At 40.0% G+C, this 121,896-nt stretch overlaps 2 protein-coding genes across 2 annotated transcripts; one reads left to right on the top strand and one right to left on the bottom strand.

Moving 5' to 3' along the window:
• Window positions 1–16,057: 16,057 nt before the first annotated feature.
• Window positions 16,058–24,702, bottom strand: LOC145416742 (uncharacterized). Its single transcript, XM_080285668.1, has 3 exons — window positions 24,518–24,702; window positions 18,841–19,043; window positions 16,058–16,236 (listed from the first exon to the last, which is right to left on the bottom strand). The coding sequence occupies exons 1-3, from the start codon at window positions 24,700–24,702 to the stop codon at window positions 16,058–16,060; spliced, it is 567 nt and encodes a 188-aa protein (XP_080141794.1).
• Window positions 24,703–26,712: 2,010 nt separating this feature from the next.
• 5PtaseI (inositol polyphosphate-5-phosphatase A) lies at window positions 26,713–76,785 on the top strand. The gene is made up of 15 exons (XM_080285667.1): window positions 26,713–26,763; window positions 28,653–28,916; window positions 46,617–46,658; window positions 50,518–50,618; window positions 51,217–51,304; window positions 51,745–51,808; window positions 52,360–52,463; window positions 52,974–53,090; window positions 54,405–54,460; window positions 54,817–54,901; window positions 56,066–56,230; window positions 56,692–56,880; window positions 61,081–61,140; window positions 75,367–75,607; window positions 75,674–76,785. Exons 1-15 carry the CDS (start codon window positions 26,713–26,715, stop codon window positions 76,783–76,785), a joined length of 2,739 nt encoding a protein of 912 aa, XP_080141793.1.
• Window positions 76,786–121,896: the final 45,111 nt, after the last annotated feature.

Below are 121,896 nucleotides of genomic sequence, written 5' to 3'. Positions count from 1 at the left end.
CTGTCTGTCTGTATAGTGGATCAGTTTATCTATCTGTCTGTCTACCCGTCGGTGCGTTAAACATCAAAATATTATATACCAGATACATGAGAAAAATAACATAGCTACACCACCACAAGTGTCACCATCACCACCCCGTACCACCACCAGTATTACCACCACCACCACCACCACCAGTATTACCACCACCACCACCACCACCACCACCACCAGTATTACCACCACCACCACCAGTATTACCACCACCACCACCACCACCAGTATTACCACCACCACCACCAGTATTACCACCACCACCACCACCACCACCACCACGACCAGTATCACCACCAGTATCACCATCACTACCACCAGTATCACCATCACCACCACCACCACCACCACCAGTATCACCACCACCATCACCACCACCAGTACCACCACCACCACAACCAGTATCACCATCACCACCCCGTACCACCACCAGCAGTATCACCCCGTGCAACCACTGTTACCATCACCACCACCACTATCGCCCCCTACCACCACCACCATCACCCTAACCAGATCAGGGTTCTTTGATGGCGTTGGGGGACATGCATCAAAGGATAAAATGAAGCCGCGTGTAAAATTATCGTCAATAATCCTTTTACACATCTGGCGTTCTCAAACATTAAAGCAAGATTCCAACCTCTCCAACCTCACCTCCTCCTCCTCCTCCTCCTCCTCCTCCGAATTTTCTCAGGCACCTTTGACTCATCCTTAGCTGAATGAAATCGTCGGGTGTTTGTAGGAATAAAGTAAGTCATGGTATTGAAGGGGATGAGGACGATTTTCTCTCTCTCTCTCTCTCTCCCCTGGACTACTCAGACCTTTAGCAGTGAAGGGATTATTGAAGGGTATATATAACCCTCCATTTCGAACAATGCCCCCAAGCCAAATAAAATTGCTTGGAGAGAGAGAGAGAGAGAGAGAGAGAGAGAGAGGAGGGGGGAGGGGGATCATCATAACCTAGAGGCTGATAACATGGGATTTTTGTTAAACTAAATAAAATCGCCCGGCCGAAATGGAAATAAAGGAACAAAAATAAGAATAAAGCCACGATGAAAGGGGATAAAGCTAACAGAATGAAACACGCTCTCAGTCAGCAGTTGATTTCACAGTATAAATATAGTCACGGTGTAAATGTCAGAAGCAGGATGTCAAAAGAGCATATGGCGACGGTATTGTATGAATAGTTAAAATTTATACAGAGGGGGGAGTCTAGAGTGTTCCAGTGTACTTGCTGTGGGAGAAATTCATCTTTGGGGTTCTGGATGATCAGCCCGCGTATTTGCCTTTAAGTGTACAGCAGGCAATCTCCAGACTAATTTCAAGTACTGTAAATTTTAGATATACAAAAAATATATGCGGTACATTCTCGGAACATGTCACAGAGATAAATTAGGGGAAAATTGTGGATATATTATTAAGATTTAGGCATAAACGAAGAGGCTTGTAGGCACTTCACAAAATTTTTCTCATTAATAAATCACCACTAACAAGCGAAGATAACTAAATAGATTACTAAATAGATAAATTACAGAAAAAATGTTGATATATTATTAAAACAGACGTAAACGAACAGTAGCCACTTCATATGATTGGTCACACTAATAAACTACTACTAACAAGAGAAGATAACTAAAAACATTACTAAAGAGACAAATTATAGAAAAATTGTAGACATATTAAAACTTAGACATAAACGAATTGTAGACACTTCACGAAATTTATCTTACTTATAAATAACTTCGAACAAAAGAAGATAACTTACTACACTTATTATTTACCTGACTAGAATAACAAGAATACTCCCCTGAATCCCCAAAATTTGTCCCTGCACCCCTGATTCTCATATAACATAGCAGACATTAACATACACTAACATACAAGGGGAACCTGAGTTATAACTTCAGGATAAGTCACTAGAGAACGTGTGTTACGAAATCTCCAAGGCCACGTAGAATAGGACCCTGCGAGATATTCCTTCTTGACTCTCTCTCTCTCTCTCTCTCTCACACACACACACACACACACACACACACACACACACACAGTCTATCTATGTCTATAGTTATCTATCAGCCTGTCTGTTGATGTCTTACTGTACCTGTCTGTCTATCTATCTACCTGTCTGCATGTCTGTTTATATATCTATCTATCTGTCAGTCAACCAGTTTATTTCCCTGTCACTAGCAGGTCACAACACTTTATGGTCTCAAACTGCTCGTTAGAGGGTGACCTAGAGATAGTAGTAATAGCTTGGCCCGACGGACACTTTGCCAGCTTATCACCGTTGCTCACCGTAACTTCCGCACAGTTTTGATAGGAGGGGACGTTTTGCAGCGCTGTACCTGTGGGAGGGAGAGGGAAATATACTGAAGTGGTGGTTGTAGAGAGATTGTGGTGATAGGATGAGGGATGATAGAGATTGAATCGATATTTGCGATGACATGGTGAAGGATGATGATGATTGTGAAGACATAATGACGGATGATGGTGATTGTGGAGGTCTGGTGAAGGATGATGATGACTGTGAAGGAGTAGTGAAGGATTTGTGGATATATGGTGATGGATGGTGATGATTGTAACTGTGATTGTGGAGATAAGGTGAAGAAAGAATGTGATTGGACGTATAATGAAGGTTGATGCAGGTGATTGTGGCGATTGTCTGTGGGCGGGAGAATGATAAAAATCGTACAAGGGTGGGTATGGTGAAGGATATCGGTGATTGTAGAGATGTGGTTTAGGATGGTGGTGATTGTGGATGTGGTGAAGGATGATGGTGACCGAGCCATGGATTTAACTAGTCGATGAGGGTCATGTGTGCTTTGTTTGATTTAAAGAAACGTTTGACTGTAATAAATGAGTTCACATACTGTAATTTGCACATGCATATTTTTTGTTTTTTTTGGTATTAAGAGAAAAGTTGAACGTTATACATGAATCCTCTTGCAACTTTGATATGTACTTTTTTTGAGAGGAGTGGTCTATACGTAAACATCAAATCGCTCCCAATGTATTAAGATATCTTCTGAAGCAGGTGAATAGGATGGAACTCGTTTGGCCCTCTTGTGTAGTTGCTGACTGCATTCTTTAGTATGGGATGCAGGCTGACGATACGTAATAACCACAGGCGTTCCATTAATTATCGTCAGAAGTTAGGAGTTTGCATTCTACTTTGCAGTGGATTAGGTATGCGACATAAAGTGAACTGGTGAACGTAATATATGAGTACAGCTAACGCCAGTATTTTGGAAGGGGTTTAAATGAACTGTTGACCTTTACACATGGGGTTAGGTAACTTAGATGTATATTTTTTGGGTTACAATTGATTTGGGTGATGAAGCGATCGTAGTATATGAGTAAAATCAACGCTATAATTTAGAAGGGTATGAAATGACCCGTTGATTTTAGTATATGGGGACAGTTAACGTACATGCATATTGTGTCGGGTTGCAGTCGACCTGGGTGATGAAGCGAAAGGTGCCACACTGTTGCCTAACGACCGTCAAGGTGGAATCAGTGGGGCTAACCCAGGGATGGTCCACGGCAAACAGTCCCACCAGTTTCTTCTTGTTGGTGGTGGTCTTGATGCCGCTCGCCACCATGTCGGTTGGCAGGCCCAGGGCGTCGCATGCGTAGGGCGGGTCTGTGGGGTCTGGGGATGGGGGGAAGCGGTGTAGAGGGTTGTAAACTGAGTCGGAAATGTAAAAAATACACACACACACACACACACACACACACACACACACACGCGCGCGCGCGCGCGCACGCACGCACGCACGCACGCACGCACACACACACACACACACACACACACACACACACACACACACACACACACACACACACACACACACACACACACACACACACACACACACACAGGTAGACGCTGGAGTTCAGAGGGGGTTGTAGATGGGGGGGAGGGAGACAGGATAGGAATCAGTCGAAAACCATATAAGTTACAGGCATACATACAATCCGAAAAAGTGACATGTAAAGGTGGATTAGGGAACGGACTGTTTAATCTATACCCAGAGACGGTAAAAATGTTCATACTTGCATACGCACCCACATAAATACATGCACACATACACATAAACTCGATCTACATATGCGGTAAAGGGACAACACAGTGCACCATATTCTGAGAGAGAGAGAGAGAGAGAGAGAGAGAGAGAGAAGGGTGGGGGGGGTTACTGTGTTACAACTGTGTTCTTAATGCCAAGCTAATCCAAAACGTAAACTTAAGTTAATATAACCCGTACCCCATTAGGCTTAGTTTAGGCTGCCTCTGCCCCCCCCCCTCTCTCTCTCTCCTTTTAAAGAGTTTCCCTGCAACGTAGGGAAGGCCGGAAGGAAAGGGGAGGGGAAGGGAAGGGAAGGAGTGAGGGGTAGGATGGAAGGAATGAAGAGAGGGAGGGGAGGTAGGAAGGAAGGAAGGAAAGTAGATTTTGAAGGAGGAGAAAATGGAAAGTAAATAAAACAAGAGAGAATAGGGCATATCAAGAATGAGAGAAGAAAGGGAGAGAAGGGGAGGAGAGATAAAGAAATGGAGAGGGGGGAAAGGTAGGAATAAAGAGGGGGGACAGAGGGCGAAGAATAGAGATAAAGAAAGAGGGGAGGAAGAGAGAGGGAAGGAATAAAAATGATAAAGAAGGAGGGAGAGAGGAAAGAGGGAGTGAATCGAGAAGTAAAGAAAAATGGAGGGAGAAAAGAGAGAGTGATTAAGGAAGTAAAGAAGAAGGAAGGAAGGAGAGAGGAGATGGTGAATAAGATGGTGAAGAAAATGGAAGGTAGGAAAGAGGGAGGGAGTAAAGAGAGAAAGAGGAAAGGAGGAAAGAGAGAGGGAATAAATAGAAAAAAGAAAGGAAGGGAGGAAAGAGGGAGGGAATAAAGGGGTAAAGAAAGAGGCAAGGGGATGAGAGGCTTAACATGTGCCAGGGATCGAACTCAGGTGGGGATTTTGCAACATGTGTCGACGGGGTGGGATTAGAGAGAGAGAGAGAGAGAGAGAGAGAGAGAGAGAGAGAGAGAAAGAAAGAATACATACCATTCATACGGGTACATAGAGGAAACTGGAGGTAAGGAGAGAAGGGATCGTTACTGAGGAGGGATATAGAGGGTGGTGTGTCATAGGGGTCGTTACTGAGTAAGGATGTTCATGCAAAGGGTAGAGGCAAGGCCGTCTATAGTGGCCTTGGTAGAGGTGACAGCTGAAGGAATTAAGGGATATTTATTTTCTTTTTACTGAAAGGGTTTGGAGGTAAAAATAAAATAAATTCAGTACATACCAGTGGTGGTGGTCGATGTGGTAGTTGTGGTAGTAAGGACTGTGGTAGATGTGGTAATAAGGGCTGTGGTAGGTGTCGCGGTAGTTGTGGTAGAAAGGGCTGTGGTAGGTGTCGTGGTAGATGTGGTAGGTGTCGTGGTACCAGCATCTGTGGTAGGTGGTGTGGCAGAGGTGGTAGGTGTGGTGGGAGGAGTAGATGCAGTAGGTGGTGTGGCAGACGGTGTGGTAGAGGTGGGCAGGTAGGTGTGGTAGTGGCTGGCTGGTTGACAGGTATCTGGGTTGTCAGTCACTTCACACAGCCTCACACCCACACCCACACTTACACCCGCTCCTCCACCACCAACCCCCACATCCACATCTGGCTCGCCCACACTGAAGGCTGCACATTTCGACTCTGTAATGGTAATGTGGATCCTGAGAGAGAGAGAGAGAGAGAGAGAGAGAGAGAGAGAGAGAACAGAAAAACAAAGGCTGATTGATTACCTGGAAAATTTGGATAATATATTCCGTTCACTGTGATGATTCTCTGTCTGTCTGTCTGTCTGTCTGTCTGTCTGTCTCTCTCTCTCTCTCTCTCTCTCTCTCTCTCTCTCTCTCTCCATTTATTCATGCTACGGCCAGATGATTTTACTGGTAATTAAAGAAGTTATTGAAAACCATGTATAACACCAAGTAAAAAAATCTCTGCAAAACTCATGTGGAGATAGCATGACCTTTAAAGTGAGAGAGGCTGTAAACAAACACAGAAATAGCCGTCCTGCACCCAGCCACGTAACAGACAGCAGGACAAACAGGAAGAGTATAGAGTAAAAAACGCCAAACATAGAAAGAGACATGAATTCACAAACACACACACACACACACACACACACACACACACACACACACACACACACACACACACACACACACACACACACACACACACACACACACACACACACACACACACACACACACACACACACACATCAGAGACATTTAGACAGACAGACATTTATAGTGACAAACTCTTAACAGACATTAAAAACAACCTTCATCCAGTACCCACCTTTGTGACAGATAGCGGCACAGACAGCCACAGAAGGCACCAGAGCTGTTAGCAGAGAGTCCACACACCTCATGTTTGTCGAATGGCGTTGGTAGCTGCTGGTGGTACTGATGCTGGACCGGGTTAGTGTCAGTACCAAAGCCAGTACCAGTCTCTTGCACGACATCCTGATACTGAAGAAGTAGATATTAGGCTGGGTAGTATAGGTTAGAAAGGTAGTGCTGGTAGATCTACTGTTGGTACTGGTTGTAGATAAGGGTAGTATCAGTACCAGAACCAATCCCTTGCACAACTCACGCATCCTGGTACTGAAGAAGATATAAATGACTTGAATGGACGAAACTAGGCGTAAATGGAGAGATGTAAATAACTTGAATGAACGTAATTCGCCGTAAATGACCCTGATTATCTGAGGACGATTGAACAGACACTGGGCTACAATAACAAGAATTTAATTGAGAGGATCATCCCTGGCCAAACTAGACCTTAATTGGCCCTCACTGACCTGCTTGTACCGTGTTGACCTAAAGCGGAGCGGGGGTGAAGGGGCTGAATGAGGGTGAAGTGGTCTGAACGGGACTAAATTGCCTAAATGAATTCCCTTGCCTCGCGGTGTCTCAACCTGCTTTACCCACCCTCTCCGTACTTCAGCCTGCCTCACAGTATCCCCGCCTGCCTAACTCTGCCGTACTCTACCTCACCCTGCCTCACTTTGCCGTACCTAAATTACTTTACTCACCCTCCCTATATATGCTCCACCTTTCCCTACCCTGTCCTATTCTTCCGTGTTCTGCCATACCCTGCCTCAGACTTCCTCCCCCTGCCTCACTGCCTGCCTCACTCTGCCTTGCTCTTCCTTATCTTTCTGTGCTTCCATTGTGTGTGTGTGTGTGTGTGTGTGTGTGTGTGTGTGTGTGTGTGTGTGTGTGTGTGTGCAGATTCATCGATTTACGCGTTCTCCGTATCCGTGTGTGCTCAGGTCAAGATTTGTACACACACACACACACACACACACACACACACACACACACACACACACTTACAGGACAAGCATAATTACCTTGATCAGTACATTCACACATTACAGCATTGTTTATTCTCTCTCTCTCTCTCTCTCTCTCTCTCTCTCTCTCTCTCTCTCTCTCTCTCCTTTCAGTGGCATAAGTGCTTTATTGTTCTCTTTTATTCTTTACTAATTTTTCACCCTGAGTGCATTGTTGGTGTAGGAAGATTATTTTTGCTACTCCTTTTGTTGTAGGCAATGATGATGATGATGGTAGTGGTAATAATGGTGGTGGTAATGATGATGATGGTGTTGGTGGTGGTGTGGTAATAGTGATGATGGTGTTAGTGGTGAGAGTGATTACGTTAAGCCTTGGAGACCTAGAACTTGTCACTTACCCCCGACAGTTTTCCTCCAAATTCTCGTCGTGATAATGAAGGCAGTGTATAACTTCGGGGAAAAAAATATATATATTTATGATCTGAATGATATCGTCTGGATATAGGAAGAATGAAAAATACATCTTTCTCATTAACTTGGCCCAGATTTTCTTCCTTTTGCAGCTTACTTCACGTAGCTCAGTGGCTGAAAAGAAACTACTTACTGCTAAATCTTACTTGTTAATCTGTTCATTCATCTCAGCAGTGAAGATAGAGAGATGATAATTTTAGGCCAGGTTAGAGAAAAACGGGTATAGTGATGGAGGTGGCAAGAATTAACCAGTAAATCATGTCTTCTTGAAGGGATTAGTGATGAAAAGGATAGTGATGAAAATGATGATGATTTATAACGTAGCTGGATTGACTGGAGATAAGGGTGGAGAGGTATTTGCGTGAGGAGGGGGATTGAGTTGGAGAAAGGGCAGAGTGACGTGGAGGCGATTTGTTTGTGGCCTGCCCTTCCGAGATAAAAGTGTTTTATTATAGATACATAGTATTTTTTCTTATAAGGCCGATAAACAGTTTTCGTTTTTCTTTTTAATTTTTCCATTTTTTTTTTTTTTTTTTTTTTTTTTTTTTTTTTTGTTCGATAAACAAGTAGGATGATTTAAAGCCGGGGCGTGGTTGGAGTTTTCTGTTTGTTTAGTGCCACTCAAGGACGAACTACTGGTCACTCGCGCCTTAATATATCTGAACCGTGTAGCCTATCCCCGGGGCCCTACGCTCCTGATAAGATTATAGAGATGCAAGGGCGGCGTGACATTTACATCTATGTATGGATGTGTATGTGGCCATGTGTACGTGTATGTGTATGTGGCCATATGTACGTGTATGTGTATGTGGCCATATGTACGTGTATGTGTATGTGTGGCCTTGTGTATGTCCAGTGGTAGTGGGGCTTCTCCTGGGTTTTATGTAATCCTTTGTAATCCCCCCGTTCTCTCTCTCTCTCTCTCTCTCTCTCTCTCTCTCTCTTTCTCTCTCTCTCTCTCTCTCTCATTTCCTCCACCCTAGACACCATTTCCGCTCTTATCAACTGCAGCTCCTATCTCTCTCTCTCTCTCTCTCTCTCTCTCTCTCTCTCTCTCTCTCTCTCTCTCTCTCTCTCTCTCTCTCTCGCTCTTCTCCTTTTCTAACACTTCCCTCCTTCATTCTTTTGTGTATATCTTCCTCCCTCATTCTTTTCAATAGTTTCCCTCCATTCCACTCCTACAAGCATTCTGGGAGATTGATGTACTCCTTTCACCTTAACTTGGCCCAGCATTTTGTCCTTGTTTGGCCTTATTCATACACCATAGTGGCAGAAAAAGACACAACTACTCTACAAGTCTACATCTTTTCCGTAGAACTTCTTCGTGACTAGGATCATATTCTAGTCTTTATCTGTCGTTAAAACTCAGCTTGTCAAGATGGAGAGACGGTAAAGTTAGGTTTATGCCAAATTAACGTGACAAGAGTAGGGTAAGCAGTTTCATTCCAATCCCCACTGCATTTTATTTATCTTTATTTATTTATTTATTAATTATTAATAGCACATCTCATCAACACCTACCTAGTTCAAGTTAAGTGACAAGAGTGGGGTAAGCAGTTTAATTCCACTCCCCGCTGTATTTTATTTATCTGTTTTATATATTTACCGGTATTTATTTATGCATTTATTTATTTGCACAAATCTCATCGACATCTACCTTCCCATTCTTATTTTTTTTTTTCCCACAGATTTCTTCACTTCTGCCATTGTCACATTCTCAGGCACCACATTCCTTCTCTGTGCATCACCAGAACCTGTCATTTTCACCACCACTCTCCTTTCATTATTCCCATTCTTCACCCTTTCGAAATATTCTTTTCCATCTACTCCGTATTTCACTTTCCATTTTCCACTCTGGTCCCTCACATTTCCACACTTTTTCCACATTCATTCGTACTTTTGCTCCACCGATTTCGTTTTTTTTTTTTTCCAGAATACTTTACACCTTTTCTTTCACTTTTAACATTTACCTGTTTTCAGTTTTCACGCTTTTCCATCTCTCAGAATATTATCAGCACTAGAATATGATCCTATTGCAAAGGAGTTCTGTGGAAAGACGTGGAGTTGCAATATTGTGTTTTTCTGCCACTGACCTGCGTGAAATAATCTGGAGAAGGACGAAAACCTGGACCAGGTTAGAGTGAAAGGGCTATAACTTACTGGACCCCGAACCCCACGCACTCCAAGCACGGGATGTCAACCACTGAGCAGGAAGGGTATACCTCACGTGTCGCCTCGTCTACCTGGCCCTTGTGCACTCCATTACACCTCTCTTAACTGGTCGATACCCCTCCCAACACCAATTACAGGTCTGCCAGTCTTTACCATACACTTCCCATACCAGTGCACTCCACAATTTCCCAAGCTCCATTTGCTCCCTATTCAGCAGCTTTTGACTCCCTCTACCTGAAGTTCACCTTTTTTGTTTTCTTTCTGTAATTTAGGTGTTTTATGCTGACTAAGAACGTTTTTATTCAGCTTAAGGAAATCTGGACTTTTTTTTTAGTTTTGGGTTAGGTCTCATAGTTAGGATCGTGTTGTTTGTGTGGGGTGTGTGTTTATGTACCTTTCTGTAACACACACACACACACACACACACACACACACACACACACACACACACACACACACACACACACACACACACACACACACACACACACACACCGCTTGCTGGCTCAGTGGTAATGTTCTCGCTTGCCATCTGGTAGACGGGAGTTCGCACCTCGCTCAGGTTGCGAAAAGTTTCACGGACGAAGTAGGTGGTTACTATCCCCCTTGAGCAAGGGGACAGGTGTGTGCATGTGTGAAGGTCACAGCCTTGCCCCTAGATCGGACTATATGAGCTCTCAGCTCCCTTCCGGGAGGGTAAAAGCTGACGATCACGACCATCAAGTGATCCTGACCGACGCGGTGAATTACACAGGTTAGTTATAGCCGTGATAAATCAGGGTTGTGTACTGGATCAACACTTAGTCACTACACCTCCCTAATGCTGCCTCCTTCTCACTATAGCATTACACACACACACACACACACACACACACACACACACACACTAAACAGTACATTCTCTCTCTCTCTCTCTCTCTCTCTCTCTCTCTCTCTCTCTCTGACGTGTGTGTAACCCATATAGGTAAATAGCTTACCCTCCAACCCCTAAAATGTCTCCCAAGCAGGATATAATTGTCTGGTATATCCTTTTCACTTTAACTTGGCCAAAAATTGCCCTCGCTCCATCGTGAATGCTAATAAATTAGCCCTGGAATATGATGCTAGTCACGAGGAAGAGCAGTGGAAATGTAGAGCCATAGCATTGTCTCGTTCTCCCACTGAACTACATGAAATAAGCTGCAAAGGGAAAAATTTCTGGGCCAGGTTAAGGTACAAGAACTATAGCAACAAGATTAAAAAAGAAAATGCATCCTCTGAGTTACGTGGTTGGTAGAGACGAGGTGCGTTATGTCAGAGGTATTGTGATAATGAGGGTAAATAAAAAATAAGAATAAATAAGGATAATAAATAATAAGTCAGTGAAGTAGACAATCCGACACTCCATTGTTAGAGATTAACGCTATTGCTTCTGTGACTCGGCTTAATAAATTGGTCTTGTGTCAGCTGGAATATGTAGTACCAAAGTTGCCCCTGTCGTTAATGGCGAAAATGTTAGGTTAATGGTGAAAATGTTAACCCTTACGTCCATTTGACCCTCTTAGGTGAATAAAATCGAGTGGGGTTTAGATGGAGTGGGATGCTAGAGTTTTCCACACCATGAGAGGGTTAGTGGGGCCAGTGATTGAGGCTCCTGTGACTCACTCTCAGCTGAATGAAATCGTTTGATGTTGGCGAATAAAAAGTCTTGCTGCTTGAAGACAAAACGCTGCTGCCCTCACACTGTCTGGCCCTCAACTGTGTGTGTGTGTGTGTGTGTGTGTGTGTGTGTGTGTGTGTGTGTGTGTGTGTGTGTGTGTGTGTGTGTGAGAGAGAGAGTGAGTGAGAGTGAGAGAGAGAGAGCTCAGCATTATCCCCGTAGAATTATGGCCAATTTCCAGGCGTCTGGCTAATGGACAAGGAGTAAGCTGTTATTAGGTCGCTTTCCCCGTGTTTCTGAGTGCCATGCCGCCCCTTAACGACCTGGATTGCCAAGTGTCTTATCTCGCACTCACTTGCGATTTATTGCACACTGGTGTCTTGAGTCTGGCCTATGGTTTAAATTATTTTATTTTACTTTTGGTATTGTATTCTAGGTCGCTTTATTTATGTTTATTTATTTATTTGGTTTATTTCCGATACTGTATTCTTGGTTATGTTTCTTGTGTTTATGGAATTTTACACTACCTAATTGTTCTACGTGATTATTATTATATTCCTATCCCCAGGCGGGAGAAACAGTACAGAAGCACCACCCCTGAGAGATGCGGGATCATGAGGGCCGTCATATGGGGATCGCAAAAGTCTACGGGCGTGAAACACCTTGCGTCCGAAATTGCTTAGCGTGTGACTGACTGAATGGGCCGCTCCGAGAGATCCTCATGTATCTAAAAGGTCAGTGATATGATGAGATTATTTGTACTGTATTATTATGCGCATCCAGTATTCTCTCTCTCTCTCTCTCTCTCTCTCTCTCTCAGAAGTTTTGCAGGTTCTATGCCATGGGTTCTTTCTTTTCTGCATAAAATGTCTCCGTTTTCTGCGAGGTACATTAAAAAATAGCTCTACGTCAGACTTTTCGAGGACGGTAAGATCACTTCAGCTGGTGGTTTGTCCCCCCCCCCTCTCTCTCTCTCTCTCTCTTGTCATACCTTCCCACAGTGATACACGCATCTTATCTGTTATCAAGTTTTATCAATGGAGCGTCATAGGGGATTGAAACACATTTTTGAGATTCTAGTGTTTACTATCTTAGGAAATTTCCAGAGTATAAGATTCATGGTTTTTACATACGGTAATTCAATATTGCATGTGTTTATTATGTGCATGTGTTTTTATATGCTTGCGTTTATTATATGTTTGTGTTTTTATATGCACGTGTTTATTATCTTATGTATTTGTTTTTATGCGTTTGTGTTCATTGTTTTATGTTATGTTAATTGTTTTATGCTTGTGTTTTTATATGCTTGTGTGTGTGTTTTTTTTTTACTATGCTTTGTTTTTATGTGCTTGTGTTACTTTAATCGTATGTTTGTGTTTTTATATGCTTGTGTGTTTGTATCTCGTATGCATGTGTTTTTATCTTACAAAATGTTTACAAAGTTACACCATACTGGGATTCCGTTGTTTACTGTCTTACAAAATGTTTCCAGTGCAAAATTACACCTTCTTGATTTTTTTTTTTTTTATCAAGAAATTTTTAAGGTACAGTCTAAGAAACAAGCATCTTCCTATTACCATCTGAAGAAAATCTACAACTGGTGAAATTCAATGAAAATCCTATCTCTGCTAGTGTGTATTTCAGATGGTTCGATTTTTCCGCTAGCTCTTCGTCAAACTTTGGGCAGGTGTCTCTGTACAAAGGTGTTCATAGTCTGTACTAGTTTGGATATGTAGTCTTTTTATCTTACAAACTATTCTAGTCTTTTTATCATACAAAATACAGTAAAAAATTATATATGGCTTTACAGAGCTCTAGAATTTTAATATAAAGCTCTGTAATTATGTAGAGATTTAAAATTATGGATGGTTAGTAGGCAGCTCTATAATAATAACCTGTTTCTATATATAGTAGGTTTAATATTATGGATAGTTTGTCTCTAAATTTTTTTTGTTTTTAATACAGATCTACAGACTTAGTGTATTAAACATCCGATTATACGCATACATGATTACCTGGCTAATTAAGTACAGGATAATAATTAAATACCTGCATAATTAAGTACCTGGTTATAATTAAGTACCTAGATAGTTAAGTACCTGGTCATAATTAAGTACCTGGGTATAATTAAAGACTTGTATCATTTAGTATCCAGATGAGTAATTAACTGAATGATAATTGCACCTAAGTTATCCATCAATAGTACTGGTATGTGGACAATTAAGCATTCATTGAAGTGATTTTTTTTTTCATATTTCAACCTGTTTTTTTTTTCCCTTAAACTAGCTATGTACTAAAAATTTGAGCAACTCGTGTAAGTCATATATTTCACCTTATCTAACTGGAACTTTTCAAAAATCTATAGTAAGGAACCTTTTTTTCATTTTTCTATTTTAAAAATCTATTGTAACTTTATTGTATTGTTTGTACCGTCTGATGATGGTATTTAGTGCAGGCGTGACTTGTACCAGCCTCATTGACCCCACCAGTAATAAAAAATAAATAAAAATAAAATAAATTCGACCGGAACAGTATGATAAAATTATATAACACATCATGGTAGTGAAGAGGCTAATGATAAATAACGCCTGCCCAGTAATAACACCATAACTCACGCAGTGCCCCAAAAAAGGGGAAAAAATTGGTCCCATTAATAAGCCTATGGACAGAGTTACTTAGGCCATAATATATAGGGGATGATAAAAACACCAACTGGCAACTCTCAACGTAAACAAAATGTGAGCCAATCAGGAGGGGACTTACCTGTAGCCTGGCCAATCAGGGGGAAGAGTGGGATTTGGGGAGGGGGGTGTTGATTAAAGGGTGCTTTGGGAATGTTGATGGATGAGAGAGAGAGAGAGAGAGAGAGAGAGAGAGAGAGAGAGAGTCAACCTCGAAAAACTGGGTGGATTATTTAGTCGCTTATGTAATTAATGTCTCCAGTTTGTCCTGAAAATTTATTACTTTCAGTATTGGTGTTTTGAAGAGTATATAAGTGTGACCATAATTTTTTTTTGGGGGGAGAAGTGGATACATCAACAGTAATAATAATAATAATGGTAATAATGATAATATTAATCATCGTCATCATCATCATCATCAACGTCGTAGCTTTCCCACTGATAATTAAAGTGGTTAGATCCCATAATAACAATAATAATAATAATAATAATAATAAACGTAACTGACTAAAAACTAAGAAATAAAAAACCATATGTATTAAATGTCTCATCATGACGTAACCTCACTGACGTCACACCTGAAATTTATCGCCGGAATGCGTCGTAATTCTCGCTGACGTTAGAGATGTCGGCGCCTCTTCGCCTTTGCGACTTGTTTTGAATGTAACACCTCGATAAAATTCTCGTAAACTTTTTATATCTGTCTGACTCCTTGACTGCGGTGAGGTTTATGTATGTGTGTATGTGTATGTATGTGTGTGTGTATGTGTATGTATGTATGTATGTATGTGTGTATGTGTATGTATGTATGTGTATGTATGTGTGTATGTGTATGTATGTATGTGTATGTATGTGTGTATGTGTATGTATGTATGTGTATGTATGTGTGTATGTGTATGTATGTATGTGTATGTATGTGTATGTATGTATTTGTTTTTGTTTATATATTTAGTATCTTGTTACTTCCGTTTTTTTTTATTCAAGATTATTTATTTATTTATATATTTATATTTGTTTATCTCGTTACTTCCTGACTTTCTTTAATTCAAGTAAAGACTTTTTGAACTTAGAGATTAGAGACTGCCTTCCTGAACTGAAAATCACTTGGATGATGATAATAATAATAATAATAATAATACCGGTAATAATAATGATATTAATAATAATAATGATGATGATGATGATGATGATGATGATAATGATAATAATAAAAACTTAATATGGTGTAAAAATCATGCAACTTATTTCCGGAGTCTTATCTGCAACATGTTTCAGAGTGACGTAACTGATGTACTTCATGACGTCAGGTGGCTGGTGATGCAAGGCTGTGTTATCTTGGGTGTGGTGACGTCACTGATAGCTTAGCACTTGGTTGAGGGCAGAGTCAGGGTCCACGCTGTTCCCCGTTATTGCTGTCATGAGTACTGTGTTACCGCTATTACTGCTATTATTACCACGGTTACTAGTACTACCATCACTATTACTACTGTGCCTTGTACTGTTTTACTACTACTACTACTGTACTACCATTACTACTGGTACTTTTAATACAGTACTTCTGCAACCACCGCCACCATCACTACTACTACCACCACCACCACCAACACATGTACGTACACTCACAACAGTTAGTCATTACTACTACCTTAACCACCACCACTACCACTCCAACCTCCACATCCACCACTACTACCTGTTACTCCAGCCTCCACCTCCACCACTACTTCTCGAACCACTTCCTCAAATTTTCCAAAAACACGGCCCTGTTAGCGTTTGTTTCCACTATGCATAAAAAGTGGAAGAGCAGAGGACAGTCACTGCGGGTACGGTGAAAGAGGAGGGTGCCTGGGGTGTTGCTACGGTGACTACGGTGAAGGTTCATAGTGCCGGAGTTCTCGACTGTGAAGAGAGAGAATGGTGACTTGGAGATGGATGAAGAGATGGACAGAGAGGGTGGAAGATAGACTGATGGACAGGTGGGTGGATGGATAGAGAGGGAGGGGGTGATGGTTCCAGTTTTCTCGACTGTAAGGGCTGAGACTTTTTTTTTTTTGAGAGAGAGAGAGATGGAAATTCATGGTCCAGAGTTCATGGCTTTTGGGATAGATATACTGAAAGTTGCATAGAAAAATAGATAAGATACATGTACATAGACAGACATAAAGAAGGGTTTAGAATTTGTGTTGCTTATAATTAGCAAAATGTACAATAACTGCCTCCCTAATTACTGTATGTATTTCCACGACACCCAGCCGTTAGATGTACAAGTCACGTCCCTATTTCATTCATGGGTATGTAAATGAGACGTAGGAGCTAGAGTGTCAGGATGCAGGGACTGTGAGATGGAGGCTGAGAATGCGTCACCTCACGGATCTGCTGAGGAAATGTTGAAAGTTCGTTGTACCATATCCTTAGCCTGCCTCACATCCTGACTGGCTTTCACTTTATTTTTCCCCCACCTCTTCAGGCATGCTTACCCTCTCCTGCCTCGCCCTGCCTCACATACCTACCCCTTCCTTGCCTCTCCCTGTCTCACTCACCATCCCAGCCTGCCTTACCCACCAGCTCCTCCGTGTCACACCCATCATCCCTGTGTCATCCTGCCTTCCTCCCTGCCTCACCCACTCTTCCTGGTCTTACCCTGCCTCATTCACTATCCCTGCCTTAATCAGCAACCCTTCCTGCCTCACTCACCAGCTCCTTCTTGCCTCATCCTGCCGTACTCCCTGCCTCATCCTGCTTTTCTCCCTGCCTCATCCTGCCTTTCTCCCTGCCTCATCCTGCTTTTCTCCCTGCCTCACCCTGCTTTTCTCCCTGCCTCACTCTTCCATCCTTTACCTTGTTTCACTCAGCATCCCTGCTAGTCACACCCATCATCCCTGCCTCATCCTGCCTTCCTCCCTGCCTGACTCACGTTTGCCTGTCTCCCTGCTGCCCATCTTTCTGTCACCTGCCTTCCTGCACACTTCAGTGGTGCCAATATTCTCGTCCTTCCTCCATTTCCACTCCATCATTCCCTTCCTTCTCTCCCCTCCAATCCTCTCCTTTCCCTCCTTCCTTCCTTCTCTCCTCTTCTTCAGTTTATCTTCCCTCATTCCCTTCCTTCTTTTCCTACCCTCCTTTTTCCCTCCCTCTTTTCCTTTCTTTCCTTATATCATTTCCTTTCCTTTCTTTCTTTCCTTCCCTTTTTCTCTCTTTCTTTCTCTTCTTTTCCTTCTCAAATTTCCTTCCTCCCTCCTTTCCCTCCCTTGTTTCCTTGTTTTCTTCCTTCTTTCCCCATGGATCAGAGTAGCTCCTCTTTAATACCCCTTTGAAACAGCGGGTAGTGGCCATTGTGGGGGTTAATGATCTTTTGCCTTTTTTTTTTTAATAATGAAAAAAGAGAAAGAACGAAGGGCTGAGTGTGCAAAAAAAAAAATCCCCCCCCTTTTTTAATACTTTTGTTACGGTTACATGAGAAAAAAGAAAGAACCAAGGGCTGAGAGCGTGTAAAACTTTCACCTTATTTGTTTTTATACCTTTGCTATGGTCAGACGAGATTTGTAGGCTTAAGACCCCTCCAATAGTCGATTTATTTTCATTTGACGGAACTGGTCCACTAACAAAATAATGCTAAGTTGTGGTTGCGTGAAATTCGATGAGCCATATTTATGAGGTACGAATGAATCTCCTTGGTTACCAGCCAAAGCGACCCACCAATCTGTCTACACTTGGCCATCATGTGAGCCGTAAGGGGTTGTGGATATCTGTCAAGTAAATGGCACAGAGAGGCAAAGGTAAAAGGAGTACTCGTGTAGTCAGGAGATCTCCCAAGTTAGTGGTGGTGTTGGTTTCTTGGCGGTAGGAGTAGTCTGGCCTGCAGCTGTATATATTGCCTCTTGTATAACTTGATAGACTATAAACAGCAGGTGTGTAATGGTTGTGTACATAGCAGGTTGTGCGCCAAACGTAGACACTATATATTACCTCAGGCATAACGTAATTAATGATAACACCTTGATAAACGTACACGTAACAAGTGTAAAGCGGTAGTGCCCCAAACGCGACACTAGTCTGAAGTTCCCTTTAACTGATAATGGTGTATGTCTGGTGTCAAGAGTGGTGTGAAGCGCAGCTATAAATATTACCCACTGGTTCCATAATACGTGTAAGTTATTGTAAAACTGTGATAGGTGTGAAATTGATATGACCTAATTCAGACTCACTGGTCGGAAGCCCTTTTAAGCAGGTGGTGAAAAGGTCTCTTGTTTGCAGTAGTGGTCTGGCCTACATCTATACGTATGACTGATTTTAATGCGACATTGGTGATAGGCTAAAACTGTAAACTTGATATAATTCCCAACTCACTGGTCAAAACCCCTCTGAAGCTGGTGATGGTATAGGTTTCTTAGTAATAGTGTTTGAAAAGGGAGGAAGGAATTAACATAACTAGGCTGTACTCTGCAGCATAATTGATTCCCCGTAAAGCAGTGTCTGAAAATAAATAGGTTGGTCCCCACTCACTGGTCAGGAGTCCCCTCAGGCTTGTAGTGGTGTAGGTTTCTTGTCTGTAGTAGTGGTCTGGCGGGTTGATGGGCTCCACCAACACTTCGCCTCTGTTCACATTCACGCCAAACAACCAGCCGCCCAGCATGTCCTCGTAGCTCACCAGACGATAACTCCAGCGATCCAGGTTACCAGACTCCTCCAGCAACTCCCAACCCGTGCTGGAAAGGAGGAGAGTGAGGGAGATTTGCACGAGATATATAAATAGGGGAATAGGGAGAAATAATGTTAACTGGATATATAATGCGCCCTTATAGTATTCCATTGCCGTACGTCACCATCCGATAGCTCCAAAGATCTAGGTTTCCAGACTTGAAGGAGCTCCCAGCCTGTGCTGAGAGAGAGAGAGAGAGACAGAGAGAGAGAGAGAGATGAAAAATAGGAGTGATACGGGTTGCATCATGACACATCGATTCTTTAACCCTCAGACCTCGACAAATTTTCCACCCCTAGAGTCAGCCAGAGGTATGAAGGTTAATCGTATTGTATCGTTTTGTATAATAAAGGCTCCAACATGCTTATGTGCCTAAGCCCTGGACACCTAATGGCTGCTCTCTACGGTGCATGATCTCTGGCAGCCTCCCTTTTCAGTCCATTATTCAGTCATATATATATATATATATATATATATATATATATATATATATATATATATATATATATATATATATATAAATATATATATATATATATATATATATATATATATATAAATATATATATATATATATTGTCTGTGTGTGAGTGTAATTATAACTTGCCGGTATGATGATGTTGCATTATTATGGTAGAGCGATATCAATACTGGAAGTGAGTATATGAACTTAATGATATATGGAGGGGGAGGAGACAGAGGTGAGAAGATGGAGGAAAGGTGAGAGGGAGAGAAATGTAGATGGAAGTAGGAGGAAAATAGAGGGGGTGATGGAGGAAGCGTGGTATGGAGAGGAAGAAGAGAAGCAAAGAAATAGGGAGGAGGTGATGGATGAAAGTGTGTGTGTGTGTGTGTGTGTGTGTGTGAGAGAGAGAGAGAGAGAGAGAGAGAGAGAGAATCCTCATAGGTCACGAGTTGGCCGTTCCACCAATCCAGATTTCCAGAATTCTTGCAGGCGCTCGTGCTGGAAGGTGTGTGTGTGTGTGTGTGTGTGTGTGTGTGTGTGTGTGTGTGTGTGTGTGTGTGTGTGTGTGTGTGTGTGTGTGTGTGAGAGAGAGAGAGAGAGAGAGTAAATCTGCTGTTGTTTGTTTTCCTTTGTGATCCTTTAAAGGGGAGGAATAAAGGTGAAAGGAGCGAAGTGAGAGAGAGAGAGAGAGAGAGAGAGAGAGAGAGATGAATACTAGAAAAAGAACGCCGTAAGGAAAATATGAAACGGATGTAAATGGAGGTGAGGGGGGCGTCAGGCGAAAATCCCTATCCCTTGCTGTTTTTCCTCTTATTCCTTAAAGGGGAACAGGGAAGGTAAAAGAGAGAGAGGGAGGGGTACGGGAGGGAGAGGAGTGAATGAGGAAAGGAGTGAGCGAGGCAGGGAGGGGAGGAGGAAGGAGGGAAGGAAGGATGAAAGAAAGCAGCATAGAAGGAAGGAAGCAAGCAGGGAGAGAGGAGGAAGGAAGAAATGAAACAGGAAGGGAGTGAAGGAGAAAGTCAGGAAGGGCATGGAGGAAAGAGGAGGGAAGGCAGAAATGGAGGGAGGGAAGGGGAAAACTGAGTGACTGCATGAAGGAAGGTAGATGGGGAGGAAGGAAGGAAGGTAAAGTGATAAAAGCATGTAAAAGAATAAAGATGCAAGAAACGAATTAAAAAAAAAATGAAGAGAAGGAGGGAGTAAGGAGAAGAACTGCGTGAAGGAGGAGAAGCAGGAAAGGAAGGAAGGAAGAATGTGAGGGAGCGAAGAAGAGGGAAGGAAAGGCAGAAAGACAGAGGAAATCAGGAATGATCGAATGAGATGAAGGAAAGGGAGTGAATATGAAGGAGAGAGGGAGATAGAAAGAAGGAAGAGGGAATATGAAGGAGGTAGGAAAAGGGAAAGTAGATGAGAGAGAGAGAGAGAGAGAGAGCAAAAATGAGAAAATAGTAGGACTGCGTGAGACACGAGTCAAAGATGTGTGTGTGTGCGTGTGTCCGTGTGTGAGTGCGTGCGTGCGTGTGTGTGTCCGTGTGTGTGTGTGTGTGTGTGTGTGTGTGTGTGTGTGTGTGTGTGTGTGTAAGAGAGAGAGAGGGGGGGGAGGGGAAGGAGGGAGAAAATGGAGGCAATATTTTGGAGACTTCAAAAGGACGGCAAAGAACCCGATACCAGTTCAGAGAGAGAGAGAGAGAGAGAGGTGGCAAAGAGGGAGAAAGGACAGATACTTTCCCCCCATTCCGTAACCATTTCGTTATGACATTTTTTCTCCCACTATCGTCACACTATTTTTTTGCCGCTTACGAAAGATTATGAAATTCGGTACAGTGACGACTTAGTTATTTTTCTTGCTGCGGCCAGACGATTTTATCCAACGTAGGAGTGACTTTTCGAGCAGGAGGGGTTAGACACGGCCTTCACTAACCCCTTCAGTAGCTGCATGGATGGATTTCTGAGATAATAAATTGTCTGTTACCGCTGGAATTAAAGATGGAAAAAAGTTAAATAAAAAATGACGTTCTCTTTGAGTCGATGGAGTAACTTTAATTGACATTTTATTTACGTATTTTTAATTTTAATACAGAGATATTTGATTTATGTATTTTCTTTCTGTATTAATTTTTATTGATATTACCGTCAAATGCTTTTATTCCGCGTAGGTTTAGGAAGCGTCCATTGATCGCACCAGGACGCAAAGTTTTTATATTCCTGTTAGCCCCAGACAAATTTGATTTTATTGCCCATTTATTGACGGGGTTGGCAAACGTCCATTAATATCTTCAGGACATGGATTTTTTTATGTATGTATTCTTGTTACCCGGATTTTTTTTTTCTTTTTTTTTTTTTCTTTTTTTTTTAGACCCCTGTGTACAGTAGTGTAAGGAAGCGTCTGTACAGTAGTGAAGATATAAGAAAGTGTCTCTTTTCAAGTAGGCTACAGTTATTTATATATTCTTGGATTGCTATACATCTTTTACACTCACTTGGCTCCGCTTTTCCTCCTTCAGCAGCTTATTACACGTAGCTTAGTGGGTGTCAAGGCCAATACAACGGCGCACCATCCTTCCCGTAGCACTTCTTCGTGACTGGCATCATATATTGCATCTACAACTTTTCCATAACACTTCTTCGTGACTGGGTATTGCGTCCACACCCTTTCCATAGTGCATTTTTGTTACCATCATCATATAGGCTATTACGGCTGTATATTCTTTCCATAGCACTTCTTCGTGACCAGTATCATATCAAGTGCTAATCTATTGTCACGACTCAGCATTCGTGATGGAGGGAGGGTAATTTTAGGCCAAGTTAAGGTGGAAAGGGTATGGCTTGAGGGAATTTTACTCCTCGTAGGTGAGACGGGTCGGAACATTCTCCATTAAAACTTGTGCAGGAGGTTTGGTTCTGGAGTTGTGCTTGTCTTTCACCGGTTTTATGGTCTCCCAGTGGTGTGTGTGTGTGTGTATGTGTGTAAGTCTCTCTCTCTCTCTCTCTCTCTCTCTCTCTCTCTCTCTCTCTCTCTCTCTCTCTCAGATGTGGATAATACAGAGCAGACAAAGAAAGACTCGGAAAGGTAAGTAAACAGAAGAGACAGATAGACAGGTAGATAGATAGATAGATAGAGATAAATTGACGTCAGAAAGCTAAGTATGTAAATGGACACTGATAGACAGACAGATAGATAGACACATAACTAAATAGATAGACTGACGGAAGGGTAGATAGAGAAGCTGATAGATGGATAGATAGATAGACAGATGAGCATTGGGATCTGTCAGTATTGCTTTCATAATTATCAGAGTTTGCCTTAATTGACTGCTGAATTGTGTAACTCACCAACTGGGATTTGGGTGATGAGGGAGAGAGAGAGAGAGAGAGAGAGAATATTGCGTTTTGCTTTACCGGTAAGAGGAAGAAAAAATTTAATCTAATTGCAGAAGTTTAAGAATAGGAGAGAGAGAGAGAGAGAGAGAGAAAGACAGACAGACAGACAGACAGAGACAGAGAACAAAGCCTCCCCATCACACCGGACTATCTAGCCTCATTGACGTCACTCCATTCTTCACACTCTGTTACAATGCTGCTCTGCCTTGCCCTCTCCTACCACTCCTTGTCCTCCCCTGCCCTACCCTATCCTACCCTGCCTACCACTTGCCCTGCCCTGCCCTGCCCTGCCCTCTCCTCCCACTGCTTGTACCCCCCTGACCTACCCTAACTACTCCTTGTCTTACCCTTGCCTTCTTTAATTTTCCTTTTTAATTATGTCCTGCTCTGTCCAGTCATCATGGGTCGTAATCTACCCTGTACTTCCTTATCTTGTCCTCTTCTGCAAAGCTCTCTTATTTTATTGTCATGTTCTGTCCCTTCCTGCCCTGCCCTACTATACCATACCATACCATACCAGACCATATCATTTCATACCATACTATACCATACCATACCCTGCCCTGTCTTGGCCTTGTCCTACCCTTTCCCTACCCCATGCCGTGCCTGCTTGTGTCCAGCCAAGGCCCAACCATAACTACTGCTGGTTCTGCCCTGCCGTGTCCTGTCCTGCCTTATTCCGTCCCGTTCTGCCTAGTCTGCGTTCTACCCTACCCACCTACCCTATTCCACACTACTCTGCCCCACCCTACCCTACTGTGCCCCACACTACTCTACCCTACCCACCAAATCTACCCCACACTACTCTTCCCCCACCCGACCCAACTCTACCCAACCCTTTTGCTGAATCTCATCCCAGTAATAATCAGTCCAGTCTTCCCACACTTTTAAAACCATTCTTGAATATTATTTCCCCCAGCTGTTGTCCTTTCATAAAACTACCATCACATGCCCTACCATTAATCCTTGTCTTCCACACCACCACCACTACACTGTTGGTTCATAGGGGACAGAAGCTCACTCTGCTTCACACACTTAGGGCGTGTTTGTCACTTCCCTCTGTGACACATGATACCAGAATCAATTATTGGCAAAGAAACACAGTAGGCCTCTCTCAGCTTAGCCAGCAGAGGAAAATGTGAAGTAAAAAGGGCTGAAAGAGAGAAAAATGTGAGGTAAAAGAGATTAAGCAAACTTTTATCCCCAACTGTACAGACATAAAGGAATAGCGTGTTTTTTTTCGCGTGACCATTACGTAGAATCCGCATGCGAATCCACCTTTACTTCAATTACCCCTCCATTATCTGAATTAAAGCAGGGGAGGCGAACCCAGCAACCATAACCGGGTGGGGGGAAATAGAAAAATAAATCTGATTTAAAAAGTTTGGTGCAGTCAAAAGCAAACAAACAATATAAACATTCATGATCCCGGAGGTCCGCTGTGTTCGGCTGTGTCCGGGGCTTAAGATTATTTTGAAACTTGGGAGGTGATGTTTTAGAGTTTATATCGGCCAACTGTACTAGTAATGTATTAGTAAATCTTGGCATACTTTCGGGGCCGAAAAATATACTAGAATCATAGTATCATACCTTCTAGTTTCATTGACGTTGAAGGGAAAGAAGTTCGAACTCACATTCTGGTGTTCATCTTAGCTACGTTGCTGAAGTCAGCGAGGACGTCCCACACAACCTTGGGCTCCTGATGAGGGATGAATAACTCGTAGTGACGCACTTGTTCCCCCTTCTTCAAGTAGAGGAACAGCAGTAAAAGGCATGTTAGAGCCACGGGCACCTTACGGCGTCTAGGGAACCCGACCATCGGAGAGAGGGAGTGAGATCGGGATGATGTGGACAGTTGCCGTCTACAAATTCACAAATACCGCTAATCTTGCTTTGGAAAGTCGCTAGAGAATTGCTAACTTCCCCCCCCCCCAAATATAGCTAATAGGATTGCTAAAATATCAAGACCCCTTTCAAATTTGTGCAGAAATTGATAGAATATTGCTAGATTTCTTGCATCGACGTTAAGAATTATTGCAAAATGGATGAGGGCACGATATATATCGTGGATGAGGGTATCTGAAGATCGAGCGAAACGATGCTAACAGGAGTGCTAATATATCGAGAGCATGGCTTGATTTGTGCAAGAATTTATAGAACAAAGCTAAACTCTTGTACCTAGATGTTAAGAATTATTGGTAGATAATGGGGAGTATCTCGAGATTAGCGAAAAAGACGCTGCCTTGGCAACTTCAGATGATGTGGAGTTGAGGCGGTGGATGGGGATGGAGGAGGGGCAGTGGGGAGGCACACTCTTCCTCCTTGCCAAAAGCTCCTATACAAACAAAACGATGCACTTAGCACTTTACATCAATGCACTTATTTTTCTCCCGGGGCCCTGGATAGCGGTAAAAATCCCGAGTTTATAATAGAGTCTTTTTCGAAGTTTTGGTTGATACGGGTTCTTGTTTCCCGTACATAACAGCAACAAGTGGCGCATTCATAGTATCCTTTAATATCGGTGAGGTGTTACGCAAAACAACCTATTTATAACGTTGTGGTGGCGGTTTATGGGGCTGAAGGAAGGTTAATGATCTATGAATGAATAAATAAATAAATAAGTACCGTAATACCTAAGTGGCTCTACCCACCAGTGAGTTGGTTCATGTGATGGAGAAATATTCACTTTGTAGATGTATACCATAACACGTAAAGGAATTAATAAGAATATCACATGCAGGCGAGCGAAGCAGCACCAGAGCAGCACAGAACAGGCACAGCAGCACTTGCCACAGCCTGGGATGATGAAATGGGCCTTGAATGACATCGCACAGACTATCAGTGGGTCGAATGGGGTCGGTGAGTGATGGGAAGACCAGTTATTCACATTCTTTCAGTCGATCAGCCACATTCTTGTATTCATAACCTCTGATTTACATTGAAAGGGAGATTTCAGGGATACTTTTATAGTGGTGAAAAATATAGTTATGAGTAAGTATAGGAAGGAGATAGTAGTAGTACTAGTAGTAGTAGTAGGAGGAGGAGGAGCAGCAGCAGCAGTAGTTGTAATAGTAGTAGTAGCAGTAGTAGTAGTAGTAGTAGCGTCTGTAACAGTACCCTGACTTTTGTGCTTTATGGTGACCTCGTATGATTAGCGTAGGGTATTCATGGTATTAATTAAGCCTTACCGTAATAGATGCCATGTTAGAAGAAAGTATTATGGAAGTCAGGGAAAATTTGCGACTTTCAGCAAAGGTAACGTTCACTCTACCGACCCTAATTCAGTACCATTGATGGCAGAAATGAAGAAAGTTTGTTGTGACCTTTTGAAGCAGCTCTGTGTGTGTGTGTGTGTGTGTGTGTAATTCACCGGGTCGGTCAGCATCACTTGATGGTCGTGATCGTCAGCTTTTACCCTCCCGGAAGGGAGCTGAGAGCTCATATAGTCCGATCTAAGGGCAAGGCTGTGACCTTCACACACGCACACACCCGTCCCCTTGCTCGAGGGGGACAGTAACCACCCACTTCGTCAGTGAAACTTTTCGCAACCTGAGCGAGGCGCGAACTCCCGTCCACCAGCTGGCAAGTGGGAACGTTACCACTGCACCAGCGAGCGGTGTGTGTGTGTGTGTGTGTGTGTGTGTGTGTGTGTGTGTGTGTGTGTGTGTGTGAGAGAGAGAGAGAGAGAGAGAGAGAGAGAATGCCCTTTCATATTAACTTCACTACCTCCCATTCCAAAAAAGATATAAACACCAACTCATGAAAAACGTGTGTATGTACTGGCACCATGAAGCAAGTGTGTATATTATTGGCTAACCTTTTCAGCACGATGACGCAGTTCTCACCTGTCAGACGATTTTATTACGAAGAGACCGAGCTGGTAAGGGGGTTAAGTAGGACTGTATGAAATCCCTCCGGTTTGAGAGGTATGCACTCTAAGATGAAGTAAATCGTTTTGGGGATGGCTAGGTGAAAAACACGTTCTCAGACAGACTGGACTGAGTGAGATAGATACCACAAAATGTTAGGAGACTTCAGTAAAATAAAAGTGAAATGTAACTTTGCTCGTCTTTCTCGCGTCCAGTCAATAATATCATGTGGCGTTTATGCTCATGAAAGAGTTCAAAGAGATTAATACCGCAAAGAGAGGGAGAGTACACACACACACACACACACACACACACACACACACACACACACACGTTTGTCTATGACAGACCTGAATAGAATCGCCTTTCGTTACTGGAATATAGCAGAGTTTTTCCGCTCGTGAATTGGTTAAAAGTAAGATATATACCCTAAGGGGGGGGGGGAGTTGAAATAGTAGCACTCCTGCACTGTTGTTTGCAGATGATACTGTTTTGTTAAGTGAAGACAGAGGGGAGCTGCAAGGCTTGGTGGATGAGTTTGGGAGAGTGTGTAAGAAACGAAATCTAAAGGTGAATGTAGGGAAGAATAAAATGATGGTCTTCGAGAGAAGCGAAGTCAGTGAAAGTACAGTGAGATTGGATGGGGAGGAAATGGAGGATGCAAGTGCGTTTAAATACTTGGGTAGTGTGATGAGTAAGAATGGAAGTTTAGAGGGTGAAGTGCTTGAAAGGGTGCAGCAGGGAAGAAAGGTTGCTGGTTCCTTGAAAGCAGTGATGATACAGGAAAATGAGCATGGAAGTGAAAAAGCTACTACATGACAGTATTGCTGAAGCTTGGACCTTGGTGAAGAGACAGAAGTCAAGAGTGAGAGCAGTGGAAATGAGTTACCGGTATTTGAGAGGAGCATGTAGAGTCATATGGAGAGTCAGACTGACAAATGAGGAAATGAAGAAGTGTTGTGGTATGGATGTGGATGTGATAGGAAGCTTTAGGAGAAACACGTTAAGGTGGTTTGGCCATGTGGAGTGGATGGAGAGTGAGAGACACTGACGAGGCGAGTGTATGTGAGTGAGGTGGAGTGGGGGAGAGGGAGAGGGAGGCCAAGGATGAGATGGAGGGATGGAGTGGAGAGGTATATGAGAGAGGGTGATGTGAGTTGGGAGCAGAGCAGTGTAATGGCGGGGGACAGCGACGTGGAGGCGATTTGTTTATGGCCACCCCTTACGGGATTAAGGCGTCTGGCAATAGATAGATAGATAGTAGTAGTAGCAGTAGCAGTAGCAGCAGCAGCAGTAGTAGTACGGTAGTAGTAGTAGTAGTAAGGCATTTTGGTCGGTATGGTTCATTCAGCTCATTACAGTCGTCTAGTTAAGAGGCCGTATAGGGAGTCTAATTTGGTTTTATCGTACAAGGCTAGAGCTGTTCCCCTCATGAAAGGTTTCAGAGAGAGAGAGAGAGAGAGAGAAAGAAAAGTAGAGGTGTTGCGCTCATGAGAGGGGTCCGGATGAGATGAACATCGCAAGACGGGTGGGGAGGGAGAGTAAAGAGGGGAAAAAAGAAATGGAAAAGTTTAAGACGTTCAGCTACTATGACACAGCTAAATAAAAAATAGCACATACTAGAGTTGTACCGATCATGAAGGCATATACTAGAGTTGTACCGATCATTAAGGGGTTCCGAATGAGATAACCACCGTAAAAGAAAGAGGGAGGGAAGGAGGGGGAGTAAAGCGAAGGAGGAGAGGGGAAAAAAAAGTAAGGTGTTTAGCTCCTCCCATTGGTGTCCCGTTTTCAGTGAAGGTTTTGACAGACTCAGTGGAGGGAGTGTCGAGCGTAGGGATGGCGGTGTGGCGTTCGCGTCCCCAATATTATTAACTTTTCCAGCCCCCATGCAAGCCAGGGAGAGGCGGGAGAAGGCCAGAGGTGGTGGTTCCCCTGGCACTATGGCGCCCTGATCCAATTATACAGGAGAAGCCCGTATAAGTTTGCCACCTTCCCGCCCACACGACGAGAGAGGCTTGAGCTTAGTGTGTGTCTGTGGTTTCGTCTGTGCTTGTCTTTCTCTATTGTCCCCGTGGCTCCCAGTACCTCACTCACCATGGCCGGGAAACAGACTACAAGGATGCTTTTGGTGACGGCCAACATCGCCTCTTGCTTCGAACAGGTGAGGGGGAGATAGAGGGAGAGAGAGCGGGAGAGATATTTGAACCTGCCCTAACCTTCTCACAGTAACCCACTGGCCTAACCTTTTAACTGAGCCACCAGACCTAACTTGTGCTTCAAAGTACTCCCAGTGGCTTATCCAAACGTGCCTTAACCAACCGTAAGCTGATTTGCCACCGTAAAGAAGGATGTTGGTGTAAGAATTTGCCTGACAACTTAACCTTTAATTCTAGCCACTGAACCTAATTTTTCTCAGACTTGATCATTTTATCTTAGCCTATACTAACTGATTTTCCATTGTGAAAAAAGGTGCCAGCTTTTGTAATGTCATTCGTCATACTCTGTGATGTAACCTTTTAATCCAGCCCTAACATTTTATCATAGGCACTAGACCTAACTTGTAAATCCAAATCAACCCTAACTAGCTCTTATTGATTTGTTACTATGGAAACTGATGCTGGCACATATTTTACCATTGAAGATCAAACTCAGCCTCCTAACTTGTCCCTTTAACTTGACCACTACACCAGACTTGCTGAGAACTAACCTACTTGCTTACCCTTACCTTCTCTAATTTGCCAGCCACTCTAAACAAGCTTCTTATGCTGTACCCTTCATATCAATGACAAACATCAAATTGATGATCCTTTTCCAAAACCCATTAGGATATATCCAAACACATGAAAGAGGGTGTTTTGCAGTGCTCTTGTTATTTGAGGGAGCTATTTTTTATTTTATTTATATTTTTATTTATTTTTTTTTAATAACCTTTCTGATGGGCATAACTCTCATAGAAGTTGATGCATATGGGTACTAGAACAGAGTAATATTGTTCAGCTAAGTGTAATCAAGGTTACAAGCTTAGAAATTATTCTCAGAAAAAAAAAAAAAAGTGTAGCCAATCATTTCCTGGCTACATGTACACTGAGAAATGAATTTAGGTTAACACCAGATGATGATATTATTTTAGTTATGAGGAATCCTAGCAGTCAAAAGGTCAAGCTTGTGACAGAGGTCATCATTTGAAGGTTGGGGGAAATTGTGGGGCAAAAACATGCAGAACACAGTGGCATGGCTTTTAACCCTTTCTTAACAGTTATGTCTGATGGTCTAGCAGAAGAGCTCTCTGTTCAGAAAAGACTGTGGCTTATGTACTAAAGCTGTAGAGGTGGTTATAGGATTTTCTATGTTTTAAAGCCCTACAGTTAATGTAATTCAGTCTCCTTCCCTTAAATGTTACAAATTCTTAAGATGGTTGTAAGATTTCTGTGTTATAAAATGTCACAAGTGACATTATTCAGTTTCCTACTCTTAAATATTCTGGATGACTGTAGCCTTGCCTCAGGTCCCTACACCCTGATTGGGGTAATATGGGATTGGCTGTTACTGTTACATTATGATTAGCTTAATGTGGTGCATGTTTATTACCTCCAGAGGACTTTATTCATCTTTGGAAAGTTCTCTCTTACTGAAGGGATAAATGAATGCTGTATGGAGTAAGCAAGATTATTGTCCTCGAGGAGAAGGGGTGAACTCGTGACCATGGGAGCAGGACTTGGTGGTTGCGGGGGATTGTGGGGTGTAGGCATACAGAACACAATATCACTGCTTTTAACAACAGTGATATTAGCCCTTTTACCATGTTGATTATTATGTTACCATTGCTATGTTTGAACAGTTTTATTCAGCTTATGAGAGAGTCTTTGAACATGAAGGGATAGATACAGTACCAGTAATGCTGTCCTTGACCTCTCAGCCTAATCTGACAGATGATCTGACACTAGCTCGAACAAAATGAAAGACATCCTGAGGTAGGGATTGACATACCGTATTACTTAAGTTATTATTTTGGTAATCAGCCAGTATTTCAGACTTTAACCTGATTTGTTTCCCTGGGTTTCTCATATTAGTTAACCTTTTCACACAAAGGATTTCATTATCTTATTGTGTTGTTTCCAGACAAGTTTTATTTAGCGTAGCAAATGCCCTTCGTATTTAAGGGGTTGACTAAAGCTGTGTCTGATCTGCATGGAAATTTTCTCATTAACTGAAAAATATACTTTGTTGATTGCAAGAATAAAATATTGAAGATAACTTTAAGTTAACCAAGCTTGCAAGGCCCTCATGACCGTTTGGTCTTGTTCGTTCTAAACTTGTTCTGACGTAATTTATTTTAGCACAAAATAAGCTTTAAAAATCAGCTATCCTTGCCAGGCATAGGTAATTTACAGGCATAGTATATCATCCCTTCCTGTCTTCGTTTTATTTTTTGAAGCATGAATTACGGTATATAGTACAGGTAGTCTTTTTAATCCAGTGACTTTTATTTGCTTGTTTTCATTATTTATTGCTGCCATTAGAAGAGACTTGAGAATGGGTGGAGCTACTGGTGTATGTAGCCTTTATTCTACTACTGTTTCTAATCTCTTCACATTGTTTTTTCTCTCCTTAGCCAGAATACAGTACAAGTGATGTCATTGGGATGAAGGATAACCATTTGTCAGATATCTCTTTATAGTTTGGGATTGGTTAGATGGTCTTTCATATATAGGCATTAGCAGGAGTTAAATAATGGATTTGTTCTGACTACGAGAGTTAATGTTGGCAGTATTAAGACTGACTCCTGTGGATCACTGAACTGAATATTATTGCTTGGTATAATCTAGAATAGACTACTAGAGTGCTCTTGACTGTGAGAAGGTTAATGGTAACTTTATTAACACTCAGTATCCCATGACTCACACTCACTTGAATAAAACTGCTTGGCACAAGCTGGAGGGAAGAATGCCTAATGGTAGACTAAGGAGGACATGGGATGAGGTCCTTTGTGGAGACCTTCAGAATAGTGGTTTGGGAAGGAAAATGGCTCTAGATTGTGACACATAAAGAGATAATGTATACTGAAGACACCTACACATAAAGTGACCCTTTTATTGTAACTTGGCCTAAAATTATTATCTGTCTTAAGTACCGAACTGTAATAATTTATTAACACTACAGTATGATGCTGGTTATGAAGAAGTGCACTGGAAAAGAAGTCGAGCCATGGCAACATCTTTTTCTGCCAGTGAACCATATAAAATAGGCTACAAAAGGACAGAGATGTAGAGCAAGTTAGAGTGAAAGAACTGCAGCATGATTCATGGTCTTTAAGTGCAATGCTGTAACATGTGAGGTGGTTTAATAGTGACAGTATTAATGCTTAAGCTTCTATGACTACTCAGCTGAATAAAATTGCGTGGCATTAACTGGAATTGAATACACTGCCAGAATTGTCCCAGCTACAAGACAGTTAAAATCAGATTAGATGACCCCCATTTTTTTTTTTTTTTTTTTCCTAGCTATTTAATGGCAGGGATGATAAACAGTGAATGGGAATTTGCCTGATTCCTGCTACTATACATCAGTTATTGAATTAGCTAATTAATTTACTGTACCATATAAAGTTTTATTATACCATGCAGCCTGGTAGCTACTTCACTTTAGCTTTTCCTAGTATTTTGTGTGTGTGTGTGTGTGTGTGTGTGTGTGTGTGTGTGTGTGTGTGTGTGTGTGTGTGTGCATTGCATATTTATGGCTGATATATCTTGTCAATTTTTAAGCCTTTCGCATGAAATTGTCTGGCAGTTGGAAGATTGAAAAAACTACCGAGAAGAGGTAAATATGTTTGGGTGTTACTGAATGTGATGGGCTGTAAACTACATATGTTTCATTTGGGCTGTGTATTGACCCTTAACTGCAGTGCACTGGAAGACAGCCAAGCCTCAAGCCCCTACACCTAATACTGTATTTGCAGTACAGTATAAACGAACGATTATTACAGTATAGTATTATTTTTTTAGGTAAGATTATGGAGGACCAAAACAAGTGTACGTGACGTTTAAACTTCAGTGAAACGTGTCCTAAGCAATTGATGATCTCATTATAAGAAACAAACACTTTCAGCTTTCAGAGAGTGCCACCGAATTTCCTGTGATGTAACATGGTGCCTCTTGTGTATAAACAGTTAATCAACAGAATTTCCCTATGATACAGGCAGTCTGTACATGATGCCTAGGATACATGCTTACTAAATTTAACAATTTCAAGTGATGTACAAACTTTTGGTTCATGATTCAGTGATTTTAAGTAAATAAATCTGTCATTTCTGACTACAGAGCAAGTTTATTGTGAGACAGTAATTGTGAATGCATCTTAACTCAGTACAGTATCATCATCATCCCTTATCCCATTTCTTATTCTCATTTAGAGAAAAAATGAAAATTTTATATACTGTGTGTGTGTGTGTGTGTGTGTGTGTGTGTGTGTGTGTGTGTGTGTGTGTGTGTGCACGCAGACGTGTGTATTTACCTAGTTGTGCTATACAGGAAATGAGCTACGCTCGTGGGGTTCCGTCTCCGTCTCTCAATAAGTAAAATTTTGCTTTGAACTCATTTAAGTTTGTAGACTGGACGATCTGTTTGTCCAGGCAATTCCACAGGTCTGTACATCTATATGGAAAACTGCGTTTCGTGATATCCTTCAACAACTTGGCTTTTTCAGTTTCATTTCATCTCCTCTTGTTACTCTCCCATCCCATACAAACAGATCTTCTCTGTCAGTTTTTTCTACTCCAATCATGGCCCTGAACACTGCAATCATGTCATCCTTCTCTCTCCTTTCTTCTAAAGTAGGCAGATCTAGCTTTTCCAGCCTTTCCCTGTATGACAGCTCTGCCCGGCTAGGGACCATCTTGGTTGCTGTTCTTTGTATTCTCTCGTTCTTGTTTATATCTTTCTTTTTATGTGGCAACCACACTACTGCCTCATATTCCAACCTGGGGCAGATCATGGCCACTATCAATTTTTTCATAATCTCCTCATCCATGTAATGAAATGCTACTCTTATGTTAGTCAAGAGATTATATGTTTCCAACCATCTTGTTAATGTGTTTTTTGGGTGGATGATTATCCTGGACCGGCACTACCAAGTCCTTCTCTTGTCTTGCTTATGTGATTGGTTCATTACCCATCAGTAATTCAGTGATGGTTTCTTGGTACTTTTACCCATTTCCAGTATTTTTAATTTTCTTTGCATTGAATTTCATTTCCCACATCTGGCTTCACTCATGAATCCTATCCAGGTCCTCCTGCAGCATTTTACAGTCTTCTTCAACTTCTGCTTTCCCCATGATCTTTGCTTCATCAGCAAACAGACATGCATAACTGTTCATTCAATCTACTATATCATTTACGTAAATCAGGAACGTTATGGGGTCTAACACCAAGCCCTGTGGGAGTCCACTTGGTACTTCCCCTGTATGTGTGTGTGTGTGTGTGTGTGATAGCCAATCTATTGATCAGGTTAAGATAAACAAGTGCTGGACAAAAGTATCAGATAGATGGAGGAGCTTCAAATCCCTAACAAGAGGCTTCACTAAAGTCACAAAAGTCTGTGGGAGTGAAGCACTTTATTTCTGAGAAACCTGTACAGTAGTGGTTGACACAGACAGGCAGACAATGGCGATGACTTCAAACTGAGGGATTTCTCTAAATGGTTACAGTATTTGGTTTTCATGAAACTGAATATGGTTGTGAGTGGGTTGGCTGTCAGTATGTACATGGCACCACAGGAAATATGGTAGCTATTTTTTTGTGAGGAGTACTTTTCTGTCATCAGACATATACTTTACTCTATTGACCTCTCAACCCACTACTGTAATTCCAAGGTCAGTGGCAGATACTGAGCAAACTGTATACTCTATTGGCTGGAGAAGAGGATATACAGCACAAGTTTTCTTTGAAGGTATCGTCACTTGTGAGGGAGTTAAGGTGAAGGTTAGTAGTAGCTACCTCTGCTATTGTTTTTGGTGATTTAACACTTTGACAAGTATTTAGTTCATTCTTGTTGCCTCACAACTATTTCATTCAGCTCAGGATTTTTTTTTTCCACTCAAATTATAGGGGTTGATTATAGAAATGTAGGCATCAAATACCTATGGCAAAACCAGGGATAGTTGCATGGAAATAATAAACTCCACACACACACACACACACACACACACACACACACACACACATTTCCCAAGGGGGTATTTAAATGTGGCAAAAAAAGATGAGGTAGAGAGGTGTGGCAATACCCTGTTGAAAGTTTGGGTGAGAGAGAGAGAGAGTTGGGGTAGGGGGGTTAGGGATGGGGAAATGAGGGGAGGGCAGTGAGAGAAAGGATGTTGAGATAGAGAGGGGAGGGAGGGAAAAGGGGGGAGCTGGAAGTGGGAGAGGAACACAAGGAACACACACACACACACACACACACACACACACACACACACACACACACACACTGATAAGAAAGTGGAGGGAAGAGGAGAAAGTAAATTAAAGAGAGGGGAAAAAAACATAAGAGGAAGTGAAGGACAAATAAAGAGTGTGGAAAAATAGTGAGAAAGATGGATGAGCAATAAATAATAAGCGAGAGTGATGAGAGTATGTGGACCCCTTCAGTATGATGCTTTTTTTTTTTTTTTTTTTTTTTTTTTTATACTGACAGACTGTTTTATTCATCTTAGAGAGAGGGAGAGAGAGAGGCAAAGGCATTATAAGATCTGTTAATATGGTGACATCTAGTATTCTTTCTTCCACCAGATTTAATTATGTGCAGGAGAAAGTTAATTGGATGTTGGTTGGTTCTTACGATGAATCGAGACCTAGTCCAGTATACTACTCAGCCCAGTCCTCCAGAATGCCATGTTCATTACAGTCATAACTTCATTTAATCACATGTCCAGTCATCATTGTCATCATCATCATCATCATCATCGTAACCCTGTTTCCCACTATCAGATAGGATGATGAGGATATAGAAATTTATTATGGTTAGATGAGTAATGAAAAGTTACCATTGTCCTCATATTCATCTTCATCATTATGCTTTTTCTCACTAAGATGGGGTAGGCAGTAGTAAGAAATCTAAGATGGCTTTGTATTTCAATTATCATCACCTTAACCTTATACAGTATTACACTCATGGCCCAGATATGGTCGGTAAATGTTCATAACCCCCTGATTCTTAAACAGATTTACAGTTAATACCATATCTTAACTATGGTAGGATTTGTTTTCCTGGTAGAACACAAGGCATAGGAAGAGAGTGAGTCTGTCCTTCCTTCAAAACCAGACCTTGGGTATAATTAGTTCTTCACCGTAGTTGTTTGTTTTGCAGGAAGGACGAGGAAGTGGTAGTGTATAATGTGCATCTCTTCCTTTACAATCTTGCATATCTTTTTTTTCCTTCATATTCTGCCACATCTCAAGCCCATCACATCTTGTCCATTACAGCCGTCCACATCTCTTCTCAGTTACAGTCTTCCATATTTGTAGTCCCTACATTCTTCCACATCTCTTGTCTGTTACAATCCTTCACATCTTTCCTTCGAGCAAATAATATTCCATTCCAATTACTGTACCATTATGACAGTGAATTGATTATAAGTGTTTGGTTAGAATGCCCTTGATGGAGTGATTGCCTTGTGTTGCTTCAGTCCCCTAGAGCTGACAGTGTTTTTGATCATGTAGCCTAATGCCAGCAAAGGATGTAGACTGTTCATTTTCATATAAATAGATTGGATCATGGTAGCCTAGACTTGGGCCTCTACACCTCGGAGAACTATACAGTATAGAATTGGCTGTTTGTGCGTTTGGTCCCTGTCCTTTATGCTACTGATGGTGAGGCTACTGAATCGTGGTGGGTGTTGGGTGGTGTAATTGTTTAAGGTTGAGTGAGATGGGATCCAGATACAAGGGTAAGATAAGGCGGGAAAGTGGGAAAACAGTTATCTGCATGCTCAGTGAAATGGGTCACAACTTATTGAAGAATTATAGCTCAGCAAGGAGAGTGTTTGTAAATGAGGTGGAATAGGAGAGGGAGAGACCAAGGATGGGATGGAGAGGTGGCAATATGATGGAGATGGGTATAAGTTGGGGAGAGGAGAGTCTGATGGCAGAGGATATTGGTGACATGGAGATGATTTGTTTGTGGTCATTCCTTCCAGGTTTGAGGCATTTGGCTGTTGATTGGTAGAGTTCTGTACTATGTTCATCATCATCATCATAATTATCATCATATCATCATCAACCAACACCACCTCCCATCTGAGTGCAGGATTGAGTGAAGGACGATCCAGAAAACAAAAAAAGAGAATTGTTTACAGCATGCCCACCGAAATAAGTCACACGTACTCGGTTATCATTCGGGCCCATGAAATCCTGTATTCTTCCTCACTATGAATGAGGCATGACGTAGGATGGAAGAAGTTGAGAGAGGATGCGTGCAAGAAAAGTGGCGGTCATCCAATTATCTAATGACCACTGCTTAATTAACCAAAGTGCCTTGTTACACATTGCTGGCTTGTTCAGACTCTTTGCAGCAAGGACTTGTTATTTTTATTTATTTGTTTATTTATTTTTGTTAGGCTGTTTACTTCAGCTTTGGAGAAGTTTTGAATAACTGTGGTCAGATGTGGCCTTCACAATGTCGTTCACCGTGAGAGAACTTTGAAAAAAAATGTGTATATGTGTAGGCTGTGAGTTTGTGTGTGTAGGGGAGAGGTTTGTGTGAATGTATGTGTTTGTGTTTGTTTTAAGTGATTAACTTTGTGTGGGGGAGTTGAGTGAATATATTTGTGTGTGTGTGTGGGAGGTGAGTGAATGCATGTGTGTGTATACGTCTGAGTGTGAGTGTGTGCCTGGGCAGAATACTAATATGAGTGAGGTGTGATGTGCCAGGGTTTAATGGCATATTGTACTCGAGTAAGGTCTGCTGTGGGTGATTCTCTGTTCTTGCTTTGTTTTGCTGCTGTGTGGCCAAGTTAGACGACATGCCTTTTTAGTTGGGTAAATTTCATAAGATAGTTTAGTTTGACCTGAAGCTGTTGTAGTACTGTACATGCACTTTATAATGCAAACAGTACTAGACAGTCCTTCAACCCATCTCATACATTAGTTTAGGACTTGGATGATGATGATGTGAAGGTTAGGGTGTGTATAATGGTCAGCCCTCCAACTCATCCTGTATAGTAGTAAGAAATAGGATTAGGGGTGATAATTATGGTGATGATGAGAGAGTTAATATGGATGAATTTGCTGTTAAATTGGTTAGTTAACCCTGAAAAATTTTACTATAGTACAAACAATAGTCTGTCTGCCAACCCATGCCATTTATTAGTGCAAAAAAAGGGGTAGGATGATGATGATGATGATGATGATGATGATATGCAAGTTATTTTGTTGAATATGATGATGAATAGATTTATTAGATCTAAAATTTATAAAGTGTGGAAGAAATCCTTATTTTTTTAAAGATTGTGTGCCAGAATACCACCATCTTTTTCATACAGTAGGTAGTTATTGAGGAAAGTGGCAGATCAGCTTTATTGGCAGGGCAGTGGAACTTTTAAAGGTGATCTTCCTACAGTTTACTTTAGACTTATTAGTTAAAATATTTAACAAAAGGTTACATAGTGAGGATATATTGGAGTACCGTACAAACAGTATTCACCCATTACTTTTTTTTTTTTTTTTTTTTTTTTTTTTTAATAATGGAAAAGGGGGTTAGTAAGATGATGAGTAACTATCCATAGCCAGATATTTTAATACCAGAAGGGGTGGCCATAGACAAATCACCTCCATGTAACCTTGTCCTCAGCCACCAAGCTGCCCTATCTCCCACTCACTCCCCTCACTCGTAAACTTCTTTATTCTGTCCCTCCAGGTTTATATAGTTTAGGAGATCCCCACAGACTAGTTCATAAAGGCTGCATCCAACCCTGTCATATTGAAAACTCAACCCCAAGCTGAATAAAATTGTCTGGTGTTACCACGAATACGTCTGTAATGAAAATGACATCTGAGCTCTAAGAGTTGAGCCTCTTCATGTTCTTCTTTTATTCCTGTTGTTAAGTGGCAATAACCTGTGTTGTTATGCTGCCTTGATGTTTTTAATGTAATGAGTCAGTCAACCAATCAGTCTGGTAATTAGTCCTCTTCAAAGTTGAACAGACTCATCAGATGTTCTGTTATCTGTCTGTTGCCAGATGCCTTAATCCCATAAGAGGTGGCCACAAATTAATCGCCTCCATGTCACCCAGTCCCCCGCCATTTCACTGCCCTGCTACCAGCTCACACCTCCCTCTTTCATGTACCTCTCCACTCTATCCCTCCATCTCATCCTTGGCCTCCACCTCATTCACATTCACTTTCCTCATTAGTCTCTCGTTCTCCATCCTTTCCACATATTCTCATTGGCAAAGGAGACATGGTAGCTTCTCTTCCATTTCGCTATTTCTCCCTCTTACATTAATATTGGTATCTTGTAGTAACGGATATTTAAAGACATGGATTAAAGGTAAGAGAAGAGGAAACTGAGGGCAAAATTCATCACTGAGATTCATATTCTGTGTGGTTTTGCATCTTTCATAATGTCTTTCTTAGCATTTTTTTTTCTCTGCATCTCACCATAGTATTACCTTTTATGTTATGATGGAAAATTTGTCAGTATTAAGACAATATGAGGAACATTCAAGATAAAGTATAATATACAAAAGTAGGATGGAAAATTTGTCAGTATTAAGACAGTATAATTAACATTCAAGATAAAGTGTAATATACAAAAATAACCTCAGCATCCTCTTGTAAGTTATGTAAAATGTGTCACTGTTAAGACAGTGTAAACAACATTAAAAAAGATGTTAATGTGTAATATGCAAAGTAAATTGTTGGGAAAGGATTGGTATGAACCGTCCCGTGCCACTTGGAACACATACCTAAAGAAGAAGCACTACAAGACCTCATAGAGCCACAAGAACACAGACCTTTGCGTGAAGGGAGAGAGTACAGGAGTGAGAGTGATGGTCAGAGGAACCTGCACACCCCACCTTTAACCAGGGAATTATTGAGGCCTCTGACTGTCACTGAGATGCTGGGGTCAATAAGCAAACTTGAATAGCTCATGGAAGGGAGGGTGTGTTGGAAAGTGAACTCGGTCTGTCTCTGTCTGTCTTGCCAATATGGTGCTGTATGGAGTAGTGAATGGGGAGGACATTATGAAGTGGTTTTGACATGTGGTGGGTAATGTGTAGTTGTGTGTCTTTCCCTCCGCCAATACTGTTCAGTGCTGTGTGGTAGGGTGCATGGGAAGGGCCTGAAGTGGTTTGAACTTGTGGTGGTCAGTATGTAAAAAGGCTGGTCTGACTTGTATCCATACATCTTTCCTTCTCTCTCACTGAAGGTGTAGTTAGTAAGGTATATTGTGGTGGTCAATATGTAAAAAGGCTGGTCTGACTTGTATCCATACATCTTTCCTTCTCTCTCACTGAAGGTGTACAGTAGTTAGTAAGGTATAAAGATGATAACTTAGAATTTTTGCTGCTGCATTATAACTCTCTCACAGATTTGGATATACCGTACATGTACTTAGATGATTTTTCAGGCTGACTAAAATACTTTGTTTATCTAAGAGTAGCCATTGAAGGGTTAAAAGCTACCGTGTCTCCATTAGCCATTTCACTTTCATCGTGCACACTAAAGACATTTATTTAGGCTAGTACCATGGTATTTTGTCCAGCAGAGAGAAATCTGTAACAGACAGTGGATTATTTAATTACTAATGTGAGTAGATGCCCCTCGTTTTGCATGGGTGGGGAAAGTTGAATAATTTACAGGCAATAGAGGCAGTAAGGGGAGGAAGAGTCATGGAAAAGGCAGGAAAGCTGTGTTGAGACCAAACATCCTGGAGACTCATTTGTTATTGCCATTCCCTCTGGGTTAGTTCTTGGGAGGGGGCAAGGTTTCTGTGAGATAGACCAATATAGTTCACCCCCTCTACCTGGGGATGTCTTATATTTAATTCTCGCAACCTCCAGATGATTTTATTGAACATATGAAGGGCATCTCACAGTAAAGGTGTTAATGAAGGGTATATTTAACTGCTCTAGTTGAGAAAGTCTGTTTAGCTGAGTAAAAGAATCTACAGTATAGTAAATGTATCAAGAATAAGATAAGAAAGATGTCATTGTATTGAATCTTGCCATAAATTATTTGTATCCCCTCCCTTTTATACATACATATATAAATATATCTATCTATCTATATCTATATCTATCTATCTATCTATCTATCTGTCTATCTATCTATCTATATATATATAAAAGCTTGACTGTGCTTCATGTGCTAGTGGACTTGCTTGTAGCTCGTTACAGATGTTGGAATTATGAATATACCTGTATTACATTAATTCCATTAGACACACAGTCCAGACACTCTGTACTTTGAAAATCACTTATTGCACACCCCATTCTGTAACTACACACTCTTTGCTTCTCAGATACTCTCGGAAGTGCAAATTACTGTATGTACACTCTAGTGCATGACTATATTCTCACACCATGCTGATCACAGACACATTACAGGCTTACTGTACAGTACTCTTTAAATCACTCATTGCACTCTCACACATTGTGTGATTAGAAATTACCCAGTACTCACACTCTAACATTTCGAGCATTGTTTAGAAATGGGTCACTCCAACACAACTCTTTCCGTACAGTGACATTTTTTTTTTTTTTCCTACGATGTATTGCTGATATGACCAGATAAGTTATTGCTATTTAGAACTTGAAATTGAGGGGTTGGATATGCAGTAGCATCCTTTAATCCCTTCACTAATGGTTCCCACTTACCACATTAGATAGTTTGGTGGTGGCAGGAATGAATTAAGACAATATATTTCTGGAAATGTTGATTTTGTTCTTGATGCTGCCAGACTTTTTTTCAGCATGGGGGAAACCTCTCATAGCGAAGGGGTCAGAGCAGATGTACAATACCATACTTTTTTTGTACATTTATATAATATTAGGTCTGGTATGTAGACACTGAGCTCAGCAGTGTATGTGAAGCCTAACAAAGTGCTGAGCTGTGTCACAAGAAGCATCATTTGTATATTTAGTAAGGCAGCTTCAAAGAAAAGTATGTGGAAGAAAATTGAGTATGGCTTCAGCTGACATACATTACCATTTAGATGTGTGTGTGTGTGTGTGTGTGTAATTGTATGCATGTGTGTTTACATGTATGAGTGTATACCTATCTGAAGTGTGTGTGTGTGTGTGTGTGTTACCTAATTGTAGTTTGTGGATATTGTGCTGTGCTTGTGCTTGCTGTCTCCATATCTGCTTTTATGGCTTCAGTGTAGAGGAGATGTTGTGATTTATCCTCAGAATGTCTTTCCGTTTTTGTTTCATCACGTCAAACTGTTTTATTTTGCTTAGGTGACATCATAGTAAGGGGGTATATGAAGGCTGTGTCTATCCTTTCTAGCATGAAAAATTTCTCCAAAGCTTAATAAAATTATTTGGAGGTGGCACAGTTAAAGTACAAACTGCAGCATCAAGACAAAAAAAGAAAAAGAAAAAAGTTATCATGCTGGTACAGAGTGTCATGCAGAGTGGTTTTGAATAAATGAAATCCATGTGACCTTTTGGTTCACCTTCTCTTTCATTCATTTCATTCTCCCTTCTGGCATATCTTACTTTGGTTTTAACTTTTCATCCTAGGGGTATGTGAATGATAAAAATTCATCCTCCAGTTCTCCATCTGATCTGTTCACAGTCATATGCAATAGTAGCAGTTATTGTCACAACCCTAGGCTCATCTGAATGTGAACCCACTAGACTGCAAGCTGAAATTGTCCACCTCCTGCAGTTTGCCAACCTCCTTCGAAGAGATAGGGAGGGTACAGTACTGAGGTACATTGATATAACTAAGCAACCTCAGTCTTGATCATATTGGTAGCTACCACCACATGAAGGTGCTCCTTCCCAGCACTCTCAGATGCTTTACATTCAGTCCTCTTTATAAGTCAAGGATGCAGTCCATATTGTCACATACCAGATAATTTCCATACAATTGTTAAAGATGTTAAAGATGAGATCCCAATATATTTGATTGTTTGTCCTGATACAGTGTGTAATCCAGAGTGGTTGTGGATGAAAGAAAATCCATGTGATGCTTGTGTTTACCAGCTGTCCTTCATTTATTCCATGTCGCCTACCTGCATGATAGCTTTGTCTTTAATGTTTCATGCAAGGGGACCGTTAATAAGAGAAATCCATTCTGTTGTCCTCTGCCCTTCCTTTTTTCTCCACCCTCATGTATTATTGTTTATAGCTGAATTAGCGCCTACTTTCACTTTGTTGCTCATGACTTGCAATAAAATTTGTAATCCATCTATCTATTGCCAGACTCCTTAATTGCATAAGGGATGGCTGCAAACAAAAAAAAATTGTAATGAAGTTAGTGTATTTGTGATTTTGTGACCCCTCATCCCAGATCCAAAATCATGTGCATCAGTTAACCCTGTTAACTGTAGAGATCTTTACTAAGAAAAATTAAATGGGCAGTGGTCAGAAGTACTTTAAAGATAATATTTGATGGAAGTCACAAATGGAAATTATTTCTAGTCTCTTCAGTAATTTAGGTCTCTTGTAAGCTGAATGAAGCTTTCAGTATTCAGTGTAAAACAGAATTTGTCTTGTGGTCATGTCAGATCAAGTGGAGTATTTTATTTGGTCTGTCATCATTGTCATCATCTTCATCATTTTCCATACCTCTGTTATCCACCTAATGATGCAGTGAGGATTTGGGCTAACACCTGGTGAATTGATTTAGTTGTAGGGTGTCATGAGTAGCCTGAGTGGTAATATACAGTCACCATTAATAGTCTCCTGGTTGCATCAACTGGGCTGACAGCTGATGATTTTATTCAGTTAAAGAAGTGAACGAGCTTTGTGGGTGTTGCAGTGGATATGTCAGTAAGCATCAGAAGTACCTTGAAATGGTTTTGTCATGTGGAGAAAATGAAGAATGAGAGACTGATTAGAAGAGTGTGAGTGAGGTGGAGGGGAGAAAGGGAAGGAGAGACTGCGAAAGAGGTGGAGAGATGGAATGGAGAAGTATATGAGAGGAGAGTGTGAGTTGGAGAGAGTGCAGCCTGATGATCGAGGACAGTGTGATGTGGAGATGGTTGATTTCTGGCCACACCATATGGAATTAAGGTGACTAGCAGTAAATACAGACTGATAGAGGGTGATTCATAGGGGTTTGAGTGTGTTAGGTTGTTTCTCTATTCGGTAAGTGGATATCTGCTTACATACATCCTGTGCGCTGAACGAGGAATGCCAGTGTTAAAGCCATGGGGTATGCAATCACCTAAAGTGGGAGCAAAGATTAGGTGGAGTGCAGGGCTGTGTCAAAGTGTCATGGTGCTGTAAACATTGTGTCAGGCGAGAGGGGGACTGGGATAAAGAATACATAAGTCCTGAAGTGGCACATAACCGTCTTTGGTAAAGGAGATGGGCTTGAAGGGTGACTGCCTGACCACAATTGCACGTACACGTCATCTACCTATCTGTCTGTCTGTATATATCTGTACATTTGTATTTTTTGCTGTATGTTTGTGTCACGCTCAGTTTTATTTGCCTACAGTTTCATAATTTAAATTTGTTTGAAGCTATATAATAATTTGTTGATGAATTAACACCTGTTATCCACTGTGAAGTACTGTATTGATTTTTTTTTCCCCCTGGTCAGCTACTGTTATTTTTAGCACCATATGATTTTATATAGCATTGGAGACATTTTCAAAGGGAGGAGTTAGATGTAACCTTCATTAACCTGTTACTACTAGCAGTTTTCTCAAGTTGAATGAAATTGTGTAATGTGCAGGGGGCGGGGGGATCAAAGGTGTTTACAGTGCTTCACAGGTGTTGATGGGGGTGCATGATGAGGCTTTACACATTCAGCCTTGATCATTGCCCTTCACCCATGTACTGAAAGTCCCAGTTTTGCCACCTTCTTGATGAGAGTTTTTAAATTTTAAGCCATTGATAAAGATAAAATTTGTACAAACCCATTCAGGTTAGGATAGACTCTGAAGTGTAGAGGTTAGATGTAGTCTTAATAAACCCCTCCAGTACAAGAATCCTTTCTTTAGTTGAATAAAATTACTGGGTAAAAGCAAGAGTCAGCTAAAAAGGATGTCATGTGGATGCAAGAGGTAAAATCCTAATTAAGCTACAGGAAAATTGCCTATTGCAGTTCCTTTGCTGATGTCAAGGCTGATTTGCCATTGTCCCCAGTTTTGTAGTACCAGTTGTGTGGGAAGTGTTTTGATATTTGAACATGCTGTAGACCTGTAGCAAAGACTTCCTGTATGAGTTGCTGATAGTAATACATTTTCATAGTTATAAGACACCATTCTGTAAGTTTCCCTTTTGCTGTTGACTTGATAAACCGAGGGATATCATTACATTTTAGTCTTGTTGCTGCCAGATGTTTATAATGAAGGTAGTAAAGATGACTTGTAATAAGGAGTTAATGAAGGTTATAGTTAATCCCTCCAGTTCAGAAAGTCCATCCAGGGCTGAAGGAAAAACAACTGTATCTTAAAACAACTACTATACGGTATAATCATATATCATCATTGTGAAAAGGTCAAAGTCCATGTGCATTACCCCCAAAATTGCGTGTCAGAGTTATATTGCTGCCCATAAAGCTGATTTACCAGTTCCACTAATATATGATACAGTACCAGTTGCATTGAATAAGTTTTGATGAACTGAAACATAACCCTGGCCTATGATCAGAACTGTGTATACCTGACTAGGACTGAGGTGATGGAGGTTGCTAGAAGAATGCCTTTGTGTAGTTCAGAGTCATGGTGATGGGTGGCATTTTTGTTGAAGCACAGAATTAATCACTGGTTTACATGGAGCATGATCTGGTCTCTAAAAAATACAAGAGTCTTTTTCACAGTGCCATGAATTGTTTAACCACTCTACTACATTGATTTTGTTTTTTACCTACCTTTTCACAGTTTCATTTCATTTTGGAGTGTCAGTTTCAGCCAGAGGAATTAAATCTAGCCATCATTAATGCCTTCATAAATAGAGGTTGGTTGAAAGTTGGGTAGAATCTTCTGGAGATTGCAAGAATAAAATTAAAAATACAGTATGTCAGTAGATCAGCAAGGGGTTAAATGGAAGAATTTTCCCAGATACTGTAACTGAAATTGTGTTAATTGTCAACCTTTTTCACCTGACTTAAACCTTCCTATGGTAGGGTAGTTTCATCCTGTGGCCCTTTAGTTGTCTTTGAGGAGGGATTATTATGAAGTAGGGACATAAATGCCCAGATATAGTTTTGTTCATGTCAACTTTGTCAGAATGTACTAGCAAGCAGTAGGCAGTGTACTGATATATGGCATGACTTGAAGACAGTGTAAAGTGATACCCTTGAAAATCTTGGTAAGTATAATGCCCTCATCCCCCCTCTTTTTTTCTCCTACCTCCAGATATTTTATTTATTTATTATTTATTTTTATTATTTTTTTTTTGTCTAAGCAAATTTATTTAAACTGGATGTTTAGATAAAAGACTTCTCTGGTCCATTACTTTCCCAAGATGGATACAATTGCTTAGTAGCAGTAAGAATAAAATCTGTATGGTGCCCTCTGCCTTAGAATATTAATATTTGCTCTTGGGTATCCATCGCCTAAACTGCAATAGACATTACATTTGTCCTCATTTACACTGTATTTGTGTAATTTTTGTATGCAAAAACTTTAAAATATCTGCAGCAAATTTGGCATCATCAGTTCCCATTTTCTGTTTCAGCCGGACACGATGCTCAAGCCATGGATCACGGAATTCTTGAAGGTAAAGTAACTGATGCCTTTTTCCAATTGTACAAGCAAGTAAGAGAGAGATAGTTGTATGATTTTTGAATTTTCATTACATACAAATGGATAAATTGAGTGGGGTGAAAAGGTGCAAGAAAAATTAAAGAAATTAATGTCTGTATTTCTCAAGTGGTGTAGACTACTTGAGAGCCTGTCCTAATGGAAAGTGAGGAAAAGCTGTGTAGGCTAAAATATTAAGGAAATAAAGATTTTTATTTTATGTCTTCCCTGCCTTTTCCCTCTCACACACACAGAACGTGAATAGGCTGCGTACTTGAAAACATTAGGGAAGTTTATATATCATTCTTGTATGTCACAGCTAACACCAGCAGGTTATTTGTGCAGATTGTTGGTAGCTTCAGCCTCTGGTATGGTAGTTAAAGTTCATTACCTGTCATGTGATATGCTTCTGGCACAGCTGCACTGTAGTCTCTTCAGAGCAATGAGCTGACTGCAGATTAAAGGACATAAGGCAACATATAATGAAGACTTAACTGTTTTATTCAAGTTAGGAAGGACCAGTTAAGTGAAAGGGTCAGTAAATTTGTAGCCAACAGTGTGAAAAGTCTCTCTTGTGCTGAACGAAGTCGTCATGAGAGAGGAAGAGTAAGGTGAATAATACATATCATTATTGAAAGGGTTTCCTGGTAAGATAACTAGGACTTATGAAGGATGTCATGTAAGTTCATCTGATAAATGAATAGTGTGCTTAGATGGTATGGTCATATTGAAGGAGTGAATGTGATTGGGATGGTGAGAGAGGTTAAGGATGTTTTTCTGCCCACGGATGATTCTGATGTAATGCATCAGGGGAGATATGTGAGTGTAAATAAGGGTGGAAGGCCAAGAGGGTAATGATCTAGTAAGGAAGATGTAGGGGTGTGGGATAGGACAGAGAATTTTGAAGACCTGAGGGAAAAAAAAAAAAAAAAAAAAAAAGGAAAATGTAGAAATAGAGTGCCAAAAGATGTTTGTGAAAATGAGATTGATGGGAGTGTTGGTTGAGACAGATCTGACGTGGCATGAATGAAGAGAGTGAAGCAGTATATTGGTGTATTGGTGGAAGAGAAAGAAGAGGAAGAGGGGTGTTTGAGAGAGTTGTGTGAGGATAAAGTGGCCTGGAGGAATTTCTCGTGGCCACCCCCTGTTTGGAGGTTCGAAGAAAGAAGCAAGGTGTCAGAGCTGATGATGATGATGATGATTGATGAGGCACTTTGGTGATAGTTTTCCTGTTTCTGGATCATTCCCTAGTAACATCGGTACAGTACAGTATATATATATATATATATTTAATGTGTGTGGGTGTCTGTGGAGGGTTAGTGTACCCCCCTGGAAAACAATTAACTCAGAGACAAATGGCCACCCCTTATGAGATTATGGCGTCTTGGTATAGATAGATAATATTTCTCTCTTAATATTTTTCCCTCATCATTGACAGACAATTGTATTTGGCAGAGCAGACTTTTAAGCAAAGGAGTTACAGATGGCCTTCATCAGTTCCCTCATTATGAGAGGTCTTGCCTAAGCTGAATACAGTAAGGTTGTGTGGGAGTAGCAAGGGTACAGCAGAGGAGATATTATACTGACAGGGATGATGTGGAACATAAGGGTATGATGATGAGATTGATGATGACAGTCCTTTTTTTTTCTTTATTTCTGGCACAATTTAATGTTGTACAGTACAGTATAATACAGTATTCATATATTCACCATCATTATGGCCCTGACTCTTACTCCAACTTAAAGATGAGATGAGGTAGGATCCATGTACAAGGAGAATGTAAACAGCATGGCCAGTGAAATGAGCCAGACTCTCATTTGCACATCATATAAGCCTCCAGGATCTGTGCTGCACATCACAAGGTTAACTATTGGCACTTACTAGTATTTCTTTCTTTTTAGATTTGCTACACATATACCTGCTAGGTAGTAGAGTCATTAAATATCATTATCAATATTATTATTAGTTTTATTATTATTATTAGTATTAGTGTTAGTATTAGTATTGTCATTATTTTATGTATATGTATATTGTTTTTCTTCCAGTTTTTATCATGGTAGCTTGTTTTTTTCCTCTGGGCAGCCATTTTGGTTCGTATACTATACATTATAATAGAACTTACCAGTATTATAAGCAATTTTTTTTTTTTTTTTTTTTTTAATCCACTCGCTTGATGTAGTGCTTCTCTTGGGTGACTGCCCTTACCTCTCATCCTTCCTTCTTTCCTGCCTTCCTCTTCTATCTTTCCTTCATTCTTTCCTCTTCCTTCTGTCTACAGGACTCTACAGTGAGTGACAAGCCAAATGGTTTCCTGTACACCAGGAAACCATTTACTATGCTGGGTGGTAACCATAAAACCAAATTATGGCACCTGGTGGTTTAGTGGGTAATTAGGGTGCCCCAATCGGATTGAGCTGGTGCAGATTTATATCCAAGGGATGGTTGGGGTTTATTGCTCATGTAATGCCACTTGGGGATAAGTGAGGCTGGTCACTCTCATCTTAAATATCAGGACCAATTTGCCTAGCCCTGGGCTTCCTCGCTTCTCATAGGGCAGCACAGGATTAGATGATATATGAGCTAAGTGATGGTAATTGAGAGGGAAGGTGTCTCCCAGTGTGATGTTACAGTGAATGGAGAGTGACTGGAATTGGTGAGAAGAGTTCAAATACCTGGGTACAGTAATAGAAGAGAGAGGATAATCTGCATAAGAAGTGGTAAGTAGAGTGACACAAGGAAGGAAGGTAGCTGGTGCTATGAAGGCCATGATTAGAAACAGAGGCATGAGTGTTGCAGCTTTGCGAGGCTTACATGAAGGAGTGTTAGTGCCATCTTTAACATATCGATGTGAGACTATGGTATGGCATGAAAATGAAAAGTCAAGAGTGAGAGCAGTGGAGATGGGACTGCTGAGGAATATATGTGGAGTACAGAGAGTAGAAAGGATACAAAATAATATGATTCATGAAAGATGTGGAGTGAGAAAGTCTGTGGACACCAGAATTGAAGAGAATATACTGAGATGGTATGGTCATGTGGAGAGAATGGATAACAGTAGATTAAAGTATATCTGAGCGAAGTTGAAGGAGGGAGGAGGCGAGGTAGGCCAAGGAGAAGATGGAGGGTTATGGTGGATGAGTGTGAGAGGAAGAAAAGTATGGAAGTCGGTGAGGCTAAGGGACTGACGAGATCGAGCTGACTGGATGAATGTAGTATGAAGAAATGCATGCTCAGGGATTTCTATCTATCTATTGCCAGACGCCACAATCTTGGCACCCCTTTTTAACATGACAGCATTTGGATTGACTCAATTGGATACCTTTATGTGAAGCTGCTGAACATGGTGGGAGTTTTTGGCATATCAGATAGAACCAGGATTTGGGGGACTTGATGGGTGAATGGAAGCATGGCCCATTGGATTGGGCAAAATTGGGATGTCTGGACGTTGTTACTCCTCACCCTGCCCTAGGGTGGGAAAGGAGGTCCAGATGATGATGATGATGATGTAATTTTTTTATGGTAAGTCTTCATTAACTTAAATTTTAAAATTGCTTACCAAATTGGTGTTCAGTTACATTTGACTGCAATTTGTAGCAGTAGTTGTATGTAAAAGTTATGATATTTTAGATCAAAGACCTGACTCTCAGTAAAGGTTGCCACTAAATAGTCTGCAGTTGCTTCCAAGTCCCCTTCAAAGATCTCCTTATAGGTGAGTGCCCCATCAAGATCCTCATTTAGATACAGCCCAGCAGCCCCTCCAGGTGTCCAGGGAACACTGGGCATCAGCTGATCACATCTTCCTCGTTTGATCACATCTCGTCCTCTTCCCCAACAGACGGTGGAGGAGAGAGAGCCACATTTCATAGCCCTCCACTGCCAAGAGGTCGGAGGCAAAAACTACGAGGAGAGCATGCAGCATGTTGAGCACTTCATTAGGTGAGTTACATGTACCACAGAGACATTAGTCCCAGCAAGATGATGGAGTGGTTAAAATGCCCCATTTTACTTCATTATCAGGAGCATATGGCCACGGGGTTAGGCTGCTGAGTCCAAATATTTAATCACCTCAGTCTGGGGATGCTGTTTATATTCAGTACTTGTTGATACCAGACTGTTTTGTTTGTATTAGAACATATATGTCAAAGGGTTAACCATATCCCTCTAATGATGTTTTGTTATTGGATTGAACGATGATGCTTGGCTTCAGGGAGGTTTTTCTAACTGGAGGAATTAGGTATAGCCTTTATTAACCCCTTCACTACTGGAAATCTGTTGTAAAGTCAATAAGATTGTCTAATGATAGAAAGAAGAGAAAAGATGTCATGGGATTAAAAGGTTTAATGCAGCCTGTGCTTTCCTCCTCCCATTCAGAAAGTCTCCCATAAGCTGAATATCATTTTCTAAAAAAATAGCAGGAATAAGATAAACAGTACATAACTGGATTGAATAGGTTAAGTGAGGGTGGCATTTTCCTAATCTGATGAAGGTTGTGGTGGTGGTGGTGATGATCATTGACACCTTCTCTTCCACCTAGGTCATTGATGAACCGCGGGACAATGCTGCCATACGACAAGATCAGAGTTTACCTTGATGAAGAATATGAGTCAGCTGAGAAGTTTACGGTGAGTTGCATGGAAGATGGATGTGGTAAATGAGCATATTAAAAAGCTGAGGAGGACTTGACAAGAAATTGAAGTACAGTAGTTGGATAAAGCATGTGCAGAGGAACACATTGCAAGAGTATGGCACTTTATTTTTTTTAACTTTTAATTGACAGAATGACTAAATTTGACAGAGGTATGTGAAGTGCAGCAAAAAGTTAAATGCAAAATTATGTGCAGATAGGCATTAGGTATTCTAAGGAGATGGAACCAGGATTTCAAGGGCTGGAATGATATTTTGATTTTTGTGTGGCCCATTTCACTTTGCGTGATGTTGATACCATAGTTCCTCAACCTTGGTACATTTTCTCATGTTCTGAATCCCACGTCACCTAGTGTTTAGTTGGAAATAAAAGTCATGATGATGATTACTCAGGTTTTCATTCACCATATCCCCACAGGCTCTCGGGAACCTTTACTTTATTCATCAAAACGTGCAGGACCTGCAGATATGGGACTTCGAAGGTTAGTTGCACTTTGTTATAATGCTGGCTTTTAGTTCTTGATGTCTGTTTTTATGGTGATACGGTAAATGAGTGTGCAAGATGGAAGTTGAGAAGGTTAGGAAATTGACAGATGATTGAGTTGGTATGTTACAGTATTTAAGACACACTTCACAAAGGTTTAGCATCCATTTTTAAGCTTGATTGTCAACAGAATGATTGTTTGACAGGTTTATGTGAAAGCAAAAAATGTCAAAATGTTTGTGTAGATGATTATGCATGTGAGGAGCCAGATTTTGAAAGCATGATTGATGTGTGAATGAATGTCAAGTCCATTTCACTGGCCATATTGGTGATAGTTCAACACTCACACCTTTTTATCATGTTTCTGGATTCTACCATATCCCATCTTAAAGTGGGAAAAGAATAATGATAACAACCATGATGATGATGATGATGATGATGGTGGTGGTGGTGATGATGATGATGATGATGATGATGATGATGATGATGATGATGATGATGATGATGGTGGTGGTGGAGGTGGTGATGATGATGATTTGTATGTTTCAGAGAAGAAGTTTATGGAGTGTCAAGACCGGCGAGAGTACTCAGGCAACATTGAGGACGTCACTACCAAGGAAAAATCAAAGTTCCCCCAAGAATTCTTCCCAGAGGTGAGACTTGGGGGCCTGGATGTCTTTGCTAAGCCGGGGGGGAAGGAATTGATAGTCAGGATTCCGGAGATTAAATGAGGATATTTCTTCTGTCTGTCTGTGGTCAGATGCTTCAGTCAGTAAGGGTGCCTCCATATTATCCTGTTCTGTACCATCATGTCGCCCTTCCTCTAGCTCAAACCACCCTCTTTCATATACCGCTCCCCCTCATCCTCGTTCTCCCCCTCCCCCTGTCATTTTCATATTCCATGTTTCCTTCATCTCAATCACCCCATCCAGCTCTCATTCTCATATTCTATGTTTCCTCCACCTGCAGGTAAACTCTCCTGTACCGACTGTGTCATTTTTATACCTCTCCACTTCATTTTTGGTTTCCCCCTCCACTTTTCAATCTCATATTCCACAATTTTTCATTCACCTCATCCTATTGCCCCTTCCCCCTCCACATGTCCTTTTCATATTCTTTCATATTTGTTCCACCTGCTGACTAACCTTCTTTGCTGATTCCAGTGCAAATGGTCGCGTAAGGGATTCATGCGTACGCGGTGGTGCCTCAATGGGACGAAGTTTGATCTCGTCAATATCCACCTCTTCCATGATGCTTCAAACTTCGTCGCTATGGAGGAGGTCAGTTGAGGGAGGGGGGAGTGTGGAGTGGGTTGGAAAAAGGTGAATGATCATATGTTAGAACGACCGTCATTATGTTTTGTATTGTATTTTGAGAGTGATGGACAGGTAGGCAGAATCTTAGTATTTCAGGAGAGATAGAGAGAAAACTTTTGTTTGCCCCTACATAAAGTAAAGGATGTTTAATTTGATAACAACAGGCTATAAGGTTAAATCGAAGATCACAGACTAGCAATTTTATTTGCATTGTATTGTGATTCTGATTTACTAGGTTAAGATTATCTGTCAGCTATTTCACCTATGCACATCAAAAGAATAGCAGTGCAGGCATATTTCACCTAAATCATAAGTTATAATTTGGGTAGAATCAAGCAGGAATACTGAAGATTTAGCATGTCAAAGTAGAATCCACTTACTGTAAACTGTTTTTTTCATGGTGGTTGATTTTTTTTTTTTTTTTTTTTTTTTTCCCCCTCGTAGAATCAGGATGATTATTTATGTGACAGTATAATGCAGACCTTCAGGGAGTGGGTAAATACTATAGTGTTTCATCAGTCTGACTTTACTTTGCAGTTTAAATAAATAGAAATATTATTGTTATCTCAAACCATCAATATATCTACATAGCTTCATTTAATTATATGCAAAGATAGGAGGGTATCTGATAGTTTTTTATCTCATAGTAAAGAGAACTGATAGAACTTTTTTGTAGATATTAGATTTTAGTCTTGTCACTGTTGGAAACTGTACTGTTCTCTTGTAACATAAAATATAAGCTGCCACGTATCTACAAAGTTGTACTGTTCTCTTGTAAAGTAAAATATAAGCTACTCTGTACCTAAAACAGTAATGCATTTATTTTATTATGTTTAGAGCATGCTGAATGAGTAAGAATTATGTAACCTAAAAATATATGCCTCATTACTCATTACATGTGCAAACTTTCAAAAATTTTGAAAATCATAAAAATTTTACTTTCCCAAAAAAAAACACAAAAATAAAACACAAAAGGGACACATGGTGGATTGGTTACATGTGCTGTGCCCCGGGCAACATATTTACAAAATTTAACATTTGTAACTTTGTGCATATGTCAGAAATCCTAAAATTAAATTTGGGTCTTTCAGGACATCACTGGCGTTCTGGGTTATGCCTTTTTACCAGGTGCACAAAAGGTTAACAAAAGCATGCAAGATAATATGAAAGTGTAATATGCAAAGTAAATCATCTAGAAAGAAGTGCTATGAAGTTTTACGATAACCAGAATATGGCCATTATGGTAATGATATACCACTGTTATTCTCTCTTGTTCAGTTCCCGTCAGTGTACAGCCTGAACCGCAAGAGAGCATTGGAACACACACTGGACAGGTAGGTAAAGTGGCAGTCTCATAAAATAACATTCAACACTAATGTGACTTTTTTATTTATTTATTTTATTTAGTGTATTCATGCTACCACCAGACATTTGGTTAAAAGTTGTATTGGCCTACAGCAGCTTTCTGATCGGGTGTGAATATGTCATGTTTCTTGGTGAAGTAGGGTCAGTATTCCAGGGGCTTTAATTGTGAGTGAATGAGTGTGGCAGACTTTTAGTTAGTACTGTATCTCCTTCTGTCAGTATTTTCTTCTCATTTATTGCATTCTCTGTCCGTGTTTTCTGAATCTTACCTCACCCCATCTTAAGTTGGGAAAAGGTTAAGATAATGATATCTGGTGTATTGCAGGTTTCACAATGATGGCTTCGAGCGAGTGCCCATCTTCATCTTTGGGGACTTCAACTTTCGACTGAACACAAAGGAGGTGGTCGCGGTAAGAGGTTGTCAAGAGATTTTTTTTAGTATTATGGGCTTAATCTGACTTATTCCCTAAGTCCCAGTGGTCCTTATACATGCCATACACCTGCACATATTGCTGTTTGGTTGCAAATACCTTCGTTGTGTAATTAATGCATGCTAAGGTTGGCTCACTCAGGACAGGTATGATGGTATTAGTGGATATATTTCTGTGACAAGGTGGGATTTGTGGAAAACCAGTAAAGTCCATTTTGATGAAACTCAGTCAGATTGTTTCCATCCCCAGCCAACAATAAAAGTCACATCCTTTCAGACACCACTCTAACCCCTATGCATCAGTGACATTTTTGTGCCTTATCATGACTTCCACCAGACTGTTATTGTCCTGCTTTTGTGGACTTTTTGTAATAGTTTGGTACAGCCTTTATTCACCCTGTTGTGTTATTGACATATTTTCCAGTTTATTCTTACTTCTTCCAGTTCTATTCAGCTTAGTGGAGGGGTTGAATGCAGCCATAAGTAACCCATTTGTTAATAAAGGCCTGTCCTATCGTGAATATAATTGGTGGTAGCCTGAGTAAGATGAAAATACAGGGCAGTTTATAAATAATGCCCTGCCGAACTCTCGCCTGATGGTACCTTGTGTGTTTTGGGAGTGGCTTAGTCTGCTGGTGTGGTTGTGGGTTTAACAGTGAAAGGAAGAAATATATTAATGATACAGGACAGAAGTTATAACACTGGCTGAGCCCTCCCACAACAAATGGGATTCAATGCAAAGTGGAAAAAGAGCATTATATATGGACCACCCTGTACATAAGTGTAGTGAAGGGATTTATACCATGTTTTGAACTTCTCTGGCTTTCAGGTTTATGCATTTTGTCCAGTTGGTGGTTAGGCTTGTGAATTGGAGCCAGGATTTCATTTGAATGACATATGAATGACTGTGTGGCTCATTTCACAGGGTGTGATGGTGATAGTTCTCCCTGCTTATACTGTCTCTTTCCTTGTTTCTGGAATCTACCTTCCTCATGTTTAGATGGAAAGAGTTTAGATGGTGATGATGGGAGAAACAGGATAATGTTGATGTTGATATAAGGAAGGTAAGAATAATAGTGTTTGGTTCTGCTGCTGATAACATAGACAATGATGGTGGTAATTTTGTAAACCTTCTCTGTGCCAGAAACTGACGCAAGGCTGCATGGCAGTGGACACAGAGCTACCAGACACATGTGAGAAAGCACAAGAGTACCGAGACAACAAGGGACAGGTGCAGTTAACAGTGTCCAAGAAGTCCTTCAAACACCGTGACCACAACAATACGTTCTTGAAGGATAATGGCAGCTGGGTGAGAATGCCATTGAAATATTTCCTACACTGTGTTACAAAGTTATTCTGAACAGTACTGAAGAATTTCACCCACCCCATTATAGATATTCTCAATATTGTTGAAGTATTTTCCCCACCCCAATTATAAAATTATTCTAAATGCTGTTGAAGGAGTTATTTCATCACTTACATTATACAGTTATTTTTTTTTAAGTAGAAGAGTTTATTTTTTGCTTTTTACCCCACAACGAAGAACTAGAAGAATGTTACTTTAAACAGCATTTTGTCTACATACATCCTCTGCTAAGATTGAGAGTACTGCTACTTATATTATTAGTTAATCTTGTGTAAGAGACTAAGAGTAGTATTTTTTAGTTACGTACCATTACTGTTTTTCGATTATTCTCCCTTTTAGTTTAGTAAGTAATAGGATTAGTATGGTGATGATGTTTGCCGATGTCTTTTGTTTCTCATCCCCAGCTTCGTGAATTTGACCAAGAGCTGTCCCAGTTTGGAGGCAGACTAACTGAGTTCCCCATTGGGTTTCCACCAAGCTACCCATTTGAGGAAGGTGCAGGGGGTGATGGGTCCAGCTACATGCAGACCAGATGCCCTTCGTGGTGTGACAGAATCATACTTGACAAAGCCGCAAAAAAGCTTGTAGACTCTGTAAGTTCTTTGAGATGGTTTGGCTATGTGGAGAGTATGGAGAATGAGAGATTGACTAGGATGGTGTATATGAGTGAGTTGATGGGGGAGACAGGATGACATGGGGAGGATGGAGTAGAGAGGTGTCAAGAGAGAGGGTTGTGTGTCTTGGAAGTGCAGCCAGATGGCAGAGGACAGGGTGATGTGGAGGCAATATTTTTGTGATCACCCCAGACTAGACAGGCATCTGGCAATAGAAGATCTTTGCCTTGGGGTAGTGGTGTTATACCGTATTTCGCGGCATATAAGATGCACTTTTTTGTCTCAAAGTTACCTTAAAATATCCCCATGCGTCCTGCACGTTAGACTAAGGCAGGTTAGTTAGGCTTCACTGAGAAGAAACTCTTATAAAGATGATCATCTCAATGCTTAGCAACCACAGGTGTTTTCTACAGTATGCAGACTTGATTTTATTTTTAAAAATAATATACACTAATGTGTATATGCAGCAGATTTAAGAAACACCCGAGATCAGAAACACATAAAACTTTCGCGGGTTTGTTTACAGCTCAACTGGCTAACATCGTGAAGATGTTTAGCGGTTTAGCAATTTAACAGTTTAGTATCCACACTATTCCAGCAAGCTAACGTACATGATCACTGGTGAACTGTCTGCTAACCTTCTGAAAGGCAATCATGACCACTTTGCTTGCCATCCATTCACTAACGAGCAAAGCAATCATACTGGAGAGATGCTGGCTAGTGAAACTGCCAAGTCATCAAAACAGACTTTCGTCACGTATGGAAATACAGTAACCCTAATTAGGTCAGTTACTTTTGTGACATTTTGTGAGTGTATCTATGCAGCAGATATTAAAACACGCAAGTTCAAAAACACAAAGCATTCACGGTTTGTTTTCAGCTCAACTGGCCAATACCGTCAAGGGGTTTAGCAGCTTAGCAGTTTAGTGTCTAGCGTACACCCTACTCTAGCAAGCTAACGTGCTCACTGGTGAACTGTCTGCTAACCTTCTGAAAGGCAATCATGACCACTTTGCTTGCCATCCATTCACTAACTAGCAAAGCAATCATGCTGGAGAGATGCTGGCTAGTGAAACTGCCAAGTCATCAAAACAGACTTTCGTCACGTATGGAAATTCAGTAACCCTAATTAGGTCAGTTACTTTTGTGATATTTTGTGAGTGTATATATGCAGCAGATATTAAAACATGCAAGTTCAAGAACACAAAGCATTCACGGGATTGTTTTCAGCTCAACTGGCCAATACCGTCAAGGGGTTTAGCGGTTTAGCAACTTAGCAGTTTAGTGTCTAGCGTACACCCTACTCTAGCAAGCTAACGAAGTTACAGCTTCACTTTTTCAGCTAAGTGAAGTACTTTAGCAATGTCTATGCAACTCAGGACACACCCAATTACAGTATTTTGTTATGAAAATAGGATAAAATTCACTGAGTAGCATAACTGATGCAATATCTGAAATAGCAGTGCCTGACGGGCATTCATATCAGCGTCCGCCATTTCTGCTGTATTCTTAGCAGACGAAGCGATCAGAATGATTGATAACGTTCACTCTCTGCATCTCTGCTGCCTAAGCAAAGCTCTCATGATCGGCAATGGGGATCATTTAGGCCGTAACGTCCAAATTTGTTAGGTTAGGTTAGGTTGTAAAATCGTTTGCCATTTTGGACGTTACGGCCGAAACGACCAGAATCCTAAGGTGTAGGTGAGAGTTTGGTGTGGGTGTAGTTAAGGAAGTAGAAGTGGGAAGAGTCAGGCTAGGGAACTGATAATCCGCTTATTATAATCCCTTCAGCCCAGCAATGTATTTTATAGGGTAGTTTATTCATGCTCGCCATATGATTTTATTCAGTTCAGGAAACATGTACTGAGGAGGTTAATGTGGGCTGTATCAAATGCCCCAAGTCTGAATATCGCCTGTGCTCAGTTAAAACGATTGCCAAGTTAAAATCGTATGAAGTGTGGTATAAGCAATTCAATGGATGGTACTGAGGACCATTAACTGTATGAAAGTGACAGTGAAACAGTGATGATGACTGAGGTGACTTCCAGTGATGCTTCAGGACTCGGGGGGAAGTAGTGATGAATTCTCAGGATTTGAAGACTAGTGAAATTTTCACCATGTCAGTAATATGAAGTGAATATAGGTTTTAGGTGATCATGACAGATGCAACCATGGAAAATTTAGGATCAATGGTGCTGTACACCTTTAGTCTTGCACTGACGATGTTTGGATGAATAAATTGTTTGAGATATTTCATGTCCTTAAGTGATGATATTTATATTGAACAACCAAATACATTTTGATGTTTTTGGCATATAATAAAGCCACTGGGTACTCCAAAATGGACTGATGTAAATGTTTCAGAGGTGAGCGAATGTTGCATGTGGTGTGTACATGTGTGCGTGTGTGTGTGTGTACCATAGCGACTAGGAGGCAGCAGTGTTAAGACCAAAAATGGATGTTTTCACAGTACTCGAATGTTTTGGGATGGATGTCTGTTTTTAGCAAATTCTGGTAAGAGAAATATGCATTTTTAATTGTTGATGCTGCAAGGAAAACAGCTGACAGTAAGGGAGTGATACTGAGAGAAGAGGGTTGAGCCAGTTGTCTAGCGCTTGGGATGCAGCAGTGTTGCTAAGAGATAGTTTCACCATTCTCGACATGTTTTGAGATGAATGTCTGTTTTTAGTAAATTGTGATCAGTGAAGAACGTATTTTTAACTGTTGATGCTGCAAGGGAAACATCGCTGACAGTGAGGAAGTGATACTGAGAGGAAGGGGTAGAGACTGCTTTCTAGCGACTGGGAGGCAGCAGTGTTACTAAGGTGTAACAATGGATGTTTTCACCATAGTATGTTTTGAAATGAATGTTTATAGTAAATTATGATCAGTGAAGCATACATTTTTAATTGTTGATGCTGCAAGGCAAACATAGCTGACAGTGAAGGAGTGATACTGAGAGAAGAGAGTAAAAACAGCTGTCTATCCTGTTCCCAAGCAGCCTTGCTATATTGAACTTTGGTTGTAAAACATTGTAATTTATGTATTTACAAGTGCTACCTTTTTATATTATTTGTGGAGGTAATTACAGGTTAGTTAGAGTGCATGATTAATGATGGTAGTAGTCTGATATTGTGCTTGAGTCAAGGCAATGTGAGGGAATTCCATAACAGGTGTGGAATATGACGGGGTTCTTTTAGGATAAATTAACTGATGTGAACATTCATTGTATTTTATGTTTTCGTCAGTGAATGAAAGAATAGAGTTTATTGACTTCATTTGTGGTTTTAAATTCATAAAATATTAAAAACAGTGTTTATATCAGTTTACTGATACATTTTTATCAACAAAGTTGAGATGGCCTCATGGTTTGAAGTCACGTTTTGTTAAGATGGGGTTTTGTTTTCTCTTTTCCTGTATCATTCTTTGTACATAAAAGAAGAAACTAAAGGATGATGAGCAGTACTGAATAGATTCTGAAAGGTGAGTGTTGTATCTAAGTGATAGTGGCTCATATCAGTCACGTTTTGTCAAGAAGGGGCATTGTTTTCTTTTCCTGTACCATTCTTTGTATATAAAAAAAGAAACCAAAGGCTGATGATCAGTAATGAATAGATTCTGAAAGGTGAGTGTGTATCTGGTGGTAATGGCTCTTATCAAGAAACCTTACTGCAGTCTTGGTTGGGGCAAACTTTTTTTTCACAGAACTGCCCTGCCAGAATTAGGGTGCGTCTTTCACAATGCTGCGTCTTACATGCCGCGAAATACAGTAATTTATGTGTTAGTTATATAGTGATGACAGTTGTTGCAGAATATCTGATATTAGCAGTAAGGTCTTCATTTTTAGAAGTGGTACTGTACATCTGGTTGTTGTATAAGTGAATGGAGGGTGGGGGATTGACTAAGAGAGTGTATCTGAGATGGAGGGAGAGAAGGAGATTTGGGGTGAGGTAGAAGAATGGGTTAAAGAGGTACGTAATATGAACAAGAATGGTGTAAGATGGATTGAGAATGGCTTGGTGGCAGATTAGGATGATGCGGTGGTGATTTGTTTGTGGTAGATAGATGGCTAGGTAGGTACATAGGTAGACAAATTGATAGATAGGTAGAGAGATGAGTAGGTAGATAGAGGGATAGATAGACAGTCTTTTCTTCTGCTGATGTGTTGTTGTGTTTCAGAGTGGAGGGAAAGTGAAGTATGACATCATCGGCCTCAACACGACCATGGGTGACCACAAGGTGAGGTCTCGGGTATTTTGTGCTGTCTTTTCTGCTCCTTGTAGTTAGTAGCCCCTTTAACCGGGTGATGCCTTTTTCATTTCATTCTCACCGTCTTCAGATGACTTGATTTAGCTGAGGAGAGACTTTTTGTACTGAAGGGAGGTTGACATAGTTTTTGTTAACCCCATCATTACAGGTAGTGCTGGAGAGGGATGTCTTCTCATGTTAGCATTGATTTAACCGGGATTCTCCTTTGCTTGGTTACACAAATGTTCCTCAGCTTCCTTCCTATCTCTGAAAGGGGAATTATGGACTGCAGGAGAGGACAGCTTTAGCCTGCCATCTGCCAGGTTCACATAGATGATCCTGGAGTTACAACTACTATCCTATCAGTACAAGAAGTAATACCTAGCTTGAATTAAATCATTTGACGGTAGGTGGATTAGAATGAAAAATGCATCTTTGTAATAGAATTTACTTGTATGTGATTCATGTGAGTTTTCTTGTATGAGTACTGTATGTTTTGATCACCATTTTCTCATGCCATTTTTGTTTTGCAGAAATTTCTGGTCTTTGTGTCTCATATTTTGTGTTTGAATAATGTGTGTGCACTGTGTTTGTTTGTTTTTTGTATGTTTGTTTGTTAGTGTGTCTGGGATTATTGTGTTTTCTGTTATTTTTTTCTAATGTGATTTCCTTACAGATATTTCATTATTAATATTAATGTATGTGTGTGTATGTTCATTTACATTTAGTTTTTCCTTCATATTCTTGATATTGAACTGTGTGTGTTTTATTTATTTATTAAAGAAGGTACTTGGGGCTTTCATTTATATAAGAGTGATATCTTGTGGTGTTGAGTGTTAGTTCATGTTTCTTCTTTGCATTTTTTCTTCTTTTGTGTGTGTGCGTTTTGTGTTACATTGCTGGATCTCTAGTCTGAACTGATATAATATGCAGAATATTTCTTGGGTGTTAAAAGAGGAAAAATATTGCTTCATCCTTTATACTTTTATTTTGTTGCTTTTTAAAAAATAATTGTTAATTTTTAAATGTATAATTTGCTGCAGTTCCTTAACATTATTATATATGCCATTTTAAAGAAGTCCTACTGACTGTTGTGAGTTTGGTAATGAGAGAGAGAGAAGTATGTGTTTGTATGTGTGCATGCTATAACTTATGCCGTTATGTGGGTTATTGATGCGCTTGTTTTTGTTATCATCACTGTGTTACTTTTATTGTCGTAGTTCAGTGGGTATGCCCTTGGGGTTCTGTACATGCATAGTTTCTTACCATTAATAGTGGATATGAGCTCCCTCTTGATGGGAACTAACTGATAATGTCCTACTTCCCCCTCCTGCCCTTATTTACCCCATTGTTGTATTGCTCACCCCTTTTTGTTACCGGTATGTTCAGAAATAAAAGTAATGGATAAATGCCACTTCTGTATATTGGAAGATGGAGTCTGGATTCATGGGGCTTGACTGGTGAGTGAATGAAATATCGACCCATTTAATTAGACAGACTTTTTGTTTATTCTTCCTCTGTCAGCGTTTTTCTTTGGACCCTACCTCATTTCATCCTTAGCTGAGAAAAGAAATTAGGATTGTGGTGATAATGTTATTCATTATTACCTCCATAAGCCTGGGATTGTTTTATTTTTGATTAATTACCTTTATTATTATTATTTTTTTCTTTGCAACTTCTTGATGGCTGTATTCAGCTTAGAAGAGACTTTTCAGACTGGAGGAATTAGATGCATCATTCATAAATCTCTTCAGTACAAGAGACTTTTCTAAGGCTGAATAAAATCATCTAGAGATAGTATGTTTCAACTAACAAGGTCTAATTCACAGTATTAAAGTACTGTTTAGGGAAAGAACCTCATTCATTTTTCGTGCCTATCTTTCTTCATATTTGGGCTCCCCAGGATTAATAACTAAAAATCCTTGTTATATGCTTCCTCCTAGATGTTCCTTTTTGCTATAAAATTCATAGTAATTTGCAGAAAATTTACCCATTAAAGTGCCATTGCTACATAGAAAGCTGATTTTCAAGTTTTCCCCAGTTTTTGTTACTAGCTACATAGAAAAATGTTGATATTTAGAACATGTCCTCGCCATATATTGAGACCTCTGTCATAGGAAGTTTGAGTTGGGTTGATGACGATTACTGAATATTGTGAGTCGGTGAATATGGGTGCATGATTGTTGCAAGTCTGAATTTAGGTGCATGGTTGTTTTCAGTGAGTTTGGGTGCATGACTTGAGTCAGTGAGTGTAGGTGCATGATTGTTGTGAGTCAGAGTATGAGTGCATAATTGTTGTGAGCAGTTGCATGAGTGTTGTGAGTCATTGAGTATGGATGTATGATTGTTGTGAGTAACTGTATGAGTGTTGTGAGTTGGTGAAAATGGGTGCAGTATTCCATCCATCCATCCATCATTCAGTCCAGTATTGCCCCATTGGGAGTGCATAGTACAGTACTAGGTGAAAGCTGTTCAGTCCTGACATTAAATTTAACAATGATCAGCAATTTGCCCCTTAGTGGTATGACAAAAGCAATAAACTCCAGCCACCCCTTAGTGATATACCTATACATGGGCCACATCTCATTGGAGCGCTGTAATTCGCTAGACCACAAGATGTCTTAAAATGGCATGAGGGCAATGGGTCTAATGCAGACAACAGTACACAGCATGAAGGCATACTTGATTTCCCTGCATATGTTGTTATTGCAAGTGGTTATGGTGGTGTTGCCATGCTTCCTCTTGTGGAACTGCCATGGTGGAGTTGGCCTTGGTACAGCTAAGGTTTTCTTGGTGTGCAAACTTACCAGGTACCAGAACCAACTAATAAGAAGAAATGTTAGATGTATAAAAAAGATCTGGAATTGTGTAAGATCCTCCATTTAGATTTCAATTCTTCATACATGTGGCTGAATTATCTACCTAAAGGCAGTGACTGTGTAACAAGAACATCAAGCTTATAGCTACACATCACTTGTGGTAGTGCCTTGTTGGATCTATCTAATCAGCCACCTTCTATCTGTTGAAGCATTAAAAATGAAACTTAAGCAGATGTTGACTGTTTTGTGTGTCTGTTACATGTGTTTCGTTTGTGTGAGTATTAATGTGTTATTCTGCCTTGTGTATATTGAGTTGTTTGTTGTTGTCATACATTGCTTGTTTACCTTCCTTGCCTGCATTTTTTATTTCAAGATTATTACTGTATTTTTAATTTTGTTGATGTTTTATTCAAGAATTCTTATTCAATTTGCTCATTTGCAGAGTAACTGATCATATATTGCCTGATCAGATGAGTAAATGATAATCCAAGTACTGTATTGCGAAAGGGCTATGGTGTTGATTGTTTTTCCCTTGTACCCACATATGGTGAAGAATGTGTTAGTGGATACCTTTATAACTGTATACTGTATATAGTAACAAAATAAGTGTATCCAGATGTGTGCATTACTATATTTTGTATTTGTGGTATAATAGTCAGTTCTTGGGTTCCTGCACGTTTGTTGTAATGGCCCAGTGCTAATATGTACCTTGTGGCCTGCAAGCTGAAGTTGCCCTTCTTCTGCATTCCACCATCTCTTTGGGGGGATAAGGAGGTAGCTGAGGGGCATTTGTATAGCCAAGCAGCTCCACAGCTTGGTCATGTTAGTGCCCGTACATAAAAGTGTTTCAGGTCTTGGGCCACTGCATCTTTCAAGAGGTATATGGGACTGTTTTCCAGTACAGGTGCATTGTTCTTGGTATGTGGTAAGGCAATTTTAGAAGACTTGCATACGTGTGTTTGGAAAGTGGTAAAAATTATTTACTGCAGGAAGTTGGAACTGCATAATTTTAACCTGCAAATATTGTCTTTATTTTCTCTCATATTTTTTGTTCTTTTTGATGATGATGATATATATGATGCAGGTTTTAAAAGTTCTTGGAATAATTTATTCTTTTGAAGGGAATTATGTATAAATGTACTTCTCAGTTCAATTTTTACTTCAGAGCAGTTAGTATTTGGCAGCATTCTGGGTGCATTGTTAAGTTCTTTTGGAAGCCACACTGTGCAATATTTGTTGATGCAATTGTTCATCATGAAATGAACACTAGAGATGCCAGCAAGGCACATAATGCTATAACAGTGCAAAGCCACTGAAGAAGATACTCTTAAGTATTTTCTAGAAGTGCATTTGTTGCCAAGATCACTAAATGTTGCATGGAAATGTTCAGTGGTCTTCTATGGAGTGTTCTGCCTCAGTTTAACATTTCCCTGCTCACACACCCCACTTTTGCAAGTAAAGGATACTGGAGAGGGATGCCTTCATGTGGCACAAGTGTAGTGCAACAGGACAGCTTAAGTGTCTTTCCGCTTCCTCTCGATCCCCTGAAAGGAGGATGGTGGATTGCAAGAGAAGAGCAGCCCTCAGTCTGCAGTCCACTAGGTTTATGTCCAGATGACCCTGGAACACTAACAACAATAAAAGCAAATGCAGTATATCAAGGCATATCAATGAAACCTAAGTTTGGGGATTGTTTAGTAAGAAAATGAGAATAACAAAATATTCCTCTGACTTTATGAACCTGCTTCGTTATATCATTACTAAGTAGTCACTGCTTTTTTCTTGAGTTTCATGTGTATGTGTGCAGCTCCAATTTTTGTTTATTTCAGTTTTACCATATCCTCCCTAGTCTGGATCTCCATATTAACTTGATATCATGGAGAGAGAGAGTTTTTAATTGTTGAAGGTGATATCCATAATCTCCTCAGCTCTTGGTGTAGATACACCTTGCTTCATCTGAGTAGCAGGTGTTTAGTGAGTTTGGGATCCATCTCCCAAATGTTCGTACATTTCTATTACAGTATATATCTGTTGTTCACTTATAACTTTTCTGGTAGTGCAGCATTGTTTTCTTTGACCTCTTGACCCCAGCTGTCTGATTACGTGTTTTTCATTTTCTTGCTACTCAGGACAGTTATATTCAGCTTTGGAAAGACTTTGCAAACTGGAGAGGTTGGATATAGCTGTCAGTTACCCTTTCATTGCAAGGCATCTAGCCAAAGCAGATTAAACTGTGGAGGACAAAAGCAAAACTGTAAAATACAGTACAGGATTGATGGGGTTAACTATGGTGAAGTTTTGGTTCAGTTTATTCTTGCCACCTTCAGATGATTTTATTTAGCTTGGGAATAACTTTATATAAATGGATGGGGTTAATTACTGTTATCTAGACCATTCAATAAAACAACAACAGCAACAAAAAAGAAAAGTAAAAGAAAAAAATCCTAAGCTGAATAGGTTCTTCTGGAGATACTGAGAATAAATTGTAAGGTCACCATGCTGTAAGGATTAAGAGAAGTCCTGTTTAAGAGATTTTACTATTTTTATATTTTTAAGAAATCTAAAAAAAAAAAAAGTTGAGGCATGTTCAGTCTTAATTATTGAAAATTATATGTGATGGAGGACATTTACTTCTTACATAGCCTTCGCCAAATATTTGTTAGTGATTTTGAAACCTTTGTATATATAGAGGTTTACATTCTGAAGTGTTACTCTGATGTTAGGGTTTGAGAGGGTTGTGAATGGCTTCGTATTGTTTAAAGAAAGTGTTTAGTGAAAGTTTTTTGAAGCTGCTGTCAGAGATCCATTTTTCATCCTTATATTTTAGAGTATAGTGTAATCGTGAACCACAAACCCAATTAAATTCTCATTGTCATCTTTGTGCTCATTTCTTTTTATCTCTTGTAGCATGAAGCCTTATAATTTATTCTTGCAACAACCAGATGATGCTTAGGAGAGAATTTTCAAAGTATAGAAATTAGAGATGATCTTCAATAACTTTCCCTATGCAGGGACTCAGTTATGTTAAAAACAGTCCTCAGTTCGTTGCATGAATAAATTAAAGATATTGCACTGAAGCAGTTAACACAGTGGTAGGGATATTATCTAGGACAAGAAAGGAAAAAAAAAAAAAAATTGATGCAGCATTTCTATTTATATTATGGTAATCTATTACGTGCCTATTTCACACGCTTATTCAAAGAGGGATCTGTAATATGTCCCCCCTTTTGTAATATTGTAATATTAAGCTTCCTCATGTTCATCTGCAACAGAGAAATCTTCCAGTTTATTATTGTCCTTTGTCTGTTCAGATCTTAAGTATATATGGTAATGAAAAATAAATATAATTTATAGAGTACCATCACTCATCATCAGCATCATCAATGACCTGACTCTAATTACTTATCAAGGGCCAAGTTCTCAAAATATTCTGAAACAGAACTTACTCTTACATTATCTACTGTATAAAGATGAAATACGTGGGATTTTGACAGCAACTTCATGTCGGTGTGTTCTTCAGGCACATGGATTTTAATGATGGAAGTAAGGAGCTTGGTTTATGGCAGCAGCTTCATATTAATGTGTTGCAATCCATGCTGACATAACATGAAAACAATCAGAGCACATACCTCTCAAACTGGATGTGCAGTTGACTGTGAGAGCACCGCAACATCGAGAATGTTGAACCTTGGTAAGAATATGGAGATGATGTTAGTGAGCAGCTCTGGTGGCCATGTGTTTACCTCTTAGCTTTTTGGTAGGGAAATATTTGTGAACATGTCAACATTTTCATATCATACGTTTTTGTCTTGAGGCCATTATTTAATTCTTTAACACAAGGACAGTCTCATCCTTTGTGACACTAGTGCTACACTACCTCCAGCACCACCAACATTATCATCATCATCATTTTATCCTATAACAATAAGGGAAGCATATGAGAAATGACTAGCAGATAGGCTCTCAGCACTATGTAGAATACAATTAAAACTTCCCACAATGAACCAGAACTGTGTTACATAGAATTGTGGCCACCACATCTCTCCAGCATCTTGAACCAGACACTTCAGTTCATGAGGTTTCTCTTGAAATTCATACCAGAGAACACAAACAGGATATCTAAAATCCCTTGGATTCATGTCACCATATGACAGGCCACAGTGACATAAGCAGAAACAAAAATATAATTACAACATATTTCTGGGAAGAAGTAGGCAGCTTTTATAAATGGAGGTGACTACACTTTGATAACAAAACAAAGATTGCTGATAAAGAAAGGTTAAGGATAGAGAAGTGGAAAGATAATCTTGGGGAAGAATTTGGGCAGGAAGATGGAGAGGGTAGACAGTAATATACCATATTAGGATTAGAGTAAATTAGAGTAATAATATGGAATAGAAAAAGACGGTGATAGTAATGTATGTTCTTAAAAATATGAATGAAATTTTTCATGTCATTGCAGTATGAGTCACTACCATGTTAACTAATGAATGTTTTGTTAATAAGGATCATAACTGTTGAGTATACACAACAGTTAGTAAATAATGAAGGAATTAAACCTTGATTGATCAGTGAGGGTGTTAAGTTGCAGTATTACATCTAAACATACTTACAGCAGCTCACATTTAAGCAACAGAAATAGCATATAATTCCATTGTCACTCTTAAAATTCTTTGCCCGTCTGATAATACAGCAGCTATATCGGAAAACTTGGAAATGAATGTTAATAGTGAGTTTATAAATTGCCATTTGATGATGGAAATTGATGAAAAAAGAGATACTTGTACTGAATTCCTGTTAGTTGATAGTGCTTCATTTACACCAGAAATCACAGATTTGTTGGAGATTGCCAAGAAAAGAGAAGCCTGTAATGAAACCCTGTGCCTTAATAGTCATCATCATCCAGACTTCCTTTCCCACCCTACGGCAGGGTGAGGAGTAACAGAATCTAGACAGCCTAAGTTTGCCCAGTCCAGTGGGCCATGCTTCCATTCACTCATCATTCAAGTCCCCAGAATCCTGGTTCTGTCTGTCAGAAACCACAAATGAGATGATATAATGATTTGTTGAGTAGTGATGTTGCAGTGCTTCTCCAACTGCGTTTGTACAGGAAATGTGATACAGGTGTCAACAAGTACTCTTCTGTAGTAGGATCTTGACTCACCCCAACCATGTGTTTTCTCTCTCTTTTTCTCCTCTGGGCAGCCTGTCTATTTGGATGTCTGCGTAAAGTGTTAAAACAAGGTACTCCATGTCTCCTCCATCTTCCTTATTCAGCTTGCTCCTCATCCTCATCTTTTTCTTCTTCCTTCTCCTTCTCATGATTTTCCTTAGTTTGCTTTGTTGTATTTTAATTAGAGTGTATTTGTGTGATGTTGGGTGTCCTTGCCTTTGTTTTTATTAGAAACTTTAGTAAATTTGAGACTCTGGTAAATAGAGATAGGACAGCTTTTGCCATAGTGGTGTCTCTCTCACCTCTCCAGTCCTTTCAGCCCAAGAATGCCCAATGTTTTATTGATGTTACCACCAGAATATTTTCTTCAGCAGTAGGGAGAACTTTCTTAGCAGTGTTTAATGCATATTGTTCTTAATCCCTTTTCTGCAGTAGGTTTCCTCGGGGGTTAAATTAAATCAGGAGGTAGCAATAATGATAATATGAAAAAGATATTTTTTGAGAGAAAAAAAGAAGAAGAAAAAAAACTTTTTGTTGCAGTAATGTCACAGTAATTTTATTCAAGCTTCTGCCAGACAGTTTTCTTCAGCAAAGGAGAAACTTAAAACTGGAAGGGGTTGAGTACTTTTAGCTTTCATTAGCCCCCTTACAATTAGGGGTTATGTATTAGTGTGTGCAGTGGCTTGCAGTGTAGAGAAGCACCACATTAGCAGAAGTTTTCCATTCATTGTGTACTGGAAGGTTTACTGACTCATATTCCCATCACTTTAGGAGGCTTCCCAGCACTTCTTCCTTAGCAGTTTATTTTGCACATAATGCCTTGATATTCTCAGGTATATGTAGTGGTCAGAATGCCACAGTTAGTGACAGCCTTGCATAAGTTCTATCCCAAAGATATGACTGGAGATTTTTTATTTTTTATTTTTTAAAATAAAATATATTGGAGAGTTGTAGCCATCAGTTCTTACACCTCAGAAGAGGTAAAGTGGGATTGACTTAATGTTTAATCAAAAGTTTTCCCAATAAATTTCAAAGTTACATACAGTAGAAGTGAATATCAGTGTCTTGTACACATGAATGAAGCAGTAAGGAAGAGGTTCTAGCAAGCTTGCTTAAGTATTGAGAATATTATGGCTAGTAGTGTAAGTAGCTAGACTTCTCCACCATTTTGTATCCAGGCACCAGATTAATGAATGCTTCTTGATTACGTTAAAAAGAACATGGCAGCATAACAACAGAGGTCATTGCTGTCAACCATGCTTATATCATTGCATTGAAGCCATATCCCTTTAACCTCAGGACGTCTTGGATTTTATTCTTGCTGTCCCCAGATGATTTTATTTAGCTTAAGGAGAGCTTCCAGAGTGAAGGGGTTGAAGAAAACTATCTGTAACCCCTTTACTGTTGGAATTATCTTGTAAATAAAATTGTATAATATCTGTGCAGTACCAAGAATAAAATACAAAATATCGTCAGACTAATGGGGGTAACTACTGTAGATGAGATTGCTTAGAAAATACTATAACTTTACATTTTTAATCATGATCAAACCCAGGGGTAGAATTTCCAAGCAAATTTAGGTTGATAGTCTATCGTAACTTGCATTTGTTTCTGGAGGAAGATGTAGAGACACGGGAAGATTCTGCACTTTCTTTTGCTTGTCATGCCTGCAAAAACAAATTACAGTTATGAGAGGCAACTGATCATATGTACTTTGAAAATTCCATCCCTGTATCCTAACTTTGACATTTTAGTCCCTTCACTCCCAAGACATGTTTTTCATATTATTCTTGCCATCGCTGTATGATTTTATTCAGATCAGGGGGTGAATATATAAACTGGATGGGTTAGGCATGGTATTCACTGACCCATTCATTATAAAAAGACCTCCTCCTGAGCTTTTTAAAATTGTCAGAATATAGCATGAATAAAGATGAAGGTTTCATCAATTTGAAGGAGTGTTGTTAGAATACCGTATACTGTACAGTTAATCCCACACGGCGTAGTGAACTGTTTACTGTGCTGTTGTAATATTCATAGCAGTGATCACTCTTGCTCTGGAGTCAATATGGAAGTTGTCTAGTTTGTTGTGTCTCAGTATTAACCCTTTGAGCTTGATTTATTTATTTATTTATTTTTTGCCTCCAGATGATTCTATGCAGCTTAGGGGAGAACTTTTAAATAGAAGGGGTTAGATATAGCCATCATTAACCCTCATCCTCACTGCTAGGTTTCTCTCCAAAGCTGAATAAATTGTCTGATAGCTTCAAGTGACATATGAAAGAAGTCTCGGGCTGAAAGGGTTAAATTGTCTTTCTTTTTTTTTCTTTGTTTTTTTCTTTTTCATTTTTTGTAGTTTCTTTGGTTGCTGCCCCATTCTGCTCCTGTCAGTAGTCTGTTGCGTGGATTTGTTTCTTGTTAGTTGATAAGCTTTTTTTTTTTTTTTTTTTTTTTTTTTTTTTTTTTTTAAATAATATCCTGAGTATATCAGAATTTTCGTGAGCCATTTTCAGAAGAAAGTTAATAAGAAGTTTACAAATTCCTTGTTATATGTCGCTCTTTTAATTTTTTTTTTCCTTGTTAATCATAAGAAATTACAGAAAAATTGTACAGTCAAGTCACCTAAGGTGCGGCTAACTGGTTCTGGACCGCGCCTGTGCCATAGAAAACCGTGCCATACAAATAACTAAACCTATGGGAAAAATGGAATTTGGTTCTGGACGTTCGCCCAAAGTCCCCCTTTTCACCCCACTTTTCCCCATTTTTCCCACTTTACACATGCACACAATCAAGCAGTCAGTCAATGCATGTATTACATGTAACAATAGGCACAAACAAACAGGAGGCTGATCAGCCTTGTGTCTGCTTGGGCAATACCATGTGCTGCAGATCGAGTTAAAAAAAGCTCGGCCAAGTAGACACAGATTGGCTGACCGACCAAAACATTAAAGATGGTGGAGGCTGCCTGGTCAAGCACTGACTGAAGAAGTTTATTCGATAAAGTTTGTATGCTCAGCTCTCCACAATACTCACATTTAACACATTAATAATCATTCTTATATACCTGACGATGATGATGGGAGGCATTGTACTTCATTTTAGCTCAGAGATGGGTGCTTCATCACTAACCCGTTCATAGCGGTTTTACAAACAAACCTATAAACTAGTCACAGTACACGAAGAATCTTTAATGTTTCATTACTCAGCACAGTGAATTTGGTGAAGTTTAACCTCCTCATAAGAGAGAAAAAAGTCCACAGTTGGAGCACTTGTAGTATAGAGCTGAAGTGGTCGCCATCTTCTTTGTTTACAAACGGGAGTGCACCACCAGGGAAATTTGCCCGCGCGTTTCAAACATTGCTGCATCCGCATCATAGGTAGTTTATGTGCATGGTTCGTTTTTGAGGGGTCTGGCACCTTGCCATGTCATAGAAAACTGTGGCATAGAAGTCCGTGCCATAGGCGACTTGACTGTACAGTATATGGAAATTCCACTGCTTCCTATAAAACTAATTGCCTTTTTCCCTTCAGTTTACAGTATTACTTATAATTTTGTTCTCCCTAAATTGGGGAAAATGGCTGATCAGTTTTATAATGATTGGTGAAACCTCTGTAGGCAGTTCTTCTGTAATTTATTTATGACCTTAACCCCTTCAATCCAATGGTGCATTTTCGTATTGTATTTTTGCTACCACCAGACCATTTCATTCAGCTAAGAGGAAAGATTTGCTACAGTTCTCTCACCTTAACTTGGTCCAGAATTTTTTCCTGTTGCAGGTTATTTCACGTACCTCAGTGATGAAAAAAGACAGTTCTACTGCTGTACATCCTTTCCATGGCACATCTTCATGACTGGCGTGTGTTATCTCTTGTTACATCTCGGCATTCAGGATGGAGAAATGACAATTTTAGGCCAAGTTAAAGAGATCATAGAGTAGCAGTTAGTTAGGACTGTATCCAAACTTCTCCTATGCTAAACAAAATTATCTGGTGGTAATAATAATAGGAAACAAGATACATTGTTGGATTGAAGTGATTAATGGGGGAAGAAAAGGCATATGACAAGGACTGAATGAGCAAATGCAGTGTTAATGTGTAATATGCAAACTAATTCTCTTTAAGAAAATATACCAAGTGGTTTCCATTTCTAGTGAGAGTAAGGTGCACTGAAATTGTGTTAAAAATACTCTGTTAATACAGCTTCAGTATATGAGTTTGTTCTCTCTAAAAGTATGGGGTATTAGCTCCAGTTAACCGCATCAGCCTGGGGCAGACTGTTTGATTTTGTTCTAGCAAACCAGTGCTGGAGAGGGATACCTTCTTATGGTAGCGCAGAATTAACCAGGGGAGATTCATTGCTTACTTATACACACATTCCTCATCTCTCTTCCCATCCTCCAAAAAGAGGATGGTGAACTGTTGGAGAAGGGAACTTCAACTTACAGTCCACTGGGTTCATAGTATAGATAAGCCTAGGGCTACAACAGCTACTGCTATTGTTCTGACAGATGTAGGCAATATGCAGCATAGGAGACCATGCAGTTGGTGAGGGGGTTAAGGAAAGCTATATATAAGTTGTCAGGTGGTCACAGGAATAAATTAAGAATGAAGTAGTCATACTGAATTTAACTACCTTACTTCACAGTGATGGCTTGTAAATTTTTGTCTTGCTGTCTCTTGATTTTATTAAGCTTGGAGAGCATTGTCACTGAATTGGTTAGATACAGCCTTCATTAACCACTTAAGTAAGAGAGGTCCTTCTTAACTAGAGTACAGTCATTTCAGTGCCAGAGAGGGATGCCTTCACAAGGTGGCACTGATACAGCACAGTGGTGGAGCTGCCCTGTCAAATGAACATCCATCAACTCACTCCCTATCCCCTTAAGAAAAAATAAGTAAATAAAAAAATAAAAAGGAGGATTGTGAACTGCTGGGGGAGGGAAGCTTCAGCTGGGTTCACATTTCAGTTGAACCTGGGGCAGCAACTACTATTATTATCATCTGGAGATAGCAAAATCAAGTTAAAAGTAATGGCCTTGGGCTGAAGATGTTAATTGGAGCATTGGATTTACATGAGGGGAGCATTATTGTTATGTAAAGTCAGCACCATCATACAGTACAGTGTGTTGTAGTGTGGGATCAGGTGTTGCCATGTACTGTTGTGGACTCTGTTACTGATTCACTTCCATACGATAACTAGCAAGATGGTGAACAATGGCTTTTGAAACTTAGTGATGTTATCATCAGAACCCTACAGACTTTTCAGTATACTTTATAAGAGTTTCGTAAAATCTTCGACCTAAAAGTGGAGCAATTACCCTAATTGCAACTACATATAGAGCTAGTACTATGGTCTTGTTGTTGTGAGGCTGTACAAGGAAAACATGGTATTGTAAAGTCAAATACTAAATCTGTTTGCTTCTCCTGCCTCTATTTTCATTGCAAGACATCATAGATGCTTGAATGTATAACTAGTAGCTGACTGATGTGTCTGTTGCCAATCAGTTGTGGGTCAAAATAAGTACCTTTGTCCTCTTAACTTATTCAAGCATCAGTGAATCAAGCAATGAGGAAGAGACATGGGAGACTAACAGACTTTAGTATTATGAGGCATAGTAATGACCCATAAGTTGATGCTCCATTTTAAATTTTTCTCAGAAGGCAGCTTTCAGAACGATACTGTACTTAAGCCGTGTAACAGTGCTTCACAGATTTGCAGTATTGATGTGGATACAAATGATTGTATTACAGTGTCACTGACTCGTTTTGCCTATAACTGGAAACCTCCGTGCAGTGTGCCAACTTTACTTAAAAACTTCTAGAAATACACAGTAAATATTTATTTTTTTTATGTTTCACGTTGTGTATGGCAACAGCTGAGCTTCGCATTACAGCTATATAGGGGTCTTGGATATGAAGGTACCTTGTTTTAGTGTATTTCATTTTAGTGTACAAGTACTTTTATTTGATTTTTGCCAGCACTCAGTCTCATGAGTAATGTGCAGTAGTTTGAGTGTATGTTGATTTTGAGTTATTTTGTGCACTTACTGAGTAAACTTTTGCTATTCAGTAAGCTAGGTTGTCATGAAATACAGTTATACACAAAATATATGCTTTTTCACTTGAAGGTCAATTTCATATTCAGATATGGTCTGCATTCACTTTCATAAACAAATATTGTTTATAACTTTAACATTTGCTTTTTTATTTGTGGTGTTCCTGCAGCCGGTGTGCCTGTGCGTGGAGGTGGTGTGCGGTGCAGGTACGGTGATGTGTTGCTCAGCCCTCCACCCCTGCCGTAACTTTGTGCATGACCCCCAGGCCCCCTGCTTCACCCACGGGGGCCTCTGGTGCCTCTGTCACTCCTACCCTCCCTGTCCGCGGCCCATAGTGTGTAGTGGCAACCCCCAGACCTTCACCCTTGACCCCTGTGTTCCTCTTGACCCATGTGTTGCCTCTGACCCCTGTGATCCCTCCATAAGAGCTGTTAACGGCAGCCATGCAGTCCATGATTGTAAAGCTGGGGCAAAAGCAGGAAATGGTGATGCTTATATTGATGGTCGGCATTTGTTTGTGCCACAGTGTGTGTGTAGTGCTGGTGCAAGTGAGGAGAAACTAAGGCAGGTTTGTCAGTGTGTCCGTACCCCAAATGAACCCAGTGCAAGGGCTGAAGGCGGTGTACGATCGGGTGATTTGCTTCGGAATCTTCTCCTACTTGGGGGATCTACTGCAGGGACCTTGGAATCTTCTGACCAGCTGCTCAAGAGAGTCAACTCTGCCCCCAACACCACTGTAGAACCCAGTCGATCTTTACCCCACTATTACGGTCCTTATTATCATGCTCACCACGTTCCCCTCACTTCCTCACAGTCATTAGACACAGGGCGAAATCTTCAACAGAAATATCCTCCCACAGCTAAACTTAGATTGCGTGCCTCATCCTCTCGATTGCTGTCACACCACAGCTCATCCACAGAGGAATGGTTTGAGGAGGTACATGATGATGATGATAAAGATACTAACAGAGATGATGACAAGCGTAGCTCACAGGACACTCAGTTCACCAGGTCCCCTTCAGAAACAGAGACCTTTTGTGAAAACACTGGCCAGTCTGCAGATACTCCAGCTCTTTGCAGTGCTACCCTAGATAAACCTCCCCCTCCATCCCCAGGGTCTCAGGATGTTGAACCAACTTGGAGTGTTCCCCCCCGAGCCCTGGAGGAGTCAGGAGGGAGTTTAGGGAGCACTGGAGAGGATAGTAGAGATGAGGACAGTCGAGGTGAGACTCTGAGCACCAAGGGGGATGTCTGTTTACCACGAAAGCGCAGCACAGAACAGCACTCCCTCAACAACCTCCTCTTGGCTGACAGCTGTGATCAGCTGTCTGCCAAGCCCCTCACGCAGTCTGAATCCAGTCTTAGTGGTACTCATTATAGCGAGGGCAGCATTTCCAGCTCCAGTCGGCCGCTGAGAGATGGTGAAACGGTGTCCCAGGCCCCAACATTTGACATAGCAGACCTGGACTCCACCGCCCCCACAAAGAGCCGCAAAAAACCATGTCCCAAGCCAGCCCACAAGCCTAGTGTTGGTGGATCCTCAGATAGTACACCCCCACCTACCCAGTGCTGTTGTGTTGTGACCTAACCTGCCCGACCTAGACAGCCGTAGTGACGCTTGTAGTTCCAGTAAGTCACCCACTTCCCTCTGTGTCTCTAGCTGCATCCACACTGCCACTGGAATAGACTTCTGATCCAGATTGTCCGATCTTGTGGGTCATGATAGAAAGTTTGAGGGAAAAACTCATTTCATAGGATTACACCTTGGGCATTCTGTTTCTCATGGTCATTTATTTGTACTGTATTATGTCTGGCCATGAGAAACAACTTGCCCAGACCATGACCCAGTGAGGCTGGGTATTCTTCCAGCTTCTGTCCTGACATACATGATCAGACAGTTGGCTTCAAAATGTATCTGATTCTGACTTCAGTGTGAATGCATCCTTACTGTTTAGTTCAGCTTGCTAACTCCAAAGCAAGTGTAAGAGATTAGTGGCCAGCTCATTAAGCAGTTATATCAATTTTATAGCTTACTAATTAATAACAGATTTTTAGTCAGCCAGTCACTTGTTGACTGTAATAAATCCTTTAATGAGTCCTTAAAACAGTTTTAATTAAAATGTAACTAATCAATTAAATGCATTACTGTAGTTTTGTTTGAGCAGCAGGTAAACGACCTACAAGTAGAGCTGAACATTTTAAAGTTTAATTTTTCAGAAGTAACTGTTTTTTATTCTCTCCCTGTTACTAAATTACCTAATGCTTCAGTATGTACTTAAATGTCCATGTAAATTTTGTGTGGTTTTCATTTTGTAATTTATTGACCAGTTGTGGATTATTTGGTGTCCCCTCCTTTGGTGTTATCGCTGCCATTATGTCAGTCAGTGTTTGGTGTAACATTCTCACACCTTTGTTCATGCTCCTGTACAGTCCAGGATAAATGTGTGTATAATTTTTTACTCCTACTTCTCACTTTCTTCTGCTGAGCTGAGAGAGGCCTAGTATATTTCTTTACCCATAGATGACGGTCTTTGAGATGATGCTACAGACAGAAAAGTGACCAATATGCCATAAGTTTGAAGTAAATTCAGTGGAATAGTAGGTGTACTTTTTGTCAGTAGTTGCCTCACCCTGTCATTGTCTTCCATTATTTTATTGAATCCCAAACTGATCATCACTCAGGTGTCTAATTGTATTGCATCTTTTTTACAGGATACCCGATAGAAAGGAAACCGCAGGTCTCTTATTACTGTGTAGGTAGTGTATTTTTTGCAGGATACTTGTGTTGCATTGAATCTTGAGTAGAATTGTTTTACTTATGGTAAATACATTACAGTTTTGTGTGAAATTTAACGAAATTTCTAAGAGAGTTCAGTAAGAAATAAATGGGAAAAAAGTGGTTCTGCAGAACTGTTTGGATCTTCCTTCTTTTTCATTTTCATAACCACATTTATCATATTCATCGTTGTTTTATGATGAATGTTCAATTTCATTGCACTGCAGGAAAAATCTTTCTCAGCCCCCCACCCCCCCACCCCCTTTTTTTTTTTTTATATTTTTATTTTTTTTTTTTTCATCCTAGGGCAGGGTGAGGAGTAGCAACATCCAGCCAGCCAAAGTTTGGCCAATTTAGTGGACCATGCTTCCATTCACTCATCATTCAAGCCCTTGAAATCCTGGCTCCATCTGATGGACCAAAAAAATTTCACCATGTTCTGTAGCTTCACATATGCATATCTGATAGAGCCAGTCTGAATACTGTCACGTTAGAAAGGGGTGCCACGTCCCTGGTCATCCACTTCACCTAAAATTCATCAAGCCAGCTCGATCTCTCGTCAGTCCCTTGACCTTGTCAACTTTCATACCTCACTTCCTCACACACTCATCCACTGTATCCCTTCACCTTCTTCTTGACCTATCTCGCCTCCTCCCTCCTTCAAATTCTCTCAGATATACTTTTTTCACCACCGTATTGTCATCCATTCTATCCACATGACCATACCATCTCAGTACGCTCTCTTCGATTCACAGTTGCCACAGACCTCCTCACTTTACTTCTTTCACAAATTTTTTACTGTAGATAATTAAGTTGTGTATGCAAGCTGGAAAAAAAAAAAAAGAGCAAGAGTAAACTGAATTGACATGTTAGCATAGTGAAGGTGCTAAGGGCAGATCAGTATATTACTGTACTCTTTTTACTTTAACTTGGCCAAAAATTGCCAAATCTCCTTTGTGAATGCTAAACTGTACCAGTAGATTAGCATTAGATAATGATGCTAGTCACTAATAAGTGTTATGGAAAGATTTAAAGTTGTAACACTGTCATCTGCTATGACTGATTTCCATGAAATAGCTGCAAAGGGATGAAAACTTGGGCCAAGTTAAGGTAATGGAACTACAGTCCTGTGTAACTGTGATGAGGAAGCAATAATTGTGACCTTGCAGATGACGGGACCCCAATCGACGAGCCAGTGTGGCAGCTACGTGGGGAGGCCAGGGGAGGAGGGGGTAGGGTGTCTGGGGGTGGGGGACCTTCCACCTCCCCCAACCATCCGGGCGGGCGGGCGGGAGCGGAGAGGGAGGAGGAGGAGGAGGAGGATCAAGAGGAGGGGGCGCAAAGAGTAAGGTTCGGTCCACAGGGAGTGGTGTCATCACGTTATCTCACCTCCGCTGCTGCCGACTCACACGTTCACATCTTCAGGGAAACCACTGTGTAGGATCAAGTATTTTTTTTACTAGAATATTTTTTATTTTTTATACAGCTTGTGGTGACATTTTTTCTCTCCTGCAATGAACAAGCACCCATAAAGGAAAAAAAAAAAAAAGATGCTATTCATGGTGTTTTTATTATTGTATATCATGTTTCATGGTTGGTAAGTGTATGTTGCTCATTTTGAATTTTTTTAATGGTGATTATCTGCCACATTGACCTTCCTCTTGTGGGGCCAAATTCACGTGAATGTATAAGCTGAAATTTTGTCCATTTAGAAAGCCTCATGGCACCTCTTCCTTACTAATTTATTTTTGCATATGACATGTTGATATTGTCTGCTGACCTATTTATGTAATCTGTATTGACATCAAAAAGTTGCATAAGTAAAAAAGAAAATCAAGGTGTAATAGGCAAACAAAATCATTAAGGAGAAGGTGTCAGGGCTACCTTAAGAATGATGGCAGTGGAGGCTTATTGGCACCTCTTTCTCACCAGTATATTTCTACGTATGGCAGTTATATTATGTTCTCTTGTATGTTAATTCCCCAACCTGTCTCTATATATAAAGTGTATGAACAATGAGAAAGAGAACATCAGCATATACAGTAGCAGTATTATGCAAAATATGCATATTTATATTATTTCTGCATGTTGTTTCAGAATCAAAAGTGCATAAATAATGAGAGAGAATATCAGTGTATAAAATGCAAAATTTTCACATATTTTTACAACCTGTCTCTCTATATAAAATCCAAAGATAATCAGAACACCAGCATGTAATATGCAGAATTTTTGCTTGTTTGTCATTTCTTCAGTCTGTTTGGTATCTGCAGTGCATAAGTAACGAACAATAGAATATCTCTCTGTAACATGAAAAATAAACCACTAAGCAAGAGGTGCTAAAACCATCCAGACTGATGAGAATACTAGCTGTGGTGTTTCAGTGTTGCATCTTCCTTGTTTGATCCTGGTTTTCTCCAGTCATTCTTGTCATACTGAGCATATTCATTCATCGTTACTGTATTCAGTGCTTTGGTACATTCATGTCACACTGAGCATTTTCATTCATTGTACTGTTTTCACTGATTGAGTACATTCTTGTCACACTTAGCGTATCCTTCAGTGTTATTCAGTGATTGGGTACATTCTTGTCTTGCCGAGCTTATTCATTCATCATTATTTAGTGACTGGGAACAGTACTGAAATTTTGCTGTAGCACGTAAAATGCAACTCGTGAATGATCCAGTATGCCATTACTGTAATGCAACCCACTCATACCACAACACATTTACTTACCTCATCCACCTTAAATTCCCAGCCAAGAAAATTCATCAGCATAACTGCAGCAAAAGATCTCTGGGAGCACTTGGCTGAAGTGGCTGGTTTTCTGCAGTCCACCAGGTTCACTTCCTCATGACCATGGGGCCACAACAACAACAACAACAACAACTATTGTTTATTGGGTAGGTTTTAAAAATTACATCTGTATTGGGTTATAATTTTCCTGCTTTGGTTCATAATTTTAGTTTAGGTTTTATTAGAGTTGTATTTTATCATGACTTGGGGTTTTTAATGGTTTTCCATTAGGTGCCATGGAAAGTTTTTTAAGTATTAAAAGTTGAAAAGTGTAACATTTATTTTCAGAATGTCTTAATATCTATTTTTCCATTTTGATAGAATTTTTTTTTGTGGTATGTAACTCATTGGGCCAGATGACACTATGAAGTTATTTTAACCCCTGCAACTTGAGCATGTCCATTTCATATTATTTTTGCAACCATTAGTCTATTCTATTCAACCTGTGAGAGACCTGTGTAGTCAGTGGGTTAATGGAGGCCATATCAAAGAATTCCAGTTCAAGGGTCTTTCGGAAGCTGAAGAACTTTATATGGTCCAAGAATATAGTGAAAAAGACATCGTGTAGGGGTTGGAAGGTCGGGCAAACTTTAAAAGCTGTTTTTATTTGTGAACATGTTAAGATGCTGTGATATATATTATTTGCATGTCAGTAAAAATTATTTTTTTAGTTTTATTTTTGCACTGGCCACAATTATATGTCTTATTTAAGGACAATTTTAAATTATGTTTCATTCACATACAAGGCAGGGTGCATCATAATTCTTAGCTCATCATAGGGTACATTGATTTACATTATACAGTTACCTTATACATTGTACCTGTACATTGTAGTTTCATCGCCTTTGTTTTGCCATCAGTTCATTAATGTGCAAAATTCTTTACTGCTTCAGCCTGTTGATGTCCTTTACCATTTATTTTATCCTTACTGCTACTAACAGACTTTATTTATGTATATTAGGAGAGTGCCATAGTAGTGAAGGGGTAAGTGAAGGCCGTGTCTAACCCCTCACATTTGAACAGTGTCTCCTTATCAAATCATGTAAAGGTAATACAGTAAGGATAAAATATAAAAAGACATTACTATAATGAAGGTAATTAGTGAACTTGTCATTTCACCCATATTTGCTCAGCTGTGTGTTTCATTATATCTTCCTTTATGTAACTTATTTGGAATATTCTAGTGGTTTACCTGAACAGAACAAGACACAGGAAACAGAAGGATCCACCTCATTATGGCAGAAGCATTGACGTAGTTCTAAGTGCGCTAGTTTGAAAGGTTTATCAAAGTTTACCCAAGAAGCTATTGTCATCATTTCTGTAATCATTATCCAATCTCAGTTTTCCATCATTTCAAAGAGGTGTTAATGAAGAGACAAAAGTAGGAAAAGCTATCAACTTAATACCAAAATAAAAGACTCGGTAATTGTTAAAATCTGGTAAATTAAAAAAGAGAGTATGAGGGGTGTGGCTCTATTTAACTGAAGGATTTAGGTGAGAAGCAAAAGCAGGAAAGGATTTAGTATTCATTGAAAGTTTGTGAATAGAAAAGTTTGATGATGTGAATCTATTTAGTTGAAAGATATAGCTGAGAGAAAAAAGTAGGATTGAAAAGTGTATGGAGAAATGTATTGCATGCTCACACCTAAATGTTCAGATTGTTGTTTTTAGCTACTTCTCCCTGTTGTAGCACTTCTGTGTACCGTACACTTTATTGTGCTCAGTGTATTTGGGTGGGTGTTGGAAGTATTTGCTTATATCTTCACAGGCTGTCCTTATTACATCATGGAAATGTTCCAGAATATCACAGCTTACATTTAACCCCTAGGTGCCAGGAATTTTTGGCACAGCCGCCCTCTCCCTACAGCTATATTTCCCAGAATAGCCTTTTTTCAAACCTTCATATCTGGGAAAGTATAGCAGTAAGGGAATGAAATTGGGAAAGTATAGCAGTAAGGGAATGAAATTAAGACCATATTACTCACCAACACTTCCTCTTGCGAATGAAAGCATCCCTACATTTGCACGTGGTCGCATCGTTGAGTAAAGGCGTGAAGAAGTTGAGTAACTGTTGGTGCTTGAAGCAGGATGTCTTCGTGCACGTGCATACGGTCCTGACTCTGGCTTTGCTCTCAGCTTGATAACTTCTCCACTACTAAACAGACTAGACACAGTGGCGTCCAAGGCATGCCTTGTGCCACTATTACTGAGCCCCATTCCTAATATCCTTGGGGAGAGGCTTGGCAGGGGCAGTTGAGGCAGGGGTTTCACTTGAGGCAGGAATGGAATCAGACAAAGTGGTTTAAGAAAACATCATTCAGCACATGGCTAAGTCACAGAGAAGACTGGAGTACATTTGCATCGGGTGTCGGGAGTCTCTCCCTACCCTCCAGTGATGAGATCAGATGGCAGCCACTTCAAATCGTGATGAGAATACATTTGTGGTTCCTACCGGCACCTGGTGGTCTCTGTCCACCTCTTTTGCGTCGTTGGTCCATACCGACACCCCATGTATAGGGGTTGAGAATAGGTGGAAGCAAAGTAGAAGAGATGACAAGGAGAAAAGAGCAAGATAGAAAAAACTATAGAGAAAAGGAACGTAGAGGGAGAAGTGAGTGTAAATTAAGGAGTAAAAAGCAGAGCTAGAAAAGAGGAAAATTCTGTAAGTGGGGGGAATGGCAGATGAATTTTATGGGTGTCGATTATACTGCGTGGTAACATTTGTAGGTTTCTGAAAAAATAGTTGGAAAAAAGAGGGGGAGGAAGGAAAGAAAGAAAGAAAGAGAGAAAAAAAGAAGCTTATAGTGAGGACCTGGTGTTTATAAAACTTGAGAAGACTGGTGTGGTTGTGTTGGAAGTTGAAAGAATTAGGTGTGGACTTTGAGCGAGTGGAATTTTTAAAGTAGCCATGCTTCTACATGCAGTTTAGACGTAAAGGTTATATACAGTAAATAACAAGAAAATCACCGAGTCAGTATTTCATTGTCGTATATAAGTATGCTAGTTTCCCCATCGTGACAGTATTTGATGTCATGGAGAAACTGTAGCATCTTGGAACACATCCGTGATGTACATTAAGGAATGCCTGCATTTATTATATTTAGTCTGTGTATGAATTAAAGCACAGATTATGTTGTGCCAGATTATGTTCTGTCAGTCTGTTAGTATTTTTAATCAGAAAGAGGTTTACTCAAATGTGTTTTAAGAAGGATTGCTGATATATCCACACTTCCAATTTTCAGAAGCCGTGTACAATCATGCGAAGTTTATATTGTGTCATGTATACAGTACGTTTGTTTGTTTTAGTAAGTTATAGTAGTGAATTCATAGTTTTAATGAATGGCAGTGGATGTACAATAATAAAGCTGAATAGATCATTGATGGTACCACAGGATATTTAGTGTTTGAAGGACCAAAAATGAGCATCCTGAGAGTTGGATTAATGCTTTGAGCCCAGGAGGAAGGATAGATGTAGAGTATCAGGACATAAGGTTGACATCAGATTATTGGATTAAATTTAGAGAATCATACTTGAGGGGAAAGGTTGAATAGGAATGATAAATGTAGGGAAGCCAAGCCAAAGAAGGAAGGGTAAATTTAAGAAAAAATATAGAGAAACCAAGTGTGAGAATAAATTGATGTTATAATTGTTTATTATATAATGAAAGTTTAATTTATAATGAAAGTTTCCTGCAGAGTGAAAGTTTAGTATATGATTAAAAGTTTAATATATACTGTACAGTATAATGCAAATGTTGTACAATGAATTTTTGTTATGCCTGTATAGTGAAAGTTTAATATATAAGTAAAGTTATAGTTAAAGTCAGAGAGCTTTTGTATTATGTCATGAAGCAAAAGCCTTTCTTATTAGATGATGGAATGTAAGAACTGTAGAAGAGAAGGCTGCATCTTGTCTTAACACAGCTTCTTTGGCTGTCTTGGTTGAATAAGTTCATTTGGCCGTACAATAGATGGAATGGAGGAGAAGCATTGTGGCAACCAGGAGAGGGTTAAGGTAACGTTTATGACATGAATTTCATCATTGTAGTGTACCAGCAATCAGTTTCTTACTTCCGAATTCTCTGAAAGCAACTAAGAGAATGATACCAAGACAAGGACCAAAGAGTGGTGCTTTTATAGTTTGGTTAGATGCAGTTAGGCAGTGAAATGAATACCATAGCTGTCTGGGTGTTATTTGTTCAGGAGAGCCCCTCATTGTGAAGAGGTTAGCTGAGGTGCTGTGGTACTATCTAGCCCCCTCCAGTTCAAAAAAGTTTTTCCTAAAATAAGTAAAATTGTCCAGTTTTGGCAAGAGTCATAGTAGTAGTATAGTTGTATATTCATCTGAAACATGAACTTGGTGGACTGCCTGCCGTAATTGCTCTCCTCTTGGAGCTTGCCATCCTCCTTTGGGGGGATAGGGATGATGTTGAGGGATGTAAATGCAGTATAAAAAGGAGGCCTTGTGATGGAGTGGGTAAGAGCTGTTGGCATTTGATGGTGTTGATTTATGGAATAAGAGTTAAGTATTATAATAGGTCTCCCATATTTTGAATGAAATCAGATGGTGATACTGTAATATGAAAAGAATAAAATAGGTATAATGTAGAGTTAACAAACATTTGTTAGTGTCCAGGATGGTAACATGAGAACAGCATTTATTTTTCTTTCTTGTTACTACTAGATGATTTTATTCAGCATTGGAGAGCACCCTGAGAGCGAATAGGTGTCAGTTTGAAAAGTCGCCACTGGGCAGAGTAAAGTAGCTGGTTGCAGGAATAAAGTACATTATATAAGATGCCCTCAGTGATGTAGTTAGAAGGTGGTACTGTAGTTAACTTGAATATGTTTTGTGGATGTTTAATATTCAGTTTAATGAAGTACGATTGTAATCTGAAATACTGCATGATACATCCTTGTTGTAAGCTGCTGTCCATAATATGTTGCAGAACTATGTAGTGAAATTGGTACCCATGAAGGTGGTATGCAGATTTTACCCAGTTTTCAGTACCATTTGGAAGGAAAATTTGTGGTGTTTTAGAACACACCATTGACTTATATCAAGGACTGCCTGTTTGGTGTAATGGAGGGTTCATTGTAGTGAGTGATGTTAAATGTAGGGTATAAAGTACTGTCAGAAGAAGGACAGGTTAATTAATTCTGCCTGAGTGTATTTGTAATGTATTCTTCCAATCTTGACACTAATTCATAAAATGTAGGAAAGGTCTGCCATATCAGTCAAGGTAAAAGCTCAGTCTAACCCTCCAGACCAAAAAGTTTCTCATATATATATTTTTTTTATTTAGGAAGAAGTGCTCCTGGGAGTAATGATGCATTTTTTATGGAAGATTGTGTTATCTAGGAAGCAGTGAATTATATAGGGTTTTATATCTAGGAGAAAGTGGAGGTGTTAGTGATAGTGATGTGCTTTTACAGATTTCGTTATTCAGAAACCCGAGCCATGGAGAGTGTGTGTTGAATTGGTTTTAACGTGGGGACCAATAATGGAGTGTTTAATTTTATGAATGAAGAATTTGTCATCCTTGTAACATTTACCTTTTGCTAATGATTATATTTTCATACTGTGCTGCATTGAAATTAAATAGAAATAGACAACATAATTAACAGCTCATCCTGTAAGGGTAGATGAGACATGGATTAAAAGTTTATGAAAGTTTGCTGTAAAAATCAACTTAAATGGGCAAACTTATTCTATACTGTGATGGTCCGAGATGGCAAGATTCACAGGCAGAACAGATAACGGAAAGAAGTTTAGTACATTTAGTTTATTTTAACTGCCATGTTCGAGTAAATACAGAGGTGTTTTTGTTGGTGCCTCCCCTTTCACCTATATGCTGTTTTTTAATCCACTTGAAGCACTTCTCCCTTTGTCTTCCACTTCTCTCTCTACCTTTATATTAGACTATGCTGTTTCTTTCTTACTAATTGATGTTTTTTCCCCCTGTGTTCTTTCTGAACTCTTTTCATACACTGCAGCCACTTTCTCCTCTTCTCTTCCACTACTTTTACTACATCCATATTGCACCTTGCTTCCCCCTCCCCCGCCCCCCCTCCCTCACTAGTGGACATTCATGCGCAACACCCCGCACCTGATATCTGTACATTGATGAATGAAAATGATAGTCCAAGAGCAGATGAAATGCTGAGTTGTGTTCTTCATACAGCCTCAGTGTTGTACCTGTTGACTGTAGAGTGTTGGAAAAAAAAAAAAAAAAAAAAAAAATGGTTTAAAGCAAATGAAAGACAGTGGACTAGAAAAATTATTTGGTTGTTGGCTTCTCCTTGTAGTGGACGTGAAAAATGTTATATATTTACAATATTTCTCCATACAGCATCAGTATTTCTTCCATTGAGGAAAGACGCATAGAAACCATTTCAGTGCAGTTTGGATGCCAATGGACTTGATAAATAATTGTTGATTCCTCCATAAAAGCAACAGTATTCCCTGTATTTAACTGGTCTGTGGATAATGCTTGAATAGCAAAAGATGTATTATTGTTGACGTTCACCATCATACCTGTCACATTCATCATGTAGAAGTAAACATGAATTTTCCCCACCCAAATAGTCATGTTTTCCTTGTACAGTAATACCTATTTCCCAGCATACCGTTAGAAAGCATTGTAAAATTATAGATACAGAAATTCCCAGGCTTCTCTTATTTATACATTTAAAAGAAAAAAAAAATCACAGGTACCCTTGTTATGTGTTATGTTTAAAAGAAAATTTCTGAGTTATCCCAAAAGGGAAATGAAAATCCCATTTCCCCCCCCCCCCCAAATATGTTCTGTTTAAAAGGAAAATTCCGAGTTACCCTCACCTGTCCTGTTGATAGTGCTGTAGAGTTCACCATTAGTTTAGGGCAACCACGAGTAACCTCACCCTGCCAGAATTAGTGAGTATTTCAGAACTAGTTCTTTGTGAAACTGGCTGGTTTTCTCTGGGTGTTTAGGACTTGATTCACCAAGCTTGAGGGCATAACTCCTTCAATTCAATGACACATTCTTAAATTTTGTTCTTACTACCCTCAGACAGTTCTTCTCGAACTTTGGGGAAACTTTTCAAATTGGAGAGGTTATACATAGCCTTCATTAACCCCTTCATTATGAGAGGGCTTTCCTAATTTGATGAAAAATTGTCTGGAGGCAGCGAAGATAAACTGTAAAATACGTCATCAGATTGAAGGGGTTTAGCTGGGTGTACAGTGTAGTAGTGATTGAATGGGGTAAAGCAGGAGAGAGACAGAACAAGGGGGTGGTAGATTAGGGTTATTATGCCTGGAGTTGGGAAGATTAAGTGAAGCAATGAAAAGGTGAATTAGACTGTATTAAATGCTGTTGTGGATTAGGATGAAGAGATGGACTAGATTGGAAACAAGATGAGTGGGTGTAGTTATGCTAGTTGATAGAATAATACAATGATATGCTGCAACAGAGCCAGGATGATCTTCTGTTATTATTATTAGTATAACAAGGACTTAACATGTTCAGTATGTAAAGCCGTAAGTTAGTAGATGGAAGTGTGAATGGATGAATTATGGTAGAAGACAGGATTGTTGTCACCATCTTATGTATGTCAGAACAGCTTCAACCAAAACCAGAGTCATAATGGTGAATCGAGAACTAAATTTCTTTTATCCAGCCTTATGTTAACAGGGAATCCATATTAGTGTTACTATGTTGTTTTTATAAGTGTTAACCTATAATATACATGTCTGTGGGGGTGTTGGGATGGGGTTGAATAAAAGTAATTTATATGATGGAGCGAAAATGTGTCAATCCGGGTCGTTTTTTAAATACTGTATAGACGTAATCACGCTGTTATGCCGTAATTTTGTGTGTCATTCTTCCACTTAAGTGTTCCCTATTAGCCTAATTCATGTATAACATCACCTTTATTGTAAAGTTTTAAAAGGAAAAAAATGTTCTACTGAGTATATGTCAGTAGTATTATACCCTTCAATATGGTGACATCATTGATAGTTTAGCCTTGCCGCCTCAAGATTTTATTCAGCTTAAGAGAGTACCTTCATGGGCAGATCCAGGAATATTTCTCAGGTGTTGTCCATGTCACTTGTCAGAACAATGGAGGTTTGGCATGCCCTTTTTCTCTCAGCCACCTAGGTAATGTTTTTCAACCAAGGATGGTTTCCATGACATTTGTATTGGAGAAATAAACATCATAGCCAGGGAAAGATGCAGTTGATGTATATAAAGCAATGTATACCAGTTTTCAGTGTGATAAAGCAGGGGTGTTGCCTGGGCAGCATGGACAATACCCCTGGATCTGCCCTTAACCTTAATAGTGAAGAGGGTAATTGAGGCTGCATCAACCCCTTTAGTATGAAACATCTTTCCTAAGCTAAATAAGGTCAGTTGGATGTTGCAAGAATAAAACGGTTTTAAAATGAGTCTCTGGGTTGAAGGGATGAAAAGGAAACTGTATTTTATGATAATTATTAGTTAAGTGAATAAGGACACAACCATTGAATCTGAACCAACCATTGTGCATAATAATAGTAATCTGTACTTTTTTTTGTGCCACATTATGTTCATATTAATCATCCAGTACAAAAACACCTAGACTATCATAAGTATGTTATCAGATGGTGTGCCAGGAATATGGGGGAGGGGGGGGAACATGAATTGATAGCTATAAGCTTTTGGTATCTTATATTGTTACAGAGCTTGAGTATATTTCAAAATGAGAGTTCAGTACAGTCATTGGTATATCACAGACTTTATTATAGCAGTATGCCTGAAATGTGAGTGCAATGTGGAGTGTTCATTGCTTTATATACAGCATCTGTCGCAGTGTTACTAAAGCTATTGTATTAAAACCTAGAAGGAGAATTTAGGTAATCTTTGACGTCATACAGTACGTGTGTCGTTTAAGTTCACGATTTTTAAGAAAAAGAAATGTTAGTTCTCTGCCCTATGTGTTGTATTTCCCAGGTGCCAAGTTAGCTTATTTTAGTGCAAAAATTACGAATAGGTATAAGTTATAATTATTCAGGGTAGTTGATAATTATTCTGTTTAATTGTAATTATTCTGGTTAGGTAAAGATAATATTTCTTGTTAGCTGAAGATAATTATTCTGTTTAGTTAATTCTTGTGGTTAGCTAAGATAATTGTTCTGGTTCATTAAAGATAATTATTCTGATTAATTGAAAACACACCACTGACAAGTCAGACTCTCAGTAATATACAGTTGGTCAAGCATTGGGTTTTATGAGTATAGCTTTTAGAGACTGTACAGTACTTAGAGATGGGATGCCCTTCACCATTGTGGTACTTCTCATCACCCACTGAGTAATTGTAAATGTGGCTGAGTCCTCTAATTTACTTGTTTAGTTGGTTCAGTCGTTAGTAGAATATAGCACCAACAAATGTAACATCCAGTCCCATTTTGCCCCATATGAACAGGAGCTTAAAGGCACAGGGCTGTGTGCTAGTAAACTGGGTGGTAATCATATAACCATTGATGGAACACATGGGAGTCTAGTGGGGTAAGATGCACCAACCAGACATGCCCCATAACAGTTTGTACCTGAAGAGTGATTGGCATTTTTTGTTTCCGCATAATGGTCACTTGCCTTAAATATCTACTCTGAGTGGCCTTTTCTAAGCTCTATATGCTCCTGATAAGGCACTAAGGGATTGAATAATGATGATAAACCAGATGTACAAGTCACAGGAGTTCAGTGTTAACAGTAACTTACTATATGACTGGTACTGTAATGATGGAGTTGTTCAGCTTCTGTGTTTACTGTCAGGTCTCTGTATGTGGTCATCCTCAATTTCCTGTGCTACAGTTTGATTCCTTCATGTTAGCCTCCAGACAGTCACCAATGCCATTCCAGACTCCAGACATCATGAATCTCCTCATTCTGATCATGTATTTTTTCACTTTCCTTCTTGCTACCTGCAGATGATTATTTTTGTTAGTTTAGAGATTTCTTTTAATGAAAGATTTAATGAAAGAATTAACTGCAGGGTTTTCTTGTAGCTTAATAGAATTGGGTATGAGTTGAATCATTTTGGTGTATGCTTGAATTACAGTATATATATGCAGAGAACCTTAATATACAGCGATAACAGGATCAATGGAGCAAGGAAAAAATAGTAAATATTTTTTTGTTTTGGATATATCCCTAACAGTCCCTTTCAGTACTTGAGATCATTAAGTTTTATAATGTAGTCTGGTGTAAGTCTGAATAAGTTGAAGAAAGACATCATTGGGTTGAAGGGATTAAACTGATCCTCACATGGCTGGTTGCTGTAGAGGTGGTGTGTGTCGTTAACTTTACTTTTACTCAACAATGCAGCTTTTTGCAGGGTGTAGTGGAGACCTGATTATGTGCATGTGTCTGGTCATGCACACAGAACAGCCATATATACCCAGTATCTCTTACTCAAAAGTCACACCATCCGAAAACAGCTTCGCAAACAGATGGAATGGTTAGTCAGACTTTTAATGTACAGTGTGTTTGTTGTTAACCCTCTAGAGTCAGGTGATGTTTTGTTGTTTTCTTTTCATTTCCACTCTTGTCCATCTTAGGAGAGACCTTTTGTAGCGAAGTGGTTAGTGAAAGATAAATCTAACACGTCCAGTTCAAAAAGTTGCTCCTAAATGAAATAAAATCATTTCAAGGCAGTATGAGTAGAAAGGAAGAATTAAAACAGGTAAATGGCTAACCCTTTCTGTCCAGTAGCATTTCTTTTATTTTCTATCTATCTCTATCTATTGCCAGACACTTCAATCCCGTTTGCTCTCACCAAATGGTTTTATTCAGCTTTGGACAGACCTCCGGTTAATGAAGGATATATATGAGCCCTATGCAGCGCTGGATTCAGGCATAAGCTAAATAAGCTACAGCTTGGGACCTCAGTCTGAAGGGGCCTCTCAAAATCTGATTATTTTAAAATTACTGTATTATAATTTATAAAGTAATGATTTAACCTACTTTACCCCCTCTGCATAGATTTGTTATGCACCTTGGGGACATCCTTGTCAAGTTCACCTGTTACATAGCCTTACTCTGTGGTAACAGTTGCCAAAAAGGGCCTCAACAGCTACCCCTAGCTTAGGGCCTCACCATGTCTAAATCCGGCCCTGCCCCAACAGAGTTTACAAGTAGTGAGAAGAAAACCAAAACCACATCACCAAATTGAAGTGGATCAACTGGAATACTGATGGCTACCTTTCAATAGTTTACTCATAAGTGCTATATTTTTAAACAAGCAGAATATATTTTTTGATCCTTCTTGTATTTATTGTAATGTCTCCTCATTAATAGTACTGTAATTAGAGGCTGCAATTGATGTACTGTTATGGATTTTATTTTTTTGATGTAAAGCTATTGTTTTAACTGCCGGAAGGGTTGATGCATATATTTTTTTGCTTCATGCAAGGAGTCTTCATTATAAGCCATTTTTTCTTTCATTTATTCAGTTATTTATTTTTCTGTTAGGTTCCTCAGTACTTCATATAAATTTTTTTTTTCCTTTTTAGTTCCATTACTACCCATACAGCTGATTTGACTGTTTCTGAATATTTACAGTACCAGTTGTATTAAAAAAAAGAAAGAAAGAAAAGAAAAACAGAAAAAAGTGATATTCTTTCACTTTTCTTTACTTATAATGAGGATTGCTTGGGCCATACATGTATCCATGTCAGTTAAGGAGATACCCTGCATCTCTTCCTTGCAAATCTATTCCTGTGTCTGGTACATTTGTATTTTCCTGTATATTTGTGGCCACCCTTTGCAGGATTAAGTAATTTGGCTATAGATAGATGGAGATGTTATTTATGCACTCTTTCCTGGTGTGAAATAATATAAAAAATGTACAGAACAGCAGACTAATAGCAGGAACACCAGAATGCAAAGTAGATAATTAAGGAAGAGGGGCTCTAAAACCTCCCAAATTGATGAGAATACTCTTGTACTAACACATGGTAAGGTCATGGCAAGATGTGTCACAGTCCAGATGCTTGACAAAACACACACATGAGGCTTGAACATCAGAAGGTTCACTATCACCATTAGCAAAGTTTGGTGGAACACCCTCTCAGAATTTTGCTGCTTTCAGACAGCTGTAATCTTTTGGTCTATTTACCAAGATTGTTCATTTTTGTTTTGAGGAAATTCTGAAAAAGTAATAAAAAAAATGACAGGTAGTGTGACCCTTCTAATGCATGGGCCTCTTAAGGAGAAGTGTGTCTGGGAGGCAGTGTGCAATGTTGTATATTTTCTCATGTTCTCTTAGTCATATGGATATTTATAAAATGTTTATAGTAGCTCATGTTAAACTGTGCCATTCTTTCCCATAGGAGAAAATAGTACTTGAGGCTGAGAGACAAGGATAGTGTATTGGAGACAACCCTATTTATTGTAAGTTTGATGATGATGATGTTAGCATGCACCAAATTGTGGAACAGCTGATACGAAGACATCAGTGGACATAAGCTTGTCATTTGTCCTTAACCCCGTCTACCTGGGTGGTGTATTTTCTGTTATTTTTCCTGCTTCCAGACAAATATATGCAGTGTAGCACAAAACTGCTGTAATGAAAAAGTTCATTGAGGCTTTATCTATTGAAAAGCCTTCCAAAAGCTTAATGAATTTGTCAGGTAGGAATAAGAATATACTGATAAGGACGTCTCCTTGATTCAGTCGGTTAGATATACCGAACATTAACTCCAGAAATAACCAAGCTTTGAGCCACAACACTTTGCAGGAATGATATGGGATTGGCTGTTACCATTATCATTTGTCTTTCATTTTACATCCATAAATGGTTCTCTTTGCTTCACTCACATCAGAATTAAATCATGGTTTTCACAGGAAATGCTAAAATTAATGCATTAGGAAACTTAACCTGTGCAAAAGTCAGACATTCACTACATAACATTCTCTCCTTTACATTAACCAGTTTCTCATCCAAGTTTCATCAGTATCATGTGTACAGTAGTTGTCTTATGTATGTTACCTGACACTGAAAGACAAAACAAAAATTATATATAAAAAAAAATGGAAAAGATGAAAATGCAGTATAATTTTGGAGCAGTTTCATGTCTTGTAAATATTGTTATAGTGATGATGCTGCCCAAGAAAATTGTTTGTGTTTATTGTCTCCCACTTCACAACCTAACCAGGCCATATATATATATTAATCATCAGTCAGTGTTTACTTTTTCCTCCCACTGCACAGCCTAAACTGGCCATATTATTTTTTCATCATCATTATCATGGCAGGATTTTTGTTTCTCAACCCATCATCGTCATCATCATCATCATCATCATTATCATCATGTTAACTTGCTCACTCTGCTGTGCTTGTCTGGAATTACTCGCTTTCTTGTATTGATACCTGGTGCCAGAATTCCATTAATCTATTCAGTTCACTTTTCTTGTAGCCTCTTTAATAGTAACCCCTTAAATCCAATGACATATATAACATTTTATTCTGGCTGCCATCAGTGTTGTTAAACTTAGGAAGAACCTCTCGTATTGAAAGGGTTAATGGAGTGGAGACTCTAACCCCTCCAGTTTGAAAATTGTCTCCCACATAGAATAAAATAATCTAGAAATATCATGAATAAAAAACAAAAGATGTTCTTGGGCTGAAGGGATCTGTTTTTATGGTGCAACTTATAATCTCAGAAGTACAGTAATTAGGAAAGGTCTGATATGTGCAGTAGTTTTTAATACCCAGAACCATTAGTCTGTTGTCAGCTTATGATTCTGTGAGTGTTGTTTACCTCATTTCTGTGAATCTTAAATTGTTTGTCTTCACACCAGAGTTGCTCATTTATCATCATCATCATCATCATTGCCCTCATCATTAGCTCCCTTACTGCAAAGTCTTCTAACATGAATAAAATCATCTGATGGTTGCATTAGTAAGGTAAAATGTGATACTGTGGAAGCAATGGAGAAGGTTCCAAAATATCCTTCCAAAGCTAAATCAAATTCTCCAGCACCAAGAATAATAATATGAGATATAAAAAGATGTCTTCCTGGTGAGGGAGGGGGGTAGTGTTAGTTTTTTGCCGTAATTTCTCACTAACAGAAACAGTTCATAGACAGTGAGTATGTATAATATTTTTATTCATTCTTTTTCTTGTCCCTCACTGTTGTATATTTTATATCCATCATTGTGAATCAGCATTACTTCAGTTGACTGCACAAGTTGTCATATTTTATTTTGCTTTCTGCTCCCCATAATTCAGAATCATGAAGTTGCAGCCTTATTCCCAGCAGTTTATTAAGGTCACTCCTATTCATATCACCACATCCACTCATTGGCCGTAGTGAGATTGTCTTTGTGCCATTGTCTTTTAACTCAGAGGAGTAGTGTGGGAGAAGTGTTATACTGTAGTTGTCCTGTACATAGTCCAGGCAAGTGTGACTGGGGGTACTCTTCTCAGACATGGCCATCGTGGAAAACTAAGCCATTTATGTAACATAATTTTGCCAAACTGCTATAACATAATCAGAAGAAAAATTCATAGCATGTGGAGTTTGCCAGACTGAAAGAACCGACTACTTTTAATATCAGACATCCTAACTCTGTCCATTAAACCCATGAACACAGTGATGTCTTTTCTTTTATTCTTGCTTTCTTCAGTTCAGGAGAAACTTTAAAAACTGGAGGGGTTAGATATAGCCTTCATAAACCCTTCCAGTGTGAGAGATCTTACCAAAAAAGTAAAATAGTTTGGATGCAGCTAGAGTAAACTAATTAAGTCTTCATTGTAGTGAATAGGTTATATGTGTTTTTGATGTAATTAACAGAACCCACTCCAGTCCAGTGCCTGAGAGGATATCGCCTGGATGCATAAACAAACCCTTTCAATATGACAATGTCTTTGTTATATTTTTGCTGCTGCAAGATGATGCTATTCGGCATAGGGGAGACTCTTGCTGTGAAGGGAGTAGAAACAATCTCCATTAATCTGCACAGTGCAAAGGACCTTTTCTAGTCTGAATGGAATCACCTAAGGGTAGTGGGAATAAAATAACATTGGCATCATCGTACTGAACGGCTTAGCTATTTCAGTATTTTTTAAGTGCGTCAGTGTGGAATGAGTGAAGGGACGTGAGGGAGAGTGAGTTATTGTAGTCCCTTATGTCATCCTTCCCCCCTTGACTATAGTGCTGTGTGTGGCAGGGTTGGTCTGGAGCCTGCTGGTTTTGATCACTTGTTCCTTAAACCTTTGAATCAAGTGATACGTTCTCTTGGCTCATTCTTACTACAATACTTTCAGATGATTTTAGTCAGGTTAAGGAAAGACCACTTCTGCTGAATTTTTTAAAGGCTATATTTCACACCTTTAGATGAGTGAGTCTGTCTCAGTTGATTAAAACTGTCTAAAGGTAGCAAGAATAAAATACATGATGTACTCACACTGAAGTAGTTAATCACATTCTGGACCCTGGTCGCCTAACCTGAGGACCCTACAGAAGGAGTATTGTTTCTGTGCAGCTTTGTTTGTGTAAGAACGTCTGATGGTGAATTGGCACTGTACTGAAGCTTTGTTGTTTTAGGTTATTGTTCACTTTCATCTGATGTTGATTGGTTAGGCTAAGTTGGGATAAGAATGGTTAGGGGAGGTCAGCTTAGAGCAGGTTAGGGGTGTGTGGGATGGTGTAATGTAAATTACTGGTGTACATTTTTTACATATCATGCTAACTAATGATGCTCTAATCCTGTAATCTAAAATCTAACTCAAGCCAGCTTAGTCTTAGTTCATAACTGGTACTGTATAAGTTATTCTAATCCTTGGATCTGCCCTCATGTACTAACTGATCCCTTCTTTGAGATTGTGTATTTATTGTTTTACTATTGCTACTTCCAGATTATTCTCTTCTGTTTGGGAAAGGAATTTCTTCTTGAATGGGTTATTGAAGGCTGTATCTAACCCTTCCAGATCGAACAGCCTCTCTCAAGCTGAATCTAATCATCTGGGGATAGCAGTATGTAATAGTAGTGAAGGGATAAATCTTCCTAACTTTCTGACATTAGTAATTGGCAGCCGAATTAAACATATAACTTAAGTTAATGCAAGTAGCTTCAGTATAACCACAGCATCGGAGCAAGAAGCCATAAACTGCCATCATGAGGACAATGGTCATTGCCTCGCTACCCCAGAACCAAAACCTTGTCTCTGTACTGTATATTTGTTTCTCATGTATGTTGCCCTTTATTTACAAAATATATGATTCCTGGAATAATAGGGGAGTTTTATTGTACCTACTGAGAGTTCTTGATTTGGGGGACTTTATTTTTATTTCAATGATTTGATATGTGTGCAATATATAATTCTTTATGTATGAGATGTCTCTTTGAAGATATATACTGTACTCTACTGTAAAATCATGTGGCTATACCAGACAAAAAAAGAAAGTATTGTATAAAATATGTATGGAATGGTGAAGTAGTTTCTGTCTGCTCTCGGCTGTGCAAGAGGAGTTTTTACAAGGTGAATTAAATTGCCTGTGCACAGTTCGAGTCTCTGAGTTTTTTTAATTTTTCAAATGCTACAAGGGGGATAGGCCAACCTCGTACCCAAAAATATTATGGACTGCAGTAGCGTAGCCATGGGCCCTTATGCTATCATGGAGGCAAAATAGGACTGACAGTTTTTTACATTGTACAAAAGGAGTAAAGATTTACATCAGTTGATTATTTTATTATCTTGCTGATTAATTTGTACCCAGTGATCATTGTTCATGACTTGTTCGGCTGTTCTAAGAATAGAACAGGGCAGCTTCAGAGAGAAAGTTGTTCATGTCAGGTATTTGTCGTAAAGCTTTTAGCAAAAGAGGTTTTGGAAGTAGACAGGTGGTTTGTGTTACAGTGAAAACATGATTATGGACAAATCATGTCATTTGGGCAAGATATAGGTACTGTACTTTGGAGTGTATTTTTATTTTATTTTATTTATTTATTTTTTTTACCAGGTATTGTCATTAAATGTGTAGTAGAGGAGGTTTTGAGAGTGGACATTATGTATATGGAAGAGGCCTAATGTTTTGTTGATAATAGACACAGGTAGGCCCTACTTGGGAATGAACTGAGATATTTACCAGTTATTTTATGATGTATGTGTACAGCACCAGAGGTGGTTTTTAGAAGTGGACATTGTTTATGCTAATGAAGAAAGGCATTAGGTCATCTAGAATCATGATGGAACAAAAAAAACAAAAAACAAAATGCTGAGCAGAATAAAGTATTTTGTAGATAGCAAGAGTGAAATACTGAAGAGGCCATGTTTGTGAATGAGTTAAAGCTTTGTTGAGGGACGTGGTAATATATAATTATGGAGGACATTGGAAATGGTTGCACAGTAGGTAAAGCTACATGATTGTGTTCGGAACAGAGTTTGCAGTGCATAACTAGGTGGTGGAGTAATGATGATGATGGGTTATTCAGGGATTAAAGCAATGTTGGGAACAGATATTATTGTAACTGAATGAAATAGATGTGACAAAGGAGAATGGCACGGGCAAGATAAAGGTGAGGATGATGGGGTCGTGGAGATTTGTTTACATATATTAAGGTAATGATGGGTTAGCATGGACCTCGCCCACATATTTTTAAGTGATGACACGTATCTAGGCATCAGGCATTTATAAGTCTGCATTTTTTTTGGTGTATGTAGGTCGTGGAGTCTAATTATCGGGGGGGGGGGTCTTCCCACCAGGTATTGGGAATCCGTTTTCTTAAACATTTAAAATACAGTATATTTTACTAAGAAACCCCATACTACATTGTGTAGGCTTCTTATAAGTTATGGTATTTTGTTACTTTTAAGAAATTAGGTTACAAAATATTCTTACATGTATTTGACTTATTAAAAGAGCTAATTTGACTCATTTCGCTCGTTTGCAAGTACGCGGTGAGGACGTACTGTATGCTGCTGCTCCGGGTGAGTACTGATTTTCACTAATATTGTCACTGATATATTTATGTCGCCCATTTTAGCGACAGGGCATATTGAATGCCTAGCGCTCCGCTCTGAGTAAACACATGTAAAGTAGCATAAGTAAATTAGTTGATGGTGTACGATGTGTTGTGAGGGCGGAATTTTTGTTACAGGATTACGTCAAAACCGAGTTGGTTGCACATTTCACATAGCTCAGTGGTAGAAGACAGTGCTGCCGCTCTACATTCTCCATAGCACTTCTTTGTCTACGTATTAAATAACATTAAGGGATATAATTTATTATTTGAAGCTAAATTAAGGCGATAGTAAGCTTTAATTACGGTATTTTCAGAATCGGAATCGTCCACCACTAAATTGCGGGATACGCGCGACACTTCAACTAAAGATATTCAAATTAAATAAATCCATATACTGAACACCATTTTCTAGGTCTAGTTTAAATTGCTATATTTTGACCATTTATAATTATTTTCAAGAGATACCTTAAGTTAGAATAGTACAGCACATCTAGTTCATTGTGTGCATAGCTAGTGCGAGGCGGGATGTACAATACTAGCTAGCGCTCCTATCGGTAAGTCTCAACTTTTGCAAATATTGCCTCTCAGATTCTATTACTGTTGCCCATTTTGTTTGCAGATGATTAATATTTGAAAATCCCTCTGGAGTCACTAGAGGCAAGGTATAATATGGAGAGTAGCAGATGTGATGTTGCAGAGGTAAAACTCGCAACTCACAAATTCAAATTTCAAGATACCTGCTCGTCCGAGTTTTCTGTTTTATGCCCAAAGTACTGATTTTGAAACGTTCCGACCCGGAGAGATCAATTAGAAGATAAATATTGGCGGAAACAGAATAGGATAAGTTGAGTCATTCAAACGCGTGACTGAGGTTGACGGTGTATTATAATCTACATATCAAATCCATGTCTTTCAGCTGCTTTAATAACGCGATGGGAGGTGCAGGAGGTATTAATACAAACTCATAAACAAAGCGATAGGAAAGTTGATAGTAGTTCAGAATTGGCAGGAAATAATTGTGACTGATGGACAGTGATGTAGGTACAGTACTTTAAATATCGGAATCCTCCACTGATATGAGAAATGGTGACGTTGAGTTTGACGGTGTAATTCTCCACATAATACAGTCTGCCTCACATAACATGATAAAGGATGCAATATCTATTAATACAAGTTAAATATGAGGGACAGTAAATGCTGTATGAAGTACTTTCAGAATCATGTCGTCTACTGAATTTGGTGGGGAATGCGTGACACTGGTTGACGAAGATACACTCCCTGATTTATTAACTGCGTATCCTGACAGCTTCTATCAACTCTGCGTATCTTAGTAGCTTGAGTTACGTGGTATGGGATACAGGAGTTCGTAAATTATGGCATAAGCGAAGGTAAAACGCTGAATCCTGGATGACTACATTCAAAATCGGAGTCGTCCATGGGAACTTGGCTAGGCGGCCGTCAGTAAAGTCGGTAGTAATGTTTTCGCCAATTTTGCGGGCTAGAATAAGTATCCTAACAGCTGTTATCAACTCTGTGTATCTTAGTAGGTTGAATTACGTGATATGGAGTACAGGAGTTAATTAAGTATGGTGTAGGGAAAGTAAAATGATAAAGGCAGTACGCCTACATTCAAAATCGGAGTCGTCCATGAAAAAAAAAAGTCCGGTTAATGATGCTTTCGCTAATTTTACGAGGTGGAATAAGTATCCTAACAATTTTGTCAACTCTGTATCTCAGTAGGTTGAATTATGTGCTATGGAATATGGAAGATAAGTAAATTACAGTATGGTTTTGGCGAAAGTAGAACAAGTGCAATGCGCCTACATTCAAAATCGGAGTCGTCCGTCGGAACTCTTGCTGGGCAGCCGTCAGGCGAAATCAAGTTAGTGATGTTTTCGTTAATTTTGCTGATTATACTAAGTATCCTAATAATTTTTATCAACTGTGTGTATCTCAGTAGGTTGAATTACGTGATAAGGGATACAAGAGTTATGTAGGATATAAACGAACATAAAACGCCGAATATAGTGCGCCTTCATTCAAAATCGGAGTCGTCCATTGCAACTCCGGCTAGACGACCGCCACTGGAAGTTAGGTTAGTAATGTTTTGGTTAATTTTGTGGGTTATGATAAGTATCCTTACAGCTTTTATCAACTCGGTGTACGTCAGTAGGTTAAATTACGTGATACGGGATACAAGAGTTAAGGGAAGTATGGTATAAGCGATAGTAAAACGCTAAATACAATACGCCTACATTCAAAATCGGAGTCGTGCATAGGAACCTTGGTTAGGCGGCAATCATTGAAAGTCAGGTTAGTGATGTTTTCGCTAATTTTGCAGGTTATAAGTCATCACAGCAGAGTAAGGTTGTGATTAATGTATGTCGTTTTGGGATAGCCGTGACAAGTGTATGATAAGATGATGGAATACGGTCATATAAGGCAATTGCAGTGAAGTTAGTCATGTTCCAACACTGTGACGTCAAGGTGTGGCTAGGCTATGCACAGTTTTTTTTTTTTTTTTTTTTTTAAGTTGGGGATACCTTCATCATCTGAAATGCATGTTGCTGTGTGTGTGTGTGTGTGTGTGTGTGTGTGTGAGAGAGAGAGAGAGAGAGGGGGGGGGGGACTGGCGTGATTGGAGGTGGGGAGAGAAATTCAAGATTCTGTTTATGGATGAAGTTTTGTGGGAAGAGGGTTGTTACTGAATAGCGACAGAGGCACTTGGAGGTCCTTTTGTGGAAGCCACCCGTTTGCACTGCCATTTTGATGCTAAGGAGTACCTACAAGTGACCCAAGACATTTCCACCCCGCCTAAGATTCCGCTACTGTAGGAATTCGTTTAAAGCCCCAGGAAGTTTTATTGCCATTAGTTTTGTTTTCATTACCTCTCTCTCTCTCTCTCTCTCTCTCTCTCTCTCTCCCCAAGGAATTTCGCCACTTCGGAGCTACTTTTAGGTCATGGGAGGTTTTATGCCTTCCGTTCAAGGCGCATGTCATGATCTGGTTCATTATACAGTAAATTCATATCGTGTGTGAAGGGCCTGAGTTGCCATTGTGCTTTAAACAGTGTCTGGCCTATCTTGAATCCCTTCCGCCCGCCGCCCTAACTCCCACCCCTCGCGTTACCTTTATCGTTGCCTCCCCTCTCTCTCTCTCTCTCTCTCTCTCTCTCTCTCTCTCTCTCTCAGCAATAAAAGCGTGAACCCCAGAAGTTTCGACGTGTTAACTCGAAGCATCCTCAAGTAAGGAGGAGGAGGAGGATGGATGGAGGGAGGGAGGGCAAGGGTGAGGGGTGACAGGGTATAGATCAGAAGGGTAAGAGGGTGGGGGGGATATACCGTCTTAAACTTTACTGTAGTTACTTTTACCTCAACTCCATCGGTCGGGTGTATTTTTAATCTGTTCTTGATGTGTTCCGACGGTTTTCTTCATCCTTGGGTAGTCTTTTAGAACTGTATGATTTTAGGGGGTTACTTAGAGCCTCGATTAACCCTGTGTAGGTAAATATAATCGACAGGTGGATTGGAGAATTATATTGTAAAAGTAGGCCACGTATCCACTGACCTGTATGAAAATCTGACGTTAGCTGGAACAAAATGAAGACATCCGCGAGCTGAAGGGTTAAAAGAACTCCGAAGCCATTTATTATTAAAACCTTTCACGGTAATACTTTTTTCTTTCTCTCTCTCTCTCTCTCTCTCTCTCTCTCTCTCTCTCTCAAATTGTGGCGACGAAACAGACGGATTTTACAGTTTAATAAAAGATTGAACAGGTTAGACAGCTAATCACTCAGTTCAAAAAGCCCCTCCAGCTGAATAAAATCGTCTGGGGGCAGCAGGAATAAAAAAAAAAATATTCAATGATACTAAAGGGATAGATAAACACCTCTGGTACTGAAGGGGTTAATGAAGGCTGAATCTAACCTCTTCTCCAAGGAGGAAGAAAACACGAGACACCATCTTTGGGTGTTAATGGAAACTAAACACTGGTATCTGTCTGTCTGTCTGTCTGTCTGTCTGTCTGTCTCTCTGTTTCTACCTTCATTGTTTTCTGTCGTGCTTTTTAAGGTCTCTCTCCATTTTTCCATGCTATCCTATTTCCCCTGCCTCTACCATTTACCGTATTCACTACGATTGAATAATGCATCAGTGTGTTCTTCCCACCTCTGAACGATTTTCTTCAACATTCAGAGTGATTAAGAATGAAGTGGTTTAGGTAGGCTGTTATCTAATCCTCCTTCAATCCCAGTCACACCTAAGCTGCAAAAAATCGTCTGGTTGTAGCAAGAATAAAATACAAAATAGGTCATCCAGTGGATTTTTTTTTTTTTTTCTCATTCATTTTCTTGCTCTTTTCTTACACTTGTTTTTGGTGTCTTTCCGATTCCTCTTTGCATTCCTCCTTTTAGTTTGGTATTTGTTCGATATCTCGTGCGTATACAGTATAATTATATTCTTGCATATCTTTGTTAGTTAAGAGTTGAATAGAGAGAGAAGGGGGGTAATGGAAGCAGGAGACAGTGGAGATAGAAACAGAAGATAGGCAAGGGGAGGTTAAAGGTGAGAGAGAGAGAGAGAGTAAACATTTTTCAAACCACTGACATCTGAAATTCACTCCATAAAAAGTAAAAAAAAATCCTGCAAGTTTTACCCCACCAAACCAGAGTTTTGCTATTTGTTGGGACACTTCCGCCATGTTGGTTACAGAGGCTTGAGTCTCTCTCTCTCTCTCTCTCTCTCTCTCTCCTTCTTTAATCCCCCCCCTTCGCCCTTCCCCTCATTCATTCTTCTCTCTCTCTCTCTCTCTCTCTCTCTCTCTCTCCCTCTCTCCTCCTCCTCCTCCAACTCTAATCCCCCTTCGCCCTTCCCTCTCACATTCATTCTTCACTGGTTTCTCTCTCTCTCTCTCTCTCTCTCTCTCTCTCTCTCTCTCTCTCATTACCCGTTCCTGCCCCGGAGGGGCTCAGAGACATGGAATTTTCACTAGTTTGTCCTTTTGTTTGTTTGTCTGTCTATTGACAACTCTACGCGAAAACTACTGGTGCGATTTTGACAAAAATTACTAGGATGATAGGCTATGACCTGATCACCTGGTTAAATTTTAGCCCAACTTGGGCCAAGGCTTAGGCTGTAGGCCCCCAAAAATGTAAAAAAAAAAAAAATTAATAATAATCATTTTTTCGCCATAACTCCTTTCAAATTCATATCGACATGAAACCAAAACCTAAATGTACATCTTTCAAATCTGCATTAGGCCTATAACATGTCTCATGACATCAGGGGGGTCACCCCTCAGTTAGCTATAGGGGGGTCAGCGTCAGATGGGTCGGACCTAAAATTTCAAATGGGCCTAAAATCGTCAGTTTTCACCCAATTTACTCCAAATTTTATGTGTGGCATCCTTGACTAGATATCCTGTTGTGTTTATATGTTAGCACTAAAATGACTGCAGGGGACGAGTTTGCTGTGTCTTGGCACCGCTTCTTGATATCTTCTCTCGTTTATTATCTTCCCTCTGTTCTCTTTATCAATATCGGTACTCTCCCTTTTCATTACGTTCTTCGCCTTTCCTCTTCTGCCCACAGTTTTTCCTCGCTTCTTTCTCTTCAGTTTCCTCTTTTCTCGTTTTCTTTGAAATTCTTTTCAACTTCCTCATTTATTCTTCTTCAGACAGTTACCCTCATCGTCTTTATTCTCAGTTCTTCCATTCTTCCTCTTCCTTTGTCCTCTTGTTTTTCACTTTCTTTATTCCCAGTTTTCGTCTTCCTTTTCTTTCCTCTTCCCTCCTAATTCTGCTCCTCCTCATCTTTCCTTTCTTTCCTCCTTTCTCATCTTTTTCTTATTTCTCGACGTCTTTTTCCTTCTTGTTTTTTTTTCCCTCGTCCTTTTCCTTCTCTTCCTTTTTTCCCTACTTATTCCTAATCCCCTATTGTATCCTAATCCTGTTCCTCCTCCTCTTTTCATCCTACTTTCTAATCTTTCTGTTGTATCCTACTCTTGTTCTTTCTCCCTTCCTCCTCGTCTTTCCTGGTGGCGCGCGTTTGAAAATTTAAATGTTTTGGCGGGCGTGTTTCAAATTGCTTGGATCAGTGGGGAATTGTCCGATTGGTAATGGTTTGGCTTTGGCTTAGGGTGAGGGAGCCAGGGTGATGGTATTTACTCTTATTTTATTGGTCGTTTATTTATTAGTGTATATGGTTAGTTATCTTAGTAGTCTGTTATTAATTACGGCAGTGGTTTAGTAAGATTTTTAGTTACTTTTTTCTTCAGTTACACTGTTTTGTGGTTATTTTTCTTTTTGATTAGAGCAGTGTATTTAGAAAAAAATATGTGGTTGTTTGTGGCTTCTTGTTTGGGGTTGGTTATTCGTGGTTATTCACTTACCTTTGCGTCCTCTCGTATTATACTCCACCTAACGCCGGAGATATTGTTCTTTGTCAGCTGATTGGAAGCTCGTCGTTTTTGGTTATTCATAGGTAATTGAAAGCTCGTTATTAATTGGTTTTTATATTTACCTAAATGGCAGGTTGTTATTTATGGTTATTGCTTGTTAACTGATGGAACTTCGTTAATTATTATCAAGGAGAGATCTTCCTTGGGCAAAAAAAAATAAAATAAAAATAATAATAATAATAATTCAGTTGTGAGAAAATAAGACGTCCTAAAAGTCACATGAATCTGTCCATCAGAAAGTGAAACAAGAGCCCCCAAAAAAATAAATAAATAAATAAGTATGAATAGCGTCCTCCGAAATATACATGGGTTTATTTTTCGCTCATTTCCTGATCCCTCACCGTTCGACTTTTTTGGTTTTCAAAGTACTGTACACGAATATAGCGGTATTTGATTTATTATTATTTTTATTATCAATGTCTACGTTAAGGGCTGGCCAAAAGAGTCCAGTAGGCTTTAAAATACTTAATTCAGATTTCCTCCCAATTGATGTAGAAAGTGGTGCAGTACTTAAATCTTTCAGGGGTCGTGGCTATGGTATATAGCACCGCCGGATTAAGGGGGGGGGGGCCCAAGGGGCCCGGGCCCTGGGCCACCCACCAAGAGGGGGCCTCCCACCAGAGCAACTTGTGTTCATTTCATTTCGTGTTTATGCATTACATATTACAGCATTGGATGAATAGTCCCCGTTCAGTATTTCCTAACTAAAAGTGTCCTATTTATATATTAGGATTTAGGTTACCAGTCTGTGGTGTATGCCATTGGGGGGGGCCCCGGACCTCCCACATACTTAATCCAGCCGTGGTATATAGTAGTGTGTACCTCTCTCTCTCTCTCTCTCTCTCTCTCTCTCTCTCTCTCTCTCTCTCCTCTATAAAGGCTTCTCTCTATTTACAAGGTCCAGGAGTTGATTGCAGGTGAAACTGATCCTACTCGATGCTACCTTTTTCGTTATATTTTGCTGAGAGAGAGAGAGAGAGAGAGAGAGAGAAGAAACAAAGGAGGGAGATCAGATAAAGTTAAAGAGGACGAGTAAGAGAAAGGATGTGAGGAAAGAAGGAAGGAATAAGGGAGAAAATATGAATAAAAAAAAAAATGAACGATGAAAAAGAGAGTGCGGAGGAAGGAAGGAAGATGAGGAAAGAAGTGAAAGTGAAGAATGATGGGATGAGATAAGGGGAAGGAAAAAGGTGAACTAAGAAGGGAGAGGGGGAGGAAAAGGGAAATATAGAGAAGGAGGAAGAAAAAGAGAAAGATGGAAAGGGGGAAAAATAAAGAGGAAGGAAGAAGAGTGAAAAGGAAGGACGGGACGAGAAGGGAGAGGTGGAAAGAAAAGGAGATAGAAAACGAGGAAGAAGGATGAGAAGAGGGGAGGGAGGAAGGATAGGAAGAAAAAGTAGAGATAAAGAGGAGGGGAAGAGGAAGGAAAGAGTGAAAAAGAAGGACGGGACCAGGTACAGAAAAGAGAGTGCAAAAGATGGTTGGAAAGGGAGAGTGCAAGAAGGAAGGAGGGAGTGCAAAAGAAACAGGAGTAGGAAATGGAGACTTTGAGGAGGAAAGAAGAGGGGGTGGCAAAAATCACTCATGGAAAGAGAGAGAGAGAGAGAGAACAGAGACAAAGCTGTGAGATTGAGGCATGAATGAGAAAGGAGACATAAAAAGAGGAGGAGAAGAGAGCAGGGGAGAAGGAGGGAGGTATGAGCGAAAAAGAGAGGCTGAGCTAATGTTAATGGAGAGAACAAGAGAGATGTAGACAGAAAGGAGAAGAGGAGAAAGGAATGAGGTTGAGGGAGGAAGAGAGAGTAGTGAGCAAGGAGGCAAGAGAGAGAGAGAGAGGAAGGCAAAGTAGAGAGAGCGAAACGGGAGGAGACACAGTGCAAGAGAGTAAAAAAGAAGTAAAAAAAAAGTAATTTAATCTTGTGTCTGAATTTTACACTCTCCCTCCGCAGTTAATAGTTCCGCCAGAGGTTTTAATTCTATACTGGGCTAGGAGCTTATTTTTGCTGCGTCATGGTGAATCAGCAGCTTTTTATTTACTTTTTTTGGGGTGTTGTTGGGTCCGTGGGGAACGAGATGGTGGAGAGAGAGAGACTGGAATTAAGTGTTATTTTCTGACTCACAGTGGTCTGAATAGGGAGGAAGAAGGAAGAAAAAAAGGAGAGAGGGAGAATAAAAATTTTTCCCACCCTTGCCTTTAAAGTCTGCGTGTCGTAAATTTTTTTGAAAAGAACAAGTTTCAAGTAAACGTGACCGTGATGAAAAAGTGCTCCATTGAACGATAATTAGTGATAAATTTTGAAACGTTCTGGGGTAAAGAAAAAATAATTGCTAAGGGTTATTTTTTTATTTTTTTCATATAGTTTAATTATTCCGAGTTTGTTTATGACGATTTTTGTACTGGAAAATTTGGAGAAATAGACATGCTCAGGTTGGTGGATAAAGATAGGTATTTAATAGATTGATAATAGATAGATAGAAAACAGATGGACTCTACTAGGGTACAGACTTAATAGATGGACAATTTTTAGGGTACAAACAGACCTGGCTAGATAGATCCACCAATAGATTGATGTTTGGCATAGAGAGCGCTGTACTCGTATGTACGTCTGTCGGTGCGTCATGAAAACAGGATTATTAGCCCAGAGGGAAATGTCTAATTAGTTTATTCCTTGTCAGATACACACACGCGATAGATACAGATGAATATACAGACAGATAAACAAAACTGCCAGATAGATAAACACGAATAACTAAAGAGGTAGACTGATTACACGATAGATAATAACGATAGACAGTAGCTGCTCCTCTGCTGCTATGCTAGACAGAAGTTAGTAGATAAACACGCATAGCTAGGTAGGTAGAGGTTCACACGATAGATAAAGCGATAGACAGTGGCGGCCCCTTATGCAACTGCTAGGTAATTTAGAAGGTAGATTAACACGAATAGATAGGTAGGTAGAGGACGATAGATAAATTAGACAATGGCGGCCCTTATACAACTATGACAAGTTGATGGATGAATAATCAAAAAGAGCGTAGAGGCTGATAACGCGATAGATAAAACGATAGACAGCGGCAGTCCCCCCAGCAAGGGCGTCGTGTTGGCCTTGTTGTGGCTGTGTTGAGTGGTTAATGGAACTCTGGGTGGATGGGTGGATGGTAGGGTGGATGTAGGGGGAGGGATGGTTGGATGGTAGGGTGGATGTGGTGGTAGGGATGGTTATAAGGTTGGATGTAGGGGTAGGGATGGTTGGATGGTAGGGTGGATGTAGGGGGAGGGATGGTTGGATGGTAGGATGGATGTGGTGGTAGGGATGGTTATAAGGTTGGATGTAGGGGTAGGGATGGGTGGATGTAGGGGGAGGGATGGTTGGATGGTGGGGTGGATGTGGTGGTAGGGATGGTTATAAGGTTGAATGTAGGGGTAGGGATGGTTGGATGGTAGGGTGGATGTGGGGTAGGGATCGTTGGAAAGGTGGGTGGATGGATGGATAGGCGGATGGAAAGTTTGAAGGGTGGGTGTGGGGGTAGGGATGGTTGGAAAGGCGAATGATTGGTTGGTTGCAGGAAAGTATGGTTAGATCGATGATGGTTGATTATTTGGTGAGTTGATTGGATGGATTGATGGTTGGTAGGAAGAGTTGGTGTGTAGGAGGTATGGTGAAGGATTATGGGTGGATAGTTGGTAGGGTGGAGAAATAGATACAGATTACAAGATAGATAAAGAGATAGACAGTGGCGGCCCCCAGCAAGGCCGTGTTAGGCATGTTGGTGGCTGTGTTGAGTGGTTAATGCAACACTGGGTGGATGGGTGGAAGGCTGGATGGTTGCTAGGGCGGGATGGGGGTGTAGATGGTTGGTGGAGTGAATGGAGAGGTGGATGGATGGTAGGATGGATGATTGGTTAGATGGGGTGGTTGGATGGATGGTAGGATGAATGGTTGGCTGGATGGGTCTTTAGCAGGTTGATGTAATAATGACTTGGATGGATGGATGGTTTAATAAGTGGGTGGAAGGCTGGGTTGAGAATGGATGAAGGATGGCTAGCTGTGTGGGTGAATGAATGGATGGTTGGATGGATTATTTGGTTGAGTGGATGCATAGAAGGTTGACTGGATAGATGGGTAAAAGAGAGAGAGAGAGAGGGAGAGAGAAAGGAAGAAGCTCGATTCGACTAGTTTAGTTGTTTGTTGGTGTGGTGGATAGATGTTGTACGAATGGATGGATAGAATAATTGATATGACGATAATGGTACATGGTTTGGTACGTAAGTTAACAAAGAGAGACGGGGGGGGAGGAAGGGGAAGCCGAGAAGACTGGGGACGGGCAAGGAATGTGAGAAAAGAGAGAGAAAGATATGGGGAAAGGGAAGGGAGAGGGAGAGGAATGTGAGAGGGAGAGAGAAAGAGAGGGAGGGGAGAAAGCGTGCTGTGTGGTTTATGTATAACACTGACCCAGTTTGGAGAGGGGGGACGGGGGAGTACGGAGAGAAGGAAATGTAGAAGAGGGTAAAGGGGAGAGAGAGAGGGAGGAAAATGTACGAGAGAGAGAGGGGAAGGGGGAGAAAGAAATGAGGGAGCTAGCAGAGGGAGGAAGGGATGAGGGAAGCGGAGGGTGAGAGAAGAGGGGGGATAAGGAGATAGAAGAGGGAGAGGGGGATAAGGCAAAGGAAGGGGAGGGAGATGAGGATGAGGGGAGGGGAGGGTGGGAGATGAGGTTGAGGGGATGGGAGTGAGGGATAGGATGATGAGGTTTGGGGAGAGAGAGGGATAAAAAGAGGGGTGAGGAAGGGAGGTAAGGGGAGGGGGAGAGTGAGGGAAGGGAAAATGAAGGGAAATCGTGTAAGGGAAGCAATTAAAAGTTGGAATTGCGATCCGTCCCACGTTATTTAGACAGGAATGAGAGAGAGACAGAGAGAGAGACAGACAGACAGACAGAGAAATTCACACCATTCCCTCTCTCTCTCTCTCTCTCTCTCTCTCTCCATTCCTCTTGTTTTGGTCTTAAGCATCACACAAATTTGGCACAAAACGTCACCATGATTTCAATCCAAGTCTGTTTACAGTGGATGTGGACGTCTTACGGGTTGCCATGACAACGGCGTCTCTTAGCCTGACTGTAAACAAACTTGCTGGCCAACAGGGAGGTAATTGAATTTTACAAGGTAATCTGGTAACTGCACTTGAGATGCTTGTGTGTGTTGCATTTAGCTTTATTTGTGTGTGTGTGTGTGTGTGTGTGTGTGTGTGTGTGTGTGTGTGTGTGTGTGTGTGTGTGTGTGTGTGTGTATGTGTGTGTGTGTGTTATGAAAGTGTGAAATATGATACCTAGAGTAATTGTGACAGTAGCTGGCTTTACCTCTTGGAAAATGGAGATGATAGATGGGATGAAGTTTCATCCAGTTTAACTTAATCCAGTCCAGCCTAAACAAACCCATTTCATCCCAGTCCAACTAACCTGTTCTAGTTCATTTATATCTTGTCCAGCTCACCCTAAACTAACCTAACTTGTCAGAACCAAATCAAACCTATCCTAACGTAACCAAACTTAACCTAACTGAGACAAACCCATTTCATCTCATCCCTGGCGTACAGTATGTCTAACCTCCAAGCTGAAATCAACCCAAGCCAGACCAACGTAACCCAGCTTAAGTCTCACCTAATTAAGCCCACATGAACTCAGCCCCACTTAACGTAATCCAACTTAACCTAAACCAACTCAATCGTCTTAATCCAATGTGTTTTAACTTAACCTACTCAAGTCTAATTTACCTTGTATTAGCAGAAACTAACCTAAACTGAACCTACCCCAAAACCTAATCCAATCAGTCAAATGGTGTGTGTGTGTGTGTGTGTGTGTGTGTGTGTGTGTGTGTGAAGGGAAGGGAGAGTACAAAACACACACACACACACACACACACACACACACACACACACACACACACACACACACACAGAGGTGAGGTCCCTTGTGTATGTGTGTGTAATACTTAGGAATGAGAGTGACGTAATAATTAATAGTGTTTGTGCTGGATGCTCTGCGTCTTACATTACTTACATTCCACACCACCACAGTTTACCACTTCCCCCCCCCCTCTCTCTCTCTCTCTCTCTCTCTCTCTCTCTCTCTCTCTCTCTCTCTCTCTCTCTGTCCAAGTACTTGTAAGTGTTCAGTAATCAGCCACTGAGATACGAGGTGAACCCAGATAAGATTAACTGAGCTCAGACAACCGGGAACGTGATCTTACAGAATAGAGCCAACGTATATGAGATTAGCTAGACTATATGAGGTTATATGAGATTAAGCTCCTGTTGTACGAATAAGACGATTTTTAATTTGTTATTCGTCCACGTGATTTTATTTAGTGTAAGAGAAAAAGAAAAAGGAAGGAAAGAAGGAGAGGAATTAGGTGTGAAGGAGGGAGTGAACGAAGAAATTACTGAAGGAACATGAGAAGCAATGAATTAAAGAAGGAAGAGGGGAATGAAGAGTGAAGATGAGGGAGAAAGGGAATGAAGGCGGGAAGACGAGATGTATGAATGAAGGACGAAAGTATAGAGAGAAGAAAGAAGGAAGGAAGAAAGCAAAGGGAAAGAATGAAAGAAGTAAGAAAGGACAGAGAAAAAGAAAGGAAAAGAAGGAGAAGGAAAAATGGAAATCACTCCTTCTGGCCTCCTCGCTCATTTTCTCTCTCTCTCTCTCTCTCCAGTTATTTTGTTTTCCCTTCCTTTTTCTTAGTTTCTCACGATAATCCCTCTGTTTCTCTCCTTTTCTCAGTGACTTCTGTTTCTTCACTCTTCTCCCATCCCTCCCCTCCCTTCTTAATTTCCTACTTCTTCATATTCCATTCTTTTCACTCTTTTTTTTAGCGTGTGTGTCTCAGTTTCTCTTTTCCTCTCTTCCACATCCTTCCCCTCGTCTAACCATTATTCATTCGTATTCCTTTCTTTTCTTCCTGCGTTCGTTCTTTCCTTCCTTCCTTCCTTCCTTCCTTCCTTCCTTCCTTCTGCCCTTTTCCCTCCCCTACTGTGTGGCCTTCATTATCTTTCCCTCCCTCCCTCCTACTCACTCGCTTTGCTTTCTTCTCACTCACTCACTCACTCTGCTCTCTTTCCTCTCTCTCGTCCTCTCACTCACTGGCAAGAGGTCGACTGCCGAAGTGTTCCTATCTACATATATCATCTCTCTCTCTCTCTCTTTCTCATTCTCTCTCTCTCTCTCCCTCCCTCCCCGAATATAATTATGCTGCCTTTATACATTTCCTGTTACATTTCTTACCCTCTCTTTTCCTCTTACTTCCTTCTTTTTATTTCTCTCTCTCTCTCTCTCTCTCTCTCTCTCTCTCTCTCTCTCTCTCTCTCTCTCTCTCTCTCTCTCTCTCTCTCTCTCTCTCTCCTCCCCCACCCACTTCGTTCCGGCTGAGGCGAATATGTAAATGGCATTTTGCCTATTCTTGATGGAGAGGCAGAGATGGAGAGGAGGGAGAGATAGAGAAAGAGAAAGAGGGGAGAGGGAGATTGAAGAAGATGGAGGGGTAGGAAAGGAGAGCAGGGAGGAAGAAGGAGAAGGAATGAGAAGTGTGGGAAGGGAGTGGAGGGGGGAAAGGAAGAAGAGAGATGGGAGGGAAGGAGAGAGAGGAAAGAAAGAGTTGGTGTGGAGAGGGACAGAATATCGATGGAGAGAGAGAGAGAGAGAGAGAGATGGAAGAAGGGGAGAGAGAGAGAGAGAGAGAGATGGAAGAAGGGGAGAGAGAGAGATGAAGGTGGAGGAACAGAGAGGAAAGGAGAGAAGAAAGGCTTTGAGAAGGTGCGTGATGTGCATAGGGATTGAGAGGAGTAGGAAATGACGGAGAAGAAGGAAGGAACAAGAGAAAGAAAGGAGAAAGAGGAAGAGGAGACTGAGAAGGGAGGTTAGAAAACAAGAGAAGAATATTCGTAATAAAAAATAAAAAAAAAACGACTAGCAGAAAAATATGGAGGAAGGGAAGCGAAGGAAGGAGGGGGAAAGGATTGGTAGAGATAACAAAGAGTGGAAGAGGGAGACGAGGAGAGGGGAGGATGAAGAAGTGGAAAGGATGAAGGAAAAGGAATTTTAAGAGGAAATAAGACGAATGAAGAAAGAAAGGTAGAAAAATTAGGGAAGGAAAGTAGAAAGAAGACATAGGAGGTAAGAAAGGAGGTAAGGAAGATGTAAGAGTGGGATGGAGTAATTTAGAGTAGAGGAAGTAATGAAAGAAAAGGAGAAAAGGCAAAAAGGAATGGAAGAAATACCTGAATGGAAGTAAGAGAGAATGAGAGAAACAGAGAGGGGAAACAACAGATAAGAGGAGGAGGAAAAAAATTAAAAGAAAACGAGGTAAAGAGATATTTAATTAAAGGAGAGAAAGAGGATAGGGAGGAGAGAAGGGGGACAGAGATGCGAAGGAAGAGATAGAGTTAGGAAAGACAAAAATTGAAGAACAAGACGAGGTAAATAAAAAAAAAAAAACGTATGAGGGAAATGGATTTTAAGGAGAGAGAGAGAGAGAGAGAGAGAGAAGCAGAAAGACGAGAGGGAGGGGAAGGGGAGAAGGAAGGAGAAAGTTATATCAAATAAAAGGAGAGGAGGTAGGGAGTTCGAGGCAAACTATGATAACTCTCTAAACGTTAATGCACGGTGAAGAAGGCTGTTGCTCTCTCTCTCTCTCTCTCTCTCTCTCTCTCTCTCTCTCTCTCATATTCTTCCAGTTTCTGCCTCTTCTTCCAATCCTTTCCTCCTTCGTAGCTTTCTTTCTGTCATACAATCTCTCTGGCTCTCTCCCGCGTGGATGTAAAGGTAATTGATTGGAAGGGATACGAGAGAGAGGGGGGGAGGTAGGGAGGGATGAAAAAAAGTGGTTGGAGGAGGAAGGGATGCGAGAGAGAGAGAGAGAGAGAGAGAGAGAGAAAGAGAGAGCAAAGGAGGTATGGCATCTCTCAGGCATTTGTGATAATATTCCAGGTGAGAGAGAATGGGGGGGGGGAGGAAGAATGGGTGGATAGGAAGGAGGGAGAGAGCAACGCAAAGGCGATATCTGAATGGACGGGTAGATAGATAGACAGATTGATAGATAGATAGAGAGGGGGTGTGAAAGAATAGGTGGAGAGAAAGGAGGGAGGGAGCAGTATACAAACGAAATCTGGATGCATCGATAAATAGATAGACAGAGGGATAGATAGAAAAATAGTAATAGAGAATGTACAGGAGAGAGATTGATGGTGGAGAAAGGGAGAGAGAAAGATGAAAGGAGTGAGGGAGAAAGAGAGAAAAATGAAAGTGTTGTGACTGTGGTAGAGTTGAGAGGGAAATAGAGTTGTGAGAGAGAGGAAGTGAGGAAGATTAAAAGCTAAAAGTGTAACACGAGAGAGAGAGAGAGAGAGAGAGAGAGAGAGAGAGAGAGAGAGAGGGAGAGAGAGTAGGAGAGAGAGATTCCTGTGAATGTAAGTGAAAAAAAATCAACTTGCTGACGATAGAGACAGATAGAGAGAGAGAGAGAATGATAATTAATCTTTCTCTAGCTCTCCTTTCCCATTAAAGTACTTCGTTTTTACCTCTTAAACACTTGTCTTTCTCTCTCTCTCTCTCTCTCTCTCTCTCTCACACACACACACACACACACACACACACACACACACACACACACACACACACACAGTCATCTTGCGCTGCTCTGAGTCATGTTAAATGCATTTCTGTGGAATTTAATGACGAGAGAGAGAGAGAGAGAGAGAGAGGCGCAGGGGGAAACTGATTAAACTGAGAAATAAGATAAGGAATAAAGATGTATGCATAAGAATAATATATGACTGAGTGACAGACAGACAGACATGGAGAGTAAAGACAGCAAGAGGTCTATCTATCTCAGTTAGACTGTTTGTAATTACCTAGATAAGGCTCTGGGTTTCTAGTCCATGAGATCGAAGTACGGCAGGAAATAATGAGAAGGAACTGGCAGGAAAAAGAAAGCTCAGGCAAAGGAAAGAAAAGAAAATAAAGAAAATGTAGAAGGATATTCAAGAAACAGTTAGGAAGATCAAGGAAGAACAGTTAGAAAGATCAGGCTAGGAATGGTTAGAAGGATCAGGCTGAAATATAAAAAAATAATGCAGGAAAATGTTTGAGTGATTAGGCAGGAAAAAGTAAAAAAGAATCAGGCAGGAAAATATGAAAAAAAAGAATGACAGGGGAAAAAACTGGCATGAAAATGTTAGAAGGACCAGACGGGAAAAAGTGCTAGATACAGTAGGTTTTCGCGCTGGGTAATGTGTTCCATAAATTTACGACTGTGTTGAAGAGGAAATGCTTTGCTCCATTAGACGAGAGAGAGAGAGAGAGGCTTGATATTCTTTCCTTCATTTTCCCTTCCTTCCTCGTTAGTTGTCTCTTTTCATCACCTTTCATAATTATTATCCTTTCATCCACCAGCCTCCATCCTGCTTGCCTGTCCTCTTTCCATGCCTGCTTCCTTCCTTCCTTCCTCCTGCCTGCCTGCCTGTCTTCTTCCCTTGTTTGCTTGCTGCCTTCCATGCTTCCCTCCCTCCCTCCTTCCTTCTTTCCTTCTTTTTTTTCCGTTTGTGTGTGCTTTATTTAATCGACAGGTTAATCGATGTATCCATTCATCATCGTCCTCTTAATTCTTCTTCCATCCTTCTATCCACCCATTCTACCTTCCACCCATCCATCCATTCCACTACCTTCCACCTATCTATTCACCCATTCTACCTTCCACCCATCCATCCATTCCACTACCTTCCACCTATCTATCCACCCATCCTACCTTCAACCCATCCTTCCTTCCTACCATCCATCCATCTATCCATCCCACCTTCCACTCATCCTTCCATCCTACCATCCATCCATACTACCTTCCACGCATCCTTCCTACCATCCATCCATCCTACCTACCACTCACCCATATTTCTCCATATTCTGGAATCCCTCCATCCCTCCATCCCCCTTCCTCTCTTCCTATATTACTGAAGCATTCGGCTTGGCAGTAATCGGCTTGACTCAGTTCGCCGAATCGTGCAGAGAGAGAGAGAGAGAGAGAGAGAGAGTGAATAATTCAATAAAATCTGTAATATCTATTGTGTGTGTGTGTGTGTGTGTGTGTGAGAGAGAGAGAGAGAGAGAGAGAGAGAGAGAGAGAATAATTCAATAAAATCTGTAATATCTATTGTGTGTGTGTGTGTGTGTGTGTGTGTGTGTGTGTGAGAGAGAGAGAGAGAGAGAGAGAGAGAGAGAGAGAGAGAGAGAGAGACTAATTCAATAAAATCTGTAATACAGTATCAGGTGTGTGTGTGTGTGTGTGTGTGTGTGTGTGTGCGTGTGTGTGTGTGAGAGAGAGAGAGAGAGAGAGAGAATTTGTACTTACAGTATACCTCTATAAGTACTGTACTATGTATGCATGTGTGGACATCTGTATCTTGGCATGTGTACGCGTGTAGCCTACATAATTAGGCAGGATATGGCTGAGTCTGTGTGAGTCTTTATTCGTATTGTGTGTGTGTGTGTGTGTGTGTGTGTGTGTGTGTGTGTGTTGTCTTTGCGTTTGTTTTAATTACCTCCGCCAGCGAGTTGGAGGAGGTTATGTATTCACCTATGTTTGTCTGTATATCCACATTATATCTCCAAAAGTTCTCAATGAATTTCAATGAAATTTTGTGGAAGGGTGGACCTTGGGCCAAGAAAGAATTTGTTACAATTTGGGGCAAATCCGGATCCGGATCCTATGTATCCCGCACAATATTTCCAAAAGTTCTCATTGAATCTGAATAAAATTTTGTGGAAGAGTGGCTAATGGGTTAAGGAACAATTAAATCAATTTTAGGGTGGATCCGGATCCTATGTATTCCACAAAATATCTCCACGGATCCATATATATATTTCTGTGTGTGTGTGGGTGTGCGTGCGCGTGCCCTTTAACCTTTCTTCAGGGGCGAGTCTCTCCTCAGCTAAGTAAAGTCTGGTATCATCTGGAATCCGATACAAAAGCCATCAATTATTCTCTGCCAACACCTTTACAACAAAAGTTTATAACTTCTTTGTTGGGGTTGGCTTCTCTTGGGTGAATAATATAGTTTAATGTCAGCGGGAGTGACATACGGGCTTGCATTTTGTAAGTACAGGACTAATGTGTGTGTGTGTGTGTGTGTGTGTACGCTTATGTTGATGTGCGAATATATGCTGTTGAGGTAGGGGGTGAGTGCTGAAAATAATAATAACTAATGATGATGATAATAATAATAATAATAATAGTGGTAGTAATAGTAGTAGTAGTAGTAGAAGGATTAGTAACGATGGTAATAATAATAAGTTTATGAGTGATAAAGTTTAATGAAAATAAGTGCACGTGATAAATGTAATAACAATAACACTAGTAATAATCATAATATTCAAAATTCTTGTCATGCACATCTCACACCTTCCCTCATCAAGCATCCTCAACGCAGCCAGCTCAGAACAATTAAGGTAAAAATAATAAACAGGTGAATCTAATTAAATTCCAAGCCAACACTCCACCTTCCTGCCTCTGATGTCACCATCCCAACACCTCTTTACTAATTAGCATGGCATTTAAAATACCACTAGTTTCTTTAACACCCTCTGGTTCCTATGACTCACTCTTATCTGAATAAAGTCGTCTGGTGTAAACTGGAATGTTATATTAGAGTTGTGCCCATCATGGAAGGGTTAAGGTTACGGTGTTAATATTCTTAAGCTCCTGTGGCACTAGCAACTGTTAAAAAGACCACATATACCTTGTGTCCCAAAAAAGAGCTAGGAAAAAATAAACTAGAAACATTTCCGTCAGCCAACAAGGCTTTTTCCCTTTTTGTTTTTCTCAGCTTTTACGCCAGTCGGGTTGTCGTACCTATAAGAAAATGTCAAGAAGATCACCTTCCAATAGTACTAGTCATTTTTCGAAACACACACACACACACACACACACACACACACACACACACACACACACACACACACACAATTGTACCCGAAAAGAAAAAAGACCTGCCCCCAGATACAACCTCGCTCGCTCGGACACGTTCCACACCTGGTCTGGAAGCGTATTTCTTGATTAATTTTCCGCCTGACTGTCTCCCATCCCACCGTCCCTGATGTCGGCTTCTCAACAATTCCGCAGTAATGTCCACATCTTTCAATTGTTCTGTTTCACTGCCTCCAGATCCCCTCGCTTCTAGTATTCCATCCCAGCTGACCAGATTATTTGGCTTGAGGGGAGATTTTGTTGTTATTATTATTATTATTATTATTATTATTATTATTATTATTATTACCACTAGTACTACTACTACTACTACTGCTACTACTATTACTACTACTGCTACTACTACTACTACTTTTACTACTACTACTACCATCATTTTCATCCCCGAGCTGGATGAGTTGAATATAGCCTAAATAAATCTGCTTTCTATAGTTCGTTCACTTCCAGTTCGCCCAAATTTTTTTCTTTTAGCTAATTACTACAAGTACTAAGAGATGCTGAATAAAATCGTCTGGTAACAATAAGAGTGAAACAGAGAATGACGTTATCGTGGTAGAGAGAGTTAGGTCCTTTGTCGTCGAAATACACACACACACAAAAAAAAAAAAGCTGCGGAGTTTTGTTTAATCTTGGAATCTTGGAAATGTTTATTGTTGTAAAAGGTAGAGTGCTAATACAACAAAAGAAGGTGGTGGGTTTTGCCACACACCTGCCTCAGCCATTACAGTTACATGCAGTTTGTAATTGGACATTAGTGGGTGTGGTTACACCATTTTTCTTTGGGGGGGGGTGTAGCCACATATCCTTTGATAAAAAAAAAAATGTTACATTCTCAAAGATGTAAAAATCATAAACCCAACATTGTTTTGTCAAGCAATATAGACGTATAAATAGATAGATGGATGGTTAGAGAGAGAGAGAGAGAGAGAGAGAGAGAGAGAAATTATACCAGAAAACATCTGAAGGTAATAAATGAATCTCTCTCTCTCTCTCTCACACACACACACACACACACACACAGATCGAACCACAACAAAGAGGTAATAAACTATTGTGATAAAACGTTTTGCTTCAGAATTATTGCCTGTGTATTTGATTCTGGTTCATGCCAAACGTTTTATTTATTTATTTATTTATTTATTCATTTACGAGCTTTATTAATACTAAGGAGAAAGTTGCTGCCTCCACAGGGGTAAAGGACACACGCACGTCAACACACACACACACACACACACTCTCTCTCTCTCTCTCTCTGTATATAGATAAAGATATATGCTTTATATGGGAGGAAGAGGCATGGACAATGTGCTGTATGGATACATAGATAGATAGATAGATATGTAGATAGATAAACAGGTATGAAGCGAATGTTGGAGAGAGAGAGAGAGAGAGAGAGAGAGAGAGAGAGAGCATAATAGTGATGTAAGGGGTAACTGCTGTATTATTTCTTCCTGGATTTATCGCTACTTGCTCTTACTCGTGCCCTGCATAAATCTCATCTCTCTCTCTCTCTCTCTCTCTCTCTCTCTCTCTCTCTCCACAAGGACCATTTACGATGACTTACGGCGTTATCCTTTGCATGTTTCCTCTGCTCAGCTGCTCAAGACACACACACACACACACACACACACACACACACACACACACACACACACACACACACACACACACACACACAGATTCAGAGTTCACACAGCCGTAGAAATCTTTGCATCAACCCTCTTTAACTGAAATGAGAACCACGTATTTAGTCCCTGGTCCCGTTATACGATTTTGTCACACTGTACCCCTCCCGTTATACGATTATTTCCATTTGCGTAGTACCTTGGTTTCGAGATTCACATTGGCTTTGAACACTTCCTAGCACCTTTTCCTTTACGATTTATTTTTTAGTGATTTTTTTTTATGTCGCGGATAGAAATAATGTCTTTATTAACCTAATATTATTTTGATATGGAAATAAATCACCAGGAAACTGTGCTACGAATGTTCATATTTCGCCTCGAATGTATCTACGTATATCTATCTGTCCATCTATATATCTACCTATCTATCCATTCATCTGTATCTGTCTACCTATATGTCTGTTTATCCATCTATATTTCTGTATCTATCATTGCATCTTTATCTACCTATCTCCCTGTCTGTCTGTTCATCCATCTACCAATCTGTCAATTTGTCTGTCTTCTTGAACAATATTTTTGTGTTTCGCTGTACCATCCATCACAACTTGTCTATACTTTTTCTCCAGTCCTTTAACTAACCCCTGGAGGAGAGAGAGAGAGAGAGAGAGAGAGAGAGAGAGAGAGAGAGAGAGAGAGAGAGAGAGGGAGGGAGAGATTCATTTATTACCATCAGATGTGTTATTACCTAACTTCGTCTCCCTCACCACCTCTCTCTCAGACACATAGTCAAAAAATCATAATCCCCACATTCCCTGAGAGAGAGAGAGAGAGAGAGAGAGAGCGTGTAAGACTGTAAACAAGATTCTGGAGCTTTCGACAACAGCCTCCATTTCGCCACTTGTTTTTTCGCCATAAGGTTTGGTTCTTTGAGAAAACGTGAAAAACCACGAAAATTATAAAAACGGAAAGAAAGGTAGTAGTTGTAGCAGTGGTAGTAGTAGTAGTAGAAATAATAATAATAACAATAATAATAATAATAATAATAATAATAATCTGAATAAGAAAATAATAGTGATGATGGTAACAACAATAATAATGATATTAATAATAATGATAATAATTGTAATGATGATGAGCGGTAATAGAAAATCTTTCGTGGACTCTGGGATTAGATAGATAGATAGAATGGTGGATGGATGGATGGATAGGTAACAGATATGGATAGATAAATAGATGACTAGACAAATAGATGGATGAATGGATACCTAGGCTGATGGAGGGATGGGTAGATAAATAGGTAGGTAAATAGACATAGATAGATATAGACAAATTGATATAATGATGGACGACGTTGCTTGAGGAAACAGAAGATAGATTATAATGGGTTGGATAGATAAATAGGGACATATTGAAATAGGTAGCAAAATAGAGGGTGTACCTGGTGCCTTTTTGCTGCTTGTTTATGCGGAGGCGTCTCTTGAACCCGGCCCATTCAGTCAGTCCCTTCCTAATGTTCTCTTTCGGACGCAAGCTTCTTCACTCCTGCTGACTTGTACGACACTCCAAATTACCTCTTGCATGGTCCTGCGTCTCTGATATACTTTTGTTCTTGTTTAGCTTTCCATTTTGCTCGCTTTTCCTTTCTGTATTAATTCGGTTTCTTCTTCTTCCTCCTCTTCTTCTTCTTCCTCCTCCTCCTCCTCTTCTTCTTCTTCCTCCTCCTCCTCCTCTTCTTCTTCTTCCTCCTCCTCCTCCCACATGACGCTAGTAAATATTGTTGTTGTTGCTTTGTCGTTGCTGTTGTGGTCGACGTTATTGCTTCACCTCCTAGAGAGAGAGAGAGAGAGAGGGAGAGATGAATCTGTCCTTCCCTTTCTTCTTTTCCATTTCTCTTTCCATTACCTCTCAATATTTTATTCATTTCATTCTCTTCTTTCTCTCCATTTCTCCTTCATCCATCTCATAAGTCTCCATTTCCCTTTTCTCTCTGTCTATTTGCCTGTCTGTCTGTCTGTCTGTCTGTCTCTCT

Source organism: Coenobita brevimanus, chromosome 107, assembly GCF_032717465.1.
Source record: "Coenobita brevimanus isolate Jiangsu-jjx chromosome 107, ASM3271746v2, whole genome shotgun sequence".
Taxonomy (NCBI): Eukaryota; Metazoa; Arthropoda; class Malacostraca; order Decapoda; family Coenobitidae; genus Coenobita; species Coenobita brevimanus.
Note: the sequence above shows the minus strand (reverse complement) of the source record. Positions and strands in the feature narration are given on the sequence as shown.

Bases quoted from the DNA above. Each gene is read 5' to 3' on its own strand.
- 5PtaseI (XM_080285667.1), top strand. From the start codon at position 26,713: ATGACGCAGTTCTCACCTGTCAGACGATTTTATTACGAAGAGACCGAG. The intron at 50,619-51,216 runs GTGAGTTACATG...TCTTCCACCTAG, and splicing joins CATGTTGAGCACTTCATTAG to GTCATTGATGAACCGCGGGA. The intron at 56,231-56,691 runs GTGAGAATGCCA...TCTCATCCCCAG, and splicing joins TGAAGGATAATGGCAGCTGG to CTTCGTGAATTTGACCAAGA.
- LOC145416742 (XM_080285668.1), bottom strand. From the start codon at position 24,702: ATGGTCGGGTTCCCTAGACGCCGTAAGGTGCCCGTGGCTCTAACATGC. The intron at 19,044-24,517 runs GTGAGTTCGAAC...CCTCCTTTCCAG, and splicing joins GCTAAGATGAACACCAGAAT to CACGGGTTGGGAGTTGCTGG. The intron at 16,237-18,840 runs GTGAGTGGGGAC...CTCTCTTCACAG, and splicing joins CCTGAGGGGACTCCTGACCA to TCGAGAACTCCGGCACTATG.